The 144,179-nt window shown below is 43.4% G+C and overlaps 2 protein-coding genes across 3 annotated transcripts; both read left to right on the top strand.

Moving 5' to 3' along the window:
• Positions 1-4,512: 4,512 nt before the first annotated feature.
• UFL1 (UFM1 specific ligase 1) lies at positions 4,513-57,009 on the top strand. 2 transcript variants are annotated; one of them, XM_053287560.1, is made up of 20 exons: positions 4,513-4,722; positions 7,952-8,097; positions 10,508-10,536; positions 11,565-11,662; positions 12,689-12,803; positions 15,122-15,252; positions 17,550-17,608; positions 18,465-18,611; positions 19,933-20,108; positions 20,892-21,071; positions 23,948-24,068; positions 26,744-26,866; positions 30,767-30,887; positions 33,572-33,738; positions 35,398-35,528; positions 35,919-36,170; positions 41,599-41,679; positions 44,744-44,829; positions 52,606-52,786; positions 56,766-57,009. In XM_053287560.1, exons 1-20 carry the CDS (start codon positions 4,646-4,648, stop codon positions 56,979-56,981), a joined length of 2,637 nt encoding a protein of 878 aa, XP_053143535.1. In that variant the 5' UTR covers positions 4,513-4,645; the 3' UTR covers positions 56,982-57,009. The 2 variants fall into 2 exon arrangements, with proteins under 2 accessions (XP_053143535.1, XP_053143536.1); XM_053287561.1 differs by lacking the exon at positions 35,919-36,170 and having other exon boundaries at positions 4,516-4,722.
• Positions 57,010-63,686: 6,677 nt separating this feature from the next.
• Positions 63,687-100,831, top strand: FHL5 (four and a half LIM domains 5). The gene is made up of 6 exons (XM_053283218.1): positions 63,687-63,884; positions 79,347-79,526; positions 87,343-87,517; positions 91,515-91,684; positions 94,817-95,003; positions 100,309-100,831. The coding sequence occupies exons 2-6, from the start codon at positions 79,368-79,370 to the stop codon at positions 100,458-100,460; spliced, it is 843 nt and encodes a 280-aa protein (XP_053139193.1). The 5' UTR covers positions 63,687-63,884; positions 79,347-79,367; the 3' UTR covers positions 100,461-100,831.
• Positions 100,832-144,179: the final 43,348 nt, after the last annotated feature.

The following is a 144,179-nucleotide window of genomic DNA, read 5'->3' on the forward strand; positions in this document are numbered from 1 at the left end:
TACTGTCTCCAATGCTTTTTAAAATCTACAAGAAACTGCTGGGAGAGATCATCAGGAGGTTTGGTGCTGGGTGTTATCAATATGCTGATGACACCCAGATTTACTTCTCCATGTGGACCTCATTAGGGAATGGCATATCTTCCCTAAATGCCTGCTTGGAGGCAATAATGGGCTGGATGAGGGATAACAAACTGAATCCAAAAAAGATGGAAGTACTGACTATGGGGGGTCAGAACCTGAGAGATGGTTTAGATCTACCTGTTCTGGATGGGGTTACACTCCGTTAACCTCGTTTAAGGGGAGGAGGATTTAATGAGGCTAGCTGCAGGGAGCTGTGTGGCTCCTGTTGCAGCACACAATCGCCCAAAAGCAGGCTGGGCTCCCTTAGCCCACTTTTGGGTGATTGTGGGAAGAGCCTCGATGTGCTGATGGCCACTAGCTTGGATGGCTTTAAAAGGGGTTTAGACAAATTCATGGAGGACAGGTATATCAATGGCTACTAGTCTGGTGGCTATATGCCACCTCCAGCCGCAGAGGCAATATACTTCTAAATTCTAGTTGCAGGCATGCCCTCACCTCTTGCCTGTGAGCTTCTCAGAGGTATCTGGTGGGCCATTGTGTGAAACAGGATGCTGGACTAGATGGGCCTGATCCAGCAGGGCTATTCTTACATTCATATAACATGATTGCATCCAAGGGTTTATCCACATCAACCTACAAGGCATTTCCTAACCACTTTTTCTTTCATCTACACATTTCTCCGGCAAGCCCCCCATATTGTTAGAAGTGAGGCATTCTTGATGTAGACAGAAACCTAGCTTTAGAAAATGGCTGTTTCTTTTCCTTTCCAGTGCCAAAGGGAGCTTTGTCCATTTTACTTGTGTTCTCTATTGTGGGTGATGTGCTGCCAGGATCACATATTACATTTTTCCTACATGGAGGCCTCTGTGTGGAGAAGTCATGTATAACATCATGTGTGAAAAGAATTGTGTAGTGTCTATTTTGCCAGGATTATACAACTGGAAATGAAATTTTTTGTTCTTGTGTTCTGAACTGCTGCAGAATTTGAGTTGCTCAATAACAGATTTTTGCTTTAGCAATAAGCTTTTGGAAGAGACAGGAAATCTTTGCTTTCCCCACCTCCTCAACCCCAATCCCACACTTTAGTGCTTGAAAAAATGTTTGACACTGTTCAGGGCACTTATACCCATGAGTATAATTATAGGAACTAGACAGGGATATAAATCCCTCCAAATTTAGAAATATGGGAGGGATTATGAGCATTTTCATCCTACCATATTTTGTGAAATGGATAAAAGGATTGATGGATCTTCTGGTGGTAGCTACCCGTGTGACTCCCTTGATTTTACAATATTTTGATCCATTCTTATGAAATGCTAAAGATCTGTTAGCTTGTAAAAGATACTGTAAAATACTGTCAGTGTGTGTGTGGAATTTCAGATTAACTTCTTTGTGGGGGCTGGATATTGTTCCCACAGAAATATTATGCACTTTCAAGATCTGGTCAAATTGTGAATTCCCTGAATATTTAACCCAACACTATGCCACTGGCCACATCATCTTTACTAGCAGAGTAGGCTGACACATGAGGCCACCACCTCTGTCCTTCTTGTGCAGAAGCCAAATAAAACATTGGAGCAGAAGAAGAAAAAATCATAACATACTATTTCAAAATGGGTCATATTGGCTTCTGTACACTTCTCCAGAAACGTATCTCATGAATCTAAATGAATTCTTCAGTATCTCAGAGCAGCAGTAATAGAACTGGCATCATGTTCCATTAACTCATCCTCAGCTAATCAACTGGAAGGAGTGTTTGTTCCTATGTGAATGATCAGTGACTGTGAACACTTATGGGTATTCTAATATTTTGTAACATAGTTTGTCACACTTAACAGCATTGATTCGTTCTGACAACATTAATACCCTAGAATTTACCTTTATTGTTTCTAATTAGGAAAGTCGAATGACTTTTTCCCAGAGTGAATCAATAACATACAGTTGGTGAAATGCATAATGTATGTTAAACCAGCATTCATTATATTTTTTGCAAGTCTCCATCCATCAATGCTGCAATATTGACATAGAGATTTTTTAAATCAATCTACTATCTGCCACTATTCACCCTCTATGAATCCGTTCAGAGTAAATTGTCAGAAACAAACACAAGAACGCTTTTGTGATCTTTATTGCCAGTAAAGCCTGATCAGTGGCTGTAAAGTAAAGATTAACTTAACAAATCAATAGCCTGTACCATGTCAATTGCCATTTGCCAAAACTGATGGGAATGGTACCATCTCTCCCCGCCCCCCCCCGCCCCCACACACTCATTCAGTTCACTGAAGAATTACTGGTACCAGCTCAATTTCCTTCCAAAGTATGAAAGAGGGAAAACAAATTGGTTGTTATCAACTGCTTTCTCTTCTGGTCAAGTACTGGGTCATGCAAGAGGCCACAGTCAGCACCACACAGTCAGCAAGGACTGTATGTGCAGATCTGGATGACTTGGCTTAGACAGGAAAAGATGCCTCTTGCTTCTCCTACCCACAATCAGACTACTGCCAAGATCCTCCTTGCTGAAGGCAAGCTTGGCCACGCTGTTCCTACAATGCCTGCTTAGAAATTTGAGTGTGCCTAGGTGTGGTGCTGACTGTGGCTACAGGTCTTTGCTCCTTATGTTCCATTGCAAGTCAACCACAGAAGAAATCAACACTGCTTGGGAGAATATCTGTGCCTGTAGTTGTCACTTCTGAGTAGAGGCCAGTCATAGAGACAAGATGACTGTTCCATTCACAGGTCACATTAACTCTTCTGGACACAGCACACACATATTAGATACCAGAACATCATCTTCATGTTTCCCTTAGAACCCGTGTGGTGTGTGAAACTAGCAGTATCTGATGCCTTAGAAGCAGTCATTCCAATCTTTTGTTGTAGTTGTTAAAATGGGCTTTGATCAGGAAGGATTTAACAAAAGGGTAATAATGCATAGACCTCATTCCCAAAATATGGTTATCATGTCTCTAACAAATCTCACTGCAAATAATTATTTCTAAAAAGGTTCCTGGCTATGGAGGAGTTAATAAAAGGAAGGCTTATAGGACTAAATGGTGTTCTCAAGTACATTACCCCACAGGGTTTTGGGGGGTGGGTGGGTGGGGGTGCGTGGGTTTACATTGCCCCTTTGTTTTATTTACAAAGGGCCCTTTCCAGCTTGGTTCCATTCCATTCCCAGATTCTTCCAAACTTAGCCTGATCCTGACCATGTTTATATATAAACACAGGGGAAAGGATTTCAGCAGGTTGCCAAATTGGCAATGTGTAACCTACATTTCTTTTTGTTTGGCTGCTGATAGTTCCCGGAAGATCCTTTCCCCTTGCCTCAGAAGTATGTGGCTGTAGGATTAGAGATGCTTCTTAAGTTTTCTAAAATAATGTTAATAAACATAAAATTGAAGTGCTGAATGATTTGAATTTTACGTATTTGAATTTTTATGTAAAATTTTATGAATTTTATGTAAATACATTGCATCCTTATTAACATTATTTTAGAAAACTTAAGAAGCATCTCTAACTTCTGAGGCAAGGGGAAAGGATCTTCCGGGAAGTATCAGCAGCCAAACAAAAAGGAAAACAAGTTGTTCTGGTAAGAACTAATCTGCCTACTTTCCTTTCTCTGTCCCTACAACTGGACTAAATTTGGTTCAGATTGGGTAGGCGGTCCACAAGTTAGACCTCTTGTGCCTCAAACATTGATGCACCTGTCATCTTGGATTGGGCTGCATAACATCATTATGTGTCACTCACTGTACAAATTTTATTCAAATCGGTTAGATGATCCACAAGATAGCTGACTTGCACCTCCACAGGTCTACCATCTTAAATTGGGGTAGATGACACCATCACAGACTATGCCATTGAGGTGTCCCTGTGTGTCCCTACAGCTGTAGCAAATTTGGTTCAAATCAGATGCCCACAAGTTAGACCTCTTGTGACTCAAAGGTTTATGCAGCTGCCAGCTTGGATGGGAGTGGATGACATCATCACAAACTACACCCTTGAGGTGTCCCTGTGTGTCACTCACTACAACTGTATCAAATTTGGTTCATATTGGACCAGGCAGGCATTGCAAAGTTGATAGTGGGGACGGACACACACGCGGAATGCCGGGTCATCTCATAAGCCTACTGCAAAGCATGTTAAAAATGCGGGCACACGTTGCCACGCGCGGGCAACCTATAGAAATCCTTTCCCGTCTCCCTTTCTTGACTGCTCAGCGCGATGCGCGTCAACCCGGCCGGCACAGTTCTTCAGCACGCATTCTATCTGGGCCGAGAGGGGGGCGGGGCCTTCGCTTTCTCTCTCCTGTGGCGCCACCGCAGCAGCTGCTACAACCACTGACCGTCTCTTCGCCTGAAGGTGGCGCGCTCGCAGAAGAGAGTGCGTTCTCTGAAGAAAGCACAACGAGGTGCGTGACTTGTCCATCGTCGCGATCCGTCGCTGGAGCGCCTCTCGCGCTGACGTGTGCCTTTCGAAGGCCTTGGCTGTAGCCGCCCCTCTCTCTTCCCAATCTCTCCCCTCCCCCCCCTTCGCCCCGCCCCTCTCGCACCCGGCCGGGGCAAGGATGGCGGCTACGTGGGAAGAGATTCTGAAGTTGTCTCAGCAATTCCAATCCGCTCAGTTCGCCCAGGCGACGCAGAGGTGAGGAGAGGGAGCGGGGCGCCGGAGGCGGGGCCAGGCGTGAGCAGCCCCCCCCCGCGAAGGCCCATGGTTCCGTACACCCCTCCACCCACACACTCGGTGCCGCCCCTGCTGCAGCGTCTCCCGGGTTTTAGAGGAGCCCCCTGTGCGCTTTAACGGCTGTTCCCAGCCAGTGCCCGTAATGCATGTAGAAGCAGCGCCGCCCCGACATCCAGCGATGGAAGGGGGCTTCTCTAGTCGCGCAGGCTCGCCTGCCTCTTCCTAGAGATTTACATATCGGACGGTATAAAAATATGATCAATAAATAATAAAAGGGGAAAGCCCTGCATCACGTGTGCTTGTTTTGCTTCTAACAGTCGCATGGATGGCAGAAATTATTTGCTGCTCCAAGACCGGATTAGAGAAACTTGATTTGATTTGAATGGCAGAAATTCAGCAGGTGTCGCATTTCTGGCATAGAGGGAAAGTGATGGCGAAGGCTTCACACAGGGGCTCAGCAAGGTTGGAGGGGGCCCAGAGACAAGATTTTAAAATGGGCCCCTCGCTGACGTGCACACAGAAACACACTTCACAATATATCGTGCACTCACATTCACATCCCCATTATGAATACGGTGGATATCTACTTCACATAGAATCTAGTTTTTTTACTCTGCTACTGCTGATTTCCAAGAGACTCAACATAATTCATAGGGGGTGCAACACGGGTGGGTGGATGAGTCATGTGACGTGCATCTGGGGGGCCCCTCGAGGCAGTGGGGCCCTGAGACGACTGCCTCCCCTTTCCTAATGGTAGTTATGCCCCTGGCTTCACACTTGCTGGAAGCCTGCCTCTCAGGCTGCTGTAAAGCGGGTGCAGCTTTGCTCATTCCTTTATCTTCATGCTAGGAGAAATGTCACCTGCTGTTGAATCTTTGTCAGACTGTTGTCGAAAGTATAGCAGGCACAGGAGGACCCTTAACAACTTTTTTTAAAAAGGGAAAAGACCTTTAAGACACACCTGTTTCCTCAGGCTTTTAACTAAAACTCATTTTAAACTCAGATTGTTTTTTACCCTGTGAAATTGTTTTGTGTCCGGTGAATTGTTTTTATTCTGCAAAAGTGTTTTGTTTTGTTTTTTATATTGTAACTTGGATTGTGTACACCGCCCCTCCTAAAGAGAGAGATAAATATTTATTTATTTATTTATTCGATTTTTATACCGCCCTTCCAAAAAATGGCTCAAGGCAGTTTACACAGAGAAATAACAAATAAATAAGATGGACCCCTGTCCCCAGAGGGCTCACAATCTAAAAAGAAACACAAGATAGACACCACAACAGTCACTGGAGTCATGTGATAAAATATGATAAAAATATGACAGTGACAAGATAAAATATGATAAAAGGGAGGGGAAGGATGGCATCCCTGCGCAAAAGAAGTCTGTTCTGAAGATGCGTGATTCGATTGTGCACATATAGAAGTGTTGCATAAGGCTGCCAACTCGTTATTGGCACCAGTACTGTGTCATTGCAGGACAGGTGGGATGTTAATGGGCGAGAGATTTGGCATGTAGATATGGCTTGGTGGAAAAAATGCTAAAGCTGCACCTCCTAAATAGAAATTCAGCCACACTGTGCAACTTACAGGCCATTGCCAACAATGGACCCTAAAATCTTCCAATTTTGCTGACTCGCTTATTAGAGCAGGCTTGTCATGTAAAGATTTGTATTAATCCTTTGAACATGGTGATACTCTGAACAGTACAGTGTTAATATATTCACAAAGTGTAGCCCAAAATAAATATTCAAAAAATTGCGTAATATCTATCTATATATTTAATTCTCTTAGCCAGAATGCGTGCCCAGGATTTGGCGGCAGAACTCTCGTGAGCGTTCTTGGCATTGGGCGAGAGTTCAGGGCAAAAAAATAATGGTGGAGGATGGTGGAGGCGGGCCGCAAAATGGCCTGAGGCGGCAGCCGCAGGATGACCTGGCCTGGCCAGGTCATCCTGGGCAAGGGGGAGGAGGCGGCGGTGGCGGCAAAGCCCGGCCTGGCTGCTGGGGGCGGTAGGCTGTGGCAGGATGGCAGGCCAGGCTGTCCCCGGTAAGGTGGAGGCGACAGCAAAGCCCGGCCTGGCTGCCAGGGGCGGGAGGCAGCAGCGGGATGGCCGGCGAGACGATAAAGTGGCGGGGAAGCAGCGGAGAATCTGGAAGCGGGGTGATTAGGAAAGAGAGAGTGGGGCAGGGGGGAGGGGAGAACAGCCGGCCCGAAATAGTGCACAGATGCTCTGTGCGGGTAGGCTAGTACTATATATTACTGGATGATGATATTTTGCATTCTGTAGAACCCAAACAAAATGGAAAGGTTCGTGGCAGTCAGTCCTCTAGTTCTAATATTTAACAGACCAGATCTTTGTCATTTGTAGGTGACAAAGGTGACAAAGCTCATAGTTTTAGTTTGTGGCCAGGAATGAGCAGGAAACTTTAAACTGACTTTCAATGGATTTGGCTAGAAAAGAAATCCATTTATGTCAGTGCCTCATATTACCATGTAAATGTGTTCAGGATGGCAGCCAAGGTTGTGAAGGTCTGTCACACTTGCAGAAACGCTGGCGGGTGTTAAATTGTTTTTTAAAGTTCTGATAAACTACTGCAGCTTTTTTTGCAATGATATTCTGGAGCCTCCTTTAAATTGCCAGTGTTGAGTGTGACTGCTGCTGTTGGCTGTTTGGGGGAAACTTTGGACGCAAGCAGTAGACAACCCCAAACCTGATTTGCAAATAGCTTCAGGATTTCAGCTGGTAATGAAGTGGCGCACAAACCATGCTTACTGTTTTATATAGGATACTTGATTTGTTTTATATAGGATACTTGATACTTGATACTATGATTACTTGCTTTGCCTCAAGCTTACACGATCAAACTTTGTATTTCATGTTAATTAATCTGGAATAATTCATGCAGATTCCTTGTAACGTACCGACTGTCACCAATATTGATTAGAATTTCTACTTAACCTATAGATATAGGAGAACAATCCAGCTTCTGCAATCCATTTGGAGTAAGAATAAGGATCACTTACTTGCATTAGACATTTCAGGAGCCTACATCCTAGATGAATATATGTACAGTCTGAGTAGAGTACTGAAGCTTCTCCAGACTGTAATGGTTGCAAGTTATACCATTTGTTTAAATTCACGTTCTCGGATCTCACCTAAGATATTTTGGCTGTTCTTTTATGTGTGCAGACTGTCGGAACGTAATTGCATAGAAATCGTTGCTAAGTTGATTGCCGAGAAACAGCTGGAAGTGGTGCATACTCTTGATGGGAAAGAGTATATTACTCCTGCACAGATTAGCAAAGAGATACGTGATGAACTTCACGTTCGTGGCGGTAAGTGTGTGTATTTAGAATAAATAAATAAAATGGCAGTTTAAATGCAAAGGGTGAAAACTTAAAAGGTATCTAGCTTTTGCTTTTTACCAAAATCATGCCACAGAAATGTGTGTCTTTCTTGTTGGGGCATCTGACAGACATGATCCTAATACAATAAAGATATAGCATCGTGTTTAATATAATGCATACAGATCAGGTCATTAAGTGAAATTTCCAGTTAAAATATACTCTTGTTGACCTTTTAAGACCAAGGCTGAGGAGAATTGAGTCGAGCAAGTCAACAAGAATAGGCATATTTCATACCTAGTTGACCTATCCAACCACTAACTTTAGTGCAATTCCATTTACTTCTTAAGCTACTACTGAACCTGGAATATGCAATGCACTTTAGTAACATTTAGATGGAATAACAAGCACAGTTTAATATCCCGATGAACTGTTATATCTCTTTATATTGAATAGAAACAGAATCCTAACCTTTGGCAAACTGGCAATCTATCACTGGAAGCTCCTTCTATGAACGGAAGGAGAATTGCGCTCATACAAGGAGCTCTTCCATACACAGAAGAACCCTTGCATGAGCACAACTCTCCTAGCAGTAGAATTCCACCATAGGTTTTGATCAAATGCACTATAATAATAAAATAAAGTTAATTTATTGGACACAGGGTGACATAATGACCAAACTAATCATGACTAAATCCCATTAAAATCACTGGGCCTTAAGTTATTCCCAACTAACATGTCCCATTGATTTCAAAGCTGCTTAGTCATGACTACTAGTCAGTAGGGATTTTATCCATTCACTTGTGAGAATTCAGACAATTGCATCTGCAAAACTGTCTGATCTGAAAGGTGTTTGATCTCCTTTCCCTCTACATGTAAAAAGCAGACACAGGTAGAGAGCAACTTGTACTCAGACCATGATGCTGGTCGTGGGCCGGGGGGTGGGGGGAAGTTTATCTCACACACAGCATACATTTTTCTTCTGCTGCTTTTCCTATGAAAAAGCTCTTATTCTCCATCTCTCCATGCCCCATTAGAGAAAACTTGCAGGTACCTACTTTTGTTCAACAGTTTTACTGTATACAAGGACTATATTTTGTATACCAGCAAGTGCTGCTGATGGAAATAAATGCCTATGATATTTGGAAAGGAGTGATAGGTAAAGGTAAATTGTGCTGTCAAGTCGATATCGACTCCTGGCACCCACAGAGCCCTGTGGTTTTCTTTGGTAGACTACAGGAGGGGTTTACCCTTGCTTCCTCCCGCACAGTATGAGATGATGCCTTTCAGCACCTTCCTATATCACTGCTCCCTGATATAGTACCAGTGGGGATTCAACTGGCAACCTTCTGCTTCTTACTCAAGCATTTCCCCGCTGTGCCACTTAAGGCAGTTATATTTTGAACGTCTGTTCAAAATCAGAATGGGTACTATCACTTTTTGCAATCATTGCAAGCATAAAGGCAAATATATGGACCCTTTGATATTCCTTGTCAGCATTATGTTCATATCTCAGTAACATGACTGCTGTTTATGCTAAGAAGTGGTCTAAGGAAGCATTTTCCTCTAGTGGATTTCATCCGGAGGAATCTTCTTGTTTTTTCTACAGATTTAAAGATTTCAGGCTAATTTAAGTAGAGCTTACCTCTGCATGGTGCTACTTCTGCAGAGCCCTGTGTGCACTCTGATAGGCACACAGAGCATATCTCTAAAATTCTAAATTCCCTTCATCAGCGGGGCACCTTTGTGTACAATCCTTCTGCCTTCATAGAGATGCCCCCTTCATGGAGGAAGCCAATGTGGGTGGGAGATCTCTTTGTGCTTGCTGAAATATCCATGCTTGTAAGAAATAGCTGTATTGCAGCAAATGTTGCCTTCTTCACTTGGATGATTTCTGATCTCATGGCTGATGCCTCTGCAATTGCTCATCTGCTATCCAGGTACATATAAAGATATCTGCACAAGTGGTTTGGCTTCCTTCATTTCAGATGGGCAGAAAGAGCTGGGAGATTTTCCACATAAATAGACCAATATGCAAGCAACTGAAAGTCAATTCTTATGTGGCAGTCCTATGCAGTCTTCATGGGAGTAAGACTGCTTCCAAATAAATATGCTTCAGATAGGATTATAAAGCATATTAAATAATTTGTTCCTCAAATTTTATTCCCTACATCAGAGCTACTCAACTTTGGCCCTCCTGCTGATGTTGGCCTACAACTCCCATAATCCCTGGCTATTGGCCACTGTGGCTGGGGATTATGGAGTTGTCATATTGGTGTTGTCATCCAAAAACAGCTGGCGGGGGGGGGGCAAAGTTGAGCAGACCTGCCCTACGTTAATTACTATATCTGTGTTAATGTCTTAAAATCTTTTTCTTAATATATTCTTAATATTGTTACAGGTCGTGTAAACATTGTTGATTTGCAACAGGTAACTTGTCTTAAATATAATTTTTTTTAAAAATTTCTTTCTGCTTAATTGAACCAGTTTGAAGTTTGCAACAGTCTTTAACGGCTGTACCATTAGGCAGTTTTAGAATAGGGAATGCACAGCAAACTACTATCTTCTAATACATTGTTCTATTCACTGGGATATTGGCCTAGATTCCATTCCTTTTCTATCGTCTCTGTCATTTTTCAGTTTTGTCCATATTCCAGCACATCATTCTGGTTTCTTTAAAACCTTTAACTCACCAAATTGGGCTTTTTTTTTTTTTTTTACTCCTTCCTTGTTATAATGTCAGAGCTCATATAAAGAAAAATGTCTGATCACTGGGACATTCAGATAATTATAACTAATTAATATCTCATTTCCACTAATCTTTTTTGTCTTTGCAAACTTCAAGTACATTGAAGCCTTTCATAATAATAATTATTTTTTTTACTGAGATTTTCTTTATGGATGTTCATATTTCTCAATAACTATTTTCTAGTGCCATAGTTTCTTTTCTAATTAAGAAATTGTGGGGATTTTAGAATAGTTGGTGTACAGGTCGGGTATCCCTTATCTGGACACCTGAATTCGGAATCCTCAAAAATCCGGACACCATGCCATAACAACAACAACAACAAAAGCCTCAGTTCAGGGGCCTTCCTCAGGGCCAGGGCTGTCCCACCGCCTCCCTCAGGGCCAGGACGCTGCCACCCGCCCACCACCACCACTGGCGCCTCCTGCCTCCTCCACTCACCTCTTCAGCCGTCCACCTCCTTGCCACAGCCTCCTCACGGCTGACATTTCTCGCTGCTGGAATTCTTGTGTGCTCTCGCGAGAGTTCCGCCTGTACCCTGTACTGCAAAAAAGACTTCAAAATCCAGAAAAGACTGAAATCCGGAACACTGCTGGTCCCAAACAGTCCGGATAAGGGGTACTCGACCTGTATAATAATAATTTGAAAGTACATTTTTGTCATAGGAAAGAACTGACTTGACTTCTAGGCACATGTCTATTTTTCCCCCTAGGTAGTAAATGTAGATCTGCTCCATATTGAAAACCGAGCGAATGACATTGTCAAATTGGACCGAACAATTCAACTAGTGTTGGGGCAGCTTATTGATGAGTGAGTTCTTCCAAGAGTTATTACATACAGTGGCCAACATCCAGACTAACCCTCCACCGACGTGCCAGGGTTTTTTCCACTGCATGGGGGGAAGGGTGATTTTCAATTATCTCCCCTTGCCTTTGTAGCTTCGTGAGCCTTCCAAAACTCTTAACACTCAGGAGATGGTTTTGAGAAGCACAGCTGTAGAGAGAAGGAGAGGTTGCTGAAAATTGCCCCCCGGGTGAATGGGAAACCCTGTCATGTTGGTGGAATGTTAGTCTGGATGTCGGCTGATATAAATGGAAAACATGTTTTTTTAATGTGGTTGTAGATAATTAAAGATTGTGGATAATTATAAATACTAATTAATAACTCATTCTTGGATGTGAATTCTACTGCTTTTGCACAAGCTGTGCTTAAGCTGGTCTAAGGACCGTAATAAATTTACTTACTTACTTACAAGCTGTGCTGTTTTGAAGTCCCATAAAAGTTTGAGTATCACTGTTCTACAATAATCTTGTAGCCTCCCACATTCAAAGAAAAGCAGCTACAGTTAAGACAAAGACAAATAGCTCAATCTGAAGTGCTTTTTCATATTCTCCGTGTGGGGAAAGAGCTAAGCAAAAGAGAACCTCCATGGCGGCATATATCATAACTGAATATGTCTCAGGGACAAAACTCTGAAAAGGAAAAAGCTCTCATGCAGTAGAAGTTTGCCACCTTATGTCCAATATCTAATGCAGAGAATGGAAAACTTGACCTTCAAGGAACTCTTGCTTCTTAGTGATGCTTTCCTCACCATTAAGAACCACTGCTGTGAAAGTTCTTAATGTCAGTATTTGGCAGGGAAAGATGTATTGATTTTATGAACAGTGTGCAAAATAATATATATAGTGCTGACATACTATCCAAGTCTCTGTCAGCCTAGGAACAGAGCATTTTCACACCTGTTGCAAGAGCATACAATTACCCAAATACAGTTGTAAATCTTGATATGGCATGGAAATTGAGAATGTTTCATTAATGCCTATTCTTGATTATTAGGCATTATCTAGATCAGATAGCAGAAGAAACAAATGACAAATTGCAGGAGAATGGTCAAGTGAAAATATCCGAATTGTGCAAGGCTTATGATCTCCCAGGAGACTTTTTGAAGCAGGTAATTCATGTGAAAGTGGTCCATTTCTCATTGAAGTACATAATGTTTCACACACACCCATGGCTATTTTGTGATCTTTTCCACCAGCATAGTCATTATACATTTGTGGGGGTGGTCTAAGTATGGCAGCTTTGTCTTCTTATGGGCTTGAAGTTTAACTGATCTAATATACATGGTTTGCATTTGTTTATTTCTGCACCCCTGCTAACTTGGCAAAGAGGCACCTTTTAATGTGGTGATTCTCTTTTATTTAGCAGGGGGAGAGTAACTGGACCTATCCACACCCCCAGCACAGTACCTCCAGTGACTGTTGCTGGTGTCTATCTTATGTTTCTTTTTAGACTGTGAGCCCTTTGGGGACAGGGAGCCATCTTATTTATTTATTATTTCTCTGTATAAACCGCCCTGAGCCATTTTTGGAAGGGCGATATAGAAATCAAATGAATGAATACAATTACTGTGATACTGAATCTCATTTCCAGGCAATCGCTGTGCTTAAGTAGTGCCCTTCATGTATAAATGAAAACCCATCTGATCTACAACTTCAGTAAGATCTTCTGAAAAGACAAAAATACATGTATTCACAGGGCTGCTCCTGCTGATGTTGGCCTACAACTCCCATAATCCTGGCTGTTGGCCACTGTGGCTGGAGATTATGGGAGTTGTAGTCCAAAAACAGCTGGGGGGCCTAAGTTGAGCAGACCTGATGTAGAGAGACAGTGAGTCACTACTTTACCACACTTAATGTTAACTTTGAAAGGATTTGTTCATTTGTAGAGGGGGAGATTTGTGAGCTGGCTGAAACCATACAAATGCTTTTGCCTAAATATATGATGAAAATTTAATTAAAAAGCAGATAAGTAATATATCTTGGGTTGTAGTACTACATAAACTCGCCTGAAAGTAAGTTCTAATTGACTTAGTTGGGTTTACTTCTGAGTATACATTACATGGATTGTGCTTTTTGTAATATCATGGGTCTGTATTTTCATACCAGTAGCACCTGCATAATATGAATAATGTCATTGTGTGAGATCTGGAATTCCTTGTTCTATATGCATTAAGGTTAAGACAGTATATGGATCCAAGATTAAACTTGGGCGTTGTGCACCATCTCTTAGCCTCAGGAGCACATTCATTCATTTCTTCATTCATTTAACATATTTGAATACCACCCAAAATGCATGTCTTTGGGCGGTTTACAACAAAACAATAAAAACAACAATTTAAAAAGTTAAAACATTACAACAATTTAAAATTTAAAACGTTAAAGCTATTAAAAATCATCAAACTATTAAAATAGTATCCAATTAAAAGCCTGGGTGAACAAATGTGTCTTGACTGCCTTTTTAAAAGTTGTAAGAGATAGGGAGGCTCTTATTTCAGTCTCCCTCCTCCCCTAACTGCACATGAATCAGAAGAATTCTACTTGCAACTGTGATTAGAAACAAGCCAGAATCTGTCATGATGTCCGAACAGAACAGTCCTGGTTTATTGTAACCAAAGTTGCAAAATCATGATCTGAACCCAACTCAGGATTTCAAGTTGAGTTCAGATCATGGCTTGTTTTGCAACTTTGGATAAAATAAAGCAGAATTGATTGATCAATTTATTGGTCTGAATGCCATGACTGATCCTGGCTTGTTGCTAACCACAGTTGGAAGCAGAATAAACTGAGGTTTATATGGGCAGACTAGGAGGGAGTGTGCACTCCTGAGGGTAATTGGTGGCGTGTGAAGCCATGGTTTAAATTTGACCGTGCATGGTATTTGAACTGGCTCATTGTCTTGGTATATTACTGCAAGACCCTAACTTCTGGATAACAACTACAATTTAAAAAATCAATATGCTGTTCTCTGCTTCACTCATTTTTTAGTATTAGTGTTTGTTGCTTCATAAGAATGACATTATGAATGTTCATTATGGCCTCTGGAACATCTTTCTTCTATTAAAAAAATAGCACAAATACTGAACATTGATCAAACACAGAAAGACTAATTTTCTCATCACTAAACAAAATCTGGTATTGTATTGTAGCCTGTATTTGAAGCCTCTCAGTGAACAACATGTACATCAGTGTAGAAGAGATCAAGTTATATATGTCGGACAATTAGAGGTTGGGGCATTTGTTTTGTGAACAACCACTTCCTTCTTGAATCCTCTGCTTGGTTCACTTTCCTCAAAGAAAGTGAAACCAGGGTGAGGGATAGATGAAGAAGTTAGGACTGAATCTACATACATGTAAAAGGTGCCAGGAGCACTCAGAACCATACAACATTCAATCACTTTTCAGTCAATTGCAGTATTTGCATTTTTAGGTATTATCCATCCGTCTGGGTAAAATTATCCATGGACAAATTGATCAGGACAACCGAGGAGTGATTTTCACAGATGCATTTGTCACACGACATCGGGCCCGTATTCGTGGTCTTTTCAGTGCTATCACCCGGTAAGTCAAAAAGGGATAGCTTCTTGTGTCAGCAAAGAGGTGAAAAGAATCTTATTATTGCATATATACATTTGTCAGATGTGTACATGGTAAGACCAAATATGTACATGGTAAAACATATTAGCTGTAATAATCCTCTTTTTAAAAAAGAGGTTTAGTAAGGCTTTTCATTATAGCAGGATATATTTCTCCTGAATGTTGTCTAATTTTGTCATCTTAGATGCTCACAGCTCTTCCATTGGCTTTCAGGACCATCCCAGCTTAATATCTGTTTAAAATAAGTCATGTCTAGGGTAAGATAATGAACATTGGGCTCAGTCCCTATGGATAGCAGAGGAACTTGAGCGGATGGTGTGCTACATGGTGCACATTCCAGCCAGAACTTGCTCTTTGCTCCTCTCTGTGCTAGATTAGCAGATGTTGAGACACTTTGTGCAAAAGGCAATACTGGGCAAACCGAAATCCTCCATAGTGAATGAAAGTTCAATGAGGTTGGTTTTTTTCCCCCATCCCCAGCATGGCAACCTCATAATCACTCTAAGACTTGCTTTTCTACACACACACACAAACACACACACACACACACACACACACACACACACACACCATTCCTTATGCAGTAATAGGCAACATTTCAATTTTTCAGATCCTGGGGTCTTAAATTGATGATGATCAATTGCTTCAAAGTTTCAAGATGATACTGATGTGTTGTGCATCAAGTAGGGATTCAGTCTTATGTTTTACCTTAATGCTCCCTCTAGCTTCTCAGCTGCAGCCCAGCTTAAAGGTCTCTCAGAGGGAGGAAGTGCAGGGATAGAATACGCAAGAATGTGCATGGTTCTCAAGATTGAGTGCTGCCCACTTTGCACTAGCATGTTCTCAGTATGTGTGAGAAGCCAGCCTAGTGAGCTTCTTACTCAAATGGAATATGCGTCAGCTCCAGTAGCATTGGCCAAATCCGCCATTGATCTTTTTTTCACCTCTGGATGTCCAGTTCCAACTGAGGGGCCAGAACTGGAAAATGAGCAGTGGTCTGTATGAAGGGATGAGGAGAAGGGAACAGAGTTCTTTCTACTGACTCCCATCTAGGTCTCCACTGCTATTGCAAGTGAAGGGCAAGGCTGGAGAACTATATTTTAGTAGCAGTGTCCTATACAATAGGCACTGACCTGCTCCACAGCCCATGTCCAGTCTTGCCATTAGTCACAGAAGGCCATGCTCACTGACTTCTTGGGTCTACAGGATGTTGAGGGCGGTTGAACCCTAAAATGTTGAGAGTGTCATTTGGAAGGTAGTATGTAGAGGGGTGACCAGCTTGAGCCCCTGACAGTTTAGAGTAACCTGCAGGAAGGACTGTGTACCTCAAGCTTAAAAATCTGCTCTCCTATTACTACACAGGAAATTTCAGGAGAGTAGTCAGATTTCGTATCTAAAAACCTCCTTCTCCTGTGCTTTAGCGCTCTCTCTCTCTCTCTCTCTCTCTCTCTCTCTCTCTCTCTCTCTCTCTCTCTCTCTCTCTCTCTCTCTCCCCTCCCTCCCTCCCTCTCTCTCTGGAGTCACAAAATGGCTCCCCGGAGACAAAATGGTGGGCAGAAGTGACCTCTGCGGTCACTTCCGGCCCACTAGGAACCACAGATATGTGGGTTTTAATTCTTTTGTATCCACAGATACTGAAAACAGGTGTCAATGAGACCCCCAGGGAACCACGAATAATGAGGGTGTGTGCGTGTGTGTGTAAAAGAAAGAGAGAGAGGTATTGATTTCTGGATATATGAAAGGGGAGAAGGTGCTATTTTACTTACTACCCTCCTGGGGGGGAAATGTGTATACATATGTACATACATACACATGTGTATACATATGTACATACATGCACACATAGACAGAGTATACATAATTTAGATTCCGTGTTTGACAGTGAATCTGAGCCCATTGGTGCTACATAGCAGAATGGGGGAAGGTTTGGAAAAGGTGTGGAAGAGAAAAGGTGTCCTTTTGCTTTTCCTCCTGAAACCATTCACATGCTCTGTAAGCCCTGAACAGCACTCAATGCTCCAGTCTTGGGCTAGCTGGGGTTGAACAGGAATGTTCATGTTGTTGGCTCAGGTTATACAGCAACACTTCATTGTGGATCCCCAAAGTAAAAAACAGGCAGTTCACCATTATTTTAGATCTCGTATCATATTCCATTATTCAATATTGGATATGGCATTGTATTGTATTGGATATGGAACCATGTTCCTAAACTTTCATTTATGGGTCTCCTGACTTTTCTTGTATATCACTTCTCTTTTCAGACCTACTCCAGTAATCAACCTAATCACTCGGCATGGATTTCAGGAGCACCTGCTTTACTGTGAGTTTTGTTCAGATGATTTCATGTTGATGTTAATTTCAGTAACGAATGTCTGAGTCGTTTTAAATCGGCAACTAAGGTGAGGTTGAAATACTGATCAGCAGTATGTTGTCAGAATTATAACCAAGTTAAAACTTTACGATAGGACTCTTCATTGGAAAAAGGAAATGTAAGTGCATAGGGAGTTTAGTAGCTGAATAAAATGGATACCTTTCCAGCAAATTGTATAACTTGAACCTTTTAAAAATAAAATAAAATCAAGAGAAGCAGATCCAATAAAATACACCTTGCCTGTTTTATGTCATTATTTTCTGGGACCAACACAAAAATTGCTGTCTATAGCAAACTACTTTCAGTAAATAGTTTTGACATAACATGTTCACAGCCTGGCAAGCAAGAATCTCTTCATACAAATCCCACCTTCAGAGCTTCACTGTCAATGAAAAGTTCAATGAAAGTTCCTGGTGATGAAATGGCCACAGGAGCAGGATGAAGCAAGAAGTACAACACTGGTGGTCATCCCCTCCATTATATGCCCTCAGCACCTGGCAGTGTTATCAGTCAAATACACACAAGGGTACAGCATTGAATGAATGAATGAATGAATGAACGAATTTATTTCAGTCTTTGACCAGCATAACACAAAGCTACAAAAATCCACATAATACAGGCTGCCAACTACTCATGTTCGCTTTACCGCTATACTTTACTAGCTTTCTTTTTAGCAACTGAAAGGAAAACTCAAAAAAATATTGGTGTGTGTGTACCTGTTTTGGTTGCAACCATAATTACTCGATTTTTTCCTATGGTTTATCAATCTTTCTAATTATGTGGCTGCTTCATTTCTTATCATCAGCTGTGCTGGAAGAACTTGTTAATACTGGACGACTAAAAGGCACAGTGATTGGTGGAAGACAAGATAAAGCCGTGTTTGTCCCTGACATCTATGCCAGAACTCAGAGCAACTGGGTGGATTCCTTTTTAAAGCAAAATGGTTATTTAGGTAATGTATTCCTTTTGAACACAATTTCCTTTCTGAGGTCCCAGAATTGGCTATGCAGGCTGGAGTCACTGTGGTTCAAGGAGCTGATTTAGTTTGCACTTCAGTGAAGTCCCTGAGGGCATTTCTCATATAGACATCCATGGCTGCCATTCATTTGTATTAGAAAACATAAAGCACAGACTTGGGGACAAAGTTGAAGTAAAGAAAAGCCTCACCCTACCCCACCACTGACACTGTGGGCTTTTACCGGCATCAATACTGCCTTTATTGGAGGGGGAGCAATACCTCTCTTCTCTACTCCCCCTGAAGAGCTCCAAGATTTTTAGGGAAGGAATATTTCCTCAAAGTTTTCCCACCTCCTACCCCATAGCAGGCAGGTTCAGGGGGTGTAGGCCATCCCCTAATCCCAAAAAGAGTTTGACAGGAAAAAGTGTTACGGTCTGGAGGCAATTTGAGTAATGGGAGGGAGGGAAGAAATCAGCTTTGGAAAAGCAGGCCTGGTCTTTCTCCTTGATCCACCCATGGCAGTGTCCTTCATTATGGACAGGAGAGCAAAGAATCAGCAAAAATATTCACCCCATCTCTTGCCTGTCCCATTTATCCCTTAGGCCAGGTCTGTACAACACAAGGCCCAGGGGCTGGATCTGGCCCACGGGGACTTTTTTGCTGGCCCACTGGTAGGAAAACACTGCAGCAACAGCAGGAGCTATGAAGAGCCCTTGGTTTGTGTTGCTGACAAGCAGCAGCGGCTCAGTGCAGCTGACCACTTGAGACTGGATGTCCCCTACCCCTGAGCCAGAGCCCACTGACATCATCCCTCTTTCCCCTTGCCTTTCCTCCTGGCTCCGTCCCTCTACCCTCTCACTTTCATTAATATTCTAAATAATTCATTTTAATGTAATAATTTAATATGGTGAAAATTGACCTTGACTCCCACACAAGTCATGGTTGGTTCTAGCCCATTGGGGCAGTTGAGTTGTGTACCCCTGCCCTAGGCCATTGCTGTTGCATTGGACAAACCATGGGCAAGCCAGCTTCTCCTGTCACAGAGTGGGTGCATGGAGTGGTAGGGAGTGGAGTTGTAAAATGACTGGAAGTCTCCTCTCTGCTGTGCATAACACATGACAGATGTTTGGGTACACGTGCCAGTTCCTCAGTTACATCAGACTTCTGTGTCAAGCAAGAAACTAAATTCGGGGAAAGGCTATGCAGAGAGCAGCTGGTATCCATTAAGAAACAAGTTTAGTGCTCCCCCCCCCCCCACACACTTACATCTTTGGTGGGTTTTTTTGAAAAGCAAAGATTTTCTGTAATTTTATAGAATTTGATGCATTGCTCAGACTTGGCATCCCAGACCCCGTGAACTACATAAAGAAACGATACAAGCACTTGCAGCTCTTGTTTCTGAAAGCCTCTTGTGTTGGTCAGGAAATTGTGGATCAAGTGGAGGCCTCTGTGGATGAAGCCATCAGCTCTGGAACCTGGGTCGATATAGCAGTATGTTCCTTACACCTTTTTCCTTTCTTTCCAGAGAGTTTGTGTTTTCTGCTTGTAACTACAGTATGTAAAGACACCCTTTATGTATTCTGCATACTAGAAACTTGATAACATGATAGTTATAGTTTAAAGCAATGACCGAAGGTAGACTGCCATATGCAGAGGACAAGACCTTTGAGTTGTTCCTACGTTAAAGGCATTAAGTCCAAATTGGTAGCATAATTTCAACGGATAGCTTCTACCAGATCAAGAATGAGTCAGTGCTTAGGGTTAATGCTGCAAAACCCAGCACTCTTTGAGATGCTGTCTTTGCAGATAAGTATTAAAACTGCATTGAAATCCCTAAACAGAAAGATGCACTGACAAATTTTACTTTTAATACAAGCTTTTACAACAAATACTGGATCAGTGTTGCCCATGTTGCCCCATCCTAAATGTAATTTCTCACTAGGAGGGAGTAAGTCTTTGCTTTTAAAAGAGCTATAGGGCTCCTTTGAAGGCTGAAAAACACACTTTTCTGCTTGATTACTCCTTAGAGTGAAAACATTTGAGTTTTCATCAAGCATTGTGCATGTACTTTCAAGCCCGTTTTTGCAGTCTTCAGGACTAGAAACTTGTGCTTTAATTTAAAAAAAAAGAAATCTGGGATTCTGAAAGTATGTGTGTTGTACCTGAATGATTAAAACACATATTAAATACAAACAACTTTGAATATGCTTTATTGACTGGGCAATAAAGTTGAACTTTACCTGATTGTTTTTATTTTACTTTATTTTTTCCTAGCCTCTTCTTCCAAGTTCATTATCTGTAGAAGATGCCAGCATGTTGCTTCAGCAAGTGATGAGATCTTTCAGTAAACAGCCTTCAACTTTAGTTTTGGGTGACACTAATGTGGTCAGTGAGAAGTTTGTCAGCAGCTGTGCTGACTTATTTCGAGATCTAATGCACCAGAAAGCTGAAAAGGTTTGTTACTGAGCATACTACTTACAAAACGTTTGCACAACATATGGCCCATCCAGCTGAACACAGCCTACCAGCGGTGTATTATGAACTGCCAAATGCTTGATTTCCCCAGTCCCTGCCTGTTTTTTGTTTGTTTGTTTGTTTCTTGTTTTTTTGCAGTTTTAGGCAGGCAGCAAAATCAGAATCTTTATTTGAGCCTCTAGTGGGCCCTCACACCTGGCTAATGAGTTGTATTCAGCTTGACTGATCGCAGATTTGTGCGGGCCTGGATATTACTCTTTCTTTCATAATGCGGATCCCCTCCCCCCTGTAAAATCAGCATCTAGTCTTTTTTGTTCTTGAATTTCATTTACATTTATGTATTTACATATATTTTAAGCTTTAATTTGTCATATTTGTTCAACACATTTTGAGGGAATATTGGGATGCCATGAGATTGGCTCATGTCCTTGAATATATCTGTCCATTTTTCCTGTTCCAAACCAATTATTGTCAGGCTCTTGATTTTGCTGCTGATAATCAAGAACAAAATAGCAGGTGGTAAGGAAGGCTTCCCTAGTTGATTATTTCTAAGCAAGACAGCAACAAAAAGAACTGTGAGCAATTTTACTGTGTGTTTCAGCTTCAGTTATTTAATATAAAGTTTCTTGCAGGGGAAAACGCCTTTTAAAATTAATTATTCAATATTCATTTTGTATTTGTTGTACTTATCAAAAGGTTTGCTGTCAAAAGCAGCACAGACCTGTGTTCTTGGACCTGACAGATATGCTCCCCCATGCAGAGATTAACTGAGTATGTGTCTGTCATTAAGAACAGAAGAGCCCTGCTGGATTACAGCAAAGGCCCATCTAGTCCAGCATTCTTATTTCCAACAGTAGCTGTCCAGGTGTCCCTGGGAAGCTGCTAAGTCAGGTATGAAGGCTTCATCTCTCCCATGTTTGTGCCCAAGATCTAAAGTTCAGAGGTACAACGCCTCTGAGCTTGGCACATTCCCCCAGTCAATTTCATTATACCTCACCAAAAAAAAAGGTAATTCATGAAAGAGGGGCAACAGGGTGCAGGGGACCTGGTTTCCCAAATGGAGTCAGTCGGTGAGAGAGCCCTGTGTGCCTTGCGCATCTGCTTGGTTAAGTGCTCACCGAGATGTCTAAGGAGCCACTTAAGAACATAGGAAGCTGCCATATACTTAGTCACATCATTGGTCCATCTAGCTTAGTATTGTCTACACAGACTTGCAGGAGTCTCTCTCTGCCCTATCTTGGAGATGCCAGGGAGACAACTTAGGACCTTCTGCATGCAAATGTTCTTCCCAGAGTGTCCCCATCCCCTAAGGGGAATATCTTGCAGTGTTCACGCATGTAGTTTCCCATTCAAATGCAAGCAGGGCAGACCCTGCTTAGCAAAGAGGGACAATTCATGCTTGCTACCACAAGACCAGCTCTCCTCCCTATAATAATAAGGAAGCAGAGAGGTGGTGAGTTCTATGAATGCAGAAGCTTGCATGCAATATGCTTCTTTTAAAAAAAATACTGTTCTGTAAATCAGAGCCATACATACAATCAAGCAGCTGGGTGTAGGAGGTACAGGCACATGCACACTCAAACACCAGTCTTCTATATGTTCAGTGGCAGCAGTCCACATATGCAAATTGGTTTTCATGCACAATTGGTGCTATATCTAGACCCTTCTCAACAGGAAGATCGATTATTCATTGAAGGCCACCCAGTAAATATTTTAACAGCTCAGTTTTGAAAACGAAAATAATTTGGACTGATTTTGCATGTTGTAATGGGAAATCTAATTAACATTGTAAAACATATTAATATTCTAAACGTACAAGAAAAATGTACTTTTAAATTTAAAATGTTGTTTATCACAACTGTTTTTCACGACAAAGGCAGAAATTGAGAATGAGTACGTCATCGCAATCCTAGGAACATTTCATGATTGCTCATCTATTTTTATTTCCCTGAAGGATGTTCCTGAGTGGTTTTGTAGTCCCCCAAGGAGGACAAACCAGATGTTTTGTTTTCTGCCAGCCTTCAGTGGATAGCTAACTACATAGGCTGATTAAAACACAGTCTCCTGATCCTGTAGCCAAGTACATATTTTAATTATATGATATTGAAAAATATAGTACTACTCTTTTGTGAGAAATAAGATTAAGACCCTGGTGGGATTTTCTTCCCCACAAAGAGACAGACCACCATGTAGTGGCCCGTCACAGCCTCTAGATTGTCTTCACAAGCAGCCATATGTAACATACATAATTGTAACCAAGTCTCAAGCTTATGAACGCATACCTGACTTATCCAGTGTGAATCTAAAAGAAATAATAGTACCAGTTTTAGCATATAGTGGGCAGTTACTTGAAGGGATCATAGCTCACTGGTGCAGCACACTCTCTTTGTGTGCAAAAGTCCAGTTCAAGAATCGCTGGTATTGGGCTTGAAAAGATCTCTGCCTAGTGCCTTGGAGAGTTGCTGCCACTTAGAATAGATAGTACTGGGTTAGATGGACCAATGACAGCTTCAGTGTGAGGAAACCGTGAGTTACAGACATTGATCCAATAGTACACCAATGCTCAGAACCCTTCTCTAACCCCTAGTTAAACCCTTGGAACCGTCACTACCACATCTTTATCTGGAATCAGAGTGTACATGAGACAACTGAACTTCTCTTCACCTTCGTTGGGATTAGTGTCAGAATGAAGAACAATTGCAGTAGGACCAGCATATTATTGGTATTGCTCCGAACTTCCATAAGCTTTATTCAGTGGTATTATGTCCATGGCAAAAACAAGATGACTATCAAAAACCTAGGGGAACTTGCCATACTGCACATGTCATTGAGCACATGTATGGTCTTTATTTCAGGAAATGAAAAATAACCCCGTTCACTTAATCACAGAAGAGGACCTGAAACAGTCTGCTCTTCTAGAAAGTGCAGCCTCAAGTAAAAAAGACAAAAGGGATGAAAGAAGGAAGAAAGCAACAGGTAGGGAAGTGGGTCTAACTACTTGAGTTAGAGTTTGGACAATTTCTTTAAAACTGCCTGCTGGTATGATGGGGAGAAACAGGAGAGAGCTGTTGCATTGGCATGCGGAGGGCTTATTCCCCTTGACTCAGAGCATTGACAGTTGAGACAGTCTGCTGGCTGATGTCCACTTTGACTGCTGCAGAGAGGACAAGAAAAAAGACTAGTGGAAGGAGGGGGATAACGCCACACAAGTTATGAGCTGAGAAGCATAAGAGTTCCTGCCCACCCTTAAATATGAGCCTTGGTTCCACTTTCATATCTCCTCTGAGAACGGTGTGGAAGTGGAAATAGGTGTAGGTAAACTCCATGCACATGCACAACTTCTTTGTTTTGCACAGGATTGCACTGTTGTCTGCATAGCCCCACTGATCTCTTGGTCACATCAAGCATGATGGTCCTAAACTGCTGTGTGAGGCACATGATGTTTGGGAGGTAATTGGGCGTGCACAATTTTATCTGATTGCTTCAGTACCCTGGAAAATACAGTGGTACCTTTTGCGATGAGTTCTTGTGTTGTGAGTATGGGTTTTTAAGGGAACAGCCCACATTCTCAGACTTTTAGAGTTAGGTGAGAAGATAGCAGATTTCACAAAGACATTCAGATTGAGCGGAAGTATAAAAATACAAGATACAGTATGGTTGAAACTGTTCTTTCCCCAGTATAGCAATTTATATAGTCCTGGCTTATCATGAGTCTTATTGAATTAAGAATGATGGATAGTTATCTCTGGGAGAGGACACTAATTTCTCCAGTTAAAAAACACTATACTGGTGAGAAAAGCCACCAAGAGACTAGATTTTCTAGGGCATGGCTGATACAAACTCTCGAGGTAGAAATACACAAGGCAGCTTCTAAAACCATCTAATTGGACAGAATAAGTGTGCATCAGTATACCAGTTGTAGTAATTAATTGTACCCTCTGTTCAGATCTTTGTTCAAATGTCATGTTTATATAAAGCTACCATTGCTTATTCAATTGACATTTATTTTCATTCAATTGCTGGTTGTATTCTAATAAGGAACATCATTTAACTTAGCAATTTCCTTTTACAAGTGATAGGATTAAAAGGATTTATTCAAATTAGAAACATTACACTAAACATTTAGATCAGACCTAGTTTAATTCAACCAAAGGTATAATTGTATTATGGTGTTTATTCTAAGTGACACTTATCAAACTGTCTTGGAGGGTAATTAATACTGATTTTGACATAATGTTTTTCCTCCAAGAAGGAGTACCCATGGAGGAATAAACACAAGAGAATTACCTCAGAATGAAAAACCCAGATATAGTTTACATTAACTCAGTATTACAGCATCAACTTATGTTCATACATTCCTCTGTGGAGGAAGAAGTTTCATCAGGATCAGCTTAGATTCTCACTAAATGCTGCACTTAGTTGATTGTGTATTAGCAGGCTCATTTTGAATGAAAGGCTACAGAGAAGAGTTAACTACAACTGTAGGTAGCTATATTGGTCTATGCTGGGGGCGAGGGGACACGACCCAAAAGCCACCATTTTAGTAATCCTTTCATTAGGACAATCTAAAATAACACAAAATCTTAAGCAAGCTTTCGGGTTCAGATTTTGCATCACTTTGACTGGTCCAAATAAAGGTATTATTGGAGAAAGGATATATGCATTTAGAATACACATGATAATGATGGTTAAACATAAATGAAATTTTCCTGCTCAGCATCACTGAATTGTGTTAATTTCTTTGAAGGTCAGCTAAACGCATTTTCTTTAATTTTAAGCAGCAGTGTGTGATTATGGACCTTGCTGTGGATTTTGCTTTCTTTCATTGTATCTTCTGCCTATATTTAAGTAGAGATGTGCCCAAACTGGTCCAGATGTGCCCAAACTGGTCCAGATGTGCCCAAACTGGTCCAGAAGTTTAGAGGCCTCCAAACCTGTTCAGACATGGCCTGGTCCGGCGGTTCGGTGCCGGGTGGGGGGGGGGGTGGTCTCACTTTATGGGTGGGGGGAGTTGTACTTACCCCACCCGCTGCTTTTCTCCCTCTGGTGCTCTGTTTTTCTACAACGTTTTGAGGGCAGCAGCGTTCCTCCCTGCCACCCCTGCCCCCATCGTTGGCAGGAAATAGCGGAAGTACCCGCTGCGCATGTGCCCACCGCCACACTCGCACGTCCGCTGTACACGCTGCACGTTGTGTGCGCACATCACACACGCAACGTGCTCGGTGGACATGCGCGCAGCGGTGGGCACATGCGCAGCGGGTACTTCCGCTATTTCCTGCAAACGACAGGCAGGGGAGACAGGGAGGAACAGCAAGGAAAAGCAGTGGGAGGGCTAAGTACAAACCCTCCTGCCCTCGGCGCCAAACCGCACCTCCGCGATTCTGTGCACATCTCTATATTTAAGTAGGAATTGAAGTTTTACATGGTTCAACTTATTTAACGAATAAAGTGGAAATTAGAATAAAATCCTGAATTACTGTGCAGTTTGTCCTGATTTTCTTTCTTATGCCTCAAACATGTTGTTGTTTCCATACAGTAGGTTCCTGTTTGCTTTTACAAGGATTGCAGTTCCATTTCATGATGTTTTGCTTGTGAAACCTTATGTGATGCAGTAATACTTTTCTATGCCAACCAAATTATTTTTCCACCAGAGGGCAGTGGAAGTGTGAGAGGTGGTGGAGGTGGAAATGCCAGAGAAATCAAGATTAAGAAAACAAAGAAGAGGGGAAGAAAGGATGTGGACAGTGATGAGGAATCGCAAGCAAGCAACACAAGTTTGTAATGTTTGTTTTCATTAATATTGGCGGGGGGATGCATGTGTCTGTCTGTCTGTGTGTATGCACACAGATATTCCCCAATGAAACACCAAATCTATTAGTATCATGATCAGTTTGTTTTTTTAAAGGATGCTAATAATTGAAATGTGGCATTATTTTAATTACATTAAGTAATACAAAAACTGCAGTCCTACAGACACTGACATAAATCAAGCTCAATCAAGACCTTCTGCATCCAAGGCAGATGCTCTAGCACTGATTACCCCATACCATAAGGAGAATATCTTACAGCATTCACATGTAGTCACCCATCTAAATGCAAACCAAGATGGACCCTGCTTAGCAAAGGGAACAACTTGTGCTTTTTACCAGAAGACCAGCTCTCCTCTCCAAAGACCAGCTTCCAGTCTACTTCATCTGACCATTGTAAATTGTGCAAACTTCTCACGACACAGAGCCTAGGGATGTTCACTGAGATCCATGCAAAGACTGGAAGCTCGGCCTGGGCACCTTTAAAAGTGAGGAGAGCAGGTCCATACTTGCTCCTCTGCTGCTCATCGCAGCTTCCTGCTCTGGCAACATGCCCCCCCCCCCGCACCCCTTGCATGGTGCCAGCACAGGGGGTGCTTGGGGGCGCACCACTGCAGCAGGAAGCTGCAGCGAGCAGCAGAAGAGCAGGTACAGACCTGCTCTCCTCACTTTTAAAGGTGCCCAGGCTGAACTTCGAATCAGTGAATAAATCTCAGATCAGTGAACAAATTTTTATGCACATCCCTAACAGAGTCATGTTGTTAGATAAGTATCATTATTTACTTACTGAGCACATTTCTATTCCACCTATAACTAGACCTAAGGCAACTTACAATTGATTAAAATATCTGTAAACATTAAAATCAGCAGTTAAAATAAACAATTAAAACCAGACTTTAAAAGTCAACTAAAAGCCTGACTAAACAGATGTGTCTTCAGTGCTCTTCTGAGGCCTGTCAGAATTCTTGGCACAATACTACTACTACTACTACTACTACTACTACTACTACTACTACTATTTATTTATTTACACAGTCAGACAGGTGTTATTGACTGGTTTGTTTTATCCAGACATCAGTCCTTCCCAAGGACTTGGGATGGCTGAATTTCATTATTTATGTTGTTGCTGTTATTATTATAGATATCATCACAGAATATAAGCTGTCCCCAGTAAAGTTGCTTTTTGTAATTGGCTGATGGTGATTTCTGTGGCCCCAATTGTGTTGAGGTGCTCTTCAAGTTGTTTTCGTATTGCACCTAGGGTGCCAATTACCACTGGGATTATTTTGGTCTTTTTCTGCCACAGCCTTTCAATTTCAATTTGTAGATCTTTGTATTTTGTTATTTTTTTCTTTTTCTTCTATTCTGCTATCTCCTGGTATTGCTATGTCGATTATTTTAACTTGTTTTTCTTTCTTCTCGACTACAGTTATATCTGGTGTATTGTGTGGCAGATGTTTGTCTGTTTGTAGTCGGAAGTCCCATAATATTTTTGCATCTTCCTTTTCTACAACTCTTTCAATTTTATGGTCCCACCAATTTTTGGCTACAGGTAGCTTGTATTTTTTGCAGATGTTCCAGTGTATCATCCCTGCTACCTTGTCATGCCTTTGTTTGTAGTCAGTCTGTGTGATCTTTTTACAACAGCTGATTAGGTGGTCCACGGTTTCACCTGCTTCTTTACAAAGGCGGCACTTGCTGTTTGTTGTGGATTTTTCGACTTTTGCTCTTATTGCATTTGTTCTTAGTGCCTGTTCTTGTGCAGCCAGTATTAAGCCTTCTGTTTCTTTCTTCAAGTTGCCATTCTTAAGCCATTGCCAGGTCTTGGTGATGTCTGATTTTCCACTTATATTGTGCAAATATTGACCATGCAGTGGCTTATTTTTCCATTTTTCTGCTCGGTTCTTGACTTGTTCTTTCTTGTAGGCCTGCTTTGTTTCATTGGTGTTGAATAGTTTCTCATTATTGACCATTTGAAGTGCATCTTCTTCACTGTCCTTGATATATTCTTCAAGGCCTCTTTTCTCCTCCTCTACTGTTTGATGGACTTGCAGCATTCCTCTTCCACCTGAGCTGCAAGGGAGATATAGCCTATCTACATCACTGCGGGGGTGCAGAGCATGATTGATGGTCATGATTTTCCTGGTCTTATGATCTAGCGTCTCTAGCTCTGCCTGGGTCCAGTCTATTATTCCTGCAGTGTATCTGATAACAGGTATAGCCCAGGTGTTTATGGCGTGTATGGTGTTCCCACCATAGAGTTTGGACTTGAGGATTTTTCTAACTCTCCTGATGTAGTCACTTCCCATTTTTCTTTTAACTTCAGTGTGTACAATGTTATCAGCCTGGAGAATGCCCAAGCGTTTGGAATGTTCTTTCTCTTCCAGGTTCTTGATGTTGCTTCCATTGGGTAGTTCTATTCCTTCTGTTTTTGTTATTTTTCTCTTTTCATTATTAATGCAGCACACTTGTCTAGTCCAAACTCCATTGCTATATCGCTACTGAATATACGGACAGTGTTTAGCATTGATTCGATTTCTGACTGGGATTTTCCATACAACTTCAGATCGTCCATGTACAGCAGATGGTTGATTTGACTTGATGTTTTAGATGTTTGGTATCCGAGGCCTGTTTTGTTTAGTATTTGTGAAAGTGGGGTCATGGCGATTACAAACAACTGAGGGGATAGTGAGTCCCCTTGGAAAATGCCTCTTCTAATGCTAACCTGTCCAAGTGTCTCACCATTGATTGTTAACTGTGTACTCCACATGCTCATTGCTTTTTTTATAAATATCTGAATGTTTTTGCTGATACCAGCTGTTTCTAAACATTTTAGTATCCATGTGTGAGGCAATGAATCGAAGGCTTTCTCGTAGTCAATCCATGCAACACTTAGATTTGTTTTTCTTCTCTTGCAATTTTCTAAAATCATTTTGTCAATCAACAGCTGGTCTTTTGTGCCTCTGGTGTTCGGGCAATTTCCTTTCTGTTCAGCTGGAAGCTGTTTGTTATTTAATAAGTGTTGCATCACTTCATCTGCTATTATTCCAGTTATAATTTGGCATGGTTGGCAGGCAGGTTATCGGTCTATAATTACTTGGAACTGCACCTTTTGCTGGGTCTTTCATTATGAGATGAGTTTTCCTAGGTGTTAGCCATTGTTCAATATCACCTCCTTGCAAAATGTGATTGAACTGTTTTGATAGTTGTTTATGAAGGCTTGTTAGGTGTTTAAGCCAAAAGCCATGCAGTCCAATTATTATTATTATTATTATTATTATTAACAACAACATTTATATCCCGCTCTTCCTGCAAGGAGCCCAGACCAGTGTACTACATACTCAAGTTTCTCCTCACAACAACCCTGTGAAGTAGGCTAGGCTGAGAGAGAAGTGACTGACCCAGAGTCACCCAGGAAGTATCATGGTTGAATGGTGATTTGAACTTGGGTCTACCCGGTCCTAGTCAAGCACTCTAACCACTACACCACACTGGCTCACAATAGTAAATTATGAATAAATAAACAATTGCAAAATAATTTTAACAAGCCCCAGAAGTCAATGTTAATGATTTTGTCTCCAGACGTCTCCTGGAAAAATCACATCAAAAATTCAGACAAGAAGAGAGAAAATCTAGGCATGTGCATTTCTTTGGTTGACATGCAGAATATGCAATAGTTACTTTAAATAATTTGAAGAACATTCTAGTCTAAGTACATTTTATATTTGTGTGACATACCAGAGTTGTGAAATTAAGAGGAATTTATTTCATGTCAGAGTTAGAGCTCTAACATTCCTATTCCTCTTCCACAAGGGAGCTTTTAAGTAAATTAAAAGTATTATATAGTGCTTATCATGATGATTACAGATAGGAGCAAGCACCTCGAGATCCCTTTTATGTCACTGGAAGAGATTGAAGATGTTTTAAGAAACCACATAAGGGACTGCCCTGAAGAGCTTATAACAGAACTTGCCGATCACTTAATAAGGTAATTGCATCGGTTCATCTTGGCTAAGTCTTAAATGCTGCATAACTTGTCTGGTAGTGCTCAGAACTGAGAGCTGAGGAAAAATCAGAATCTCTTGCAAAGCATACGGTACTTTTTTGAATGGCAACATTTTGCATAACATTGCTGTAATTCAGCTGAGCTTATGTGATGCGACTTGGACACTGCCCATCATAACATTTGTTATTTTCAAGCAGACACTTGAATGGTGTTTACTCACCATTGCTTATCTACATAACGTTCCTAGATGCCTATCAGATTCTGTGGCTAGAGAATCCCCAAACAACAATATTACCTGGGCAATAAACTCTGCTGTAACACAGTATTACTTCCAAAATGTTGTCTCAATAGAAGCAAACTGTATGTCACTGGCCTTACTCTGCCAGGCATTTTCTGTGTATATGTTCTTTCTTCAGCCATTTAGCTTTAGCCAAAATTTGAAGCCATATGTACTTTAGTAGTTTCCCTTCATCCTGAGATCCTTCATAAACCAGAGGGACCTAGATCAATGAAAATAATGGTATAAAGGGCCAGAAGCAACTCTGTTGATCATCAGAGTTGGATGGCTATTTCAGTAATCGGGACTAGTAAGTAGGTATAACCCCCAGTGATTTCTGAAATCTAGTTAGCTCCAGGAGTCTTTGTGGGTGGACCAGCTTAACTGAGCTGACATACCGATGGGGGGGCCTTTCTCACAATCAAGCATGAGGGAGGTTGGGCAGGTGTGGAGAAAGCCTTGGAAAGCTTACCTCCTCTGCAGATGACCATTCTGTTCGTGCTGGTTGTGTGGATTGCATGCCCAGACCCTCCACCACTGACCCTGGCAGCGTGGAGGTGCGGGGCTGGGTTGTGTCCTTTCAGCCCCCAGATATCTGAAAATGTACTGCACCAGTGCATTGTGGAGATTCCCCCAGCGATGGCCAGAAGCCTGTTCCTGTGTTGGCACCGGCTGGAAGACAAGGCTGCCCTTGTCTTGCCTTTGTCTCTCAGTCCACGATACCTTTGTACCACTGTACAATTTGCTGGGATCCTCAGTACAGTACCGCTATAGTTTGCTGGGATAAGTTTGGCAGTGGGCTGTAGAAGAAAAGGGAGCTCAGAGAAAATAGCCCCTCCCTGTTGAACATGCATAATGTTTTTTGGAACGTGCAGTGGTAGTCTGGATGTCAGCAAAGAAAGTGACTCAGTTACTGGGGCTTTTCATATGATACTTTAGCCAGGATAATATCATTGCCAGTTAGAGACAAGGGCACACTTGCGCCCTTGTCTTGGCTAACCGGCGGGCTCCCTAGGCAGATTTGCCGCCGAGGCAATGCAGGAGCCACCCAGTTCCCGGCTGTTCTGATGGGCAGCCAAGTCTGGGATTAGCTGCCCTAGCCCAGTCTTGGCTGCTTGTGAGAACAACCTCAGGGACTTCAAGAGTGGCAGATATCTACGCCTCTAACTGGCAATGATATTATCATGGCTAAGGTATCATATGAACAGCCCCAGTAACTGGGTCACCTTCTTTGCTGACATCCAGAATACCACTGCACGTGCCAAAAAGACATGCATGTGCAACAGGGGAGGGGCTGTCTTCACTGATCTCCCTTTCTCTCTGCAGCCCACTGTGTGCCTGCCAAACATATGTCTCTGATGATCCCAGCAAACTGTACAGTGGTACAAAGGGATAGTGGACTGAGAGACGAGGGTAAATCTGTGGAAATTTCCACTACCCTTGCATGTTTGAAACGTTTTTTGGCTCATGAAATGTGAAGTCTACATGTCAGAGAGAAAGAGAGAGTGGTGTATTCTGAAATGTCTGTAATTTTAAAAAGTCATCACTGTTGAACTTCAACGTCACTCCCCAGAGGCCCAATATGAACTGGTGCAGACATTATGCTAGCATATGTTCCTTAACTAAAGTTATTGGATACTGGGTTATAAAAGCTAAATATGTAATGCCCAAGATTATATTAACCCTAATTAGCATCGGCCAAAATAAAATGCATCAATGAGAGGATGGGGCTAACTTGTGAGTGAGGTGATGTGAACAGGGAGAGTTGGGGAAAGTACATGTTTCTGTAATGTTGGTTAATGGCCAAGCTGATGTTACATCTACGGCAGCCCTTGAAGCAGTCATAGCTGATGAACTGAAGAATGTCTCCTTCTCTGTCAGGTGCACTCACTATTTAGGGAAGATGGCACTGCCTACTCTCAGAGGTGGTACCCCCTTCCCTCAGTTTCCCACTCCTCAGAAGTCACATAATTATTCCTCTGGAGCATTGGCCATTTCATTGGTTCTACACATTGCGGCTATTCTGATGATCACCAGAAACTGTGCTAAGGGAGCCTAGCCCACTTGCTGGTGCTCGTCAGAACCACCGGGCTCGCGGGCAAGCCCGGAGGTTCCAAGGTGGCTAGCCTGCCTAACTACCCCTCACCCTGAACAAGGTTAACAGAGTGAGTGCTCCGTTAACCTTGTTTATTTGATAGTGTGTCTTGCAGGGGCCGCTTGCAGCCGCAGCTGACACATTGGGGTGGGGTCCCAGAAAGGCACCACACACTCGCACAGTGTCTTGCGGGGGCCCGGTGCACTGCACGGTAGCGCTAACCTTCCTCCGACCCATGGAGCTGCGGCCAGGCTTAGGAGCGCCTAACTTTTCTTCCTTTTTCTGATTCTTTAGGCCCTTAACAAAGAGTTATCAGGAAATTCTGCGTTCAGTATTTATGTCCTCTACTTCAACTTCCTCTGGAGCTAGCAGGAAAAGGACCATCAAGGATCTACAGGAAGAGGTTTCCAATTTGTATAACAATATTCGGTTATTTGAAAAAGGAGCAAAGCATTTTACAGGTGCAGTAACAATTTCATTTCAAAACAAATGTACCGTTTTACTTTTTTCTACTAGTTATTTATTGATTTGATTTTGATTTGATTTGATTTGATTTGATTTGATTTGATTTGTATACCGCCCTTCCAAAATGGCTCAGGGCGGTTTACAGCATGATAAAAACAATTAAAACAAATTAACAATTAAAATCAAACTATTAAAACACAATAAAACCAATTAAGTAGCTAAAAACCCTGGAAATCAGGGCAACAATTTAAAACAATGTAAAACAGTTAATCATTTAAAACCCTGGAAGGCTAGATCAAACAGATAGGTTTTAAGGGCTCTCCTGAAGTTCAGCAATGAGCTCAGATTCCGTATCTGTGCCGGGAGTGCATTCCACAGCCCAGGAGCAGCTACGGAGAAGGCCCGCCTCTGTGTCGCCACCAGACAAACCGGTGGCAACTGGAGACGGACCTCCTCAGATGACCTTAAAATAGTTGTTGTTTGCAAAGAACTCTGAAATACCAGCACGAAAAGTTTAAAGTGCTGCTGCATCATTATTGCTCCAGGTTTTTATCATATATAAACAAGAGTAAAAAGAGAGCATTTGTGTACTCTTAACTCTACCTATGATTCAGTGATTGAGACACTTCTGCTTTTGTTCCAGCTTCTGTAGTTCTCTCTCTGCTGTTCTCTGCAGTTTTTTGTACAGTTTTTAGCAGAGGTTCTCCCACTCCAGCTCATTTACGTTAAATTATCTTCCAAATCAGTTCTGTAGTGATAACGGCTCACTTTGTTCTTAAAACATTTCCCTTCCAAAGTTTCAGTTACTTATTCCTTTCATTTTCTGTCTGCCTCTTCATCCCCACATATATATTTGTGTTGATGAGCACGGAGTCCTATAATTTGTGACCCACAAAGAAGTGCTTGTAGAAGCCACCAAGTATATCCCCCCCACCTTTCTCTGTTTGAAGCAAGGCAGCCTAGTTTGAAACACCTTGTCTGACCTTTCCAGGAACACTGCTTTTGATGTCACAAAATATTTTAACACTTGTAAAAACAGATGGAAACAAGGGACACTTTCTTCATTTTGGATCACAGAAAGCTTACTAGTCATAGAGGCTGTTCTCATGCACAGGTAAAACTGGGCTAACAAAGCCAAATCCAGTTTTGCCTGTGCATGAGAACTGCCGGGATCGGGCCCGATCTTGGCAGCAAACCCACCTCTGGAGTCACCCTTTTAAACAGGGTTGAGAGTGAGTGCTCTCTTAACCCTATTTTTCAGATCATCTGTGAACTGCAGAGATCCAGTTGGCTTCGGGGAGGAAGGTCCCCATTCCGGGGGGCAGGGTAAGGTGTCCCGGCACCCAGATGCTCCAAGCTGCTGGGAATAGCCAGTAATCGCTTGGGTGGGTGATTTGCCCATCCAGCACATGAAAGCAGATTGTCTGCAGAGAGGTAAGCTTTTTAAGGCTTCCTCCTTGCTGACACTATAGCCCTTTCTCACCAATTGTGAGAAAGGGCTCATCATTTGGTAACTTGCAGCAGAGAATTATTATGCAAGCATGGATTTGATAATGTAATTTACTGATTTCTTACATCTGTATCATCATCATCATCATCCTCATATTTTCTAAAAAAAACCAAACTGCTTTTTAATTAGAAATTTTATTTTGCAGATGAGACACAAACTAACATCGCTAAACACATGCTGAAGACTGTTTGTACAAACATCACAAATCTCATTTTCAATTTCCTAGCTGCTGATGTAATGATGGCAGCAGAAGACTATACTGCCATTACAACTGAGGTACATTAGTGCCATTTTCTGCTCTCTTGATATCTGCAACTTTGTAATGTTTCTAGAGCAGCAGTTTGTGAATTCATGTCATGGTATCTTAACACGTTGTTCTCTGATGTTGGAATCAAGGACATCTCTATGGGTTATCCCCCTTACATGCTCCAGAGCTTGGGGGGATAGCCCCGCCCCAGTTCTTTCTGTCCTGTGTAGCTCCAGGCAGCTTATTCCTTCTATTGATAATTTCCTTTGCTGTTTTTTACTCAGACTCTTTCAGATTCCTACTATTCCGTGTCCTTTCTTCTCCTTCTAAAAAATCTCTTTAAAAAAGAACCTTCCTTCATTTTCACATTTTCTTCCTTTGTCCTTCTCTTTGTACCCTCTCTTCCTCCTGCCATGGAGCACACAGGAGGCAAAAACATGATCTTCGTGCCAAAGGGAAAAGGGCAAAGTGGCTTCCCTAAGGCAACCAGGGTGCCCAGATCGCCAACTCCGCATGCATCAGGACCAGCTGCTTCAAAGCTGCCTGGACTGAACGCCAATGAGGCTGCTATGAGTTTCCCGCCCTCAGGCTGCAAAACCTGCAGCAAAGCAGCCCAGCATGCCTCCGGGAGCGGCATGAAAGCAGACCTAGTAGAGTCTTCGGAGGCGGAGGTAAGCAGCAACATTCCCCCTAGCACACACCCCTCCCACCTCAGCAGAAATAAAGGCCTTGGGAACATCAGGGGCTTCTGAGGTGGCAGCACAGAACTCCGTTATGGCGCGAGCAAGTGAAAATGGTACCAAAACCAGAGAAGCCTTTAAATAGCCAGCGAAGGCATGAATGATGTTGCTGGTAACAGCAGGAGGCGACTGGGACTAGGCCCAGAACCTGGAGAAATCTGAGAAGCCTGTGAGACCTCTCCTTGTGGAGAGTATCCACCCACCCACCCCGCAGGTCCCTCAGAACCAGGTCCCAGTCCCCCTAAGGCAGTTCCCCCCCAAATGACAGGCCTGGTTCAAAAATGTGATGGTGGACACTACCCAGCAAATCAGGCCCAAAAAGAAAAGTAAAAAGTCAGAGAAGCGTAGAAGGGTTTTCTCTTCATCTGGGGACACAACTTCTTCAGATTCAGATAGCCCATCGCCCACATTCTAACAAGATTAAGAGTTCTTTATCCTCTAAGCGCAAAAATATTGAGCAGCATTCCTCTGACCTATCAGGTCTGAAATCTGGGGGCCCTGACCTACTGAACCCTATTAGGAATGCTGCCTTCAGGAGGGTGCATGATAATTCATATTTAGCCACTCGCGTAGCCGCAGCCTCCATGGTAGCAAGGGCATCATTGTTGTGGGTAGGTGACTTTAACCTTCCAACCCGGTTACAATGAGGAAGCAATTGTTCAAGATTCAGAAAGCGCAGGCTTTTGTGGCAGATTGCACACTAGATTCCTTTAGTTTCTCTTCTTGGGCTTCTGTAGCATCGGTAATGGGAAGGCGGCAGCTATGGTTAAAAAGCTGGCAGGTAGATGCCGCCTTCAGGAACAATCTGACGGCTGTGCCTTACAACAGTACCAAGTTGTTTGGTGAGACTGCGCTCAAAGATATTTTGGTTGAAACAAAAGATAAGAGAAAAACAATGCCTTTGGTCCCACATAAGACCAAGAAGCACACCTATAGAAAACAGTTTCAGCACTTTCAGAGTTTCCAGCACTCAGGGGCCGGGAGAGAGATTGCAGATCGCAATGTGGTGCTTGAAACCGTCCACATTTCCCCTCCAGAGGTTTTGGTGGCAACAACAGCAGACAGGCTTTTACTCAAGGGAAACAAACCAAACGGCAACAATGACTCGGGCCATACCTGGCTGGGTGGGGTGGGGTGTGCACCTTTCAGAGTTCTTCCATGCATAGGGAAACTCCATAACAGACAAGTGGGTTCTCAGCATAATTCAAAAGGGTACAAGATAGAATTGGATGCCTGACCTTCCCACAGGTTCCTTCCAACACTGTGCTCTCACTCTCTTACCAAACACACAGAGCTCCAAAGAGCAATTCAACATCTGGTGGATCTTGGAGCAGCAGAGCAAGTTTCTCGCTGTCAGGAGGGAAAAGACATCCATTCTATTTTGTTCACTGTCCCCCAGAAGGACGTCTCAAAAAGGGCAGATACTTAAAGTATCTGAACAGGTGGGTCAAGTACGAAAGATTCCAGATGGAATCATTAAGATCTGTGGCAGAAGCGCTCCATCACTTGGATTACCTCTCATCAGTAGATCTGAAGGAAGCATACTTACATGTACCAATACACCAAAGCAGCCGCCACCTTCTCAGGTTCAAGTATGCTGTAAAACACTACCAATATGCTGCTCTGCCATTCAGTCTATCATCGGCCCCTCAGGTCTTTTCAAAGGTGTTGGCTCCTCTGATGGCCTACCTTCGTATTCAGGGAGTCCGGATATTTGCATGTCCAGATGACCTTTTGATCCAGTCTCCTTCAAGAACAACTGCAGAGACTGACCTTCAGACAACTCTTCTGATATTACAAGAACACGGGTTTCTCCTCAACCAGACAAAAAGCCAGATGGTTTCGTCACACAGGCTTCAGCTCCTGGTGGTGGTGATAGACAGCCAGGGCCATCTCTTTCTGCCTCAAGACAGATTCCAAACACTTACCACAGATATAAAGGTGGCACCAGCGACTCCGACAACCCTCCTGCTAACACGGGCGGGGATTTGTGGCTTGATGGAAGGTGTTCCATGGGCAAGGTTCCATTTAAGATATTTGCAATGGTTTCTGATACCCCATCAGACAGCCATTGCAAGGAAAAAGCACCAAATGCTACACCTGCCTCACCATGTCTGTCAGTCTCTGCAATGGTGGTTGCTTCTGCAAAACCTGTTACAGGGCAAACCATTTTTGGACCCACCCAGGGTAATAGTAACTTAAGACACCAGCAACAGAGGTTGGGGTGCAAACTGCCAACATCTGTCAGCGCAAGGAACATGGTCACTCCAGGAAAAGGGCCACAGCATAAAGTAGCTGGAGATGAGAGCCATCCGCCTGGCTCTAAGAGCTTTTTACCAGACTCTACAAGGACATCACATTCTAATTTGAATGGACAACACTGCTGCAAAGGCCCACTTAAACGGGGGGGGGGAGGGACCGAGATCAAGGTCCCTGCATACAGAGGCTGTATTGTTGCTGAGCTGGGCAGAACTGCACTTAGTATCCATATCAGCCTATCATGTAAAGGAAGATCTCAACCACATGGCCAGTTGGCTGAGTCAAGAGGATCTGATGCCGGGCGAATGGTCTCTAAACCAAAATGTCTTCCAGAAGATAGTACAAAAGTGGAGAATGCCAATTATGGATCTGTTCATGATCCCCAGAACACTCAAGTCGCCACGGTTCATGTCTAGATTCTGCTGCAAGGAGGCAGAGGACATTATCGGCACAGTGGCCAGAGGGCCTTTTCTACATGTTTCCGCCAACACCTCTGATGGCAAGAGTGCTGAGAAGGGTTGGGTGCTAAGGGTAAGAATAATGCTAGTAGCCCCCTTCTGGCCCAGGAGACCATGGTTCACGGAGCTATTACATCTGACAACCACAGAGCCGGGCCCAGTGCAACATCCCAACCTGGACTGGTTGTGGCTTGCCACATGGAAACTGAGAGGTGAATATTGAAACAACAAAGATATTCATTAAAGGTTTTGGATACTATGTTGGCATCAAGACGAGCATCAACAAACAAGATCTACCAGTCTACTTGGAGAGCATTTTTAAGATGGTGGGGACAACGTCATTCGTTGCCTCGGGGTGCAGCGTCCATACATCTCCTACAGTTTATCCAGGAGGGGCTAGAAATGGGCCTCAGACCAAACACATTCAAAATACCAGCAGCCTCCCTTGTAGGACTTACCTCTGGCTTATCGACAAAGTCCATACATTCACACCCCCATCTAAAAAGGTTCTTACAAGGGGTAACATTGATATCTCCACCTACAATGCACTGCTTTCCTTCTTGGGACTTCCACGTCATGTTGAAGGCTCTACAGTCACATCCCTTCAAGCCCTTGTGGTACATTCCCATAAGAATCCTATCCTTCAAGTTGGCATTTTTAATAGCAATTACTTAGCGAGAAAGGTATCAGAACTCCAAGCATTGTCTGTTCACAGGGCATGCTGCATATTCCAACAGGAGTCCATACGCCTTATTCTGGATCCATTCATTCGCACCAAAGTACATAGGAAGCTGCCATATACTGAGTCAGACCATCGGTCCATCTAGCTCAGTATTGTTAACACACAGACTGGCAGCGGCTTCTCCAAGGTTGCAGGCAGGAATCTCGCACAACCCTATCCTGGGTAGTGTCTCCATTTCATCAGTCTCCGGATATATTTCTTCCCTGTTCCTGTCCAAACCCAAAACATCCAAGGGAAAAACAATGCCATAAGTTGGACATTCATCACTGTCTCAAAATATATATAAAATGGTCCACGTCTTTCCAAGGTACAGATTCATTGTTTGTATCATTTTTACCTGACTCTGTGGGAAGGGCAGTATCATCTTCAACCATCACCAGGTGGAGTCGAGCCTACATTGCACTAGCCTATGAGATTCAGCAGATGCATCCACCCACGCGTATAATGGCACACTCTGGAAGAGCGGCAGCTACATTGGCAGCTTTTTCAACAAATGCCCCAATTCACGAGATCTGTAAAGCTGCAATGCTGAAAAATCCTTTGTCATTCAAGAAGCATTACAAGATGGAATTTTATGCTTCAGCACAGGCAGCATTCGGTAGAAGAGTGCTGCAACAGGTGCTTTCCCAGGAGTAGACAGGGTGCTCCCTCCCTAGGTGATGTACAAGCTGTGGTATGTCCCATAGAGATATTCTTGACCCCAGCATCAGAGAACAGAGCATTGGTTCACTTACTGTGAAGGCTTCTGCCTCGCGGATTCGAGCCCTGGGACTACAGCAGTTGTGGCTAAATTTTTCTATATTGCCATTAGGTTGAGGTCCCTATTAAGTGCCTAACTGCGAGAGCTGTCTGTTGTTTTTAAATAATTTATTATTATTGATTGTAATCTGTCATATTGTGTTTTAGCATTGTTTTATTGATGCATTGTGTATATTTGTTACTACCATTTTTGCTGGCTAATGGCCGTAATAAAACTGATGATGATGTGAAGGCTTCTCCTTGATGCTGGAGTCAAGGACATCTCTATGGGTTATCCAAGGATTGGTGGCCATCTACTCCTTGGAGACCATATTTTCAACTGTCTGAAATGGATAATTTCGTTGCCTACTTTTATAGACCGACTTGAACTATTGGACACTGGTTTTTCACTCACTCCAATTTGAGTGGGTTTTATATTTACTTTTCATGTTCCTTTTCATGTTGTGTATACGTTGACCTTTCTATATGACATAACTTTTTGTCATTCCTTTTCGTAACTTGGCCTGAAAGAACTGGGGCGGGGCTATCCCCCTCAGGCTTGAGTAGGCATGCATTTTTCTTTAGCTAATCAAAACTGTCCTGCCTTGGAGCATGGGAGGGGGATAACCCATAGAGATGTTCTTGACTCCAGCATCAAGAAGAAGCCTTCCTGGTAAGTGAACTAATGCTCTGTTTCATAACATTTTCTTATTAAAGTAGGTCATTGGTTCCGAATAAGGCCTATGGATTTTTCTTATGTTTGGTCATGAGCTCCAGGATCAAGCAAAATTATTGTGTATCACACACACACATACTCTCTCTCTCACACACACACATGCGCACACATACACACAAACACTTTCAGAGGGAAAGGATGAAAACAAAAATACAATAATTTAAGATTTGCTGCCACTTTCCCAAGTCAGTACATGGTGCACTTAAAATAAATTATTGACACTACACCCATCCTGGTTATCTTGTGGCTCCAGGGTGTGAGGAGAAAGACAGACAGGTTTGACACAACGATTGTCCTCAGCTTGTAGAGGAAGAGGTTCCCAAAGAGACTTAGTAATCTCTTTATTTTGGTCATTAAAGGTTTTTTATTTACTTAATGTTTATATTTCATCTCCAGTATTTTATATCCTCTCCCTGATCTAAACAGATGAGAAAAAAGATTTTAAGTATGTTACCTGAAGAGACAAGGGGCCCTTTATCAAAACTCCACATTTCTCTGAATGACAAGGTAAGTTCTAGTCCTCCATTTTCCTGAACTAACATAATTGTACCTGTTCTTGATTTATATAATAATTTTTTAACTTGCCTTAATAATCATTTTCAAAACAGACATTCTTTAACTAAACAAATCAGACCCGACATTTCAGTGAGCACTGTATGGATTATTTCATATCTCTGTGTTATTATTTCATATCTCCTGCTAACTTCGCAAAGAGGCACCTTTTTAACATGGTGATTCTCTTTATTTAGCAGGGGGAGAATAACTGGCCCTATCCACCCCCAGCACAGTGCCTCCAGTGACTGTTGCTGGTGTCTATCTGATGTTTCTTTTTAGATTGCGAGCCCTTTGGGGACAGGGATCCATCTTATTTATTATTTTTCTGTGTAAACCGCCCTGAGCCATTTTTGGAAGGGCAGTATAGAAATCAAATTATTATTATCATTATTATTATTATTATTATTATTAATTGAAAAAGTTGTCGAAAATGAAGATGTAAAAATATTATGGGACTTCCGACTACAAACAGACCAACATCTGCCACACAATACACCAGATATAACTGCAGTTGAGAAGAAAGAAAAACAAGTCAAAATAATCGACATAGCAATACCAGGAGGTAGCAGAATAGAAGAAAAAGAAATAGAAAAAATAACAAAATACAAAGATCTACAAACTGAAATTGAAAGGCTGTGGCAGAAAAAGACCCAAATAATCCCAGTGGTCATTGGCGCCCTGGGTGCAGTTCCAAAAGACTTTGAAGAGCACCTCAACAACATAGGGGTCACAGAAATCACCATCAGCCAATTACAAAAAGCAGCTATACTGGGAACAGCCTATATTCTGCAACGATATCTATAACAATTGACAATAAAATTCAGCCATCCCAGGTCCTTGGGAAGGACTCAATGTCTGGATAAAGTAAACCAGTCAATAACACCTGTCTGACTGTGTAAACAAGAAATAAAATAATAATAATAATAGTAATAATAATAATAATAATAATAATAATAATAATAATCAAAAATATTATAAGAGTTCATTCAGTGAAATCTTATATTAGACCTCAAAAGAAAACCTCACACTGACCTTAAAGGGGCTTTAGGTTTGCTTATAAATGGAATTCAGACTAAATGGGTTTAATCTCACTTGTTCTCTAACCAGTGTTATGCTAATGTTAGGGACCTGCTGGCACTGCTGCACAACTTGAAAGGCAGCCCCAACAATGTTGTGTAATAGGGCAGTTGCTCAGCAACTTAAAAGTGTCCACACAGTTGCACAGCATTACTTGCATTTCCAATTATGGTTTCTGTTGTTTTATCTTTGTCAAAATACTGGCTGACATCCTAACTAACCAAGGACATAGCAGGAGGCAGCTAGAGAGCTTCCCCACTACTGGGGTTTAGCTGGATGGATTTTCTCTGACCTTCCCCGCCTTCGGAAGTGCTCTGTGCCTCCTGAAAATATGTACTGAAGGCTGCATGTCCCTCAGGGACATATTCTCAGAAGGTCAGAGAAACTCTTCCCCTCCCCTGCATGCATGCAGTCCAGTAGTGGGGAAAGCTCTCTATATCATGGACGCTTCTATCTGGATTATATCCTAAATTGATTCTGTTCAAACAGAGTGCTTCCATTTGTATGGGGGAGGGAAGATTTGCTGATCCTTTCTCTCCCTCAGTGTCCCTCCTGTGCCATAGCCTGTTCTGTTCCAGAGGGTACCCCAACCCTCAGGAGTGGACTTTTAGAGCAGGGATTATCAATGTGTGGGTCCCCAGATGTAATTGGACTTCAACTCCCATAATTCCCAACCAAAGACCACTGGGGCTAGGGATTATGGGAGTTGAAGTCCAGTAACATCTGGGGACCCACACGTTGAGAAACCCTGTTTTAGAGGCTACAGGAGATTCCTGTGGTGGGGGGGGGGGGGGTTGCAAGGTTTCCTTGTAGAAACGTCCACACACTCTCCATTAGGACACAACCCAGTCCTGTAAAAAGCTAAAAAGTGCTTTAGAAATTATACTGTTGAAAGATGTGAGTTCTCTTCAGCTTCTTTCCATACTGCATATATATCCATATGATGTGGTATGTGCTGAGCCTACTAAATGACTCTATGAGATGCAGGCAAAATAGCTCTAGGGTGCCATCAGGCAGAGGACGTATGCTTATCTTTGTGGAGAGTAGGGGACTCTCCTTTTGACCTTTTGGTGAGCAAAATTAATAAAAGTTTGACTAATGGAGATGTGATCGGTGCTTACTAATGTTTACAGGGCCTGGGAGGAGAGCTGTTCTAGTGGCAAGGTAAAATGTGTCGTCAAGTCGATTTCGACTCCTGGCACCCACAGAGCCCTGTGGTTTTCTTTGGTAGAATACAGGAGGGGTTTACCATTGCCTCCTCCCGTGCAGTATGAGATGATATCTTTCAGCATCTTCCTATATCGCTGCTGCCCAATATAATACCAGCAGGGATTTGAACCAGCAACCTTCTGCTTGTTAGTCAAGCATTTCCCCGCTGTGCCACTTAAGGCAAGCATGAATTGTCCCCTTTGCTAAGCAAGGTCTACCCTGGTTTGCATTGGAATGGGAGACTACATGTGTGAGCACAGTAAGATATTCTCCTTAGTGGATGGAGCCGCTCTGGGATGAGCATCTACATGCTTGCATGCAGAAGGTTCCAGGTGCACTCCCTGGCATCTCCAACGCAGGCTTAAGCAACACTCCTGCCTGCAACCTTGGAGAAGCCACTGTCAGTCTAAGTAGACAGTACTGAGCTAGATGGAACAATGGTCTGACTTGGTAGAGGACAGCTTTCTATGTTCCTTTGCAACCCTACTCTTCTTGATCAGCTAATTTTACATATTGCGCTAGTTAACATGGTTAAATGTGCTACCAAGTTTAATTTTGCTTCTTCAAATGTTATTGTACTCATCTCTTGCTGCTTAATGTATACTCTTGTTTTGAATTATTTGTTCCATAAGCTTTTATTTTTATCACTGTGTAAATATTTCAGTCAGAGGGAACCAGAAGAAGCGAAGATGACACGAGGATCTAACCTTTTCTTTTTTTCTTTTTGAAGAGTTTAGAAGAGTTTGTTTCCTGCCTTGATGCTGCTGCAGAAGCTTGTGATATTCTGGTGAAAAGGGGAGATAAAAAGAAAGAAAGGTAACTGTTACCTGTCAATGGCACATACGCTTTTTGCTTGTTGGGCTTGTACAAAATATTGCTTTTTCTAAACAATTGGAACGACTTCTCTGCTTTAGTATTTTATTTATTTATTCAGTCATTCATTCATTCAGTTTATATGCCACTTTTCATTAAAATACTCTCAAAGCAGTATACAATATAATTAAAACAATGCATAATTAAAATACAAAGGTTCAGATGATCTCAAAAATTAAAATACATAATACAAAAATACAGATGATGATGATAATAATACATAACATGAAGCAGCAGCAGTAAAAAATACTCTCATTCAAAAGCCTGGGTGAGGAGTCATGTCTTTATTTTCCCCCTAAAAACTGTCAAGGAAACTGAGGAGCGGATTTCAACCAGAAAGCATTCCAAAGTCTGGGGGCAATGACTGAGAAGGCCCTGTCCTTGTTGTTGAGAGGCTCAACAACCAAGTCTCTCTCACCGTCGGCCTGCAGAGCAGAGCCCCCTCTGATGATCTGGTCAAGCGGGCAGAAACCTTTAGGAACAGGCGGTCCTTCAGATATCCAGGGCCTAAACCGTTACGGGCTTTAAAAGTCAAAAAGAGCACCTTGAATTGGACCCAGAAACAAATTGGTAGCCAGTGCACCACTCTTTCAGAGTGGGTGTAATATGATCCCAATGTAAAGCTCCGGATACAATCCTAGCTGCCTTATTTTGCACTAGCTGAAGTTTCCAAATATTCTTCAAAGGCAGCCCCATGTAGAGTGTGTTATGGTAACCCTGCAACAACATGACTAGAGCAGCTGCCGCACTAGCTGAAGCTGTGAAAAGGCACCTCTGGCCACCGCCTCCACCTGAGCTTCCAAAAGCAGAGCCAGGTCCAGCAGTACTCCCAAGCTGCGCACTTGCTCTTTCAAGGGGAGTACAACCGTCAGATCCCTTCATCCCAATTGGCTCTCCTACTGACCAACAGCACCTCCATCTTGCCTGGATTCAATCTCAGTTTACTAGCCCACATCCAGCCCATCACAGCCTCCAAGCTCTGATTCAGGTCATTCACTGCCTCCCTAGGATCAGGGGGTAAGGAAAGATAGAGCTGAGTGTCATTTGCATATTGCTGGCAACACAGTCCATGTTCCCAGATGACCTCTCCCAGCAGTTTCATGTAGATGTTGAACAGCATGGAGGACAAGACCTAACCCTGTGGGACTCCACAAGCTAATGGTCAAGGAGTTGAGCAGTAGTCCCCCCAGCACCACCTTCTCGAACCTCCCCACCTCCAAGAAAGGACCGAAGCCACATGAAAGCAGTGCCTTCAATCCCCATATTCGAGAGGCAGTCCAGAAGGATATCATGATCGATTATATCAAACGCCGCTGAGAGGTTTAGCAGAAGCAGCCGGGACAAACTCCCCATCAAGCTCCTGGCATAGGTCATCCACTAGGGTGACGAAGGCAGTCTCAGTCCCAAATCCAGATTGAAAGGGATCTAGATGATCCATATGCATTCAAGACCCTCTGCAGCTGAGATGCCACCACACTTCTATCTCCTTGCCCAAAAAGGGGAGGTTAGAAACAGCCCTGTAATTGTTCAGGTTGTAGGGATCAAGGGAGAGCTTTTTTAATAGTGGTTTTACCACTGCCTCCATGAGGTATGATGGCATCCTGCCCTACCTTAATGCAGCATTGATTATAGCCTCCAATCACCTGCCCATACCTTCTCTGGCAGCTTTTATTAGCCATGAAGGGCAAGGGTCTAGAACACATGACATTGTCCACATCCTTGGGCTGTATCAACTGAAAAGAATCCAACACAGTAGGACCAGACAGTACCCAAGGCATGTCAGCCAGAACTGCCACAACTCTGATGGCAAATTGGCATGGATGCAAGCGACTTTATCTGCAAAGTGACATGCAGACTGGTCATAGCAGGCAATAGATGGTTCCTCCCCCATTACAAAGAGGGATGTGTGAAGAAATAACTTTGCTACACAAAAAAGCTCTGCTGGCCTGCACTGAACAGATGCAATGGGCGTGGAGAAAAAACATTTCTTCACCACCCCCACCAGCACAGAGTAGTCCAGAAAATGGGTTCTAGCGTGTGTTTGGTCGGATTCATCACAAGTCTTCCTCCAGCATTGTTCCAGCCGTCGTCCGAGTTATCTCATTGCCCTGAGTTCCTCAGAAAACCAAGGAACAGAACGGGCTCCACCAAGCCAGAGAGGGCGTTTAGGAGCAACCATGTCAATAGCCTGGGCTGTCTCCACATTCCAGAGATTCACCAGGGCCTAGACAGAGTTACCAGCTCTGGACACTGGAAACTCCCCAAGGGCTGCCTGGAAGCCTTGGTGGGTGGACCATTCTAATTGGTCCACCACCCCTGTAGAGAGTAGACAGAGCAGTCAAACTAAACCCCACCAGACTAAACCCCACTGTCCATGACAAGAGAGTTATCTCAAACTCCTCCACCTCCAAATCATTTATTCCTTTGTGAGCAAAAACCAGATCCAAAGTATGTCCTGCCACATGGATAGGGACCAATACAAATTGAGATAGGTCCATGGTTGCCATGGCAGCCATGAAGTCCTGAGATGTCCCTATGGGAGCCTCAGCATGGACATTGAAGTCCCCCAAGACACTAAGTCTGGGGGAACCCAATGCCACCTCTGAGACCAACCCTGCTTTTATTTTTTTAACTTCAAAAATCACTTAAAAATCAGCCCTTTGCTCAATTCCTTTCAAATAATTCTGATGGCTTCCTTGCCCCCCCCCTTGGGCACTACCACCCATCACACTCTGATCTAGGCCACCCCTTTGCCCCCTACGTGAAGCTATACATTTGCTGACACCCCCATGTTTCTTTATGGAGAAAAACCTTAAAGACGCGTAAACTTTAAAAATCAGCCCTTTGCCCAATTCCTTTCAAATAATTCTGATAGCTTCTTTGCCCCCCTTGGGAACTACCACCTACCACACTCCACTCTAGGACACCCCTTTCCCCCCGACATGAAGCTATACATTTGCTGCAATCCTCATTATTCTCTATGAGGAATTCAAAAATACTTTTAAAATCCACCAATAATCAGGGGAGTGTCTGATTGCCTTGGGGTTTTGTGGGTGGAAGTCACACTGGGTGCCTCCCACCCACCCCACTTTTGTGCCCCTAGGTGCTCCACAATAGGGGCTATGGGCTGGTTCGGGTCCCATTATACCCTATGAGAAAAATAATTAAAAATATTTCAAATATTCATTAAAAATCATAGGGGTGTCCAATTGCTTCGGGGTTTGGGTGGTTGTTGGCACCCATGGGTGCTCCACAATAGGGAATAATGGGCTGGTTCGAGTCCCATTACACCCTATGAGAAAAAAATTAAAATAAATTTCAAAAATTCATTTTAAAAATCGTACAAATGTCCGATTGCTTTGGGGTTTGGGTGGTAGGTACTCATGGGTGCCAGCTACCACCCCACCCACTTTTGGAGGTTTGAACTGGTTTGAATCGAACCACCCCCAGTTTGGTTTGAATTCGAACCTGCAGCTTGAACCTGATGGCTGGTTCGGTTCGAATTCGAACCATCGAACCACCCTGGTTTGAATTCGAACCGGTTTGCACATCCCTAATCCCCAGCCTATCTCGGAGGCCCACCCTCAAGGACAAACACTCAAAATCAGATTACCTAACCGGGCATGTGGAAAGGGGGAAAGTCTCATGATAGATGACCTCAACGCCCCCTCTCCATCCCATAAGGCGGGGCTGCTGCAAGATGAGGAAACATGGAGGACAAAGCTGAGAGAGACCAACCCCACCCAGCTCGCCCAACCAGGTCTCCTTCACACATACAAGGTCAGCATGCTCCTCCACAATCAAATCATGGATGAAAGATGTTTTACCACTTACAGACCTGGCATTTAGCAGCAGCACCCTAATCCTTGAGAGAGTGTTCTCAGAGCTCCTTGGGGCTGCAGGGTTATAACAACCTGCCCAGCTCCCACCGCTATATCTCTCTCTGCCCGTTACCCTAGGGATCACTGCCTTCAGACCCTCCCCAAATTTCCATTCTCCCAGACACATTCTTTATCCCAACAACCTCAGCTTATACTTGACCTCAGCACCAAACCTACATTTTCTTGGTCGTGTATAAAACCACAGCCATGCAGCAAGCCCTCCACAACACCCAGGAATGCTTGCACCAGTCCCTAGTGGAGCACTACAACTGCCCATCCAAATACTGCCCTCTGAGTTGAAGGAGGGGGAGATAATTTAAATAAGGCTTCCTGGATGAGGCAAGCACAGAGAGAAGTCCTCTCACCAATCCTCACCCTATCTTCGCGCCACACTGGGTGGTTGGTCCTTACACAACAGGCTATAGCTGTCACACCAGGCTGCTGCTGTTGACTGCACACCAAGCTGATGCTGCTGACTGTTTCTTAATGCTCTGTGTTAGCTCACATTGTCAAGCTTGCAGGGAATTGATCTTCCTGCCGGTAGGGCCTCAGTCTGCTCGCCTCAAGACTGAGAGCCACAGGAGCCCTTGTGCTCTCACCCTTAGGCTCATGCCCCGGGCACAAGCAGCTATTATCAACTGATCACCTGGAGTGGGGAGGAGCAGAGACAAACAGTATTGGCAGGGTAGCTCTGATCCTGCAACAGTAGTATGATATCTACTGGCAGCTGATGCCTCAAAAAAGTGGGACTCCTTCAAGTCTCCCCCCCACACAACACACCTTCCCTGGGTATCACCTGTTCAAAGCAACTTCTTACATCCTTGATCCTTGCTTCACCAATGGTCCCGAGAGATGGTTTAGACCTGCCTGTTCCGGATTGAGTTACACTCCCTGAAAAAGAACAAACTCTCTATGGTTCCAAAACTCTCTAGGGTTTATCAGTTTGAGGCAGTGGCCAGGAGTGCTTTTTATCGGCTTCTGTGATTCATCTGCTACGCCCGTTTCTGGAGGCAAATGACCTTAAAACGTATGCTGGTAACCTCCAGGCTTGACTACTATAATGTGCTCTACGTGGGCTTGCCTTTGTATGTAGTCTGGAAACTACAACTGGTACAAAATGCAGCAGCCAGACTGGTCTCTGGGAAAACCCAAAGGGACCATATAACACTTATTTTTAAAGAACTGCACTGGCTGCCCATATGTTTCTGAGCAAAATACAAAGTGCTAGTTATGTCCTATAAAGTCCTGAACAGTTTGGGTCCAGGGTACATTAGAGAGTGCTTCCTTTGTCATGAACCCAGCCACCTATTAAGATCATCTGGGAGGTCTCATTATGGTTGCCACCGGCTATTCTGGTGGCCACTCGGGAGTGGGCCTTCTCAGTGGCTGCCCAGGGCTTTCGAATGCATTCCCTGTCAAAATAAGAACTTCTCCATCTATGATTGCTTTTCTAAAAACTCTTAAGACACACCTGTTTTCTCAGGCTCTTAATTAGAATTAATTTTCAACTGTTTAATTGTTTTATTCTGTAAAATTGTGTTTTATTTATTTATTCAAAATATTTATACCCCACCCCTCCAGTGCACTACTGCTTGGGGCAACACATAGCATTTATAAAATAGTTACAGTGTGAAATCAGTCTAATAAAATTAACCAAATTAAGTTAAGCAAGTTAAAAATCCAAGCTAAAACCTCAATCAGAATTACAGTTTTTAAAGTTTCTAATTAAAAGTTATTTAAAAAGCAAAAAACTAAAGAACCTACCAGATATAAGCAACAGGTGAAACATTAAATAGCCTCTTTAAAAAGATGTGTGTTTAGTTGTTTTTTTTAAAAAAAACACTGAGAGAGGGAGCATGGCAAAGTTCTTCAGGGAGGGTGTTCCAAAGCTGAGGGGCCACAACCTGAAGGGCCCTGTCTCTAGTCCCCGCCAACTGGATCTGTTAGTGGTGGGGCCATCAGCAGGGCCTGAGATGATGACCTGAGTACCGTGGTAGGTTCATATGGGCAAATGCAGTCCGACAGGTACCCCAGCCCCAAGTCGTGTTGAGCTTTAAAGGTTCTACACGCTTCTACACCTTGATTAAAAGTTAGCCTGAAAGTGGATCAGTAACCAATGAAGCTATTTAATTGTTTTTATTCTGTGAATGTGTTTCAATTGATTTTTCTTCTGTTTTTTATATTTTGGATTATGTAAACCGCCTAGAGATACATATGGATGGATGGATGGATGGATGGATGGATGGATGGATAGTAGTCTTCACTATCCATCATAATAGCTAAATAGAATTTCCATGCTCAGAGGCAATTTGTGGAATATCAGCAGCTGGGGCCAATCAACAGGGGGATGCTGCCCCAATCACGCCTTACTTTATGAGCTTGTTGGAGGCACTTGGCTACCACTATTAGGTTTATTCACATATTATGTCAAATGCTCGTACAACGTGTACAGTGTACACACAAGATCTGTAAACAGGGACAATTATTCACACATTTTGTTGAGCATAGGTAAAGCAATACACTTCCTATTTGTATCATGCATTTAAGGAAGGAGCCTGTACCCAGGTTCCCTTTTAAAATGAACGCAGGTACAGTCATTCATACAAACTCCTGGGCAAATCTGATTGCTAAACCATGTTAATTTACATGGTAGTTGCTGGACACTGCTGGGCAGACTAGAGCAATTTTCATGAAATGAAACAGAAATGAATGCCCATGTTTTCTTGGTAGGTAACTAAGCGCATGTGATAGGAGTCATTAATTCCTTTTTAAGAAACCAAGTGTTGATGTAGTATGTTTGTGATGAGATTTAATTTTAATCTCCTGATGAGATTTAATTTTAACCTTGTACATGAGAATTCAAAATTTGGTATGTATTTACATTTCTTTTTAAAAATCGATTTTAATAAAGCAATCCAATTTAAATAAAAATACAATTATGTTGATCCCCTTCCCAAAAATGTCATTTTTAACCCACTCTGATTTGTAGTAAGTTGTTTCCCTTGTACAAGATGGAGAAGGTGAGACTGTGTGGGAGTTTGTTGCTGAGCTGTGGTGTCTTGGGTCCAAGTCCAAGATTCTGTCCACAAGGCCACAGTGACCCAGATCACATGCAATGTGAAGCTGTGGCTTCCTGCTACTGGAATGAGCCTAAGAAGCCATGGGCTTCTGTTTTCATTCCTCCTCTCCTGTGCACACAAGGAGAGTTAAAACTTCTGCTTTCGGCTTTAATTAAATATAGTTCTGTATCCTATATGACACCAAGAAACTTTGGTTTAGTTCAAACCACAGTTAGATCACAGGCTAGTATCTGAAATCATTTTGATCCTTTTGGGTTTTGTGGCTTTCAAATAAATCAGAGTTCTCCAGGTTTGTATGGAATGCGGAACTGTAATTTAGTTAAAACCAAAAGTGGAAGCTTTCACTCTCCTTCTCTCACACATAAGAAAGGTGCAGGGAGGGGAGAGCTTGTGGGCTTGCAGCTTTCTTGTGCTAACTGCCATAACAGGTAACCATGGTTTCTCATTAAGTGGTGTAGTGGTTAGAGTGCTGGGCTAGGACCGGGGAGGTCCGAGTTCAAATCCCCATTCAGCCATGAAACTAGCTGGGTGACTCTGGGCCAGTCACTTCTCTCTTGGCCTAGCCTACTTCACAGGGTTGTTGTGAAAGAGAAACCCAAGTATGTACTCTTCCTCCTTGGAGGAAGAGTGGGATATAAATGTAATAATAAGAATAATAATAATCAGACTATAATCCTATAATACATTATATACCATTATTCCAAATCTAAATACCTACACTGGTAAATAGATTTTATGAATTTACTTCTGTTTCTTAGGCAAATCCTGTTCCAGCACAGACAAGCTTTAATTGAGCAGCTGAAAGTCACAGAAGATCCTGCTCTTGTTCTCCACCTGACATCAGTCTTGCTTTTCCAGTTCTCAACTCACTGCATGCTGCATGCGCCAGGAAGATGTGTGCCACAGATCATTACTTTCTTGAGTTCCAAGATCCCAGAGGTATTTACAACAAAAACCAATTTGGATCACTCACTTTGTGGCTTTCGTTTCCACATTGGAGTGCTGGCTTTCAGAGAAATGAACTTCACCTATTTTGGTTCAATAGGTTATTTCCACATTGTGGAATTATAATTAAACATGTTGGGGAATTCCAATAAAATAATATTGGGAGAGAAATTGGGCACATGATCTGCTGAATTTAAAAGGTAGTATAGCTGTTTATTGATATTGGTTTGGTTTGGTTTGCTTGTGTGTTAAATGTTATGCTGTTACCTTTAAATGATTCTGCGTTTACACTTTTAATGTTCACTGTGGGCTATTGCCATGCTACTTGCATAGTGGAAAGTAGTGACTTAAAGGATCTCCAATGTGCTTTTTACTCCAATGTACTCCAAGGAATTTTTTGATAGCTCACCGCATTGCCAAACATGAACTATAGTTCCATACAATAGGATGTGAAAGTTAGTAAGTTCCCAGGGCCAGTTCAAGCCGTTTGTTAGATTGGCCTCGACAAGCGGCATCAAGGGTTAATGGGCATCAAAAGAACCAAGCAGACCTCCATCATCTCACTCCACAATGTCTAACAGGCCCTTCCTTCACCCAGTTCCCTAATCTTATCTGACACAGGAGATAGGGCCACTTTGCATCTCACTTCCCAGTGGGGAGGAAATTAGAATAGTATTTGAACTAGGACAGATGTGAGCTCGTCCCCTCCTTCGTGGCTTTAAAGCTAGAGGACAATGGCCTGGCCAGTGTTCACCCTTATTCATTTGCAATGGATGTTTCACTGGGAGAAGAGATTAACACTCTCTCAGTCAAGGACCTGCCTACTGATAGACTAAGGTAAAGCTCAGTGCTGGTCAGTTAGTAAATGCTTTTTGTATTTTCTTTTGAATTCCTGTGTTCCTTTCTTTACTTCCAGTTTCATCCTACTTTCTCCCAAGAAGGAGCAGCATGCTCCTAGATTTGGGATCAGAGCAATCTCTCTACTGAGGGTAGATCCCAGAAAAGCATAGAGTCACCCCTGTTTCATCACAATTGACTGGCAGTGGGCAGGATCGAAATTGAATTGTTTTGCAAGAACTTTTCTAGAAGCTGAGTGAGAGCCAGAACCAGATTGCACAGAAAAGGTGGAAAGGAGTAAATAAACACACAGATGAATGTGATTTCTGTTCAGTTTTAGTCAGGGTATTAGGAGTCAGTTTGGAGGATTCAGTAAGGTGCAGATCCCCGCTGGGGCCCTTCCTGAGCAAGCCACCCCATCGGCTAGCCGGGCCCCAGAAGCTGCCCCAACCTCAAGTGAATTGAACACCCCTCAACAAGACTTCCTTGTGGGTGTCTGCATCATAGATTCAAATGCCATTCCTGCCGAGCATCAGGAAAGCATAATTATAAATGGGAAGGTGGAAAGGGGATGGAGAGACTCTGGCGCTGACATTACCACCGTGCATGAAAGCCTTGTTAGGCCAGAGATTATTGTACCTGAGAGAAGTTGGGCTGTTAAGCCCTTTGAAAGTACAGTGGTGCACCTCCCGCCTGCCAATATTTGCCTATAGTAGGGTCCCTGGACAGTTACTGTGTACAAGGATTTACAAATTCCTGTTTTGATTGGAAATGATCTGAGCAACCAGGTTGCCCAACATGCCTGTGTCAGTGTGGTCACATGCAGCCAGGCTCAAGCAAGCTCTAACGAGATGGCACCTCAGGTTCCAGAAGCCCCACTCTCAGACAGTCCAAACCTCATTGAGGACCAGCCACTTGCATCGCTCTCAAGTACCAGTGATGCCATGCAAAAGGAACAACTGGTGCCCAGTGTTCTAACCCAGAGACCAATCCGGTAGTGGAACAAGAGGATCTTACTGTCCAGATCCATCCAGATCTTTCCAAATTGGAGAGCAGAGGAACTCAGTGTAGCCAGCCCAGAAAATGCACGTGAGGTCTGCTTGTGGCGGGGGAGAGAGAAAGAGAAGGAATAATAATGTATTGGATGAAGCACAGCAGGATCAGTAGCCCAATCTATCAAGGAGGTTTGTGAGGGTGAATAGGGACTGGGGTGGCTGCTGCGCTATCCCTAGCAGCAGCAGCAATGGCAGAGGGTAAATGCCTGGCTTTTCTGGAACATAGCGCTTGGCCAGCAGCTCCCAACTTCTTCCTCCTCTCTCTCTCTCTCACTCTGTATTTGTACAATGAATAGTTACAGTCTATACCGCTTTTCAACAAAAGTTTCCGAAGAGAAACCGCTTTGGCAACTTTTATTGAAAAGCGGTATATAAATATTCATCATATTTGTATGTAGTGCACAGACTGGCTCTGCTTCAGGAGTGGTGACAGCATCATCAGGGGGCGGGGCTTGGTGACATCACATACGGGGGCATGGCTTGGGGGCACCAGGGATTATTTTGGCCAAGCGCACCAAAACCCCTTGAGCCGGCCCTTCCCCACAAAAACCTGGGAATTTCTGTTCTATGAAGATGCTAGTATTTTTACAAAAGATAATTTTCTTTAACATTAAGGTTAGGACTGAAACATGTATTTTCCAGAACATTCTGCTCAAGATTCTCCTCTGCAAATGTTTACAGTGAATATTCTTGGAATGTATCGGCAAACATTTGACATTATCAGACAGCTGTTATGCCATATCAGTAGTATTTGACTGTATCTAATAGCTGACTTGCAATAACATTTAATAATTTTTCTTCTCTCTCTCTCTTAATTTAAAACTCTATTTAAAATATATGTATATATTTTTTAAAGGGTTTTATCTAACTGCTGTGACTATTACCATGTTAATATGGTTGCTGACACACATGTGGACTTTTGCTTTTGGGCTTGCTTGGGGGATGTGCTTGATACCAAATTTGCAAGTGCAGATAGATAGATAGATAGATAGATAGATAGATAGATAGATAGATTTAAAATGCCTTCCCTGCCATTTCAGCTGAGTAGATGCTGAAGATGGCTGACAGTTATAAAGTAGATGGATAACACCCCAACTTACAAAGCGTGAGTGCTTCAAGGGACTGTGGGAGCACAATGGGAGCCCTCACACAACCCCCCCTTTCCCCTGCATGCACACTTTTGTGCCAGAGTCCTTAGAGTCCAAAGCACTCCCCAAGCATGGGGAGCCCTTCTCAAAGGCTCCCATTGCTCCCCTGCAGTCCCTTGAAGCATGCTTGCTTCAATAGTTGGGATGTCAGCCAGTGTGTGCAGTTTTTCAAGTGAGGGATTGAAATCCATGGTGCAGTAAAAGAGGTCATCTATGTTTAAACTGTTTTCTGTTTCATCTGCTTCGAACAGGAGATGTTCTGTAGTAGGAAGAAACTGAGCTTGTGGAATTCAGCAGACAGCCATTCTCTGAACCAGTTTGCTTGGTGCATTCTTTTACTACAATGTGGATGTGTTTTCTCTTGCAGCCTTTTCCCAAGTTGCTTCATCACTTACAGGAATTGAAGGCAGTAGGGGATTTGAATGACTGAAACATTTCTCTGAAACCTTCAGCAGTTTAGCATTTTTATAGCCATGGAAATACAAAACCTTACTTGCTTTCCACCAGATGATAAAATCTGGATTTTTCTCCCACTCCACACTCTCAGTAGTTAATAATGGCTTCACTTTCCCCCGCTTTTGGTTATGTTCAAACCAGCTTAGAGCAGTTGTTCAGTGAAGATCATCTCTTTGTATATTCTGTATATCATTAAACTATATTGATTCCCCACTGCTATGTAACATTTCTCTGTAGTATAATAGTCTTCCTGAGAAAGCTATAAAATATAATGTTAAAAGATATTTAACGTAAATAGATCTCATTCAGTCCTGCAGAGTAGAAGAGGCGCTCATAATTTATGCTCTGAAGTCTGTAATTTTTTCTCACTGAAAGATCTCTATGCCTGCAGGTTATTAATGTGGCACTGTTCAATTTTAAATTATTTGTATTGCCACCTTAATAACCACCTTAATTTTATTTTATTATTTTTTACAGGATCAGCATTCTCTTCTTGTCAAATATCAGGGATTAGTAGTGAAACAGCTGATAAGCCAAAATAAGAAGATCGGGCAAGGAGATGATGATTCAGTGGATAATAACCTGGAGGCTGAAGAAAGCATAGAAGCAATCCGTAAAGAACTCCAAGAGCTTGCTGCCTCTATCAAAGATCTCGTTCTCAGGCCCAGAAAACCTTCTGTAACAGAAGAATAAAAACCCTCAATAAAACTCATTCAGGTTTTACAGAGTCAGAATACTTTCTTTGAAGAAAATGTACATGTTCACTCTGATGATGATGCTTGAAATAGCCTTGGCCTTTAGAAGCTTTGTTGCTTGCATTAATATGTAGCCCAGAACACAGCAGCTGGTTGCGGTATGTTAGGTGTGTGCTTGCATTTAAATATTCCTTGAGTATGAATAGCTCAGAACTAAATGCAAGGCAAAATAGCACAAAAAGACAGTGGCTGACATGCAGCACAGCCCTACTGGGGTAGAATAGCTCCATTCTCACAAGGAGTGACTAACCTAGCTGCATGTGAGGCTTGGCTTGCAGCACGTCCTGGGCAGAGGGGAATGGGGATGTGAATATCGTTTCTCTCCACTCCCACAAAAGCCTTTTTCTCTGCCAGGAATAGGTTACACAGCCACCAGGGTCATATTCCTTTTGAGGGGAGAGAAGGGAAAACCACATCCTCCACCTGTGCAGCTCTGCAAACCAAACCTCACACAAGCTAGTTTACTTGTTCCTTGTGAGAATGAAGCTCTTGCTCTGCTCTTGTAAGACTGCTGTATGTCAGCTGATGTTTTTATTTTAAAATACGGGAACTGAAAAAGTGTTATTTTTATTTTAAAAAAAAAAATTTGTACCTCCCAAAACTTACGTCTCTGGGCCGTTTACAAGTCAAATTGTTAGAAATTTTCTGTTCTGTTGGATCAACTTAGATTGATGTATTATAATTTCAGATACAATAGTATTGTTCTGTTTGAAGCATTTGTTGAAACTTGAAAGCCTTAACATTCATAAAGTAAAGTAAAGTGTGCCATCAAGTTGATTTTGACTCCTGTCACCTTTGGTAGAATATAGGAGGGGTTTACCATTGCCTCCTCCCACACAGTGTGAGATGATGCCTTTCAGCATCTTCCTATATCGCTGCTGCCCGATACAGGTGTTTCCCATAGTCTGGGAAACATACCAGCAGGGATTCGAACCGACAACCTTCTGCTTGTTAGTCAGGCATTTCCCTGCTGCGCCATACACCAAGTTAATTTGGTCCAATGCAATACATTACTTTTTCATTGTACTGCTTAAAGATTTTCATACATTCACAAGGGTTATAAGTGCCTTTGTGTTAAATTACTTTTTTAAAAAAAATGGGAGTATACAAGACTGCATCTCTGAAGTCCATAATTTTCTTCCCAAGTTACAAACAGTTTAAAAATGTCACTGGTTGTCTTTTTGTGTTATATTGTGATCCCCCTGCCAAAGAATACATAACATTGTGTGTACAGGATAAGTCATGATAAGATCAACTCATCCCAATTGAGAATTTCATCATAAAGAGAAAATTGAGTGTCCTCGGTTTCTTTCAGTCCTTCAATATTTTTAATATCTGCCTGTTCAGGGGGTGGGGGTGACACACAGTTTCAAATAATTTCTAGAGATTCCTTAGAAGCCAAGTGCACATTATGTATATTTTTGTTGACATACACCTATTGAGGAGAGCTGGTCTTGTGGTATTAAGCATGACTTGTCCTTCGCTAAGCAGGGTCCACCCTGGTTGCATTTGAATGGGAGACTACATGTGAGCACTGTAAGATATTCCCCTTAGGGGATGGAGTTGCTCTGGGAAGAGCGTCTAGATTCTAAGTTCCCTCCCTGGCATCTCCAAGATAGGGCTGAGAGATTCCTGCCTGCAACCTTGGAGAAGCCACTGCTAGTCTGTAGACAATACTGAGCTAGATGGACCTATTCTTTGACTCAGTATATGGCAGCTTCCTATGTTCCTAAGGTGAAGTTTTAAATAAGCTCCGTGTTTGCCTAGTGTTGATACACCTATGGCATTTAACATCTGGATCATGATCCGTTAGGATCCATAAGAATGGATCCTGCACAAGGACCTTGCAGCCGAGTCCTCTAGCTCCTCTCAACATCCAGCTCCTCTCCACCCCACGTGCTCAGCGTGGATGGTTTAAAAGGTGAGCTGAACACCCTTCATTAGTTCCTTTTCAACTTCCATAGCAATCACACCTCTGGTTGTTCTGGCTCCTTGTTCAGTCGGTCCGTTGTGAGTTCCTGTTGGGAAAAAGAAAATTTAGTTTGTTATCCTCTGGTCCAGACTCTGTCTCATTTTCCTCGGGGAACAGCATAATACACAAGGCGGCTACCTGGTCTACAGAGTTACCCTTTGTGAGACATTATGCCATTGACCTTTGCTTTGCAGCAGAGGCTAACTTCGGGAGAAGTGTATTGAAAAGGGTGCTGCAGTAGCTACTGCACCCTCCACCTCAAGCAGCTGGCTAAACACCCATTCTTATGGATTCCAACGTATCACGATCCAGATAAACAGGTTGCTCACCTGTAACGACTGATCGGTAGTGATCCGTTGCAATCCATAAGACCCTCCCGACCATCCCCGCTGCAGTAGCTTCAATTGTATTTTTTTTAATTTAAAAAATCACTTCAGAACTCACCTTTTTAATCATCATACTGAGGATGATCGCCTGCACGGCAGCCATCCAGGAACCAACAAAGGGCGTCCAGCCCACCTTTTATACCATCCACACTGAGAATGTGGAGCAGAGATTGGACACCAAGATGAGCTAGAGCAGGGGTGTAGTGAGACCCCCGGGGGTCTTTGTAGGTCCCCCATCACATACACAAAGCGCACATGCGCCTCAAGCCATGACCCCCGCGTCTGACATCAACTATGGCAGGGCATGCGACCCAGGGTTGAACTTTACAGGTGCGCAGTTCAGCGAGAGAGAGAGGCATGCAGGCTGGCCGGAGAAACCCAGTCCAGCCACAGTGCCGCCGCACGGGGGCAAAGATAAGCAGCGGCGGAGCAAGGGCAGAGGCGGCGGGGTGGTTTGCTCAGGGGCCCCCTGACTCTCTGGGCTCAGGGACATTTGTCCCTGCTTGTCCAATGGATGAGCTAGAGCACTCGCCCGCCAGGTCCTTGTGCAGGCAGCAGTACCCATTCTTATGGATTGCAATCACCACCAGATCAGTAGTTACAGGTGAGCAACCTATTTTTCCGTTGTGTGCTTTAGAGTTTTGTAATACTGAATGTTCATCTCTTTCAAGAAGAAAAGTGAGTTGCAGGCTATCATTAGTTCCTATGTTTTATTGTGGAAATTATTTACAGGTACTGCCATTCATGGAGATTTTCATTATTGTTTTTGCCAAGTCTAACTCTACCTTTTTTATTGCTGTTTTCTGTTATTGTGTGCATTCATGTTAGAGATGCAAGTTAAATCAAGTTTCTGTAACTATATATGACACCTATATAATGGTTCTAGTAAAACCATGGCTGTTTCTCATTATTTTAAAGTTCATTTGCAACTATGATGAGCTGCTAGTTTTGATAGTAGAGTGTTAGCAAGTTTTGATGTCAGGTTCTTTGTTTTGTGCTGCTGCATTCATGACTCACAAATGCTGGTTCTGAGCCAGGCAATTGGAATGGAACTGTGATGAGGCTGCTGACTGTGTGGTAGGACCAGAGCTGTCTCTTACCAAATTGGATCCTGTCCAGGGGCATAGCTATAATTGAACGAAAGTGTTCAAAGAACACGGGTCCCCAGCTCCTGAGGGCCCTCCAGATCCCTCCCTCCCTATTTTCTTCATTGTCTCCCTCACTCTGGGTGGCCGCCCAAGAGAGGGATGAACACAGGCCCCCCTCTCCCCTAGCTACGCGCCTGATCTTATCAATAAAATCATGACAGGAGCATCTGTCCCATAATGGAACCGATGCTTTTCTTCCTCCCCTCACTGGCTTTTTAATTTTCACCCATCAGGCCCCTCCCCTTATGGATATCAGTTTTTCCATGCTCCTTCCCTGCCTTTATTTTTTATTTTCTCTCCATTCATACACCCTCCAATTTTATCCATGTCCAGCTCCTTTGCATTCCATGATGTTTCAGGAGTTTGTATAAAGCTCTTCCCTGTTCTCAGTGCTCCAGGGAGGCTTTCTTTCACAAAAGCGCACACTCTCCCCCCCCCCCCTCCTCCCACTTTCTAATGCCTCTTTCTTCCTCTTCTTACCATTCCCTGCAAAGGGATTTTTAAATTTATTTATTTTTAATTATTTTTTGGCAAAATCCAATTTTTGCACTGGCATTATGGTGCCGATTGACTGATTTGATTAAGTGCCGTCAAGTCGGTGTTGACTCTTAGTGACCATACATATAGATTCTCTCCAGGATGAGCTGTCTTCAGCTTGGCCTTTAAGGTCTCTCAGTGGTGCATTCATTGCTGTCGTAATCGAGTCCATCCACCTTGTTGTTTGTCCATCCACCTTGTTGTCCATCCACCTTGTCGTCCTCTTCTTCTCTTTCCTTCAACTTTTCCAGTACAATCATACAAGTTATTCCTCTCACAGAATTAAATGTGTCTTTACTCATCCAGTGGATGCTTTTCTAATGTATATGTTTAGCGGCTGACGATGCACACCAGTTTGTTAGCTTAATGGCTGCAGTCCACGGGGAGCCTCTAGCATCCCTGTGGCAATGGTCCACGACACAGTTGAGCCAGGTGCAAAGGGGAGTCATTTTTCCATCTTTCCCTTCCCTCTAAATGCCCTTTCCTCTTTTCATAAATATATTCCTGAGGGTCACACAGCTCTCAGGAACATATTTGTGCAAGTGGAAAGGGCTTTCGGAGGGAGGGGAGAAAGCAAAACTCACTCTTCCACTGTGCCTCCTTGTGCAACAAGCCATTGCCACGGGATGCTCAGGGCTCCCTTGCAAATCCTCAGCCCCTTTTAAGCCAATGTGTTGACCACTATTCTTAAACTGATAAAAGATGAAGCTCATTCACAGCAAGTGGTTTGTCCCACACAAAAATGTGAGAAACCTTAAACACAATTGAGCCTCTCCTAGCTAGGTCTGCTAAAAAGGGGGATGACACCTAGACCAGATGTGTAAAAGACCTTGGTAGTTCATCTGCAGTTACACTTGTTGGTTTTTTAAAATGTTGCTTCTGTTACATGAAATCACGCTAAATTTCTGTATTAACTCTCAGGACCTTATTTTAATGTGTAGGGTGCTATGGGTGATCCATTTCCTGCCTCCTAGACCAGGTAGAAATGATAACAAGACAGTAGTGATTTAAAACCACATGAGAGCTTCACGTGTATGGTGAGGTAGTCATCTGAAGCTCACAGGCCCTGTGTTTTTGTACCAGGCTGCCACCTCCACTAGCACCCATTTTCCTGGAATTCTAAATGGCTTGCAAGGCAGGAGGGAATAATCCTTAGCCACCATCAGAGATTACAGGAAGAACCTTTTGGTATGGTTTGTAAAACCACCATGTCCTAAGGTGTTTACCTCCTATGTAGGCACCAGTCCCAATCTAACCCATTTTATATATTATTAACCACAAGAATCACAGCTGCCAATTCTATGCCTCGTATCATCAAACACCACAGCTATGCTGGTGATTAGGAAATAGATTAAAGATGCAAAATAGAAAAATAGTCTGACTCTTCATTTTAGAGACAATATTTGGTCTCTTGGTTAAGATTATTTCATTTTATATCATTAAATATATCTCTGACAGCTCTGAACAATTTTGTAAATAAATTACAGTGAAATTCTGGAAGCAAATAAAATATTTTAACAAAGCTAAATGAGGTTTTCAAACTTTTTTTTTTTTGCGCTAATGAACAACTGATTACACACACACCATTTTTAGACTGCAGAATACTGCATGCAAAAAGTTCCAGGTTCAGTCCCAGTTAAAGGTTATAAAATAGTCCAAGCCTGGTGAAGATTTCTCTTGAGAGCTTGGAGAAGCACCACTAATCAAGCCATTCTTTTCCTAATCAGTCCCAGTCTACTCAATTACTGGAGCAGATGACCCATTGGTCTAGTTCAGCCTAAGGTTAATTCACTGTCCAATTTGCCTATTATAGAGTATTTAGTTAATTAAAGCATCAATGGCGTGATCCAAGGTTTGCTGTACTTCCCACATAATATGTTAGGTGGGAGGAGAAAGAATATTGTCCGCTGTACCAGTGAATTATACTAAGGCACCATCTTTACTTTGAAGATGCACAAGTATTAGAAACAAAATAAATTCACTGTGGAAAGATACAGCAAAGTAAGTGATTAGAAGTTGAGTGTCCAATTGGGAAGTTGTGTGGTTACATCCATATTGGCCCTGCATAGGCATGGCCCAGCGAGAGCCCCACTTGCTCTTAATACAATCCTATGGTAAGCTACCATGACATATGAACTGGTTCTTCAAGGGTAACAGAAGCAAACACCCCATTACAGTCCAATTTACCCACCCATAATCTAATACTAAACATGGGTACTGGGTGGGATCAGTACCCATGTTTTTTAAACTTTTAATCTTCTTAAAAGTTTACCACGTGATAGTTGTAACTGAAAAGACGGGCTTTTGATTCTGACCACATCAAGTCGCTTTTTGTCACCTTCAGGCCCACCTTAACTTTCTCAGCAGCTGGTGGGAAAATCTTGGTGTATCTCATGGCCCTAGACTACAGGTGGCCACCTCTCCACATGGTTGCAGCTACCAAATAGTAAAGACACAGCTATGTTGCCAGTTGTAGCTGCTTTCCCAACGTTTTCTGATCTTTGAAGCCTCTCCTCTTGCCTTCTGAAATATAAGCCTCATCAAGGACCTCCTACATGATCTGAGTCTAACCTCAGCTTGCAAGCTGGATAAGAAAAACTCACAAGAGAGCCAACTATTTGAGGTCGAAGGGAAATGAAGTGACTTTTTTGGCTGCCTTCTGCAAAGCCAACAATTTCACAGGAGACAAAACAGATCTGGATGGCGGATGTTTCTTTTGGATGCCTTTTTCTGTGAAAATAATATTCCAATCCATCTTCATATTAATGCCCAAGCTGCAAGAAGAAACTGGTAGAAACGTGAGTATTTCAATAACTTTTGTTGTGTTTTTCCTCTGTCAACCTTCAGAATATTCAAAGTTGTACCAGGCTATTACCACTACAACCACCCCTTTCATCTTATGGTATAGCATAATGGTGTGTTTCAGCTCCCTACATTTTCCTCTTTGTACTATAAGTAACTTGAGATTTTCCTGTGTGCGCTAAGAAACATTTTCTTCGTCAAAAAGAGTGTTAAAGTCTATGCTTATTAGAGATTTAAAAACTACTTAGTACTAGATATGGTGTGGAAGATAATGGGCATTAATCGTTTTAAAAGAAACTGCCGGGAAAGTAGTTGACTTTTTGAACTGTTATTTAAAATGTACAACAATCAAGGTATATGCTGTCAGTGTTATATAATAATTCGGTTATTTCCAAGCTATGAGTCACGTTTGTTTCCCATTATTACAAACTATATGTTATCCTTACATATATTTTAAAATTTGCCTGCATCGGTTTGTGGCTGCCAATATGAAAGCACTTCTTTTTACCTTTTTGAAAATTAAGCTCATTTACTTGTGCCAAAATGAATTCCAATAACTATGGTGTAGTGGTCTGCCAGTGGGATCTCTGAAACCTGTAGGCATTGCATTTGCCTAATTAATCTGGTTTCACAAACCTATGCTGTACTATTGAACTACTGTACTTCTTTTGGATGTTCTGAATGTTTCTTTTGGATGCCTTTTTCTGCGAAAATAATATCCCAATCCATCTTCATTTTCATACTGATGCCCAAATTGCAAGAAGGAACAGTTATAAACGTATTTCAATAATACTCACTTGTTAACAGTCATCTTCTCATTCTACAAGGTCATTAACACAATCAAAAACTGTGTTCTACCCGGGTTAGGGAGCTGTGTGTGCTCCCAATTTTGAGTTGTGTGGAAGCAAAGTAGGAGGAAAAGCTACCCAGGTTTTCCTCCTACTTTGCTTCCACACAATAACTTCTATCCAGGTTTTCCTCTTACCTTGCTTCCACACAACCAAAAACTGGGAGCACACACAGCTCCCAAACCCAGGTAGAACACAGTTTTTGATTGTGTTAATGACTTCTATGAATTTGGAAGGAATTGCCAATGAAATCATTGGGCTTAGGTAGGCTTAAAACCTAATATTAAGTAATCAGAACATTTATAAGATGCCACATCACTTGGCCAAGTGTTTTCATCTACCTGTTCCTGATGCCTTGTTCCCCACAGAAATTGTAAACTGTACATTATATTCTTTGTCTGTCTTCTGCTCTGTTTCTCCTTGCTTCCCATCTTACTTCAGTGAGGCATTTCAGTCAAGCAACACTGATGTACACTTAATGGTTTCAAATACTTTGGTCTAGCTTTGCAAAGGAAGGAATGTTAGTGAAAGGATTTGTGCATTCATCGCCATTGCTGGAATGCTTCTGTTACACAGTTTCAGTGATTTGCATGGTTGAGTTTGCGTTGCATTTATATTTCATAGTGGTTTTAGACCTGGTGACTTTCTATTGCATCTGAATTCTGCCCTTCCTAAAGGATAACAGAGCACCATTCTAGCCTCACAAGAACCCTGCCTGGCAGGTCAGACTGAGAGACTTTTCAAGAGCAGAGCTGATGTCAAGGTGAAGTTCTGCCTGAAACAGCAAATTTTGTTCCATCCCCATGTCATTTTGCTGCCCTCCCCCCACGTCTAATGCTAGAAGAAGAATCTCTAAGGATTATTGTACTTTTGTTTTAATGAATGCTTGCACATAAGAGCTTCTGGTGGTCAGTCGGTCAGTCAGATCTTTATTAGGGTCAATGACCAGCAACAGAACAGAAAAGAAAAAGATACAGTTACACAAGGTATTCGTACATTTCTGAACGACATTGTCTAAGCAGAAGCTACAAGAATACAAGCCCTAGAAGCTAAAAAGCAAAATTTAGCTACTTTATAAATCACAGATGAGTCTCTATCATCTAAAAGAAAATAATATAAATGTCATCCAGTTTACCTGGAAATTTCACTAATTTCATTTGGTAAAACCAAGTCTAGCCTTGGATCACGATGAAAGCAACATGAAGGACATGCACTGTTGACTCAGTCTCACTAGAGCCAAAAGGACATTGACGTTGCAATACAGGTATATGCTGGAATCTACTTTCTAATAATGCTCAGGGAAGGGCATTAAAACGGGCCCTAGAAAAAGCAATATTTTGGATAGATAAGAGCTGATAGATAGGATGCTGGTACAGATCTAGAAAATTCCCTCAGTCACCTATAGGAACTATGCAGCAAACTTAATCACTCTGCAATTCAGAATCCAATATACACGGTTAGATGATATCTTTAGACTTTTCATGGCCCAGAGAGAGTAGAAAATCAGGAGAAAGGCCATAAGAGAGCAATTTGCAGTTTATACTCTTCTGCCAAGCAGATTGGAAATTATCCAACATAATTAAAGGTGTCAGTCCTACAGGAATAAAATTGAGCCTAAGCCAGAAGAAAATAGCGGCCATCCAAACGCTGGCTTCAGCTCTAATCATATCTGCTTCCACTCTCAATATAGCATTTGCAACACATCTAGATGTGGTAAAAAGAGCTCTTAGGAATCCAGATAGAACTCTTTCAAGCAGTCCAGAACTGGAATATGGGCCCAATTGTGCTCCATAGAAGAGTTGTGCTAATGGCTTAGCAGAGAATAATTTAATGCCCACAGCAGCTTCTGGTGGTCTTTGAGGGGGAAACTAGATATGCATATATTTTAATAAATAAGGAGCAGGGAGGCATAGATGGGCAAGCAATGGGCAAGTAACCATGGTGGCAGAGAGAAGAAACAGCTGTCTCTATGGAATGATGAGCCTAGGTTCTTCCCTGCTATACAGTGTGCTTTGCAACTGAGTAGAGGTTTGAATTTGAGTTTCCCACCCTTAACACTAACCCTCTAGAATCCCACCACACATTCAAGACAGATAGCTGCATTGGCCAGAATTCAAAGAGATATACCATGTGTCTTCAGACCATGCGTCACTAATTCTGGTCTTACTTACCTTTATTTCTTCCAAAGCCAAAATACTACTAAGTGGCACTTTAAAATATTTGGCTTTGAAAGGAATAAAAATAAAGCACTGCTGCCAGTCCAAATTAATTAAATTTATTAAAATAATAAATTGTATTAATAAAAAATAAAACACTGCAGACTTCTGATACCACAGGGGCTTCCCCCCACCCCGACACACTGTGCATAAGAAAGATGGTAGAGAATCAAGGGTTGGCTCAATAAAAAACATCAGCAGTACTACACAGTCCCATATACCCTCCCCAGCTATTGTAGACAGACTTCTGTGACTGCTCAACTCCGCTGTCATACCTGACAGTGGAATAGCCCACACATGGCCCTGCATTGCTGGACTGAAGCTGCCATCTTGGTGTTTCTGGAGCTGTTTTGGACAGGACATCTGTCAGCACACGTGATGAGAAGAGAGTCACACAAGAATGCACTCACCATTATGTTGCTGGTAGTGGTGTCTGGTCAGTGAGGGCAGGAGGGGCAGTGCCCCTCCCCAAGAAAAACAAAGAAGCTAATAAAGGATCAGACCTACCAGCAGCCAGGAAAACCTTCAGAGCAGGGAGCTTCTTCCACCCTTCTTCCCCTGCCTTTAACTTCCTCTTTTGGTCTTACTGGCTGGAAAGCTGCTACTCAAGCTGCTCCAGCCAATCCGATTCCTAGGGGGCTCCTCCTGGTACTGCCCCTAGGAAGAACTAAAATAATGGGTTTTAAATGCACTTCCTGGTATAGTTTTAATACGTTTTTCCCTTCTTCCTGGAGGCAGTGCCAGGAGGAGGCCCTGAGGAATCAAATTGGCTGGAGCAGCTTGAGTAGCAGCTGTTCCAGCCAGTAAGATCAAAAGACAAAGTTGCAAGCAGGGGAGGAGGTGCTGGAAGAAGGTACCTACTCTGGAGGTTTCCCTGGCTGCTGCTCTGATTTTTTACTAGCTTGTTTGGGAAGGGGAAAAGCAAACCTTGCTTTCTCCCTTTTGTTCCTCTTTCTACCTTTGCCCTTCCTTTCTGCTTTCTCCCTTCTTTTTGCCCTGGCCTCTTTTTTTCCTTCTTCCTTTTTTTTTGGTGGGGAGGGCTTTCTGCCTTCTCCCTGCCCTCCCCCATAAAACCTTTTGGTTTTCTGCTCCCCCCCCCCACTCCTTCTGTTTTCCTCAGTGCTTGGGTCAATGCCCAAGCCCAGTGGCATGGAGAAAAGGGGGGTGGGGGCTTCTGCTCCAGTGACCAGGTTCTCCCCACCGCCCACCCCGCTCCATTGCCCACCAGATGCTACTGGTTGCTGGAGAATGTCCCAATGCACTCTCAGCTCATCTCTTTATTGCATGACGGGATAATCTGAATTGCCCCTCTACAGGTGATCCCAATACCCATTTAAACATGCAATAGAGGGATGTGCACTGGGTGTGTGGGTGCATCCTCCACCAACATCACAGTAGGCAATCTCCTGTCACAACCATGCCCATATTGCATGTACCAGTGGGAATCTTGTCCAAACTGGGCGGGTCCAGCTTGCAAAATACGTCAACTTGCTCCGTTTAAAATAAAGAAAGAAACCCAAGTCTTCCATTCTACAGAATCAGGATGGCATCACTGTATTGAGATAAATTTGGCAGAGTTGGATTTTTCAATTGCATTTGATGGCATAGGCTCTGCCTATAAAACATTGTACCACAATATATTTGTTGGCTGCTAAGATACCACATGGCCTTTTGTTGGGTTAGCTGCAAGAGACTATGCATACTACTTTTCTCAGATAATTTCCCAAAATAATTTGAGGTCAGTTTAAGAACTGGGAGAGGGTGAAAGCCTTAGGATATTATGAAGTTTTTCAAAGGTTGTATCAGAAAATGTAATATGTTCAGGTGAAACTTTCCCATATGAAAATCATTTTATATTTGCAATAAATACTTCCTATCTTGCCATATTCCCAAGAAAATATAGTTTTTCTTTTGCTTAAAAAAACTTCAAGCACAATTTATGTTGCAATGGCATAGATTCCCTACACTATATTTTTCTACAGTTTGTCCTAGTTTAAACTGTGTGTTATCCCTGGATCTTCAAATACGAGTACTTTTAGTGAGAAAACAAATTTCTGACGTCTGTTTTGTTCCCATCGGATGTTTATGCTCATAATTTTCTTCATATTGTATGAATAGTTGACATTTCTCAAGCTATTTTTCCCAGAGCTGGCTGGGACAAATTTATCTATAAATCTATTATCACACTGCTGACAATTCTGTCAGTTCATTTCATTGTGCTGCTATAAAAGTTGCAATGATTAAGGCTGCAAAATGTGTAGAAATCTAAGAGGAAATACTGACTTTGTAAAATTAATGAAAGAGAAAATCAGTTAGTTTGAATATGGCTCTCTTTGACCTATGTGAGTTTCAAAATTTCTTGATAAGGAAAACGGCATGACCATGCACAAAGGGATAATGGAGCAGCTGGGGGACAAATGTCTCTGGATCTCGGGGGTCTGGGGGCCACCACAATGCCACCTAGTGCCCCCCCCACCAGGCAACCTCTTGTCCCCGCCACTCCATTGTCCCTCCCAGTTGTGTTTCTTCCCATTATCACCAACAAAGCTGGGTGCATTATCCAACACCACTCACGCCCCTTCGCCCACATCAGCATGCCAACAGAGGGGATGTGACCAGTGCTGGACAAGAATGCATGGCTCCTCACCCTTTCCAGCCACACCCCTTGCAAGTGAGGGAGAAACATAGTGCCTAGCTAGCTAAAAGAAAGAATGCACTTTGCCAGCTGTCTACAGAGGGTGAGGGACCACAAGTTATTTCCCAGTGCCGACCATACCCCCTGTGTCGATGTGCCAGTGCAGGGGGAAGGGGCTGGTGCAGAGTAGCACACTCAGCAGCAGTCTTGGCAGACCGTCCTCATGCTGCCAACATCCTTGCTACATCCCTGAGCATGACTTAAAACACTTACACACTTCCCACTTCCAAATTGCCATTGAAAGATTTTGTGCCAGAAGAGGTGAAATCCAAGTAACCTATAAAAGCAAGGGGTTTTTTTTAGATCTCTTCTTATCTTTGGATGACTTTACTTTTCATTAAGGGAGATTTAGGTACACTGGATCTGAAGCATTTTGTGTGGGATTTGTGACAGGCACTTGATGGGCTTTCCTATTCACTTAAATGGAAAGGGATAGCTCTATGGACACATTCATCTGTAAGGGCAGAACAGGATGCTTCACTGAAGTGAATGGGGAAGAGGAGCTCCATATGCATCAGAGCCTCTATTACCACAAGCTACACATGCTACATTCCTATTAGATGGTTCTTCTAGATTCTATCAAAGTAAACTCGTGGGTGGAGAAAGTTAGCAGGAAATGTTAGGAACAAGACTAGTCTTGTAATACTGTAATTTTTATTCACTCTTAATATGCAATTGTGCCAAGATGACTCTGGCGTTGCTCTGATCTCTCGCTAGCCTAATGCACTTCTGACTTTCATATATGCAATCCAGCATTTTATTGAATGATGTCGTTTCTCCATGTGCCAACTTGGGGAATGGTACAAAAGCTTTGCTTATTGTAATAGATATATAAACTGTCACGGCTCATCGTTTTCCTGCAGTGTAAACTATTACTCCACAGGAAGTATGCATCATGTTTATGTATATGGCTTTGAGAGAAAAAGAAGCACACAGAGAAAGAGACACAAGTCTGTTCTCAGGTTAGGTTTGTTCTGTTTTTCTTTACAGTCAAAGTCAAGTAATCATATTATGGCTGAAAGAAAATTGACAGATAAGGCTTTTCGAGGCCCTATAATGAGATTTCACACTATTTAGTAGATGATTTTCACTCTATATTTTTGTATACTACAGCATATTTTTGTATACATATGAGCAACCAAAAAACAACCAAATCATTGAAAGGCAGCCAGACATTCTAAAAGGAATTAACTCTGGCAAGAACATAACACATTTGCATAATTTAATGTGTATTTTAATTGTATTCGGGAGCTAAGCAGACATGGAGACTCATCCTTTTAGTCCAGCAGAGTGTAGAGCAGCAGGTCTCCGGAGGCTTTTTTTCCTGACTTATCCAAACACAAAATCTAGCTTCCAGCAAAATAAAAGTCAACATGTTTGTCTAAAGATTAGGATCAAAGCACCAGGAAAGATTCCATTTCAGCAGCATGATGCTCTCTCCCTTATTTATCTGCCAGAGGCAGGAGACACCTGCAGGAGGAGGGAGACATGTTGTATAATCATTTTTTGTCTCCTCTTAGAGTCACACAGAGCCTTGAATAGTACTGTAATGAGTCACTAATTCCTTGTTTTCCATGCCATATTTTAGAAATGCTCAGAGAGGGCCTTTCTGTGGAAAGAGCATTTCTGTGGAGAGCATTTCTCAGCACCCTGAAATATTAGCATTCTAGTGCTCTTGCACTGTTGGGTTCATAATTCAGAATGTAATGGAACAGCACATGCACTCTCACTGCATCCTCACAGCAGCTTGAAGTGTTGTCGCTTCCCCTTGTCAGCCAGTGTATATTATGTGCCTTTATTGATACTTGCCATGTCTCTTATTCATCATAGCAAGGTAATCCATAAAGAGCAGTCAGACACATCTGTTGTTGATGCAAAGGGATCTGTACCTTTTTAATGTGCACATCTTGCTCAGAAGCTCATTTCATTGTTTATAGTAGTAGTTACTCAGGGTCAGTCTGGACAAAATAGCTTAACACATTTCTGTTGCTTTAACTTTGCCCGTGCAGGGGCTCCAGTCCAGATGGAGACCACAGCACGGGGGAATGGAGCGTGTAACCTTTTCCTCTTTAACTGTTTGCCTCAGCAAAATCTTTTTACCATTAAGGCATAACCAAGCTGTGTTAAGTGATTCTGAGCAGGCACTCTGGCTTAAAGCTATAGAAATTACCTTGCTGAAGTGCTCCAACCAGCTAACTGGGCAAAGAGGCACTTTTAAAATGTGGTGATTCTCTTTATTTAGCAGAGGGGAAGTAAATCGCCCTATCCACCCCCAGTACAGTACTTCCAGGGACTGTTGCTGGTGTCTGCCTATGTTTCTTTTTAGATTGTGAGCCCTTTGGGGACAGGCAGCCATCTTCTTCTTATTTATTATTTCTCTATGTAAACCACTTTGGAAACTTTTGTTGAAAAGTGGTATATAAATATTTGTTGTCGTCATCTGGACTCAGTGGAGGCCCTGGTGTTACATTAGTGCTTGTCCCTTACCACCGGTGCTTCATTAGTCTGGATGCCAGTCACAGTCACTATCTATTGCTTTTGAATAAACCTGTTTATTCATGAGGCTGTCAAGACTAAGTTGGTGGGCCTGTAGTATTTATTTGCATTTCAGAGTCATTAACAGTTCAAGGCTAAGGATATTTAGTGAGACTGTCTTCCTGCGGGCCAATTCCTCCAGCATCCCACTTTTCAAAAGGAACAACTCACCCTGGTTCTCTTGTATTAGTTTCACTCAAATGCATTGTTTTCCAACCAGTGTGCCAACCAGCTGATGTGCTGTGTTGACTCACTCTGGATTGGCTCCACAAGTATGGGGAGTTTAAACTCTCCACTTCTAAAGCTGACTTGCTCCAAAATGCATTGAGAAGGACATGCCCTTCTTGGTGCATAAGGGCGCAAGTTTAAACTCCCTGCTTTTAGAGATGGCTTGCTCCTTTATGCACCAGGAGTGACTTCCTGGAATAGATAGCTCAAGGAGGGATGCAAGAACCTGCTACAATATATATATATATATATATATATATATATATATATATATATATATATATATATATATATAAAAAAAATATGTATATGAGTAAAGAGAAGGAGGGAAGTTAAAATAAATAAATAAATAAATAAATAAATAAATAAATAAATAAATCATGCATTAGCTTTTCTGTTATTAAAGAAGGTGTGTTGGGGGGGAGGCAGGGTGCCCCAATATATATGTAAATGTGCCTCAGAATGAAAAAAAAAAGGTTGGAAGAACACTACACTCACAGAGTAATGTGTTCAAGGAAACCACTTCTTGCACTAATGGAAGCATCTCTCTTTGTGCCTTGAGTTGCAGTGCTACTCCCTTGTGTGGGACCTAAAATAAATGAGTACTATTAGTGAGTGCATGAGGCCCACTCATTGGTGTTATGGTTAGTTTTGATGAATGGTATTATCTGTCAGTTTGGGTAGCAACAGCACTTGGGCACTGTGGGAGATGCAGCAAATCACTTCTTCGCAAAGATTCTAAATGTGCAGAGACAGGAAATTTTCCACTGCTTGTGCCAAATAAAGTAGCTGCTATTTTTGGTCAGAGTTCAGCATTCCATCCTCTTCGTCTTCCTCTTCAACTCCCTCTCATGCCATTCCACAAACCCTTGGGGAATACAGTAAGAAAACACTTCAGAGTTCTCAGTCATCTACTCTCTTTTAGCAAGGGATTCTGTATTAGCTGCATGTTCTCCTACATATACAGGTGAAACTTGGAAAATTAGAATACTGTGCAAAAGTCCATTAATTTCAGTAATGCAAATTAAAAGGTGAAACTGATATATGAGACAGACGCATTACATGCAAAGTGAGATAAGTCAAGCCTTAATTTGTTATAATTGTGATGATCATGGCGTACAGCTCATGAAAACCCCAAATCCACAATCTCAGAAAATTAGAATATTACATGGAACCAATAAGACAAGGATTGAAGAATAGAACAATATCGGACCTCTGAAAAGTAGACAGTGTACTGTGCTTGATTGGCCAGCAAACTCGCCTGACCTGACCCCATAGAGAATCTATGGGGCATTGCCAAGAGAAGGATGAGAGACATGAGACCAAACAATGCAGAATTGCTGAAGGCCGCTAATGAAGCATCCTGGTCTTCCATAATACCTCATCAGTGCCACAGGCTGATAGCATCCATGCCACGCCGCATTGAGGCAGTAATTGCTGCAAAAGGGGCCCAAACCAAGTACTGAATACATATGCATGCTTATACTTTTCAGAGGTCCGATATTGTTCTATTCTTCAATCCTTGTCTTCTTGGTTCCATGTAATATTCTAATTTTCTGAGATTGTGGATTTGGGGTTTTCATGAGCTGTACGCCATGATCATCAAAATAATAATTTTCCGAGTTTCACCTGTAGTTATCTGGATAATTAACTTTGGTATTTAATTAAACCAAACTATCGACTCAACATTAATTTTTGTGGTGGTGGTGCCAGTGGCGGTGACAGGGATAAACAGGGGTGTGTGCGTGTGTGTGTGTGTGTGTGTGAGAGAGAGAGAGAGAGAGAGAGAGAGATAGAGAGAGAGAGAGAGATCCCTTTTATTGTCTTATCATCAACAATTAACAAACATGTGCCGAGATTCATTCATGGTATAATCAGTAGTACTAGTTGAGTACACTTTAGTACCTGAGGTAGAAAAATGCAAATAACAATCCTCCTTCCACAAGTCACACTGAAATGAATAGATATTCTTCACTTCCATTTAACTTCAGTAAAGTAAACACAGTATATAAATGGTATACACAGAGAGTTCTTAGGGGATTGGCCAGTGTTGACTTATCCACTGTCTTGTCCTCCAACTTTTCCACCTTGATGCAGCAGATGTTATCCATGCACAGAAGCAGGCTTCGTCACTTATTGTATTGATTGATTTGCTCAGTGTGGAAAATGGGATGATGCACCACTTTAAGCACATTTGGATGACACACCACACAGATAAACGTTCACTTTCTGAGAGCTGCTGGCGCTACTGTGGGGCATGCAACTCCCACATCTCATCCAGTTTGACCTTGAATCCTACTTTCATTGAGTATAATGGAAGTAGCATTACAGCTGTGTTTGCACAATGCTTAGTAGGGATGGAGCATCCCACCTCCGCACCAGCACTGATGTGATTTTTAGATGTCCTCCACAGCAACACTGGCAACTTTCAAAACATGGATGTTTCTCTGTGTGGTGTGTGAGTCCATATAACAAAGATTCAAGTCCAAATTGGATGAGATTTGGGAGTTGCAGGCCTCTGTCTCTCCTCTCCTCCCGCCTCCACAAACAGTTGCCGTGGACTGTTTGGATCAGGACCATTGCCTGGGGAAGGGCCTTCTCCCTGTGTTCTCTCTTCACACACACCACAGCCCCAGGCTGCTATTAGCCATAGTATTGGCCATCAAGGGGAAACAGTATAAACACATTTTTGTGCCTGCTGAGTTTCTTCCTCTCTGGCTAATACAGGTAGCAGTTTATCAGGGCTGTGGTGTATGTGGAGGGGATAGGAGAAGGGTGTCAGCTTTAATGTTTTAAAAACACACTGTATTATTGCTAGCTTGTAGAACATTAATTATGCATATTCTAGTTTGTATGCAATGGTCACATTTAAAGCATTAAAAGTTGTTCTCACACATTTTCTCTTAATCCTGTTCCCTCCCACCCTCTGTTTACCCATCATCCAGCCAATCCAACAGCTAGGCCTGTGTGCATTAACATCTTTTTTTTAAAAAGAGTTACCATATACCGTCAATAGCTGTTTGGGAACAGACAACTGGATCTAGTCTCCTCTCCTTCTTCCCAGCCAAATAGCTAACTGATGGGGCTTTAACCAGGGAGTTGAATTGGACCTGAATCCAAAAATCAGTTCAGAAAGAGTTTTTCCTTTCTTTCAGGGAACCAGAATGGAACCCAAACCTAAAAGCTCTTGGTTGCCTCAAACCTGAACTGGAGACCCTAAACAGAAAAGGTGGTAACAGGCTCAAAAGCAGTTTAGTGGTAAAGGTGCTAAGGGCCCCTCTATGCTCCAGGCCTGGCCTTCCAGGGTTTTAAACGATTAACTGTTTTAAATTGTTGCCCTGATTTTCAGGGCTTTTAGCTGTTTTATTGGTTTTATTGTGTTTTAATAGTTTTTAATTGTTAATTTGTTTTAATTGTTTTTATCATGCTGTGAACCACCCTGAGCCATTTTGGAAGGGCGGTATATAAATCTAATAAATAAATAATATATTTCCCAATAAGCCATCTGAAAAGAAGAGGGGCAGAATAGGAGAGACTTGGTAGAAAATGCCTAGGACTGGTATTGCTCCTTCACTCAAGTAGAGGCTGCCCAGCCATCAGGGATGTGCTCAAACCGGTTTGGCGGTCTATTCACAGACCACCAAACCAGTTCGAAAAACTGGCGTTTGAGCTGGTTCGAAGGTGTGCGTGTGTGGTGGGGGTAGCTTTAAGGCACGGGGAGGGTGTCCTTACCTCCCCCACTGCGTTCCCCCCCCTCTGGCGCTGCTTCCAAAGCCGCTGTTACGGGGCAGCTATATACCCTCTTGCTGCCCCATTCAGCATAATACCGAAAGTGGCCAACGTGCATGTGCGACACGCACATGCGCACTGGCCACTTCCAGTATTACGCTAACCGAGGTGGCAAGAGGGTATAGCCACCCTGCGACAGTGGTTTTGGAAGCAGCACCAGAGGTGGAAACATGGCTGCGGAGCTAAGGACACTCTCCCCATGCCTCCCCCCACATCCTGGGAGCACATGGAACCTGTTCCGTGCACATCACTACCAGCCATAGGTCTCTTTGGGAGCAATTGCTGAACTAAGGGTGGAAGCTTCCTGTGTTTCCTTGTCCCTTCAATTCCTCCTTATGGCCATTCTTCCATTCATCCCAAACAGGGTATTTTCCCTGGAAAATATAGTAGAAATACAAGTTTACACATTATCCCCATCATCATCCCCATCATCATCACCCCAGTTAAAAACCATACCTTCAAACCAGGTGAAATGACAGTTGTTCGAAAGGTGTGGTTTTTTATCTCAAAAATTTTAGCACTTGGGGGAAAGATGGTGTCAAATGGAATCCATGCATATGTGTATCATTCAGCTCTGAATGCTTTCCAAAACCAGCACTTTATGAAAATAGATGCCCATGTTTCTTATAAGTGAGACTGAATGGTTGGGTGCTGATCAAAGCTATTCCGTTGTTGTTGTTGTTGTTGTTGTTGTTATCCCTGCTTTTGGAATTCCTGGCACCAGCCCATTGTTGCAGCAAAATATAAATATTAAGCAGCAGCCGCTGCAGCAGATGTCATCATACACAAGGCTGCATGGTTTTTATCCTACACAGGAGCTAACCATTTACAGTGCAGAGAAGAAGTCTGTGAACCCCCTAGGAAGGTCTGTATGTTAGCACAATTCTTATTCAAAATCCTAAGTTAAACCCTGATAAGAGAAAAAGGCAACCCCAATGAAGAAGTAGGCAAAAAGGATACATTTTGAATATTCATCCTTCAGTAAGATTCAGCAGCAAACATCCTTGTGGGGAAAAGATGTGAGGTGTGAGCCCTTCATTCAGTAACTGGTGACACCTCCTTGAGCAGCAATAACTGCAACTAAATGTGACCTGTAACTAGTGATCAGTCTCTCACATTGGCTTGGAGGAATCTTGGCCCCTTCTTCCATACAGAACTGTTTCAGCTCTGTGACATTTGAGGGCTTCCTTGCATGAACAGCTCATTTCAGATTTTGCCACAACATTTCAGTAGGTTTGGTAAGCTCCTGGGCTCAGTCCTTGGCTTTTCCTGTTCAAAATAGACTTCTGCCTGAGACTTGAGCCCTATTCAGGCATTATGTTGTTGTACATTATGATGTCTGTACACTCGTATATATTTTTGTGTGAATCACGGTACCTGTGTTCCTTTTAAAAAATGAACCTAGGTACAGGCTCCTCAAATGCATGGTACAGATAGGAAGTGTACTGCTGTACCTGTGCACAGATCTGTACCTGTGAACACTATATACTCATTGTACAAGTGTCTAACCTTATTTCTGAATAGGACTTTTGAAAAGCTGCTATCAGTCAGAGTGTACAGTTCTAGGCTAGATGGACCAATAGTCTGATTCACTATAAAGCAGCTACTTATGTTCAGGCAATATAAAACATCAACATATCCAGATGTATTTACTGTGAGTCATCAAATGGAATTTGAATAATGTTAATATGCTCTGTCATGCTTTGCATTTCATTTCTATATACTGTGAATCAAGTTATTAAAGCACTTTGATGGATTTTTCCCCCTTGCATTATTTTTCTCTGAACCCATCATAAACCATATGACGTTGGCATTAACTGCATAATAACATTAGTGGAGAATTCAATGAATCCACCAGATGTTTTTAATGTTTGGCTTCACTGGGAACTCCTTGGATTTGCTTTTCCCTTATTCTCAGGAACCATGTCCTAATTTTAGTAAAGTCATTCTGGTCCAATGGGCAAATAACAAGACCAAAATAACTTGCCCTACAAACCCTCAGAAGAACCATCAGGTGCATCACACACCAAATGTCTTTCCTTAGTTTTTCCCATGAACCAATGCTTCAGAGGGACAACTAAGATTTACAGCTATCTATAAGCTGGTCAACAACTAGATTTCCTGGGAAATTTGAAGAGTAAGCAAGGGTGGTGGTCCATAGCCTCAATCTCCATCCATTCAACCTCATCTTATTCTAAGGACAAATCATTGTCATATAACAGGCCATTCCACAAGATGTTAGGCCCTGACAAAGCCATCTTACATGTGACAAGATGGAGATTATTCTGTCAACTGAATCTCTTATTCAGACCATCTGATGAACATATGTGGCTCATAAAAAGGTCCACAGTGAACACAGGGCTGCCACTACAGCATGGCAACTGAGAAAGACCAAATTCACAATATGAAAACAGTACATCTATTGTCTGTAAACATCTTGAGTCTACATTCTGTACTGACATGAAAGTTTCTCAGCCTGTTGCTTGGTAGACAACCTTCACACCTGTGTGGGATGAGGCAGGGTTTGGGGCAAGGGCAGTTTGTGTGCATGCTTGAGGCATCTGGACCTGTTTCTCCATGCTTATCACATGATAGTGGCAGACTGCAATATATCGTGTGCTCCTTCTCTTCCACAGCTGCTGCTGACCTCTTCACTGTGACTACAGAAGTAGATGGATGGATTGGTTGGTTGGTTGGTTAAGTGCCGTCAAGTCAGTGTGGACTCTAAGTGATCACTTAGATAGATTATCTCCAGGATGATCTGTCTTCAACTTGGCCTTTAAGGTCTTTCAGTGGTGCATTCATTGCTGTCGTAATCAAGTCCATCCATCTTGCTGCTGGTCACCTTCTTCTTCACTTTACTTCAACTTTTCCCAGCATTATGGACTTCTCAGGGAAGCTGGGTTTTTGCATAATGTGTTCAAAGTATGATAGTTTGAGTCTGGTCATTTGTGCTTTGAGTGAGAATTCTGGAACCACTGCCAATAGGTCAGACCTACCTTCTGTGCTTATGGTAAAGCAATCCCAAGACCAACCTTCTAGCAATAGCAGATTCCAGAATTCAGAACCTTGACCATAGCAAACAAAACTTTTGCCATTTAAGGCTTGGCAACCCCTTTAAATATATGTATTCTATTTTTGTGTTAGGAACATTAAGAAGAATTACAAATGGCAAGCGATCAGTCCCATTGTCATTACTGCATGAACTCTCTTTGTGGAAAGCAGTATGCCCTGAAAGAAGAGAATGCTTACTGTGTTAAGTGCTATGACAGCCTGTTTGCAAACTTCTGTGAGGAATGCAAGAAGCCTATTGAATGTGACTCAAAGGTAAGCATTGGTTAGCATAATAGTGGCAAATTACCAGGTGTTCACTACAGTATGGGTGAACATTACAAATGAATGTAATGTTCATATGATTAAGTGTTGGTCAAGGATGACTCTAGAATAATTCTTTGGGAGAATAAGGGTATGACAAATACTGTTATGATGAGGGGTAAGCTTCTATTTTGGGATTTGGTTGGGGGGGGGGAATGTATAGCCCACAGCAATGCAGTGATATCTGGGAGAGGTGCCAGGCCTGTTGACTGGAAAGTTGCATCCCTCCTAGCCAGCACCATTGCCTCATGTTCCCCAAGTTGATAGCTAGGGGAGAGAGGAAGGGAGGCATTATTTATTTTCAATTTTCAATTCAAACTTGGACATGTATCTATTGTGACTGACAATTAAGTGCTGTGATACATGAAGCTATGCAATTTTTCTCATCAGGTGTGATGGATAGTAAAAACGGTCCGTTTTAGAGGACTTTGTTACCTTATGTTGCCCTCCACACTAATCTCTGCTGCTGTTTTGTTTCACTAAGTACTACATCATAAGCTCAAAATGAAAACAACCCTAGTATTCAGTCTTGTTGAGACAGATCCGAGGCCTAATGATGAGCTGGTGTTCTGCACAGAATAAAGGCTGAGCCTAGGGGTGTACAGAACTGGTTCAAATCAAAGCCGTTTCTGTTCAAACCAACCTGGTTTGACCAGTTCAAGATCAAACAGGACCAGCTCCAAAAAGGGGGGCCAGTCTGAGTTCAAACTGGGCCTGGTTCACATTGAACCAATTTGACCTGGTTTGACCTGGTTCAAGTGGTTATTCTTGTAAAGGGGAATCCAGTGAGGAGGTTAGAGGAGTTCGCGCTGCTGCTCAGGAGCTGCAGCCACCATGCCATCTCCAGAAAGGTGCCCTCTCACCCGCCCTCTCTCCTGCCCTTTGAACCGCTTCAGACTTAGGAAACCCCTTTGCTTATAAAGAGGAATCCTCACCAGACTCCCCTTTACAAGCATAGCCACTCAAAACTGGGTTGAACTGGGCCCAATCAATTTGACCCAGTTTGACCGCATGAACCAAACTGCCAGTCTGCAAAGCAGTTCATTAGAACTGGCTTGTGGTGCGGTTCGTGTGGTCAAACCGGGTCAGATTTGGTTTGCTGGCTGGTTCTAATGAACCGCTTCACGGACTGGCAGTTCAGTTTAAATTCAGTTCAAATTTGAACCAAACCACTGAGAATGGTTCTGTGTACAACCCTAGCTGAGCCATTCATATACAATTTTTTAACATAGAAAATATAAAAATAATAATCTGCAGGCTGCGTGCAGAGATGGATAAAAAGCCACAAAATAGCCCTGTTCAGACATAGCGTGAAACCTACGGGTGGACAAAGGTGTGGTTAATCTGTGAATCTGGGAATTATGCAACAGATTATTAACTAACTGCTGTCTGGCAACCTCTGGCTTCTGAGCAGAAGAACCTCTTCCCTCTTCCTAGCCCCCCCCCCCCGCCAGCTGCATCCTAGCAAGCTCCATTCTGTTCATGTTGCCAGACTGTCGCCAAGGCGTCAGCATGCTAGTGAAGCTGCAACCATTGGCAATGATGTTAGAGGGGGTGTGCTGAACATGATCGTGCCTTTTCAGCAGTGCCCACCTGCCCTCAGCAGGGCAAAGACACTAACCTGTTCCTCACACTGTTCGCACCACTGTCTTCTGCAGTTGGGGAGGAAGGGCCTTGTGACCCCTCTCTTCCCTCCCCTGGGAAGAGAGGATTGGGCCTTTTTCTTCCCACTCGTACTTGTTAAAGAGAGACTGTGCAAGCATTCCATCAACTTTTTCTCATATGTTCACAAAATGAGGTTGTTACCGGCAATTGCCATTTGTGACACACCCACACCTGCCCATGCTCCAGCAGATATGTCTGTACCCCTCCATTTTTCTGGGGATTCCCCCCTCCCCCTGGACCCCAATTCCTATCTGTGTATGAGTGCTTATGGATGGATGGATAGGATGAGACTGCTAGGAACAGGTCAATATTACTTAAGATTTGCCCCTTGGATTTTTGGTAGTATTTTATTTATTTTTGTACAAGTTGGTAGAGGAAGGGGGACCCAGCCCCTTCCTCTGTGTGCAGGCATACTTGGTCTTCGACAAACCTCATGAGAAGAACCATCCATCTAGAGCAGGATTAAATCACACAAGAGATGCTTCTCGTGCATGAAGATGGATTCTGCTTCAGAGCAGACCACTCTCCCATGAGACATGCATACGAGACCACCCGGCCCAGTTATCATTCCATCAAAGCCCTGGGAAGGGTCCCTTGTCAACATTTATTTATTTATTTAAAATATTTCTATACCGCCCCAAAATTGCATTTCTGGGCGGTTTACAATGAGAATCATTAAAAACATCCAAATCAATTAACAATTAAAATCATTTAAAACATTAAAAATATTTAACACATTTAAAACCCAGTATTAAAATTTTTAAAACTATAAATCTAATTAAAAGCTTGGGTGAATACATGTGTCTTCAGTGCCTTTTTAAAACTTACCATCTCTCCTGGTCCCAGTGTCTCCTGTTTTTGAGAATATTCGCACCCCTTAAAAGAGTCTGGTTCCCCTGCAACACATCTCCATGCTCTGTTCTCACCGGCACCTAGCTAGCCAGGGACCAATCTACACCATGGGTGTCCAGTCCTAGAGTGCCCAGCGGTGGGTGGTTTGCATTAGCTGCGGTGACAAGCAGTATTCATTCCCAGACTCTCCTTGTCTGCAGACCTAACCCGAATCCTCTTGAACACCCAAAGCAACCACCTTGAAGTCTAGAAGGGTTGAGTGCAAGGGGAAAGGTATGGAGTATGAGTTCTATTCTTAAGCAGTGCTGTTGGGCCCCCATCGTGGGAAGGTTTACCTCATGAGAGTGCAGTCAAATGGAGAGCTGAAACACACTGGTGTTTCTGTTTTCTCTGGTGGACTGACCCTCTCATGCAAAGGCTAATCTGCAGCCAGCAAGCCAGCACAAGGACAAGAGTGTCTTGGGTCTTTCTCACTGCTTTGCCCGGGTCTGCTAACATAGTGGCACCCTTGGTTACAGTGAATAGCCCAGGATCCTTTGCTATTCCCTCCTAGGAAATCAATAAAATCTGTTCCTGGAGTACCAGATGAGCAGCTGTGACTCTTCCATAGTCCAGCAACTGGTGTCTTCCCCCAGGATACGTGGGCACATCTGTCAGTCTAGATCAGGGCTGCTCAACTTAGGCCCCCCAGCTGTTTTTGGACTACAGTTCCCATAATCCCCAGCCACAGTAGCCAATAGCCAGGGATTATGGGAATTGTAGGCCAACATCTGCAGGAGGGCCGAAGTTGAGCAGGCCTGGTCTAGATCAAGTGTTAGGTCAATGAAAGGGCTTCTTGCATGTGTGTCTATTCTCCTTCTTTTATTTAAAGCATGCTTTCCCCAGTGCTGTTCTGTCCCTTTGAATGCAGGAACTGCATGGACATGGTATGCCTGTTGCCAAGCAGCAGTAGGAGGAACAAGGAAACGAAAGAAGGTGGGGCATCAGCTTCGAGAGGCACCTAGCGAAAAACATAGTTTCCCTAGAACTGATGCATTTATGGGCTGTTTGGACCTGGCCTCACTATGGTGGGTGGAGGAGCTTGTGCATGAAACCCGTTATAGCAGCAGCAGAATTTGGATAACACAATGCTAACCTCAGGTTTCAGCAGCAAAACTCACTATAAACCGAGAGTTCAAATTCAGGTTTGGGAGCAAAAATGGTGTTTTTGTGGTTCGGTGACAAAACCGCAGCTTCATGCTTTCAGACGATCACAGACGCAAACCTCTGATATATTTATCTCTGGTTTGGCATTGGCCACATTTGCACATAACATGAAACTGGAGCTGAAGGGACCTCCGGTTAAAATTTGTGTACGTCCAAATGCGTGCAACCATAGTTTGGACAGAAAATAGACCCACGGTTTCCCTCTCCAGACTTCAATTTGTATCTTAAGTTTGTAGGGAGTTTTGCTGCCTGTACCTCTGATTCTGCAGTGCCACCGTTGCATCCAAACATAGCCCCGCAGTCTTGCTCTTCGGCAACTGGAGTTGAGGGAGGAAGCTCCTCCCTCACACTGGCTGCCAGGGGTATCCTTCAGTCAAGAAGGAAGCCCATGCAGCCAGTTCCCCCTCCTCTCTGCAGTCTCACTGACTGCAGAGAGGGAGCTCTCCATTACATCCAAATTTGGATGGAAGAGTGGGGGGAGGGGGAGCAGAAATGCAGGTCCATTGGTTCGGTTTCGCATTATGTGCAAATGCGGCCAGCCATTATGTCCCTATGGGCCCAATGACTAGTGAATAACCTGTGCAGTTCATAGAGAGATATGAAGGCTTAAAATGGTTTGCAGGCTCCCTACAGACCAAATGGAATGGGTTTCATCCATCATTGGAATTCAGCTGCCTAAAAGAGAGAGAGATGTTAAATTGTTGTATTAACCTCAATTTAGTATCTTAGCTTCTTTAATATCTGATAAAACACAGTAAGTTACATTGTTTGAACAATTCTGTCTAGAGAGATCATGGAGCTGATTTCCTTTTCTATCCTGGGTTTAATTCAACTGATAAAATAAAGCAAAACTTTTAAGTAAATACTACTGACAAATAACCAGTGAAAAATGACTTCCCTTGCTCTATTATTCTACAAATGGCCTCTACAGTAACTGCTAGAGTAAAAGATTCCAAAGGAGTCTTACTAGAAACTAGATGACATTTGTCATTTTTATGTAAATAACCTGACTTCATGAGCAAGATACCACAAAAAGATTATTTGATTTAAATATTTTATTTTGTAAATGACAATTTAATTTCTTGTTTATCTTCTAATGCCTCCTGACTCATCACATAAATGACATATTGGTGGGAACAGTAAACAAGCTTTTTCTGGTCATCATCATTGCCCTAAATCTCAGGCAGAATTTTCATTTAGAACTGCACATACTGCAGTGGCATATGTAAATAGAGGGGTGTGACTCCTTTCCCCTTTAATTTCCATTTGCACTCGCAGTGCCTGATGATTCCAGGCACTACGAGTGCAAATGGAAATGTAGATTCACATCCAAGCACTGAATTTTGTAGTCATCAAGTTCTAATCAAGTAAATCTTGGCTGTCAAAAGAGAGCAGTCCAACTTGAACCTGCATTAGAACCCTAAAACCAGTTTGAGGAATATTTTCAGATGAACTAGAGTTGAATCTAAAATCTCTCCCCTTCCTTTAATCTAAAACTAAACTGAACTCCTAAATAAAATGTGTTAACCCATTCAAAATAAGTGGTCCAATGATATGGCACTCAGTTTTCAATTGTATGATTAATGCTTTGTTTCCATCTTTTTTTTTCACCCTGTTGTGTGTATTTTAGAATTCCAAAGTAACTCAATTGAGAAAAAGTACAGGTGAAACTCGGAAAATTAGAATATCGTGCAAAAGTCCATTAATTTCAGTAATGCAAATTAAAAGGTGAAACTGATATATGAGACAGATGCATTACATGCAAAGCGAGATAAGTCAAGCCTTAATTTGTTATAATTGTGATGATCATGGCGTACAGCTCATGAAAACCCCAAATCCACAATCCCAGAAAATTAGAATATTACATGGAACCAGGAAGACAAGGATTGAAGAATAGAACAATATCGGACCTCTGAAAAGTATAAGCATGCATATGTATTTAGTACTTGGTTTGGGCCCCTTTTGCAGCAATTACTGCCTCAGTGCGGCGTGGCATGGATGCTATCAGCCTGTGGCACTGATGAGGTATTATGGAAGGCCAGGATGCTTCATTAGCGGCCTTCAGCAATTCTGCATTGTTTGGTCTCATGTCTCTCATCCTTCTCTTGGCAATGCCCCATAGATTCTCTATGGGGTCAGGTCAGGTGAGTTTGCTGGCCAATCAAGCACAGTACACTGTATACTTTTCAGAGGTCCGATATTGTTCTATTCTTCAATCCTTGTCTTATTGGTTCCATGTAATATTCTAATTTTCTGAGATTGTGGATTTGGGGTTTTCATGAGCTGTACGCCATGATCATCACAATTATAACAAATTAAGGCTTGACTTATCTCGCTTTGCATGTAATGCGTCTGTCTCATATATCAGTTTCACCTTTTAATTTGCATTACTGAAATTAATGGACTTTTGCACGATATTCTAATTTTCCGAGTTTCACCTGTATTGGTCAGCATCCAGAGTAATCCTGCTCCAATGTGCCAAGGTTTTCTGTCATAGGAGGCTAGTGCTTCTGGCAGTCCCTCAGGAGGCATAGGCAGCTGTACAGGGAAGGGATAACTGAACATTGTGGGGCAGGGACCCTGTCACATTGTCAACAGTCTTGGGGCATTATCAGTGTGGGGTTACTGAATGTTGGCCATTATACTTATTAATTAAATAGTTACCATTCTATTCAGAGTCACAACACAAGCAAAAGACTATTCTGTATGAAATATAACTAACTGGGTTCAAAACCAATTCAGCATGTCTGAAACATCGTGCCTTGGCGGGGTGGCGGAGGGACTGAAAGAGAGAGTTCAGAAATAAAATACTGATAAACCTGAATGGTTTCATTCCCTGGTCAAGAATACTTTCTGTTTGCAACCACCTTACTAGAGAGGATGCAAAAGTTTAGCTTGCTGAAACGATGGCAGCAGTGGAGCCCTTTGCTTCATAAGCCCCTTTAGAAAAACCATGTGCTAAGGCATTGGAGAGCCATGAAATGGATATATTGACAGATAAGTCTGTTCACATGAGCAGCCCTACCTGGGGTAGGGCTGCTTGTGTGGAGTGCTGGGATCAGGCTCAATCCCAGCGCTGCCCCTCAGCGTAGCCCAAGTTTCCCCCCACCCCAGGCTATTACTGAGGTAAAAGGGCACAAGCAGCCATGGAACAGCCCAAACAGCCACAGAGCCTAGTGCCTAGAGTGCCCAGCTTGCAGGCAAATCCCCCAATACTCCTCACGTGATGCATGGAGGTATTTCTGGAGGCCAGGCTGCATTTCCCTGGCCTCCAGATGGCTTCACAGCTCCTGGAAGTGCTTCTTGTGTGGACGTTCGAGCCACACAGCCAAAGCAAGAAATGGGATAATCTGAAGTAGTGTTCCCTCTAACAGGTATTCCCAGATGTTGTTGACTACAACTCCCATAATCCCCAGCCAAAGGACATTGCAGCTAGAGATGCTGGAACTTATGATGAACAACATCTGGGAATCCCTGTTAGCGGGAACAGTGATCTGGGGGGAAGGTAGGTGCGATCCTGCCCTCCTCCCTGCCCCTCTCACAGGTTGCTTGAATGACCTTAAAGTGTGTCAACAAAAATATATTTGGTGGTGGTTGTCGTTTTTACCAACTTTGCCTGCATAAATGGACTCCTTCCACCACAAATTCTCAAATTCTCTGAACTGTTGTTTTTATCTAAACTGTGTTGGGGGTGGTGATTTAATATTTATATTCAAATTAACTAAAGAGTACAAAGCATTGGTCTCTTTGTGTGTCCCCGTGAATATGCATCCTTCTCTGGTACAACATAGTAGGAATAAATCGGGAAACAGCTTGCACTGAAGCTGTTGTCTTAACAGGGCCAAACTCCAGAATATTATTTCATCCTCGAGGTCATTTTCGACAGCAGCCACTCTGAAGTGAGAAGCTCACAGGGCCTTCCAAATTGATTTTATCCAACTGGATCTTCTGAAGCAAACAAATATTTTTTGAAACTTGTTCTGAAAACCACAAGCAATAAATGAAACCCACTCTCCCCCCCACCCCCATATTTACTGTCTCCAAGGATCTTGCCTACAAAGGCTGCCACTGGCATGAAGCATGCTTCACGTGTGCCAAGTGCCATCACTCCCTGGTAGAAAAGCCTTTTGCTGCCAAAGATGAGCTCCTGCTGTGTACAGAGTGCTATTCTAATGAGTATTCATCAAAGTGCTTCCACTGCAAGAGGACCATTATGCCTGGTAAGATAACAAGGAGTTTTTGCTAGCTAAATAAAAGGGTTGCATGGCATTGTTAATTAAATCTGAGCTGAATTGAATCATCAGTCTGAAAAGGCAGAGTATGATTTCTCGGCTTTAAGCAAGGTATTCCCAAAATCCTCTTAGAGGGCCTTTTTAAATGAATGCTTCTGTTGCACAGGTATAAGTACACTGCTTACACAGTTGTGGGGAATGTGACATTTTTTGCCATCACACACACACCTTAGTTTTGTTCTTACATGTGCCATCTGGAATGGGGCTGAGTGATTGCCATGGTGAGCTACTGGTTAGCGCCTGCAATGTCACCAATCATCAGTCAACAATCAGTGATGTGCTCTCCATCTCAAAGGCCCACACAATTTTGAATTCCTTATTTGAAAGGATTTTTAATGAACATTATTCTTACAGAGACTACTAATGTGACCTTTTACATTTAAAAACAAAAAGCATTTTGCAAACACCAGTATATTTTGCAAGAAGGAAGAAAAGGTGTGAATTTAATTTCCTTGGCACTAGAGATTAGGGATGTGCACCGAATTACTTTGGCACCATCCCAAGGGCGGCGAAAGGTTCTCTTAAGAGGAGGTGGGCAGGGGAACCATCCCATCACCACAGCGGGGCAGTTTAGAGGAGACAGTGGAATGGGTTGCCCCTGTCACGGAAAAGCTTTTTGGAGAACGGCGCCACGATGGGGCGGTGTAGGGTGGCAGAGGCTTCCAGGAGGGGTAGGTAGGACCTGCCTGCCTCCTCTTAAGGGAACTCCTAGCCCCATGCTGAAATGTTTCGGATACAGAGAGCCAAATCATTTCAGTGCCTCCTCAAAGAGGCGCTGAAATGATTTGGACACATCCCTACTAGAAATGTGCACAGATCGTATTTTGCAATTTGATTTGAGATCAAATTGAGTTGGAAAATACTCAGATTGATTTGTCAAAACAGTGGCCACGTCCAGCTGTTTTGATTTAATCCACTCAAATCGATTTGAGTGATTCAGCCATAGGTAACAATGGGGAAATCAAATCACCCCATAGTTCCCCATGGGTAGTTCCTAGAGACACCAAAGTTGGTTAGGTGGCACGGTGTGATGGGTGCTACCTACCACTCAACCCACAAAATAAATGGGCAAACAAATGCTGTGGCCAGCCCTTCCCATGCAGCAAAGCACAGGTGGGCTGTTCTACATGTGGAGGTGCTGACCACTCGAGCTGTTGGTGCCTCTGCTCCCACTGTACAGGCAACTTCCCCTGCTTGGGAGCAGGAGCAGGTGCCTTGCCGCTACTCCAGGACATACCAGACCTATTGCTGCCAGCAAGAGCATGAACCCCCGGAGCATGAGATCACAGGTGCTGCAGCATCCCTGACATTGTAAGGCCTTAACCCTGCTGACCCGTGTCCCATAGTGGATGCAGGCAGCATGGTATAAGTCACCATGATGGAGCTCAAAGTGTTCCCATACCAGGCTGCTATTGACCCAGGACCTTTTTTGTGGTGGTGGTACTGGGGTTGCTGGTTCATTCTGGGGGCTGCCATCGCCACCACCATCCATCCAGATCTGAGAATTTCCAGGACACTGAAGTAGTTCCTGCTCCTCCTCACTCTCAGCCAGGGTGGCAGGGAGGTTGCACTGCCAACGGGGATTGGGGAGGATGGAGAGAGTAATCTGTCTGGGCTAGCAGCCAAGGACACCTCCTCCTCTGCTGCCCCAGGAAGAGCTTCTTCCCTGACAGGGGAGGAACCACCCCACCGCCACCCCAGTTCGACCTCAACAGCCACAGGCAGCTGCACTGCAGGATCAGACTCCTCTGGAAAGGAGACCCTTCACACAATATCAGTGGATTGACTCACCATTGACCACCACGACCAGCAGCATCACCCCTCCCTCTGCCTGACATTCTGCTTCACACCCTCCTGGACATCTTGGGGTTTAAAAAAAATTAAGCCCTACCTCTGATGTGGGGGGATATAAGAAGTGACTTTAGGGGGTGTGAGCCCGTGGGTGGTCTATTTATGCTCTGTGCGCCACACACAACACTATCGATAGCACTGTGGTACACACACAGAAGCTAGAAAAATTAAATCCCCCCAAATAAAGAAGCAGGCTTTCTTCGGGGGATAGGGCTTCTTCTTCTTTTTTTTAAGGGGACCAAACAACACAAAGGGAAAGGAAAGCAAAGGGTAGGGGATTACTGTGGCCTTTCCAACCCAAACCCACTCCTCCTGCCCTTCAGTCCTACTAGTACCTAATCCCTCCTTTTCCCAAACTAGGCCCTATATAAAGAACTCAGGCTCTATAACCTGACAAAGATGGCAGGCGGGGGGAGGTCTCTCCTTCGGGCATCTTTTGGTAGAAACTTCCAGCATCTTTAGCTGGAGTCTTCCAGGTATTGCTCTCAGAGGCACTCTTGGGCTGAGCAGACACCAGAACTCAACAGCTGAGGGGAGGGCAGCGGGCACCAGTCAGGCACCCACCCAAACTATCAAAACGAAACAAAAACCCAAAGAAATGGAAACAGAGAAACCACACTTAATGTTAATGTTATTAAACCAACCAAGAAGCAAGGGGATGGCACGTGCATGCACAAAAGGCTTTCTGAAGCCTTTTGCTGCCGAGAGGGGGAAGGGGCGGCAGGGAGGTACCCTGCCACCCCAAATGCTTTCTAAAATACGCACGCTGGCGGGGGGGGAGTGGCGGGAGGGATAAGTACACCCTCCCCCCACCCTTAAAGGAACCCCCACCCCAGTGCTGGACCGCAGCTCTGCGGTTCCGTGCACATCCCTAATGGAGGATAACAGGTTCCCTAAAAATGTTTACTGGAGTAGATAACAAACAGTAACAACAATAATAGTGGGCTCCAGTATGAAGCTAAAATGCAATCATGTAGCATTAGTTTTCCAAGATTAAGCTCAAGAAAAGTCTGAATTACAGCTAGTTAGCTTAATGCCTTTAATTATTTGCAGCTGCTTAGGACCTCATTGTTTGCATCATCCATTCCCTAGACTAAATTATTGCATGTGCCAGAGAATTTGCCTTCCTTTTCTCTGTGTAAGGCCTTTCCTGCAAACAATGCCTTCTCAGTTCCTTGAAGGGCAGTATCATAAACTTCCCATTAACTAGAATTTTAAGGCAGGATAGAACATTTTAAGATAATAATAATTGTTGCATTTGTGGACCTTAGTGAATTGAATTGAAATGTAAATAGGACATAGGAAGCTGCTATATACTGAGTCAGACCATAGGTCCATCTGGCTCAGTATTGTCTTCACAGACCAGCAGCAGCTTCTCCAAGGTTGCAGGCAGGAATCTCTCTCAGCCCTATCTTGGAGATGCTGGCAGGGAGGGAACTTGGAACCTTCTGCTCTTCCCAGAGCAGCTCCATCCCCTAAGGGGAATATCTTACAGTGCTCACACATCAAGTCTCCCATTCATATGCAACCAGGGCAGACCCAACTTAGCTAAGGGGACAAGACCAGCAATCCTCTCTCCATAACATGATATTTCTCTAGTGATGCTGCTTTTAGAAAAAAAGTTTTATTGAAAAACAGATAAAATCTGGCTGCAAAAATCTGAAGATATATCTAAGATCATGAAAAGCTTAATTATGTAATGTATTGAGCTGCAAGATGTGTGGTAGCCACATGGAAACTTAGAAGGGAATTCGTTGAAGCAAATACAGTAAACATTGAGACATCCACATATATTAATATTTTGCTTCATATTTGAAAATGACGTTGTCTTCTGTATCACATTTTTCTATACTTTAATGAGTTTTGTGATGACCTTTTTGGTTTAGCAATAACACTTGAATGAAAAATTTACCAAGTGCTTTTCTGAACAAGGACTGATGTATTATATTTAATAATGAATGATGAAGTAACAGCCTCCTGAGTGCAATGATGCACTCAGTACATCATTGTAATGTAAAGCATGTACAATTGGCCAGTAATCTGAAAATGCGTGATTTTGTGTTTGGTTCTGCAGGTTCTCGTAAAATGGAGTTCAAAGGCAGTTGTTGGCATGAAGCTTGCTTTGTTTGCCAACACTGCCGACAACCTTTAGGAACCAAGCCTTTGATTACAAAAGACGATGACAATTATTGTGTGCCTTGTTTTGAGCAGCTGTTTGCTCAGTCTTGTTACTCCTGCAAGAAGGTAAGAGGGGAAATGGGGGTGGGGGGTGGGGGAGGGAAGAAAGAGACAGTGGGACACTACACGTTTATTATACTTGGAATCTGGAAAGTAAAGCGACTTGATCCAAAGATTCACAGCATTGATAACATTCATCACCAATGGAGAGGGGAGAAAGGGGATACTTAAACACACTCCACAAACAAGTGATCAGTAGTCAACAGCACCACCAACTATGCATTATTATTATTTATTTATTTATCTATTTATTTACACAGTCAAACAGGTGTTATTGACTGGTTTGTTTTATCCAAACATCGAGTCCTTCCCAAGGACCTGGGATGGCTGAATTTTATTGTCAATGTTGTTGCTGTTATAGATATCGTCGCAGAATATAGGCTGTTCCCAGTAAAGCTGCTTTTTGTAATTGGCTGATGGTTATTTCTGTGGCCCCTATGGTGTTGAGGTGCTCTTCAAGGTCTTTTGGAACTGCACCCAGGGCGCCAATGACCACTGGGATTATTTTGGTCTTTTTCTGCCACAGCCTTTCAATTTCAATTTGTAGATCTTTGTATTTGGTGATTTTTTCTATTTCTTTTTCTTGTATTCTGCTATCTCCTGGTATTGCTATGTCGATTATTTTAACTTGTTTTTCTTTCTTCTCGACTACAGTTATATCTGGTGTATTGTTTGGCAGATGTTTGTCTGTTTGTAGTCGAATGTCCCATAATATTTTTACATCTTCATTTTCTTCAACTTTTTCAATTTTATGGTCCCACCAATTCTTGGCTACAGGTAGCTTGTATTTTTTGCAGATGTTCCAGTGTATCATCTCTGCTACCTTGTCATGCCTTTGTTTGTAGTCAGTCTATGCAATCTTTTTACAACAGCTGATTAGGTGGTCCACGGTTTCATCTGCTTCTTTACAAAGGCGGCACTTGCTGTTTGTTGTGGATTTTTCGACTTTTGCTCTTATTGCATTTGTTCTTAGTGCCAGTATTAAACCCTCTGTTTCTTTCTTCAAGTTGCCATTCTTAAGCCATTGCCAGGTCTTGGTGATGTCTGATTTTCCACTTATATTGTGCAAATATTGACCATGCAGTGGCTTATTTCTCCATTTTTCTGCTCGGTTCTTGACTTGTTCTTTCTTGTAGGCCTGCTTTGTTTCATTGGTGTTGAATAGTTTCTCATTCTTGACCATTTGAAGTGCATCTTCTTCACTGTCCCTTATATATTCTTCAAGGCCTCTTTTCTCCTCCTCTACTGTTTGATGGACTTGCAGCATTCCTCTTCCACCTGAGTTGCGAGGGAGGTATAGCCTATCGACATCACTACGGGGGTGCAGAACATGATTGATGGTCATGATTTTCCTGGTCTTACAATCTAGCGTCTCTAGCTCTGCCTGGGTCCAGTCTATTATTCCTGCAGTGTATCTGATAACAGTTATAGCCCAGGTGTTTATGGCTTGTATGGTGTTCCCGCCATTGAGTTTGGACTTGAGGATTTTTCTAACTCTCCTGATGTATTCACTTCCAATTTTTCTTTTAACCTCAGTGTGTGCAATGTTATCAGCCTGGAGAATGCCCAAGTATTTGTAATATTCTTTCTCTTCCAGGTTCTTGATGTTGCTTCCATTGGGTAGTTCTATTCCTTCTGTTTTTGTTATTTTTCCTCTTTTCATTATTAATGCAGCACACTTGTCTAGTCCAAACTCCATTGCTATATCACTACTGACTATACGGACAGTGTTTAGCAGTGATTCAATTTCTGACTGGGACTTTCCATACAACTTCAGATCGTCCATGTACAGCAGATGGTTGATATTATTATTATTATTATTATTATTATTATTATTACATTTGTATCCCGCTCTTCCTCCAAGGAGCCCGGAGCGATGTACTACATACTTGAGTTTCTCTTTCACAACAACCCTGTGAAGTAGGCTAGGCTGAGAGATAAGTGACTGGCCCAGAGTCACCCAGCTAGTATCATGGCTGAATGGGGATTTGAACTCGGGTCTCCCCGGTCCTAGTCCAGCATTAGCATAGTTTTACATTTCAGGAGCATCATGTATGTAACTGTGGTACTGGATTACTGGGATACCTCACCCCATGAACCCCCTTTGTGCTCACAGACTTGACCCAGAAGGGCAATACTTCCAGGTCTCCCTAGGTAATATTTCATACAATCTCATAATATCATAAAATCTCATAATATTTCATACAATCTCACACCACACCATTTTTGTATTCCAAAAAGCACTCACCACATGCAGCATTCCCGGTGGGAAAGCTGAGCAGCTTCTCATGTGCTCTTCTGTCTATCCAGGGCTGTCTGTGACTGTAAGAAGAGTTTCAGAGCCAGCCCTGCTCATTTGTATGGATGAACTTCTGTGTGTGTGTGTGTGTGTGTGTGTGTGTGTGTGTGTGTGTGTGTGTGTAGGCCATCCACATTCACAAAGGAAGGCAATGCCTCTTAGGAGGTTATAAGAGTGAATCTGGAGAGCCATCGTGGTGTAGTGATTAGAGTGCTAGACTAGGACCGGGAAGACCCGGGTTCAAATCCTCATTCAGCCATGATACTTGCTGGGTGACTCTGGGCCAGTCACTTCTCTCTCAGCCTAACCTACTTCACAGGGTTATTGTGAGGAGAGAAACTTAAGTATGTAGTACACCTTTCTGGGCTCATTAGAGGAAGAGAGGGATACAAAATGTAATAATAATAAATAATAATAATCTAAAGGGCTAATTTCAGAATAGTGGTTGATTTTTGACTGAATGCAAATGATGACCATTCACAATGTAGTCACTTAGCATAGCTGGCACTCAAACACTGCTATCATTCTGCCACTTTTACCACAAAGCTGACCAGAAAGCTGAGGGTGTAGGAAAGTGAGAAGAGCCTTCATTTTTCAGGGTTATCCACCAACCTGGGACAGGGACAAGTCTCTCTTTTTAGAGGATATGACTCCAAGGCAGACTTGATACCCAGCGTCACTCTCCTTAGAAATTCACCAATTAGGCTAAACCATTTTTTAGAATCCAACTGCACCAATCCACTACAAGGGTTTCCCGGCATCACTGATCTTGATTTTGCACTTCCACAACCACGTGCAAGTTCAGACTCTGCTTCTAAAGTTCTTTTCTCACCCTCTAGGTGATAACCACTGGTGGTGTGACCTATCATGACCAGCCATGGCACAAAGAATGCTTTCTCTGTACTGGATGTGAGAAGCAGCTTGCTGGGCAACGGTTTCTTTCCAAAGATGAGCTTCCTTACTGCCTTGAGTGCTTCAGCAGACACTATGCAAAGAAGTGTGCAGCCTGCACAAAACCCATTACAGGTAACTACGAATTATGCAGCCCACCGCACCACACGGTTGACACAGCGAACTCTGTAGCAAGAAACCGGAGGAGGAAGTCCTCCAGTATCCCACAATGCATTGTGCAGGCAGCAGAGAGCCTGCTTGCATCAGTGCAGCAGCTCCCAGCTTCCTAGTTGCTCTATCGGCAGCACTCTATTGTTGAAAGGAGCTGGGCTGCCGGGAGCTGCTGCAAACAGCCCCAGTCACACACATGATCGGGGCTGTGAGGTAAGATGGAGCTTTTCCATTCTAACCTTGGTAAAACCCCAGGTTTAAAAATAGGGTAACCTTGCTCTGGAGCAGGTCCCATGGCTCCACATAAAGCTCTCTATCCAGGTTTTCCCACTCTTACCCTGCTCCTATGGCTGGTCATGAGAATGACCTTTTCATTTTCAGCAGTAGTATGTGTCTATCATAACATTTAGATGTAGTTTCATTCGCCCAAAACTTCTGCCCAGCTGGCAGATAGCCATGCATGGGGCACTTAGCACAAAACACTGGATAGCTCCCCCCACCACACACACACACACACACACACCTTTGATGACTTTCTCTAATTTCACTCCTGTAACTTCAGCAGCACTTTTGCGACAGCTGGAAGCTCAGCTATCACTTTGTGTAAGGAGCACTTACTCTGTGTTTGACCAATAAAGCAATCAACACCGAAGAACTGAATTTATTTATTTATTTCAATGGTCCTTGACTTAGAAGACTCTGCAAGTGAGTAAACTGCAAGATGACAGCTATCAAAGTAAATGCTGTTAATACAGAACATGATGCTGTTGACTTCTTAATTAAATCCATTTCAACGGAGCACTCCAAGGATTGATTTATATTTGTGCTCTTATGGATTAGGCCTATGGGAAGGGCTGTAGCTCAGTGGCATACTTTGCATACAAAAAGTCCAGTTCCTAGCATCTCCTGGCAGGCCTGGCTGAGACTCCTGTCTGAAAACCTGGAAAGCCACCATCAGTAAATTTAGACAATACGGAGCTAGATGGACCAATGGTTTGATTCTGTATATGGCAGTTTCCCATACTCCATACCCAGCAGAATCACTTAGCAAAGCCATGTCAATACTACACCTTATTTCACATGCATATTCAAGCTAGTTCTATTAGTAGGCTTCCAACCAATGAGTGTTACACAATTTTTAGCAGAATATATTCCCCCAGATGTACCTAGAATGGATACACAGAATGGTTTAAGTCTAAAAGAACTGTTCAGAAGGCTATCATTTACCTTTGGCTTTATTCATCTGGGAGGCACTAGAAAGACCAAAATAAAAATAGTCTTAGCATAGGAACTTACTCTGTGACTCCTATAATAAATGATTCACCCATTTCTATCACGGAGCTAGTTATCCTGATTTGGATCCACCATCAGGACAAAAGGCTACGTAGCTAGGAAAGAAAAGCTTCTGGAACTCACAGTGTGGAAGCAAGGATGGAATGTATTGCCCGTGTCATTCCACACAACTATCCTCATTAAGATACTGAGCAGATGTTGATGATACTGCTGTTTTATGCAGCTGATGAATGGTCACGTTCTCTGTATCACTGGACAGAATAATACTGTGTCATGGACAGTGCTAGACTGGCACTGGGGCATACCTGGGATCGGCTTTCCCTTCAGCCAGGGACCTTGGGCCAAGTTTCACCTACCCTCAAAGAGGGGCTATGAGAATTAAATGAGGAAAGCCCCATTTTGCCTTCTTTGGAGAAAGGCTAGGAATAGGATAGAAATGTAAACATGAAAAGAATGTACCCAGCATAGTAAGTAACCAGCTGGCAAATGTCAACTTGTCAACATTACAATTTTCAAGGCATCCCAAAGCTGGTGTTCCTGATGCTTACAGAAGTGTTAAGCACATAAGAAGAGCTATCTAGTCCAGCATCCTTTTTCCCACAGTGGCCCACCAGATGTCTCTAGGAAGCTAATAAGCAGAAGATGAAGGCAGGTCCTCTCTCCTGCTGTTGCTCCCCTGAGCCTAGATGCAGCCTATAGCCATCAAGACTAGTAAGCATTGATAGAGACCTGTCCACCAATAATTTGTCTTAAGCCCCTTTTAAATCCATCCAAACTGCTGGCCATCACCACATCCGGTGGCAGAGAATTCCATAGCTCAGTTATGTGCTGTGTGAAAAAGAACTTCCTTTTATCAGTCCTAAATTAGTTTAATGATTAATTAAACTGGCAATTAGTTTAATGAGATGACTGCCGGTTCTATTGTTGTGCAAGGGGCGGGGAATGTCTTGCTATCCACCCTTTCCATACCATGCATATTTTTATATGCCCCTATCATGTTCTTCCAAAAGGGAACAGAAGGACTACAAAACAGAGGCCATCATTCCTAGCGGCCACTGAATATTAAAATGACCTGCAAACTGCAAAACTTTCCTGAAAAAGACTAGCCTGCAAATGAATCAGCCCCACTCTTTGCCAGTTGTTTCCCCAAGGGGAACACACAGGGACTCACTTACAACAGCTGGTATAGTGGAAGTGAGAGCCATGGAACAGCTCCCACCCTTTGTAATACTGCAGATGCTCCTAAGGCACTACTGTTTGTTGGGGCGGGTGGAGGGGTGATTCTATATGCCTTATCTGGGGTAAAACAAAAACATGTATGTAAAAGGCATTGTGTGTGTGTGTGTGACGCTAGGGACCTAGAATCATTTAGCCTAACTCTATAGCCTTAATATTCCCAGTGTTGAATAAGATCTTGCTAGCAATAGAAAACCTGCTTTATGATAGATCATTTGTGTTTAAATGGCTTATAATTAGACATTTTGCAAATACTCAGAGGCTATTTAAACGTACTCTGAGACCATTAACTGGATCCCTTAAAAACAAATTGAATGACCTCTTGTCCCAGTTCTGAGGAATAACATTGCCAATTAATTACAAATCCTGTCATTCAGAGGAGGAAACAAAGAAAAGGAGTGAGAAATTCCATCAGCTGATATCACACACACACACACACAGGAATTTATTTTACAAGCACAACTAATGACAGGCAATCAGGCACAACAGTTCCACCACCCCATAGCATAGGAAGGTGCCTTATACTGAATTAAACCATTGGTCCTCTAGCTCAGTATTGTGTACACCGAGTGACAGTGGCTCTCCCAGGTTTTAGGCAGGAGTCCTTCCCAGCCCTACCTGGAGAGGCCAGGGTCTGAACGATAAGTTTTTAGGTGACTGTTTTAGCTATATAGTCCTCTTCAATACATTCATGGCTATCTGCATCTTCCCTTTAATATATTATATTTATTATTTCATTCCAAACCCACCGTTCAACCCAGAAGATCACCAATGGCAGCCTGCGTGAAATAACAGAAAGCAATTCACCTCTTCAAGCCATTAACACCATTTAGTTTTTGACAGCATATCATTTTTAAAAGTCTAAAAGTTTAAAAGTATAGTTAAATTCTCCATATAATGGGCAGGATGAGAAGAGCATAGTGAGTAGAATAATGGAATTGCCTTGAGCGGCCTGGGCCAACTCTTCACTCGTGAAACCCGCAGCAGCAGCAGAACGAAGAACTCCAGAGACTCAGAGAGAGGCTTTAAGAGATCACATTCTCCTTTCTACCCTCAGCATTTCTCTTCGCCTTCCTACTAGCAACAGATGAGCTGGGCTCCATCTGGCCTGGATGGGAAGCCTAAGCCCTAGTGAAACATTCATTGCTGGGGTGGGATATTTCCCCTATGGTTGCTTCCTGGCGTGGGATATTTTCCCTATGGTTGCTGTGGGCCCTGTAAGGGTAACAGCAGCAATCAGGGGTAGGCCAGGTTGGGCATGGACCTTTGGGCCCAGACCCTTCTAAGGGCCCACCTGACCAGTCCCTGCAAGAGGACATCCTGTGCTGTCCTAGCAAGCTTCCCCATTGGGTCCTGCCTCCTGGCAGGTTTAACAGGCCATGGTGGGTGGCAACGTTACGATTCTTCAGTCTGTTTCACCATTTCAATTTCCCAGACACTCTTCCCCTGATGCAGCATAGCGGTGAGGCATCTGAAAAATCAAAACAGTGCTGCACACACTGAAGCAAGAGAATGTCCACTGCTGCTACTGCCCCTCACCATCACCCAGGACATCAGTTTCCAGGTGTCAGGGCCCAACGGGGAAGCATACCATGTTGTGGTGGGCAGCAACAGATGTTTCCCTCCTTCTGCAATGCTACTTTGATACTATATATGAGGGAATGAATGGAAAGGGTGTGTGTGTGTGTGTGTGCACATGCACATTCACACACCTATACATCTATAGCAATCTGTATAAAGCCCTGTAAACCTCTCCAATGCCAGGCATAATTGGGGGACCAGCAGGCAATTTGCTCCAGTGTGGTGCCTGGCAATGGAAAATCCAACCAGTCCGCAGATGTTTCTCTTTCAGTGCCACCATTCTGGCAGTAGCACAGAACGTGGAAGGCTTCTGCCGCTTGTTTTAAATTCCCATTGGAATTGAAAACAATTGGAGCACCATTGGAGGGGGACTGGTGAGTATGTCAAACATGCCCACTAGTCCCTTGCTTTCCTCATGGCGCTGGCACTGTGAAAGCTAGCCAGGGTGGATGGTTTCCTTCAGCAGTGGCACTGAAGAAAAAGCACCATCCACCAGTGAGCTAAGTTTCTCAACACTGTACACCATGAGGGGAAGGGGGGGGGCTAGCAGGTGCCCTCCGAGTGCCCACTGTCTGCTTGCTCTCTCCCAATAGTGCCTGACACTTCAGCCCTAATGGCAGTGGCAGGAGCACCAGAGAGCAGGGGAGACGCATTCGTAGCACCCTTATCACAATAGAGGCTTTTACTCAATAGCTTTGTTTGTTGTTCTTATATGGTTCCATTGTAAGCTGCTTTGGCGACAGAAATGTGTTTTTAAAATCCATGCCTATTAGACCCATAGCTCAGCATTAGGGCTTTTCAATCAGATGACAGAATCCTGACTGGGATGGTGGTGCGCAGCCTCTAGGTCAGGACCACACAACTATGGCCCTCCAGCTCTTGCTGGACTACAACTTCCATAATCCCCCCTCATAGTGGCCAGTAGTCAGGGCTGATGGGAGTTGTAGGCCAAGATCTGCAGGAGGGCCCACGTTGTGCAGGCCTGCTCTAGGGGGACAGGAGAGACTTGCTGTTGCTGACAACCCAGAAACAGCGGTGCCACTGTAAAAAAGGGATCACATCCCTTTCTAGGTCATCCCTTTCTAGTACCCCCTTTGTGGTCTGCTGAAAGAGATCCACAGCATCCCATGTTTCAAAACCTCTTGTTTTGTCTTTATAGCTCTGGGTGGAGCCAAATTTATCTCATTCGAGGACCGCCAGTGGCACCGTGACTGCTTTAAGTGTGCAAAATGTTCCAGCTGCCTGGTGGGGAAGGGCTTCCTGACTCAGCAAGACCAGATCATCTGCTGCAAGTGTGGCAGTGCTGCATAGCGTGAGAAATTCAGAAGCAAAGGCGTGACTTGCTTCCCATGCATTCTAGCCAGATCCGTCAGTGTTCCGTTGTCAGGAATCTGTCAGACAAGTATAATGGTTGTTCAGTCATGCAAGTCACTTTCTGACAGCAGGAGCATCACAGTGGAGACATCCTTTGCATCCTGTATAACCACTTTAAGTAGCAGCACTCTTGCAAGGGAAACAGTTCCCAAATGTTTTCTTTCTATCTATCTATCATCTATCTATATATTCAGGCTTTTTTTTTTCTTGTAGTACAGTGCACTCTACTGTTGAGAGTACCAGTGTGAGCAGCTTGTAATATAAACCAATACTGTCCTTAAAGCCTAATAAAAAGAGGTTATACGATAGTTCTCTTGCAATGCAAAATGGGGCTTTTTCAATTGCAAAATATTTATCGCTGTGCACGGTCCCAGGCCTCTCCTTTTCCTCTCTCAGCTGGGCGGTGCCAAGTAGCAAAGGGACCCTTGAGCCCAACCTGTGCTGAGCCTCCCAATGACAGTACAGATTCTTTGGTCCATCTAGCTCAGTATGATCTACACTGACTGGCAGTACATCTCTGGGGTTTCAGACAAGGGTCTTCCCTTCCCTACCTGGAGATGTAAGGAATTGAACTGGAGACCTTCTGCATGCAAAGCATGTGTCCTTCCCCGAGTTATAGCCTTCCTCTCCAAACTGGCCATCAAAAGTTAAAGCTAAAGTGTGACCAAAAGCTACAGTCAGGTATGTGTGTTTCCATCAAAATGTGCATCAATTCCACCCATTCTACCAATATTATTTTCCCTCAAATGGATGCAATAGAGGCGGGGGTGGGGAGGAGAATGAGTATTTTTCTCTATTGTGTACATCATATATGTAGAAAAATCCATGCTGGGTCAATAACGGTATCTTTGCCCTTTGCACCCGCAAGCGCAATTCCCTGGTGGGGCCAGAAAAGCAGCAGGAAAAACTGGCTGCTGTGAATCGGGGATGGAAAGGCCTTGACAAAGCAGTTATACAGGCAAGAAGAAGATCTCACTACCACAAGACTCCCAGGATCACCACTGGAATTCTTTCTTAAGGAAGGCATCAAAAATATCCTTTGGATAAACCTGACCCACAAACTTCAAGGTATTTCTGATCTCTAGATATCCACAGTCAATAACAAAACCAAACCCTATGGGCATTCTGGTAAAAAGAGTTGGATGTACTCAGTTTGACCTGAAAAGAGAAATTCTAGGCAGGCTGACATCTTAAGTTACTAGATCTCGACGAAGAGAATTTTTTCCTCAGTTTTCTTATTCCCTAACAATTGACAAAGTACTTGAACTTCTGCTGTCACCCAGATCTTCCAGTTAAACATCTCTGCACATTTAAGCTCCTTCCTCTAATACTATGGCGTGCTCCTGGGCTACTCATGGAAAGGTCTAGATCACCTTCCTTATTAGGCGAGGCTTTGACATCTGGGGCTATTTAGTTTAGAAAAAAGACAGTTGAGGGGAGACATGATAGAGGTCTATAAAATCATGCATGGTGTGGAGAAACTTGATAGATAGACATTTCTCTCTCTCTCTCTCTCTCTCTCTCTCTCGCTCTCGCTCTCGCTCTCTCGCTCTCTCATAACACTAGAACCAGGGGTCATCCCATGAAATTGATTGCCAAGTGATTTAGGACCAACAAACAGAAGTACTTTTTCACACAACACATAACTTGTGGAATTCTCTGCCACAAGATGTGGTGACAGCCAACAACCTACATGGCTTTAAGAGAGGTTTGGATAAATTCATGGAGGAGAGGTCTATCAATGGCTACTGGTCTGAGGGTTATAGGCCACCTCCAGCCTCAGAGGCAGTGATGCCTCTGAATACCAGTTGCAGGGGAGTAACAGCAGGAGAGAAGGCATGCACTCAGCTCCTGCCTATGGGCTTCCCACAACCAATCGGAAGGAGAGAAGATGGGGCTTTCCAGAAAGGGGAGCCGGACAGGTGGCGTGGGGAGAGCCCAGCGAGCGCAGCAGGGCGCTCCAGGTGAGGGTACACTGCGAAAATGCCCTGCTGCCCAGTGGGTCAGTCAGAGCCTGTTCAGCGGCACCTGGTGGGCCACTGTGTGAAACAGGATGCTGGACCAGGTTGGCCTTGGGCCTGATCCAGCAGGGCTGTTCTTGTGTTCTTATGGTATTTCTTCCCCAATTTTACTCTGGGCAAAGTTTCTGCTCCTTGGGAGTTCCACTGAGTTAAAATCCATTTGTTGGGTGTGTGTGTTGTTTTTTTTAAGCAATGGAAGGATTCTCTCTGCCCACCCCTACTCCCCTTACTTCTTTTTGTAGCATAACTTCAGCAAACATCTTCAGGGCATTTTCCAGGTTACCCGTCATAATTATTTTGCTACGTATCTCCTAAGTGTGCATCCTTACTAAATGTGTTTTAACACCGTTGTGTGTGTGATAACAGCAAGGTGCCGTACACACATTGGAAGCCTTCTTCCAGGTTTTATCTTTATGTTCTAGTATTACAACTTTGCATGTGCATTCAAAAAAAAATATATCTGTATTTTCCTGTTTTAGGAGGGCTGTCCCGCTGTTTCAGCAGTGTAATGTGAAGGGTTCATTCAGCAATTTGACTTTTCGACATCTTAATCTCATTTCAGCTTTTGAAATGATCCTCAAAAATAAATAAATTCCTGGGTGCTCTTGTACAATGGTGCATCAGTGCCATTTCCCTTTTATTTGCTTTTCGCTCCCCTCCCTCCTCTGCTAATGTTAACCTCGTGTGATTATATTGCTGTGATTATATTTCTTTCTGTTCTTCCTTTTCTCTTTCATTCTCCTCCAGTGAGCTTTTTAATTAGTTTTAAAAAACTTAATTGTCAGACATGGCAAGGACTAGTTAAGTTTACACAAGCTAGAAAAGACTGCTCCCCCTGCATGTGGCTTTGAGGAAAGCCACCAAGAAGAAAAAGGTGTGGTTATTTTAAAAGCCTCATCACGTCATCGTAGCCCGCCTTCTCTGCAACCCCGTTGGCCCAAAATGGGGCAGTAGGAGGACACAGAGAGCACATCTTACACGAACAGTCCCTGCTGGGAAAACACATCATTATGGGTAGCAATATGAACGACCACAGCTGTACCATGAACTATGCTGCAAACAGCTTCCACCCTTTATGTATGTTTTGAATACAATCCTGCCAAGCCGAAGCATTTTACACCACCTCCAACCACTATGGAGTTTGCAGTCCACCCAGATCACAGAGTTCTACACAAGGAGGCTCTCCACACGAGCAGTGTGGAGAGCCGAGGAGGGTCTGCAAGGGAGAGCAGGCTTGGCCCCAGATTGGCCACCCTCACGATTACCAGCTCTGTCACAGAGCTGGTCGGGGTGGTGGGGATCAGGGGCTGCCTGGCCCCTGGAAGTCCCAGGATACCCTGTGCAAGTGCCCAGGGCATGCTGGGGAGACCCCTGACGTGGGATCCTTGTTGCCTCCTGGTAGGATCAGGAAAATGGGGTGAGCAGAGCGCTTGCTCCACTAACCTCATTTTAGAGGAGGGGGAATTAAGTGGGCCAGCCACTGGGCTCGCCCGCTAGCCCGGTGGTTCTCGCGACTCTGGAAAGCCGACTGGGCTCCCTTCGCCCACTTTCCAGCAGTCGTGAGAATAGCCTCAGTTTGTGGCTGACATTCAGAGCAAGGAAGTACCGGTGCGATGAGAGGAACAGACTAACAGCACTTCCAGACTAACTACACTGGTGCTCTGGGGAAAGGGCAATTTTTAACAATCTCCCTTTCCTATGTTTGTGTTTCTTTGTTGTTGTTTTTGGCAGACAAATCGCCTAGAGACAGCCATTAGCATCTCTCTCCCCAAGCTTCTCTAGCTATCTGTTTCTGTGTCTGAACAAAGCATCTCCCCAAACTACTTAACTCTTTTCTTCACTTCACCTATCCCCTGGAAGTTTCCTGTTTTTCTTAGAAGATTCTAGGCCAGGCTCCTCCATGCCTTACAAGTTCTCTGAGGTGGGCACATTTGCATTGCAAGAGCCAAGAGGGTAACATCTGCAGAGAAATCCTGTTTGTATGCCTTACTGAAATAACGTTACTTAGGATGTATAGTGTGGACTAGCTTCAAAGCATAAACAGGATCAAGGTGTTCCTTTTTAGCTGTTACAATGTGAAATCAGAGGCTTATATCTAGTAGCCCATAGCAACTTACTTGTGATGTGCTGGCTGTACGTGTGTGTTTGTGAGATAGGGAGGGAGGGAGGGAGGGAGAGTGTAGCTTCAGGAGCCTAAGATACGGGCATAGACTTCTCACAGTTCTGAGGTCAATCACTCACAGAGCTGGGAGGAAGAGCAGTGGCAATGTGTGGGGAATTCAGAAGCAGAAAGAATCCACTTGATCAGGAGTTCTTGTAACATCCTGGCATTGCTAAATGGAAAGAAGTTCTCAAGCAGTAATGGACCCTATCATGGATAAAAATGTAGATCGTTGTACTTTATCAGAGTCTGCTTCCAGGCACAGTAATAGCAATACAAAATTCATTTTTAATGCAATATATATTGCATTACACGCGATAGGAATGAGAGCAGCCTAAAGAATAGCATTTCCCCCTTCATAATATACATGCTTAGGAATTTATATTAGCTGATCGTTTTTTGTTTTTTAAGAGGCCTAAAATTAGGAATATGAAAGGTAGCAATATATCATTTTATGATGGACGCAATCCTGCACTAGTTTTAGGCCCCATTAAAATGAATGGATTGTTGCATGCATAATGGGTGCAAAAGTGCAATCCTATGATGAAAGAGATCCGATTTGTCTTTTATCCACTAGGTGGCAGAACATTGCTGCTATCACACCCATTTCAAGCCATCCTTGTTTTGTATCAGAGGGAAGCTGATAGGAAAAAGAAACAAAAAGAAAATTAAGTTCACTGAGGAATAAATACGCACAGTGTTGACTTCAGCACTGCTAATATTGATTTATGCCAGCTGTGCACCTGGCCCGATGACATTATTAAAAATTTCCAGCCAGCATGTTTCAATATTATGTAATTTATCACAGGGATTGAATAGCATCCCTCAAGGTTTACATATTGTTAATGCTGCATGCTTGTACCATGGAAACTGTTACACAAAACCTTGAGAGGGTATCTGATTCTATCAGGGTTCCCACCAGGATTACCGCAACTATGTAAACTGAGGTTCTGATCACATGCGTGTTTTCCACACCAATGCCAGCCGTCCCAGTGGGTAGGTGACACTCATGGGGGAAGCAGTCCCATGATTTGGGCAGCCCACATGGTGGGGAGCTTCAGACGTCTTCTTCAGAAAAGGGTCAGGGTCTATTCACTGAAAGAGTGAAGGGGCGAGGGAATCATACTAGCAGACGTGTTCCTTGACCTCTAAGTGTTCGGCTAAAAATATGTACGGAGCCTACATGCATCTCACTGGCACACTGTTACATGAGCTCTGTATCAGCAACCCTGCAAAAAGCAGAGTCCTGCAAAGTGAATTTGGGTGCAGACAACCTTTACACATGTAGACTTTGTGCTTTGGATGCATGTGCAGAGATCTGGAGCAGGACCTACAATCCCAATCCTGCTGTTCCCCTGCGTGCAGTCAGTGGAGGCTGGCCAACATAATGTGAAGCATCCCAGCAACTGTGCAATCCATGCCAGGGCTACTGTCCAGCAGCCCTGATGCTGCTGAGAACACATGATTGCACAAGCAGCACTGTCAGAGTTATTTCTATTGCAATGAATGGGAATCTCTGCAGTAGTGCGGCTTGCACCACCACTCATTCACAACAGCATCAGGGCTGCCTTATGAATCTGCAGCAGCCCCAGCAAGGAGCACACCATCACCAAAACACTGCATTGGTAATTTTACTGGCCAATGTAATGTGCAAAGTGGGAACATTAGTACTGACAGGTTGAGTCAGATCAAGGGTCCATCTAGACCAGGGATTCTCAACGCTGGGTCCCCAGATGTTATTGGACTTCAACTCCCATAATCCCCAACCAAAGGCCACTGGGTCTGGGGATTATGGGAGCTGAAGTCTAATAACTTCTGGGGACCCAACGGTGAGAATCCCTGATCTAGACTAGCAGTTTGTTTCCAGTAGTGGCCAACTTGGTGCTTATGAAAGCTCACGAACTGGGGCATGAAGCTGACCACAACCTGTCCCTCATGTGCAGCAGCAACCCAATCAATCAATCTTTATTATGGTCACAGACCAGCATAAAGTATAAGGGTGATTACAAGTTAAAATGAGAGCAAGTAAAACTGATTACATGTAAAATGGTACATAATAATACTAAAAGAACTAAAAATACTAAAAATAGTGAAAACAATCACACCTGAGAAATAGTAAAATAGTCTATGCAGTCATAAAAATGCATAAAAAGCATAAGGGGGGAATAAAGTTGTATGAAGTTTAATAGGCATAAAAAGCAGAAATATATAAAATACATAAAATCCTGAATAATAAAACTAGAAAACAGCCGAATTGAGGGTTATGAGGAGCATTAAAAGGGAGGCGCGTGAGCAATTGCAAGGCCTGCCCAGTCACCGGAAGTCAAGTCAGATTAAGGTTGATAGGACTCACTGCCCATCATCCACCAACGAATGCTGATCACAGCCACACAGTACCTGGCAACGCTATATGTGATGGCAGGCTTAGAGTCGGAGAGTAGCAGGGAGCTGTAGAATTGGCTTGGACAACCTGGATACTTGTTTAGCAGTGGAAGGATGAGGGAGGCACGTATGTATAGGAGAACATGCAGTATAGGAGAACATGCTCAGTAGTTTCGATCTGCCCTAAGCCACAGGGGCATAATCACTCTGCAAGTGAGGGTCCTTCTATAATGGTCTTCTAGCACTGCTGAGGGGAGGCCATGGCAGCAAGCCAAAGTGAACGCCCTTCTGTGGTTTGGAACCTCCAGTTGGGTGAGGTATGCTGCTGGGGAGGAAGAATATCTAAGCCCATCACTGATATGAAATTTTGGAACTCTGCTGAGATCAGTTTGTCGCTCAATGTCTATAATGTGCTGCTTGATGGTTGCTTTTGCCTGCTCGTGGCCCATGCTGAGCAAGGTCGGAGGTGGGGGGAGGCCCAGAGTAGCTATTTTGGTCTCAATTGTCTGAATACAGTTAGATTGGTAGTCATAGTGTAGGGTTGGGGGGCAAGACCAACTGGGCAATAGGATAGTCTGAGCCAATAACAGAGAATGGCCACCCATACGCTAGCCTCCAACTTGATCAAGCCTGTCTCCAGGCGCAGAGTGGCACGGGAGACACATCTCGGTACTTGGAGCACTGCCCTCAGGAATTTTATGCGCAACACCAGGTACAAGCACTCAGAACTTGTGCTCACCTGATCAGGGAACCAGGAAAGGGAGTTGGAATCCCTATAGACAACAGCAGGGGAGGGCAATTTATTGTGGGGATGATGGGAGTTGTAGTTCAACAACAACAACTGGAGGGCCAAGGTTGCCCACTCCTGGACTACAGCAACCAGCACCATCCTCCTTTCTGACAGAGGAAGGAGTTTAGATGGAAGAAGTAGTAGTTAGAATTGCAATATTGGTGCTGGAGTTGCTATATTGGTACTAGCAACCTGTCCAGTATGAGGAACAAATTGCCTCAAAATAAATGTGTAGAGGCATTTAGACATAGCACATTACAAAGCAAAGACAGCCTCACCTGTTATCAAGCTGCTTGTAGGCCATCCCTCAAGGGTGGCTTCACCAAAAACACATGCCAATTTTTTTGTCAGTTGTGGAAAGGTATAATTCAGAACTGTAGAAAACCTGCTCTTAGCTCCTCATATCAGAAATGACCAGAGAGTCACTTTTCAATATGAATTATTTGCCATTAATCAACAGACATAAAAGATAAAGCAATCTGTTAACCAATTCTCGGTCCCCTAAAATGAATAGATCTGCTATCCAAAACAAGAGCAAATTATTGTATTGTTTTACTGTTCATACCATACTCATGCAGAAACAGAATAACATAGCTGTGTCACTTGTGGTCAGCTAGAGCAATCTGTCTGTAGACCTCCAAGCATTTTCTGCTAAGGTCAGGTGTGCACAACTCAGATGTCACAATGTCCATGTACAACCCAAACCTGTAAATAAGTTGCATTATTTTCAGTGGGATCGACTCTCATCTAAGGATACATAAAATTGCATCTCTTTCCTCCTGAAAAACATACTTTTTCAGAAATAAAGCAAAATGAATGGTGCTGGCTGTTGGCTAATATTATACTATTTCCACACATAGAGTTGTCAGTTTTAAAAAACGAAACACTTGGAAGCCTGTGAAAGACAGAGAGGCAGACCCAAGACTAGGGACATCAATGCAGTTGCCTAAGAACTTTGGGGACTTTCCAAAGCCCACCTCAAAAGAAAGGTCAGTTTTTCAAGCTGTCAGTTTGTTCACTGGCTTGGATCTAAATCTGAGCTGGAGAAGAACTGTGGGCTTCCCTTCCTCCACCAGCTCTCTATTCCACCAATGGCAGTAAGCCTTGGGAAGACTATAAGGCTATTCACGCTAGCAGCTTAAACCAGGCTGGGGCAGCCCAACCTGGGTTAGGGTGCTTATGTGGAGCACTGGGATCACTACCAATCCCGGTGCTCCAGCTCAGTTTGACCCTACTTCCAACCCCGGATTAACCAGCGCTAAAGGTACGCGCATGCCCTTAACCCCAGTGCCAGGCTTATTTGTGTGCTTGGGCTGCACACAGCTCAAGTATACACAGAGTTGGGTGCCTAAAGCAATCGACTTACAGGGAAATCCCTAAATGCACCATACCACTTATGCAGTGCATTTAGGGGTTCCTGGAGGCAGGGACTCATTTTCCCAGCCTCCAGTGACCCAGGCTGCCAGGAGCAAGGCGAATCATGTGGATGTGGCGTGCCAAAAAATACAGCAAGGATGGGGGGGGGGAGGTAGGTCCAATCCTTCCTCCCCCACCCACCCTAGCCACCAGGGATTTGATCGTGAGCATAGCCTTTGTAAGTCCGGGGTGCCACTATGCCCTTTTCCCTGACATGCTTCTCTTTAGTGCATCAGGGTGACAGAGGGAAGGGTGAAATGAAAAAAATTACCTCCTCCATTTTCAGCACATCCCTACTGCTGCTCCTTTTGCTGCTGGTCTGGTAAGTAAATCAGATTAGCTCAGAAAACAATCTGAGTATTTTTAAAATTATGGAGGGACAGGCTTGGATCATTTTTGAGTTAATTCAAAGTGAACAGGGAACAGGCCACCCTTTAATAGTAAGAAACTGGTAAGTGAGGGCCTGGAATAACCTGAGAAATTAGTGGATCACTAAAGTGGAGTCTGAATTGTCAAAGCCAGGACAAAATTTGGTGGGACAGGGTAGGGCCTGGAAGAATTTGGCATTTACTAACAAATTAGAATTCTGTATTCCAAAAGGCTATTATTACAAACGTGTTTGCTGCATGTATATGCTGCCTTTCATACCCAGAGCCCAAAGGTGGTTTACAGCATCAATGAAACCATTTTCACAATAAAAAAGAGGTTCTCTTCCAACTCACAGGCAGCTGGTGGTTCTATGTAAGGAGGGAGGGGCTTGTATTAGAGTAGCTTGAAGGGTAACAGCAGATGGTGGTGGGGATAGTAATATTTCTGCCTAGCTTCCACTTCCTTTTTCTGCTCCACCTCATCGGCATTTGGTAGTTCTGTGTGAGGAATGAGGCTGGGATGTGCACAAACCGGTCCAGAGGCCATGTTAGAGGCCTCCAAACTGGTTCAAATGTGGCCTGGTCTGGCGGTCCAGTGCCAGCGGGGGATAATTCTTTAAGGGGGGGTTGCACTTACCCCTCCCACTGCTTTTTCCCCACCAGTGCTCCGTTTTTTTTAAAACGATTTTGGGGTGGCAGTGTTCCTCCCTGCCGCCCCTGCCCCCGTTGCTAGCCAGAAATACTGGAAGTAACAAGCACACGTGCACCCCTCGTTGTGTGCGCACGTCACACATGCAACGTGCACACGCAACGTGCAATGTGCGCGGCAGCAGGCACATGCACGCTTGTTAGCCAGAAATACTGGAAGTAACAAGCGTGCGTGCGCCCGCCACCGCCCACATTGCATGTTGCGTGTGCACATTGCATGCACGACGTGTGCACACAATGTGTGATGTGTGTGGCGGGCTTGCGCGCATGGCAGCAGGCGCACGCGTGCTTGTTACTTCCAGTATTTCTGGCTAACAACGGGGGCAGGGGAGGCAGGGTGGAACGCTGCCACCCCAAAATCATTTCAAAAAAAGGGCACGCCAGTGGGGGGAAAGTGGTGGGAGGGATAAGTGCAAACCCACCCACCCCGGCCTAAAAGAACCACCCCCGCCGGCACAGGGCCATGCCTCCACGGTTCTGTGCACATCCCTAGAATGAGGGGCTCACTCAAGTCTTATAATACAAGTTTCTGTTGGCAAAGCTTCTGTTGTTTAAGTCCTGGGTGAGGTTAGTGAATAATGGGTCCAGCATTGCCTAGAGATGGGGAGACAGGCAGCATTCCAGCAGTAGTGGGGAATAGAAGAAGTAACATTGGCAGGCTGGTAGGCCATTACAGGGGAAGAGAAATCAGAAATGTAATAGATGTTTCCCCTTCCAACTGTCCTGCCGGCAATTTGACCTTGGGGAGCAGTGCCTACTACCCACAGAGCCTCATCTTGCTCCATGAGAAGTACCGTTAAAAGTTGTTGTTACCACCGATACTTGCAAGAAGCCGTGAGGAGCAGCACCACACCAGCATCCTGTGCAGCAGCGCATGCCATAGGGGGGCCTCCACCATGCGGGATACCGGCACCACTCCTCACCTCTTCTTGCAAGTATCAGTGGTAACAGAACTTTTACAGGTACATCTCCGCCCCACCCCACCCCCACACTGCCCTCAGGCCCCTTGCCTGCCGCCCAGAACAGCAGAATGTTCCAGGTAGGAATGAGGTTGTCCCAACACTTTGCGTTCTGTTCCGAGCCTGGAGCAGAGTGCAAAATGTGTTCCATGCACACACCTACCAATCACCCTGCTACTCAACAGACTCCCTAACTGAACTAATGAACTTGGTCATGGGCTTGGCACTGGAGTCTCCCAGGGAGTGGTGGGGGACTTCAATGTTCACTTTGAGACCAATTTGTCCAGGGTGGCTCAGGAGCTCATAAGAACAGCCCTGCTGGATCAGGCCCAAGGCCCATCTAGTCCAGCATCCTGTTTCACACAGTGGCCCACCAGATGCTGCTGGAAGCCACAGGCAGGAGTTGAGGGCATGCCCTCTCTCCTGCTGCTACTCCCCTGCAACTGGTACTCAGAGGCCTCCTGCCTTTGAGGCTGTAGGTGGCCTTTAGCCCTCCAACTAGTAGCCATTGATAGACCTCTCCTCCATAAAGTTATACAAACCCCTCTTAAAGGGGTTATCTTAACCCTTATAAATTTGACCTCTTTGTCATTACCTGACTGTGAATTTACTGTGAATTATGTGTGGGTAATTGAAGTCACCCAATGAAGTCACAGCTGTGCCTCTCCTTGATGCCTCCCTGATTTCCTCCTGCTACTCTCAGTCACTGTCAACGTTTTGATCCTGAGGGCGATAGCAGGTCCCGAGTAGCACGTTCCCTTTCAGGCCTTGTATTGTCACCCACAGGGTTGCTGTGGAGGACTCTATTCCACCTAGGTTTTCTACCTTGTTAGATTCTATCCCTTCTTTAACATACAGTGCTACTCCACCTCCAAGGCACCCTTCCCTGTCCTTCCTATAGAGTTTCTGTACAGGGATAACAGTGTCCCACCGGTTCTCACTGTTCAACCATGTTTCTGTTATGCCCACTATATCTATTTCTGCATTAGCAACCAAGCACACCAGCTCACCCATCTTGTCTCAGAGACTTCTGGCATTGGCATATAAGCACCTATACGCTGAATCTCTCACCTGATACAGTATATGCTATCTTTCTTTTGACTTTTTGACCAGCTGGCAAGGCTCCTGTCTGCTCTTTATGCAGTTCTGCTCTGTCCCCTTCCGTTTTATCTTTATGTGGTTCTGCTCTGTCCCCTTCTGTTTTATCTGAATCCTTTGCATCCTTGCACTTTAAAGGATGGCTTTTGCAGAACCGGATACTGCCCAGCTCCCGTCAGCTATTCCCCAGGTATCATTTTAAAAGCTGCTCTGCAACCTTTTTGATTATAAGCGCCAGCAGTCTGCTTCCATCTTGGCTCAAGTGCAGCCTGTCCCTTTTGTACAGGCCTTGCTTGCCCCAAAATGTATCTCAGTGCCTAACAAATCTAAAGCCCTCCTCCTGGCACTGACGTCCCATCCATGCATTGAAACCCCTCAGCAGTTCCTGTCTCACTGTACCTGCATGTGGAACAGGAAGAATTTCTGAGAATGCTACCTTGGGGGTCCTGGACTTCAATATGCTACCTATCAGCCTAAATTTGGCTTCCAGGACCTCCCAACTACATTTCTCCACATTGTTGGTTTCAACGTGCACCACAACAGCTGTCTCCTCCCCAGAGCTGCCTAAGAGCCTATCTAGATGCTGTGTGATGTCCGCAACCTTCGCACCAGGCAGGCAAGTCACCGTGCGGTCAACATGCAGGTCACAAACCCATCTCTCTATACCTCTAATGAGTGAATCACCTACTACAAGGAAGCCCCCACCCCCCAGAAGAGTATCCCCTGTGCGAGAGGATATGGGCTCATCATCCATGGAAGGGGTCCCTTCTAAAGGAGCATTTCCCTCTTCCTCAGACAGATGTTCTCCTTGCCTGAGACTTTCATTCTCCCTGACAGCAGAGGAGCTAGCAGCCCTGGAGTGGGATGCCTCTATCACATCCCTGAAGGTCTCGTCCACATGCCTCTCTGTCGCTCTGAGCTTCTCCAGATCCGCCACCTTGGGAATGAACTTGTTCCCTGAGAACCAGGAGCTCCTTGCACCGAGCACACACCCATGACTTCTGCCCATGAGGCAAATAGTCATATATGTGACACTCTGTACAATACACTGGGAAGTGCCCCCTCCCCTGCTGACTTTCTATCTTCATACTGGTTTTTTGTTGGCTGTTTACAGTATTTAGAGATAGTTTATTAGAGAGATAGGTCTCAGCTGTAATGGTGAGCTATTTAACTGTGCAAACAGCCTTTCCCAAGAATATGAAGGAGTGATTTTTACTTACATTCTCTTCTCCACCACTAGGCTCCTTGTGATCACCGGGGCTTGTTCCAGGCACCCCTGCACACTTCCCACTAAACTACTGCAAAACTCCAACATCCTGTTTGTTATCCCTGGTTGCTATGCTCTCGGACCTTCACCTCTTATGTAGAGTGTAGTTTTCCAACTGAGACACAGGATGTGAGTCAAAGGAATGTCAGAGGAATGTCGGGCCTCCCCCAGCCCTAGCTGACTCCACCCCCTCCAGGCAGGGACAAACTAAAACAGTGGAGTTTGCTAGCCCTGACAAATATCTCTCTCTCTCTCTCTCTCACACACACACACACACACACACACACACACACACACACACACACACACGGATTTATCCCTTAAAGAGAAACCAGCCCCTGAAAATCTCTCCTCCTGCTGTTAGTTAGTTTGAAGGGAGGAAAGGCTAGATGTTTAGAAAAGCTTGCTCATCTCCTGAATCTGTCGCTACTCTTCACAGAGTAATCTTCCAACTCATAATGGCTATGACATCTATGGATCTGTCCCAAGCAGTCTCATGATCGATGCATGTTGCTGGTCACACACTTGATCAGGTCTTTCACTCTGATCTGGGGAGGTGTTCTGTGGGTGGGGACTCCTGTGATTTCATCATTGTCATGGATGGACCACCATCTGGTTAAGGTTGGACTTACAATCACATCCCATCTCTGCAGGGATGAGGGGCCTATTAGTATGGTCTGCCTAAGAAACTTATTGGATCCAACAGAATTCCAATAAGCCTTGGAACTATTTAGTGTTGGCTCTGCTGGTGATTCTCTCAACGCCCTGGTGGAAAGCTGGAATAGCGAACTTACTAGGGCAGTAGACATGATCACTCCTAAGTGTCCTCTCTGACCCTTTTCAAAATTGGCATCTTGGTACATGAGAGAACTATGGGAGCTGAAGCAGCAAGGTAGACGACTGGAGCACAAGTGGAGAAAGACTTGACTCAAATTCGACAAATTACAACATAGAGCATATTTGAAGGCCTTTGCTCAGGCAATATGTGTGGCAAAGAAGCAATTCTTTTCTGCCTGCATTGCATTTGCAAGTTCACATCCAGTGGCATTATCTAGGGTTGTGAGAGGGCTAGTATATACCCTTCTTCCCTTGAATCAGAATTTGGAACGAACAGTTACCCACTGTGACATTTAAAATGTGCTTTTTGTGGATAAAATATCTTGAATTTGGACCGACTTAAATTCAGACTCCACAATTATTGCAGAGTCTTATGAGATTAGGCTGGATCAGTTTCAGTTTGTGATTCCTGAGGATGCGGACAAGATGCTTGCCTGGAAGGGTACAGCCTACTACCTGTCTTCTTGACACTTGTCAAACATGACTTATACTGTCTGGCAGAGGGATTGTTCTAGAAGGCCTGGTAGATATTTTAAATGTTTCTCTGAGGAGGGCAGGATGCCTTCCTGTCTTAAGGAGGCAATTATTAGACTTCTTCTGAAGAAGCATGCATTGGATTCCTCAGAGTTAAACAACTATAGGCCTGTCTCAAATCTTCCATGGTTTGGCAAGGTAATTGAGAGTGTGGTGGCCTCCCAGTTCCAAACAGTCTTGGAGGAAACTGGTTATCTCTACACCCATTTCAAACTGGTTTTCAGGTGGGCTATGGGCTGGATCTCTAGTGGGGAATTGACAGAGGGTGTGTGATTTGTTTGGTCGTTTTGGATCTCTCTGTGGCTTTCGATACTATCAACCATAATATCCTTCTGGACCATCTGTGGGGATTGGGAGTGGAAGGCACTGTTTTGCAATGGTTCCACTCCTACCTCTCGGCCAGATTCCAGATTATGTTGCTTGGAGATTGTTCTTTGAAACACCAACTTTTATACGTCATCCTCTAGGGCTCCATACTGTCTCCAATGCTCCAGGGCTCCATACCATCTCCAATGCTCTTTAATACCTACATGAAACCACTGGGACAGATCATCAGGAGATTTGATGCAGGGTATAATCAGTATGCTGATGACACCCAAATCTAGTTCTCAGTGTCAGAGTCATCAGGAAAAGGCATACCCTCTCTAAATGCCTGCCTGGAGGCAGTTATGGGCTGGATGAGGGATAACAAACTGAATCCAAATAAGATGGAGGTGCTTATTGTGCAGGATTGGAACTCAGGAGACAATTTTGATCTGTCTGTCCTGGATGGGGTTACAGTCCCGCAGAAGGAACAGGTACACAGTCTGGGGGTGCTTCTGGATCCAAACATCTCTCAGTGTCTCAGCTTGAGGCAGAGGCCAGAGGTGTTTTTTATCAGCTTTGGCTGATGCACCATTTCTTGAGATAAATTACCTCAAAACAGTGGTACATATGCCGGTAACCTCCAGGCTTGACTACTGCAATGTGCTCTTGTGGGGCTGCCTTTGTTCATAGTATGGAAACTGCATCTGGTGCATTTTTTTAAAAAAACTTCATGGCTTAGATCAAGGGTTCCCAACCTGTGTTATTTCAGATGTTACTGAACTACAACTCCCATTATCCTCAGCCACAGTAAATTTAGCTGGGGTGATGGGAAGTTGTAGTTCAGCAACATCTGGAGTACCACAGGTTGGGGACCCCTGGCTTAGATTATCAGGCTACCCCTCATCACATGACATACTGTGTTTGTAGCTGTGAAAATATTAAATCCTGGTAACTTGCTGAGCATAGGAAACAAAAATACCAATATATATTAGAATGTTGTGGAATTTAGGTCCAGATCAAAGTAAAGCAGGAAGTCTGGAGGGTTGTGTTTGTATCCCTATACATTCCACTAGTCCTTTCTTGGGAAAGAGGGAGTGTATCTTAAAGGATATAGGTTATAGCTTATAAAGTAAGAAAAGGTTTTAAAAGATATAACATATAAAAGCATGAGAGTCATCATTTAAAATAATAAGAGCTAATATGCTTTAAAAGGATATTATATAATATACACAAAAATATAAGTCAGTAAAATAGTAGCCAGAGTCTATAGGTTGTTGGGTTGCCACACTAAGGCAGTAGCCATGGCTGTCCTCTAGTTCATAGAGGTGGGCTCTGAGCATGCGTGATCATCATCTGCCGGATATTAATCACGGCCGCACAGAACATGGCGACACTATAGGTGGCAGCAGGGTTGCTATCGGTGAGCAGCAGAGAGGTGTAAAACTGGTCCGTTCACCCTGGATAGCCATGTAATATTGATAAGATGAGGGCAGCACGAATGTCCCTGTAGAACAGGCACTGCAGAAGAACGGGTCCTGCTGTTTCTACCTGCCTTGAGCCGCAGGGGCACTTGTGCTCTGAGACTGAGATCTTCCTATAGCGACCTTCAAGCATGGCTGAGGAAGTACATGGCAGCGCGCCAGTGTAATGGCCCTCCTATGCTTTGGGACCTCCAATTGTATTAGGTATGGCAAGGGGGCACTGACATACCTGAGTCCTTCACTTACAGGGAAGTCAGGGGCGTTGCCTATGTCAGATTGGCACTCTATATCCATAATATGTTGTTTGATGAGTGCCTTGGCCGGGTCGTTCCCCAAGTTAACTAAGTGAAGCAGGGATAGGCACAGGGACTTTATTTTATTCATAGCTGTCTGTTTCCAACTGGATTAGAAGTCATCACATAGCGTTAGAGGGGACTAGGCCTGAAGGAGGGACCTTTAGCCAGTAGTTCAGTATGGTCATCCATACCCTTGCCTCCATTTTCGTTAGGCCTGTCTCTAGTCGCAGGATAGCAATAGATACACATCTTGGTACTTGAAGAACTGCTCTTAGGAACTTTGATTGCACACATTCCAGCGTGGAAAAGTTGGGGAAGGGGTCGAGCTGCTGGGCACCATAGAGTAACTGTGCCATCGGCTTGGCTTCATACAGTTTTAGGGCTGTGGGTATATAGTGGCCACCTCTTGTTCAGAGGAACTTAAGAATAGCGGAGGAGCTCCTCTGTGCATATAGAGCTGCATACTCCCCATGTGTCTTCCTAGAGCCAGAAGACTATCCCCAGGACTATCCCCAGATATTGCAGGACTATCCCCAGATATTGAAAGCAAGGGACCTGTTCTATCTTGTGCCCATCTATAAACCAGGAGCGGGTTTGGCAAAGGCCATGATTTTGGTTTTGTGGTAATTACGCTCTAGCAGATCTTCCTTGCAATACTAGGCCAATGCCTTCCGTGCTCGTTTAAGGCCAATTGGGGTCCTTGAGTGTATTACTTCATCATCCTCATATAATAGGGTGGAGATGTGGGCTCTTGCAAGTTTAGGGGGATGGAAGTCTAAGTTGCTAATTTGCCCCACCAGTGCACTGATGTAAAAGTTTAATAGTAACAGGGCCAAAATGCAGCCTTGTTTTACACCCTTTCATGTAACGATGGCACTAGTGAGATGTCCCTGCTGGTTGCACCTTATTTTGAGCGATGTGTCAGTATGTAGCATACGTATTAAGTATAACAATCGCTGGTATATCAAGGAGGCCTCTAGCTTCTCCCATAGTTTAACTCTCGAGATTGACTCAAAAGCCGCTTTGAAGTCAATGAAGGCTACATACAGGGAGGATGTGTTGGAGGAAGAGGTCTTTTCAGCAAGGTGCTGGAGTACTAGGCACAGGTTGATAGTAGATCAGCCCGCACGGAAGCCAGCCTGCTCCTCCGCCAGCAGATTTTCTTGCTCCAACCAGTCCCATAATTTCCAGTGCAGGTATCTCGCATAAAGTTTGCTGATTGTGTTGAGAAGGCTAATAGGCCTGTAGTTGGCTGGGTCATTTTTGCTGCCATTTTTAAAGATGGGGACTATGATTGTGGTCCACCAGTCCTTGGGGATGTGGCCATGTGTATCCATGAAGGTAAATAGTGAGGCCAGAATAGTGAGGCCAGAACAGGTAAATAGTGAGGCCAGAACAGGGGCTCACCATTTCAGATTGTTTTTAATGCCTCAGGTGGAATCAGGTCCTCTCCAGGCACCTTCCCAGCTCTCGGTTGGGCAACCAGGTTCTTGATCTCAGTTGTTGTCACTGGTGTCCACATGGCCGTGTCCTTTATATCTTGTCCAGAGTGTCCACTTAATGCAGAGAAGTCCTCATAGAGCTCATGGAAATGTTTTCCCCAGTCCCTTGAGGAAATATGGCAATCTAGTAGATTCGTGCTGTTGCTATAGTTGCACGTGGTGATGCACCAGAAGGCAGCTGAGTCGTTGGAACGGGCTGCCTGGATGAGTCGTGACCAATTGTCTTTCATGGCTTCTTTTTTCTTACATGCCACTAGTGGTTTGTAATGCCTCTTCTTCTGCAGCATGTCCATTGCTGCCTTTGGCTCACTTCTGGCTTTCTATTCCTGATAGAAGGAAATGAGGGCTTCCTCGGCATTTATGTAGTCCTTGTCAAACCATGATTTGGAGTGATGATGTTGCTGCTGTACTATTAAACTATTTTCCCTTTTTAGGTGCTGTTGTAGCTCCCCGACCAAAGAGTTGTAGGCCTCCAGGAGTGTGCCAGGGTGCTCGACTGTTAACAGGGCTTGTTGGAGATGCTGAAGTCACTCCAAGGCAAGCAGCCCAGCTATAGCATAGTCTAATTAGGGAGTCCATTTGGCATGGCAGTGGGTTCGCCCTGTCACGGATATTGGGGGTTGGTAGCGATCCTTAATGTGTGTTGGGTAAGGAAGAGACTTTAGAAGGAGGGAGATTGGCAGATGATCCTTGACAGAGATCTGATACTGTTACTCCAGCTTTGTGCATGGTTTGTCCTTCTTTCCCTTGCAAAGTACCTCGTGTCCATTGTGCTGTTCTCTTAGGCAAGGGGTCCTGGCTCAATGATGGAACACATGATGTTTTACATGCAGAAGGTTCCACATTGAATCCCTGGCATCTCCACATAATACACGAAGCTAATTTCCCCTTTTGGCTGCAGCTCTGTGTTCATTGGCTACAGCTCTGAAGGATTTCCCAGTTTTCAGACACAGTTTTTCAGGATGCAGGAAAGGCTGAAGCAGAAGGGGGCTATCAAAAGCCCTGCAGCACATGCAGCAAGCTGTGAACCTTTGAATATCACCAGAGGTGCTCATACCCCTGGGCTGCAGGGCTGAAGTCAAGGATCTCCACAGCCCCTGGGGCCCCCCAAATCCTCTTTGGTCTGTGCCTGATGGAGCATGATCATGCTTAATTTGCAGGGGAGGGGGTGCCTCCAAAGGCCTCTCGATCCAGGTGCCACAATTACCTAGGTGCACCTCTGAATATCACAGAGGCAGTGAGGCTGTATGTTCTCATTATATCTGCATGAAACAACACATTTAGTTGTTACATTTCCATGTATAGGGCTAAATCCAGCCCTAAATTATACCAAATTAGTTTCAATTAAGTTACGCATAAGGTTGCAACTCTCACACCAAGATCAACTGGAGTTTGGTTGGATTGTGCTGTCATTTCTTACTTGCCTTAATTCCTGGACAGAAGGCAAGCATAAAGAAACCCTTAAGTATTTCAATTTCTCCTTAGGATTTTCAGATGCATGGAAGACTACCCCCTGTCCCCTTTTAAGCAGGCACAGCACTTCCAGAGGGCTGATTGGGATTGGAGAAGCGGTGGGAGAGACAGTTGCTTAACCTTTTCCTATTCAGCCAACATTCTGCCACCATACCTGGCTTTCCCTTGCTACCTTGGATTCCAAATGTGAAGATGTTTTCATGAGTAAAAAAATACATAATCTCTGTTGTAACATCTGCCAGGACATGTGACACCTACACACTCATACACAGCAATCTGACAGGTACATTTCACCCCCACACCAAGTGTAGTGAAGTTCGTTCTATATACTTACTGATTTCCTACCGAACTAAATCATTAGCAAATATGTTTTGCTCGCAGTCTGGTATGCTGATAGAGTCAGATAATTGCTCTTAAATGTAAAATAGTGCCACTTGATGTGCATACATTTTTGGACTGCATAATAAGCCATGCTAATTAGGATTGCACAGCAACAAATACTGCAATAGGCTTCCACCATCAAACACCTGCAGTCAAATTTAGATTTAATACCATAAAAGGTAAGGCGGCCAGCTTCTAACAGAGAAGCCCTCTGAAGCTGCAATGCTGCCTTATTGCAAACATTGTGTTGTAGTTAAGATTGCCACCTTTTTGTGTTTTTAACTGCTGAATGATAGGTGACATCTTTCCACCATGGAGGTGCACCCATTACCTTTCTAGTTGTTAAGCAGCTGTGAGGGGCACAGGGCCTTGATCAGAAATAGGTAACAGCCTGATATGTATCTAATATGTTATGATGACTGCTTAATTTACAGAATTAGAGATTAGGGGGATTAAGCATGCTTAGAAGCACAGAACACACCCTTTGACTTTAAAGAATTATTCTTTAATCCCAGGTAACTTAATCTGGCTGTCGTTTCTAGAAAGATGCTCCAAGGTACTGTCCCCTTTAGCACTGCTTCACAAATACTCAGATTACGCTTTACTTGTGCTTTTTTTAAAAAAAGGGTTATACAGTACCATCTTTTGCCCACCCCACCCCCCAAAAAAGAAAATGGCCCTGGAGGCAGCTGACAACCAGAAAAAATACAATAAAATACAAGAGCTTCAAATTAAAATAATAAAAAACTAAAAGAACAGCAGAATAATAAAAGCCACATCAGGGCAACAGCGGAACAAAACAAAACCATCAGGGAAACAAATTATTCAGTATAAAAGCCTGTCTAAATAGAACAGTCTGTACTGCCTTTCTAAAATGCTGGCAGGGACAAGATGGGCCTCCTGGGATGTAAAGGTAAAGTTGAGTCATTGAGTCGGTGTCGACAAATTTTGACTTCCTTTCTGTGGCTGACATGCTGCAAGAGGGCACGTCAACCTAGTAGCGTTGCATGCATGAAAGTGCACAAATGACATTACACAAGAGTAAGGCTATTGGAAATAATGGGCTTACTCTTCCAAAACACCATCTGTGCCGTTGAACAACCTGTGTGCACTCAATGTTACTGGGCTGATGATGCACAGTATGTCACCCCCACCCACCCGCCATGCTGTTGTCAAGGGTGGCAAGATCTGAATCTGAGCTTCCATTTTCTGGCCATTCAAGATTGCCCAAAACAGTTGAGCAATCATGTTGTTCATGAAACAATTTGACTTTGTCTTGGGTAGTCAATGCATAGAATGTGACATGTCACTGGAATAAACCTGGTACTGGCAACCATATCCTACAGGCATCCACATACAAAGAATATGATCTATCACAGATCTGCAGTCAAATTCCACACAGGCTTCCTAGTTTTTGACAGAAAGTAATTGTAGTGTTTAAATCTGCCTTTTCTAGCATATTTCAAATGGCATGGTCATAATTTCAGAGATAAGTGAATCTACAGACACTGATCAGTATCAGTTCTATCAGCTAGTTTTGAGTGAACAGTCTGATTTAGGGTCATGTTCCAGAGTCTCCAGTCTTTGTTCTGCATACATGTGGTGGTATAAATCTTAACCATCTTGTAAAGGGTCAAGGAAAGAATAATTTTAAGAGAAAGGGGAAGCTGCACTAGGAAGTACACCCAGTGTTCCCTGGAGAATGGTAGGTAGTGCTGACAGAGAACTGGCTTGATGGGAATGGGTACATGTTAAAATTCAACCTAGAAAGCAGGAGCAGGGGCATATCTAGGGTGGGGCAGGCAGGGCACGTGCCCCGGGCGCCACTTGAAGGGGAGCACCATTTTTTAAAATTAAAAAAAAAATTAAAAATGGCCACTGAAAACAAAATGGCCACCGTGCATGCTCAAATGGCCTCTGTGAGGCCCTAGGCCATGCTAGGCCACGCAGAGGCCATTTGAGCATGCGCAGTGGTGGCAATTTTGTTTTCAGCAGCCATTTTTTAAAAACAAAATTTATTTTTAAAAATGGCCACTGCACATGCTCAAATGGTCCCTGTGAGGCTCTACAGGCCAGTGGGGGGAGGGGGAACCTTTGCAGACCCCCACCCATGGCCTTTAGGAAGCCCCCCAAAGGGGCTATAGGTAAAAAAAAAAATTAAAAAAAAATTAATATAAGTCACTGTACACATATTTAGTTTGGCACTATGTACAGAGAATCAGGGATTGTGAATAATGAGCTGAAGCTTATGAGCTAGGATTGTTTTCATTGGCTCTTACTTTGCTTCTTGTGATAAGTGAGTTAAATGTGATGTAATAATATGGCTATTAATGGTGAGTTTGTCTTTGAATCAGTGTGAAATCCTTAGTATTAAGGCCCACTGGGAGTTTCTGGCTCTCTTTCTCTCATTTTAACTGTCTTTCTGAAATACTAGAATATATTCCAAGCAATGACACAGTTTACTCTGCATATCCTTTAATTATTTTCAGAGTATCTAGGAAAAGTCAAATTCTCCATTTATTTTTAAAACTTATGTAATAGTGATGCTACAGTGCATTGTAGAGAATTAGACAGGCACTTCTGTTTAGTTTTCCAAGTACATCTCCACATAGTATTTGGGTATTTCATGAGCCCCAGAATACTGACATTTGTAGTTTCCCAGCAATTTTTGGTCTGGCTACGTCCACTGCTAAATAGTTTTTGAAATATTAAAAGATTAACGAGCTTGACTTGTATTTTTGAGCTGATATTATGGTAAAGTTATCTGAAAGATGGGTGTCAGATGTTTGGACAGGGGGCGCAATTTCAGTGCTTGCCCTAGGCGCTATTTTCCCTTGATACGCCTCAGAGCAGGAGACATCATTGAGGTAAGAGTGCACAGGAGACAGTCCAGAAAAAAGCAAGGCCAGAAACCAGAGACACATTTCCTGTTTTCAGTTTGCTTCCTATATTCTTCCCACAGTCATGGTCGCCAGCTTTTTACAAGCCTTTGCTCCTGTGCCTTTAACAATAGCTTGAAAATTTAAGTACGAGTTGTTGATAATATTATGTCCATGCAGCAAAAAACTTCACTTGTGGATTTCTGAAGATTAAGCTGCTGTTAAAGATAAGAGCATACACGGTCTTTTTTCTGGCCAATTGGCAACTCTATTAAAACTGCAACTGGGAAGTCAAACTCTGTTCCACATAAAGTTTTGTTCCTGTGCTCCGTAAATTAAATCTTTCACTGTCAGAACCATACAGCGAACTGTGCAAAAGTTTCACCTATGTCCTTACCTCCAGAAATTGCTGACTATGCACTTCCAAATAATAAAAAGGCCTATTTGTTACCACTGCATGTGTGAATTTATATTCTCACCTTTGCAGATGCTGCTATGTGGCTTGTAAACTAATTAATTCAGGGTGACAGAATGACGGCTGCATTTAAATATCTTTATTACCCCACCTTTCAATGCTCTCCAAGTGGACTACAAAGCAACACAATCAATACTAACAATGATTATCAAGTCGAACAATAACACAGTAAAAGCAGCATGCAGGATATTGCAACCGAACTTGGGCTACAAGCAATTCACACATGTGAAAAAAATATCTGTTCAGACATTTCAGATTGTACAGAATAAATATGCTTAGTGATAATTTTCTAGAAACAGAATGATGTAATTGAATAGCAGGTAAGCAGAAACACTTACCTGGTACACACTATTGATTTCTGAAGCATCACACTCAGTATCAGAGCACATCTCCCCCTTCTGCAATTTTGGGTTGACTTTTCCTTAGATAAATGCTTTTATTCTAAAAGTACAGGGACTTCTGAAAGCAAGTATTTGTCCCAAAAGAATGCCAATATTAAAAGCAAATCCCTCCTTAAAATCAACTTTGGAATGAAGACATTCTGTCTTCTGTGAAATCCAGTCTTCACTTCGAAATTAGGCGGTCAAGAAGATTTCAGCTTCATTTAAAGGCTATGAATGAGCAGACCTTGCTGTTGAAAAGGAAAGAGGAATTCCCCAGCCTCGGGGGCATAGCAAGGTTAGAGTGGGCCCAGAGAAAAGATTTTAAAATGGGCCCCCTCCCCTCACTGAAGCTCAGCTCATGAAGTAAAGAAATCTTAAAAGAGGCTGAATAGTGGTAACAAAAAGCATAGTAAAGTTTATCTCTATCTCTAGATCTCTCCTATGTGCCACAATAGAACATCATCCTAAATGATTTTTTAAAAGGTTTTGTAAATTGTGGACGATGCACGTCATTTAATGGTATTAGAGAAAGACATGCTGTTCTGGTAGCTCCAAATCTTAACACTCAAATCAGTTTCAGAGGATGAATACAACTGAAGGAAGCCTGGGCGGGTGTGTGGCTGGGGGAGTCAGTCATGTGACTTGCCTCTGGGGGGACCCCCAAGGCAGTGGGCCCCCAGACAACTGTCTCCCCTTGCCCTATTATAGTTATGCCCCTGCCCAGCCAGCTAGAATGGTTGCTTCTGCACACATATCACATCTAGCTGGATAGGACTGGGAAATCTGTGCCTATATTAAGTTTTCATTCATCTTGGACTGACAAATCACATGGGAATACAACACGCCAGTGTGCCTTGCTAAGAAAACTGACAAATGCTGTAGACAGTAAAAGGCGGGGGGGGGGGGCGCTTTGGTATAATACTGAAGGTTTGTTTTTTCTTGTACACACTAACAGACAAATGCTTTTGTAATCTACATACAATCTATGTACCCATATTGTGTACCAATGGGAAGGAAGCAATTTGGGAATCACGTTTCCTTATTATAAGAAAAGCTATATCAATAGGGGCAGCACCTGCCTTGCAAAGCTTCCAGTCTCAATTCTGAAAATTAAAAATATGCGGCTATAACTAGACCAAACTCATGATGGGGTGAGGTAAAGGCAAAACAGTGTGACAGAATAAAGAGACTGTGACCTTGAGAAGGGAGGGCTGACAATCTACTCCTGAGAGCCTTGTGGTGTATTGCTCTTCTAGCCTTCCCAGCAGGTTACCAGGGAAAAACACACACAGCAAATTGTCAATTGAAAATCAAGCTTTATCTATTATATATATTTTGAAGAATTGGTTGACTGTTTGGTTGTACAAAATAAAGGCATACTTCCTGAGGACCTACAGAAACCAAATTTTGCATACACAATTCAGCCACTGAAATTAGCTAAATGCACTACTTTTTACACTGGAATATGGCCAATTAAAGTCTAAATAATTCTTTTTTTAAAAAATTTTAGAATAAATTCTTAATATCAAACTTCCTGATGACCTACAGATACCAATTTTTTCACCTACTAGTTTCATCTATTTCACCCACTAGTAAATATATATACTAAAATCTCAGTTTACAGAGGCCACCAGATTTCTTTCTGAGGAGAAAGGAGATAAGGGCAGAACATGCTAAGCACAAGCCATGTTCCTTACAAATGAACAAGTAGAAGGCAGGGGATGTCCAAGATATTTGTGCTGCCTGAAGCAAATGACAATGTAGGGATGTGCATGAAGCATTTTGTACACATCTGGATGGGGGAAGTGGGGATTGGCTGCTTTAAGAGGAGGAAAGCAGAACTTAACTGCTCCTCCATTTCCATGGACTCCATTTCATGGCACTCCTCAACATGCGCAGAAACCATGTCCATGCCGACCTTGCCCACAGGCTGCTGGGAGCAGCCCTACAGCCGCACAGTGAGGCATTTAATCTGACCGCACCACAATGGGGCAGCAGGGGGCATTGGAGCAGCCATGGAGGAGCAGGTAATACTCCTCTTAAAGAAGCCACTCGCCCCTGCCCAAATGATTCAACGGGGCAGCTCAAAGCATTTTGGTGCCTCAAAATAGAGCAAATAGAAGTTGGAGCCTCAAAACTCTTTGTGCACATCCCTAATATCATGCTCCCATATGTCTGCAGGTGACTGCTCAGCATTCTCAGGCAGGTGAGTATTCTCAGAATATGATACCCAGAGATGGGCAAAATACTTCTAAAAAGTATTTTAGATCCAAAATACCCGAATAGACGTATTTTAGATTCAAAATACGTGGTAAGCAACCAATAAAAATACAAAATAGTATTTTAAAATACATATTAAAATATAAAATACATTGCCTGAAAAAAGGAAGCAATTTTGAGAAGTTCATTACTTATCCAAACTTGTTTCAATTTCTTTCATAATACAAGTTTAACTGATAATGGGCTGGATGAGCGATAAAAAACTGTTTTTACTTTGTTTTATATTTGTTGTTTTTAATTCTAGAGATGTACATATTGGGCGGAGATAGATAGATAGATAGATAGATAGATAGATAGATAGATAGATAGATAGGAATATACTTTATACTTTTCAAATGAACGTACTTCACCAGGATGAACTCCTTGAAACATTTAATAGAAACAATGCAAGGTCATGTATGCTATATGCTATATTAAAGGAAAGATTGTGCAGTCGAGTCAGTGTCAACTCCGGGTGACCACAGAGCTATCTGGTTTTCTTGGTAGAATACAAGAATGGTTTACCATTGCCTTTCAAAGGCATCTTTTCATAGAATGAGATGATGCCTTTGCCATTGTTACTGAAGTGAGCATCCGCCTCCAGCACCTTCCTATATCGCTGCTGCCCGATATAGGTGACTACACATATATATTTACTAGGCACAGTCCGGGAAGCACACTGGCGGGGATTCGAACTAACAGCCTCTTGCTTCCTGGGCAAGCGGCTTCCCCGCTGTGCCACCACAGCTTTAACACACAGATATAAAGATCATTATTTGAATGGAGACATCTTATCTTCAAATGGGAATTTGAATGAGTTGTGTCACTGTAATAACCACTAATTACTGTCGATTTTGCAGGTTCACACAGTTCACATTTTGCTTTCACTTCCTGCCTATCTCTTCTAACACAATGAAATGCTTCCCATCCAAAACAGCACATTTTGCCAAATCATCTTCACTCATTATTGGTTTCTAAAACATCAGGAATCAAATATAAATAAATGAATTGTATAAGCTTGTTAGTTTATACTGCAATATGCTTGGGGACATGTTTAAACAATTTGGAGGGGGCAGGTTAAAGCAGAAATTTTGAGTAATCATATTTTATTATTGTTCTCAACAGATTTTTAACACTCATTCAGATCAATAATTCCAAATCAACATAATGCCCTATTTCTTTTTGCGATATTTTCCCCATTCCGACCACCCTCCCCTCCCCAATCTTTTTCTTTTGTTTTGGCATTAAAGATTCTGATTCCCCCCATTTATCATTTTACTCACAGGGACATTTTAGTTAGATCTTTAGAACTCAAATCTCTCAGATACCAGGTGATTCAGACAATTGCCAGTTAGTTTATACTAGAATGTGCTTGGGGACATATTCAAATAATATTTTTTTGGGGGGGGAGCAAAAATTCTTAATAATCATATTTTGTTATTGTTCTCAACAGATTTTTAGCACTCAATCAGATTGATAATTCCAAAACAACACAATGCCCTGTTTCTTTTTGCTGGGTTTCCATTCCCACCACCCTCCCCCTCCATTTCCTCAGAGGCATATCTAGGGAAAATAGTGCCTAGGGCAAGCACTGAAATTGTGGCCCTGTCCAAACATCTGATGCCCATCTTTCAGATAACTTTACCATAATAACGCGTGGTGTAGTGGTTAGAGTGCTGGACAAGGACCGGGGAGACCCGAGTTCAAATCCCCATTCAGCCATGAAACTAGCTGGGTGACTCTGGGCTAGTCACTTCTCTCTCTGCCTAACCTACTTCACAGGGTGGTTGTGAAAGAGAAACTCAAGTATGTAGTACACAGATCTGGGCTCCTTGGAGGAAGAGCAGGATATAAATGTAATAAATAATAATAATAATAATAATAATATCAGCTCAAAAATACAAGTCATGCTTGTTAATCTTTTAATTAACAAATTAATAATCTAATATAACCTTAATGCATATTCAGAGATAGATGTGGGTTTCTTTTTTAGAAAATAGGTACAGACTGTAACAGGTACACACTTCTCATAATGCTGTTTCATTCGGGCAACTGGGCCTTGAATTTCTTTGTTGCACTGTTTGCATTTCACACACATGCCTGTCTTACCCACAAAAACGTCATTAAAAGGCTCCCAAATGGGGTCTCTTTCACAGACTGCTGCCATGTTAGGTGTGTCCCTTCTACAGTGGAGGATACACTCCAAAATCATTTCCTCAGGATTGCATTCTATTTCCCACCCCCATCTCTTGCATTTATAATAATTTATAACTTCTCCTCACTCAAGTCTACCCCATCATCCCAAATCCTCAATTAATTTGTTGACCATCTTTGTCACTGCACTTTGGGGGTGGCAGGCAAGGGCTTGACTGTGTATGTGTGCTGCATGTAAACCACCTGCAGAATAGGATTGATCAGGACTATTATCTCTTATCCTCATATACTGCTCTTAACATGTTCATATACTATAATGAGATTATGATTATTATGCATGATGATATCTTTGACCTAGGTTCTTTTTTTAAATGAATTTAAAAAATGAAATCAAATTTAAATCAAAAAATCAATTCAATTTTTAAAAAATCAGATTTAAATTTTAAATAATCAGATTTTTAATTTTTTGAAAATCCATTTTTCTCAACCCTGATTAAAACACAATGACAATGACAGTTTCCAGGGCAAAAGGACTTTGCACTCCGTGGTATTTAAGCATTAAATTTGGCAACTGAAAGGGTTCCTTTGTTGGAAATTGTGGTTTGCAGCATTTGTGTATGGAATATCTTTTGCATACAAAGCTAAGTCCCATTTCCCTAGACCCTGAAGGAACTAATGGAATTATCATTTGCCTGTTGCATAGCAGTAATCAAGGATCTCTTGTTTATTATTATAAACAGCCTTCTGGCCCTCTTATCATGGAGTCTGATGAATGCTATAAGTTGCAAATGCATGCTATAAGTACTTGCCGTTCATTTCAGTCAGCATTTGCTGCCTAAAAGCATCTATTCCCCTTTCTCTCCCTCCAGAGAGTGAGAGAAAGGAAGAATAGATGCTTTTAGGCAGGAAGCCCTGCCTGAAATGACTCCAAAGAGCTTGCTCGGGCTCTTCGGAGCTCAAGGCCACACCCCCTTTGCACGTGATGTCAAAGGGGCGTGGCCCCACCTCTGAAGAGCCAGAGCAAGCTCTTCAGCATCATTTCAGGCAGGCTTCCTGCCTGAAAGCATCCATTCTTCCTTTCTTTTCCTCTCTGGAGGGAGAGAAAGGGTAATAGATGCTTTTAGGCAGCAAATGCTGCCTGAAATAAATGCAAGTGTTCGTTGGGAAGGGGGCAGCGGGGCTCCTCCTTGACTGCAGTTGGGGTAGGGGGCGGGACAGGGTGGGGCATGGCAGGCACTTTGTGCCCCCCTGCAATGGCACCCAGGGCACGTGCCCTGCTGGCCCCACCCTTGTTATGCCCCTGCATTTCCTATTTTACTCACAGGGACAGTCTCTCCCCCCCCCCCCCACACACACACCCTTTGATTTTCAAACATGGCTGGCTGACCATTCAGCAGCAGAGTAAAACTATTCAAACTTCAAAGGGGGCAGAGAGGGAGGAACAAAGCACACACAGGACTCGAGGATGCTAAGCAGGCAATGGGCTGCCTGTTTGCCATAAAAAGGCAGCTCCTGAGGCACAAAAGCAAAGAATGGTTGGCTAAGATTTATTTTGGTTTCAGCAATGTATTATAAAAATACAAAATACCTGAACAGATGTATTTTTGATACAAAATACTTTTCTGAACCATATTTTCGATACAAAATATGAAAGTATCAAAAAATATGTATGTTAAATACTTGCATTTTTGATACTACGCATCTCTGATGACACCAAGCCAGGCAGTGGTGGCAAGGACATTCCTAGTTTGCAAGGGGGCAGGGGAGAGGGGAGAGGAGGTGCACCCTGTAGGGGAAGAATGGCAGTTCAATTCACAAATAGCAAAGCAAAACCAGTTTGGTAAGAAAGCAGCAAAGCAAGAGTTCTTGAGACTGTTCTTTAGTATTGAAGAACTACAAGGATTTATTTAAAGAAAAGGTTAGAAATGGATGTGGAAAAGCCTGCAGCTTATTTCAGCTGTAGTTCATGGCTGAAGAGAGAGACCAAAACAAACAGCCATCTCTGGAGAGACAAAATGGAGACTAACACTGGAAGAACAAAAAGGAGAGGAGTCCAGCACTTTTACCCATGACCCTAACCCCCTCCCCAGTGGTCACTGTGAGACATTGTAGCTGAGAGCCGATGCTGCCAGGGTCCTAGCTCCAACACACCCCAGGTCTCACTTCTGCCCTGGGAAAAGAAAAAAAGGAAATCTAAAGAGACAGAGATAGGCAGGCTGTAGCCCTCTTCACGTGTTATGTTCAACACAGAGAATGAGTGTACCATGAGATTCACATTTTATTTTGAATGCAGGTACAGCATACACTTCTTATGGTACACTTCTTATGTGTTCCACAAGCCCTCTTCAAGACATAGTATTTCAAGGATAGTATTTAAATATTTAATAATAGTATTTAAGTATTTAAACCTGTATCCAGGTTTTCTTTCACTTTTAAAATAAACACAGGTACAGTCATTCACACAAAAAATATGTACAACTGTAAAGACATCCGTATACCCGCACAACGTAATGCCTGCATAGGGTTTGTGTGACTATAGTGATTAAGTCTATAAGGTCATTCCCACAACCAATCCTACCTGGGTAGGGCAGCGCTAGCCTGGATAGGGTGGGTTGTGAGAACTGCCAGGATTGGGATCAGGCCCGGTGCTCCAACACCTGGTAGCTGGGTTTTTAAAAGTTGTCCTCTGAAGGTCCAAAAGAAGGCTTCTCGTCCTATTTCTGGCTAGCTGGAATCCTGAACAGTGGGGCTCCCATAGAGGTAAGGATGCATTGCAAACTTTTGTTGTGGGTCCTTACTTTTTCTGTTTCTCACATCAGCCAGCCAATGCTACCAGGGAATTTACAGGCAGGGCATGAGGGCAATACACTTCTTGTTTAGCCTCAGTTTCAGTATTCAAATGGTTCCATTTAGCTACCAAGGCTGATATGTCACTATGAAAAACATTTTTAGACAGCTTTTCTGAAAAACTCAAAATGGTTTCCTCTTTAAAAACCTACCAGCCAATAATAGGAGAGTCTTCCCTTGGTGGAGCTAGGGTAGAGCAGGGAGTTGCTTTGGATGGATAGTCTTAAAGGCAGCCTTTCCAGGTTGAGTGAAACTTGTAGCATTGCTGCTTTCAGGAGGCACCAGTCATGCCAGAGAGAGAGAGAGCATCCATCCCCAACCAAGCAAAACACTGTGTATTCTCCTTGTATGTATTTGAACCGGTTCCAAGGACGGGAAGGGAAGGTTGTCTCACTTTCTCTGACTGGGAGAAAAGTCAGCACTATGATAAAAAAAAGAAGCATTTTTAAAGGCCAAAATGAATCTCTTCCCTCAGTATGAATAGTTTCCTAGGGAACTGAGGAGCCAGGCAGTAGAGGAAGGCAGTGTGTATTTAATTGGAATAATTTCCACCCAGTACTCTCTCTCTCTCTGTTCTAACACTGCAGTACCAACACTGTTGAACACTTAAAGACTGTCACTACAGGATGATGAGTCAAGGGAAAAGCAAAATAAATGGTGGCCTTTATTCTTCCTAATTAAAACAAATTAGTTACAGCAACTTGCTGTCAGATTAATGCTGCTTCAGGCAGACTGTTGTAATTTATTTAAAGATCGCCTTTTGATTTTCTGTTCTTTTTTTTAAAAAAAAAAACACATGATTGTGCACAAAGTCTTTGGTCCATCTGACAGTTTTTAAGTGTGCATCCCCTTAGCAAAAAATGTTCTCGTTCATTTCATGTCCCTAATATTATTCTGCATGATAGTGAGAATTCCTATTTATTCCCTGCTTTAAGGCCAGTGCCATAAAAGGCTGCCCAAATTGTTCCTTCTAAAGCCTACCCATCCCACCCTCTGCTTCTATAGAAATGATTCAAGGGAGCATCAACGCTATTAGAAGTCCTTCAAATGAAGGAGAAAGACTTGTCTTCTTTGAGCGTATGGAATGTTCAATTCTTCTTAGAGCTTCACAGACAAGAAAACATGTGTGTGGCTGTTCATGCAACTCCTGGGTGTTTATGCAACTCCTGGAGAGGAAAGTGGTACCATGCACACCAGCCATCATCCCTACTTATGTGTGTTAAGCAGAATGTCAGGAAGTGTTGCAGACATGGGGCAAGCTCCATGCATACTGTTTCTCCACACCACTGGGAACAAATTGCACAGTGGCCTCACTGGCATGGAGAGCTGTACCTGATATTGGACTGAACACAGACATTGTTCAGAACAGTGGACATTACTCATTGGACTGAACAGTCTTTGGAGGGTGGGGCTAGCAGGTATGCAGACATCAGGGCCAGAGCCAGCAGGTGGGCAGTTCCAGAGTCCCCTCCATACATTTGCTATACACAAATGCTATATACAGACAACAGTTAGTGTACCGGTCTTCTGGTTCTAAAGTATAGTGGCTCCATGTTGCCTGTAGGGATGTCCATTCAGTCATTCATTTTCAAGCATTTGTCAACATGTGAGGTGGAGTAGGAGGACCATAACCTCTCCACAGATCTCTTTATCAGTTCATGGTGCAGTCATGGTGTCCCAGTGTAGCAGTTGACATTCTCAAATGACATGAAGTCAGAAATGACCGAGATGAGGGCTATGAAATGGAAGTTGAAGATGGAGATGGTGTTGGTGGTTTACAAGATGGAAGTACTGTTGGTTGATGGCTTATCAAAACAGAGAATAGCCTATTCTGTTACACATCCCCTTAAAAATCATGTTCACAGTTTACAATCAAGTATTTATACTGGGTACGATGTGGCATCCATAGCTCATAGTGTTTCCCACCCACTTATATAAGTAACACTCACTTTGTTGAGCTGAAAACATGGCCCTGGTGCCCATAACCCTGGCTAAGTGGTGGGCTCCCTAAGCAGGTTTGCCGCACGCTGCCAGAAGGAGCCACTCACCTCCCGGTGGTTCACACACACAGCCAAGAATAGGCTTGGCTGTCTTAGCCCGCTCTTGGCTGCATGTGTGAACAGCCTCCTAGTATTTGGAACAAGCAGAGCATCTGGCCTCACAGAAGCAGGGATTTTAGCCAGCAACAACCCAAAAGGATCACAACAGCAGCAACCTGAACAACATGTCAGCTTCAGTAAGCCTGGCATCAGTGGATCAACTATCTACAGTACATCTCTTGTATTTTCCCATATTTCCTAGTGGGCTACAGCCCAGAAGCAGGGCCAGGGGTTCAGGGGATGGTTAGAGCTTGGTTCCAAGTGGAGAGAGCAAGAAGAGGTAGAGGTGGTATGTGTGGCACTGAACAGTCTGCAGAACCTCACTTTCTTCCCAGTGAAGAGACTGAGATGATGGGTTACATGAGGAGCAGAACTGACAAAAGGTGGTCTATGACTTACCCACTGCACAGTGATGAGGTGGGGTTGGGGTCCTCTGGTAAGAGGCCAGACCAAGAGAAGTTTAGTCCAGCAGGAGGAGACAGCGAGTGAAGCAACTCTCTCCTCTGCAATCTGAGTAGACAATGTTGCTCTAGACGGAGCAATGGTATGACTCTGTAGGCAGCAGCTTCCTAACTTCCGATGGAAGCACCTTGACCTAACAGAACTGATAGTGTATCTTGGCCTGCTAGTCCTGGCTGGTGTATTTCATGCCAGTCATGAAGTGCTGCAGGGACTGTGGGGAGTACATTTGGGGCCATCTGAACCTGCCCACAGATAAGTGTGGAATAATATTTATCGCACTGTATAGCTGGCAGAGGCTCTCCTGAGCAAGGGGTGACTGTGTAGGCACTATGAAAGACAACAAGCCAAACATACTCTCAGAGATGCAAACACATTCACATAGGGAAGCACTGTCATCTATGTTTGGCTTTGATGGACAGAAGACGCTGGTATTATGTGTACCCAGGAAGTCTGTGCCTTGGACAAGAAACCAAGTGAAAGATGTGATGATTGTGGGTGACTGGCTTGTAGAATGCACTTTACCAGCTCCCAGATTGCCTTTAAGTCAGTCACAGCATGTCCTAATGAGTATGGATCCTCATCATACTCATTATCATACATGATCCCCAGTGTGGGGTTTGAAATGTTTGTTTTTCTTGGCTAAAAACACATTCTCAGTGAGATGTGCATGGCACAGCACCTCATGCTTGGGATGTGGGGTCACAACTTCACTCCACTGGAGTGGAATGTTAAATTATTGTGGATTCTGTGGCCTGAAAAAGTTATGGGGGGGTGGGATCCAATGTAACCAATGGGACTACTTGGGAAAGGAGAGCTGGTCTTGTGGTAGCAAGCATGACTTGTCCCCTTAGCTAAGCTGGGTCTGCCCTGGTTGCATATGAATGGGAGACTTGATGTGTGAGCACTGTAAGATATTCCCCTCAGGGAATGGAGAGGCTCTGGGGAGAGCAGAAGGTTCCAAGTTCCCTCCCTGGCAGCATCTCCAAGATAGGGCTGAGAGAGACTCCTGCCAGCAACCTCGGAGAAGCCGCTGTCAGTCTGGGTAGACAATACTGAGCTAGATAGACCAATGGTCTGACTCAGTATATGGCAGCTTCCTATGTAGGAAGTCCTACTCATGTGTAAAAAAAATCATGACTCTGGACATGGCTTAATACTTTTTTAAAAAAATGCATGGTTTGATGCTCATGAGGTATTCTAATCACAACCATTTCCACACTAGAGGAACTGAGAGCTAATTCTCATGTAATATTTTTGCAGGTACAGACTCATGCAATAGTGCTATACATAGTCACTATTATTACTGCAAGTCAAGTTTCCAACTCAATACTTGGAGTGACCACTGGACAATGAGCACCAGAGTGCTCAGAAGGACCGTGCAGCTTTAACAGCATTATTGCTGAAAAGTTTTAACTGTTCTTGCTTGAAGCCATATGCAAAACAAACCAAAACCCCGTGCTGGTTGCTACTGTTCCATGTGCTGTTCATGTCTAACAACATTAAACTCAATCAACTATTAAAATATTTGTGAAACAAGGTCTCCAGTGCTCTCCTAAAAGCAGGAAGAGTTGGGGCTTGGCAGGTGTTTCCAGGGAGAGAACTCCACAACTTCAGTGCCACTGCCAAGAAGGCTCTGTTCCTGGTACCTACCAATCAAGTGAATGCTTGTCAGAGACTAGATCCTGAGAAACAGATCTTTAAAATTATGGGCAGGCTAAAATGAGAAGAGGTGGTTCTTATAGTAACCTGGTCCCAGGCCATTTAGGACCTTGAAGTCCATATTAGCACTTTAAACTGAGCCCAGAAACAAATTGGTAGACAATGTACTGATGTAGGTGTAATAGGAGCTGAATAACTGCCAAATCCTAGCAGCCAATTGACGTTTCTGAACTGTCTTTAAAGACAGCTCCACATACAGCACATTACCAAATTCAAGCTAGCAATAACTAGCTAATGGGTAACTGAGGCCAGACCTGCTTTCTGCAAGTAGAGCTAAAGCTGCCAAACTAGCCAAAGCTAGTGGGGGGAAACCACCCCTCAATACCAATGTCACCTGATTGACCAAGCACAGCCAAATCATTGTGCTGGGCTTGAAAAAGAAGAGGAAATTTGGAGGGGAGCACAGTGGGAGAGGAGAGTAGTGGAGGTGCTCTAGCCACCTCTCTCCTTTCCTCCACATTTCCTCTTCCATTCTGTCTCTTCCTTTTCAAACCCAGTGTTCCAAGGAGTGGTGGCTCTTTATGCTGTCACCCTGCCAGGCAGCAATAGGGGATACCTGGCATCCAGCCTTAGGTGCATAATGATTTGGGGCTGTCTCTGCATCCAAAGAGAGCACTGGATCCAGAAGTCCTTCCAGACTGCACATGAATATTTAGGAGGTATGGAAGCCCATCCAAAACCAGTTGTAAATCTCCCCCTGTGCTGTTAGACTTCTGAATCAACAGAACCTCCGTCCTGTCTGTACTAAGTTTCCACTAGTCTGTATTAAGTTTCAACACTGGTCCAACAAATTAAACATACTCATTCCATACTGAGAACAAGGAGTCTCCCTCACAACTCAGCAACTATATTATACAGAGATAATATAGACAGAAGAAATGATGAGCAGAGTTGCTTAGATGGGCATGTGGAATTTAACCATCACATATATGTGGCCCATCTCCTACCTAGGGCTGGAGGTGACATTGTGTCGAGAAGCACATCCTGATCCCTAGGTGCCATAATCACGTCTTTGTTCAATGGATTGGCAAATGGTTGGCTGAACTTGGACAGAAGCAGAGAACAATGACAGCAGGACAGGTGGCTTGCAGATGACTGCTTAGCACCTGGGACAACCATCCAATTGGTCACTGAATGGGCTGACCCAGATCATGAGCAGGAGAGAGAAAGTGATTGTGGCTGAACAACAAAAAATTCTACTTGTTACTATGCCTCATTGAGCAAGAATGCATCATTAGGGTAATGTGAGAAGGAATAAAGGAGAGAGACCAGAGTTGTGTCACTGGGCAGACCAGACAGTTATCATGTTGGACGTCCACCTTCGAGGTCAATTTTGAGAAAAAAACATTTTCCTGATTTTGCAAGCATAATAATGTTTTACTGAAAAAGCAACTCTTATGCATAAAGGATACTGTGACATAAACTTGCTTTGTTTAATGGACCCTTTATACACAGCATAAACGGTTTAGGTTTACACTGGTTTAAATCACCAGTGTAAACTTAAAAACACAGATAAAGATATTAAAGTTTTAAAACTCTAATACTCATATTGCCATTAAATAGATATTACGAGATGAAAAATGTTATGGGGAAATTATATTGACATACATGAAAAAGGAAACAGGAAAATAATACAAATAAAAGCTAAGTGTATAATTAATGTCTTAGCAACAATTTTCTCCTCAGCAGGTGAAGGCTGTTCATGTAGCACTAACTATTCCATGGTATTGTCGCCCACACACTTGGTGAAATGGTTTGCTTTCTTGGTGAACTTAAGGGTACACAAATCCTATAGCTACAATGGGCCCAACTTTCAAGTAATGTGAATAGGATCAGGACATGTGTTGAGAACAGAATCCTAGCCTGTTGTTCTGATTACCTTGTCTTGTGTTTAAGGTTTTCTGGCTTTGCTTCTTCAATTTGGAATGCTAGACTTAATTATTGTATGCCATGCCCAGGCTGGTAGAATAATTCAATTAAGTACAATGCAAGATCTCCTAGGAAAGGGCTTAACTTCTGTATAAACAAAGAAAGCCACATACAAAGCTGCAACAGAATACCAGTCACCACAAACGTGTGTGTGTGTGTGTGTTTCCCCCCTGCTGCATTTGGCATGGCAAATTTGGATAACTCACCTGGAATTATCGCTTTCCTCAGTGCTTCTCAGTTTGCACCTGCTGTTGCTAGAGCTGCCCCATTTTGGGCAAGTGAGATTGTCACGTATGACAGGGGCTTGTGCCATGTTAATTACTAGCTTGGGAAGTTGGGAGCTGTGCCCAGTCGTTTGCATTTTAATGAGAAGCTGCCTTGCCAGGCACTCAAGCACTCAAGACACAATAGAAGTCTGAACGGTAAAACTCTGGCCACACCCAAATGCAATCAAATCAGACTTTTCTCCTGGTTGACTAACCCCCCTGGGACTCCATCTACTTTAGTTTCCTGCCAACTAGTGTTGTCTCATCTCTTCAGTTCCCAAGGCTCTTTACTTAGAAATTAGCATGGTTGTACCACCCAGTCCTTTGGTTATCCAGGAAGCCCCTTCAGAAGTCTCTGATAACTGAGCAAAGAGGCACCTTTTTAAGTGGTGGTTCTCTCATATTTAGCAGTGGGAGGGGGCAAACTGGCCCTATCCAGTCCCAGCACAGCATCCTTCCAGGGGCTGCTGGTGGTATCTACCTTGTGTTTCTTTTTAGACTGGAACCCTTTGTAGACAGGGATCCATCTTATTAGTTTATTATTGTTTTCTCCATGTAAACTGCTTTGGGAACTTTTGTTAAAAAGCGGTATATAAATATTCATAGTTTCGCCCACATAATTGCCCTTGGAATCCCAAGTTCAGTGTTCTTTTGGGAGAAGATTGCTGGCACATCTTGCCTCAGTTTTTCTGAAGGCTACCAGATGAGTGTCCCATCAGTTTGCACTCCAGCATCCCTGAACCCCCTTAGTTCAGGGATGCTGAACACACACACACTCAGCACATATGGATAAGTGTGTGTGTGTGTGTGTGTGTGTGTGTTCCTTTTATCACTCTCAGCCTATTTTCTTTTCCTTGCAAGTAGCTTGATTCCAATGGAACAGCTTTCAGCTCCTTTATCCACTACCCAACTGACTTTATCTCCACTAATAATACCAGTCCAGTTCCCTGACTTTCCAGATGTGGTTGCAGAAGAGAAGAGTTCCTTCTAGCACCTGAACAACTCCCCTCTAGACTGATTTGGTGTTCCTGCCTTAGACATACAAACTAAGCGCACAAGAGTAAGAGAGTTAGCACTATTCTCTGCTTGGAGCACAAAAGTTGAACCAAGGAAAAAGGAGAGAGTTGTCCATGAGCCAGGGGCTGGACTAGGTGGCTTTATGGTTAGTCACCTCTGAAATAAGCGTGGTTTTTGCTCCCCATGAAATCTTATACTACAGCAGAAGAGCAGGGCCTCATCAGAAGATCTTGGGTGCTGGAGCTTTATATGAGAGGAGACATTGTGAGAGATACGCAGGACCCAAGCTGTTCAAGAGCTTCAAGGTAAGAACCAGTTTTTGGAACTGGGCCCAGAAATAGAGGGGCAGCCAGTGCAGGTGCTTCAGAAAAGAAGATGCAGGAGAACAACTGTAACAGGTAGGCCTCCACATTCTGCAGCCGCTGAAGTTTCTGAAGCATCTTTCTGAACCATGCAAAATGCATTATTGGAGTGTAATCTGGAAAAGCATAACACACAGCAGCCAGGTCTCTATATTCCAGGCAGCAATGCATCCATGATAAAGGAACTCCAGGCCACAATGACAATGCTCTTCCCACCAGCTCCTTTCTACTTGTTTCTTCTACCCAAGGAGAATATCTGAAAGCCTGCGCATTTAATAGGAACTCTCCACAATCTGCATGAGGTGGCAAAGCTCCTTCCAGGTGTCAATGCAGAGACTTGCTTCCACAGCATCCACATTGCTGCATCAGTGCTCTTCCTTTATCTTCTTCACACTGGAGGGTGTGTGTGGCTTTGGCTGAGGTCAGGCAGGCCCAGTAGCACAACCATGTGCTGCTGTTTCTGTATAGTGGATGCTTTATGACAAGTGGGACAGAACAGGCCCAAGAGAGGCTTGCACAGCCTGGCCTACTGTCCATGTTTCAGTAGTTAAAGCCAATGTATGATCAGGCTGCCTGAGGAAGAAAAAAATTGGAAACATTCTGGGTAATTGTTCTTGTTAGAAGCAAATTATCGGTGTTGACACTCCCAACTGTTAGGTTTCATGCCAAATTAAAAATAAGCCCAATTTTAAATTAGGTCGTAAAAGTGGAAATCTCATGTGTTATATTGGAAGAGACAGAATAGGGCACTGATGGTCAAGAAAGTAAGATGTAAGGAAAGGAATTCTCTCTTACCCTCACCCCCCCCCAAACATCCACTCTTATTGGGCTGTTTGCTCTACTGAATGATAGGAGGAGGAGAACCTCCTTTTGGAACCATCATATCAGCAGGCCATGGCTGTAAAGTGTATGCATACTCTGCTTATTCAGCGGTGGCTTGGGGTTCATGGTGGGAATCCCACCCCAAACTAACATTTGTGGGGATGCCAACATCCCTTCTTATCTTTAACAGGAGCTTGTGAATCAGTAAGCAATCAGCAACATTTTAATCTTTCTTTTTTAGTTTTTTTTTTAAATAATGAGGCCTCTTTAAGCTATGTACCTTTATGCTATGAGGCCTCTTTTCTGCAGGGAATCTCTAAATGGAAAACAGTCAATATATAACTAATACTGATATTTTATAGATATGGATGAAATTTCATCTGCCATGAACAATATTGGCTGATCCAGTTTGGTATTACACTGCTGAACTTGAGTGGGAGATAGGTGTACATGTAGCATATATTTTGAAAATGACCAGTGTAGTGTTATATCCCATGGGTGCAGAAGTGCAGGTAGATAATTTTGGAGCTTGGACCTAATGATTCCCTACCCAGCTGCAAAATAAAGATCCTCTCCATAAATATACACAGTTCACCAGAAACCTACAGGTCTTGGTCAGAGTGCATTTTGAGGGGAAAGGATTACACAACCTCCAAAGGATCTATATATCTTATTCACAGATTGGGCCAGAGTCCATTTGCCGCCGCCCCCCCCTCCCCACCCCCCAAGAGTATGCAAGCCCCAATGGATTCACATAGCTTCATGACCATTAACAAACTAAACAGGACACAACATATGTCCCTTGTTCCACAGCTGAAACACAAAACCAATCTGGACACAGTTATAAGGAAGAAAATTAGAACCACAAAACATGCCTCTTGAGTCACAGTTCTCATGCAGACCTTTTGGATCACAAACCAACTTGAGTATAGTGCATTTGTAAAACAAAAAATGCTGTTTGTTTATTCAGATATAACAGTTTCACTTTTATTAGATGTGAAGTACTCTATGGATAGAGATAACTCATTCTGGCATCTTTACTGCAACTGGGGGAAAATAATTAAAAATCACAAAATTGGCTGATTTCCTTGCAATAAAAATACACAGAGTCCTGCCATCTTGGACTACATGTCTTTTTAATTGCTTAGAAAAGCAATTTACGTGCTTTTTAATTTATTCACAAATGATCGAGAAGTAGGCATAAGCAGCAAAGTGGTCAAATTTGCAGATGATACCAAACTCTTTCGGGTAGTGAAATCCAAATCAGATTGCGAGGAGCTCCAAAAGGATCTCTCCAAACTGGATGAGTGGGCAACAAAATGGCAAATGCGGTTCAGTGTTGGCAAGTGTAAAGTGATGCACATTAGGATGAAAAACCCAAACTTCAAGTATACGTTGATGGGATCTGAGCTGTCGGTGACTGACCAGGAAAGGGATCTTGGGGTCGTGGTGGACAGCTCATTGAAAGTGCCGACTCAATGTGTGGAAGCTGTGAAAAAGGCCAATTCCATGCTAGGGATCATTAGGAAGGGGATTGAAAATAAAACTGCTAATATTATCATGCCTTTATACAAAACTATGGTGCAGCCACACCTAGAGTACTGTGTGGAGTACTGATTCTGCTTCCCCTGTTGGGCTGCAACCTCAGGGTGCTAGAAGCCCAGCAGAGGGGGAGAGGGGAGTCTATCCACTTTCCACCGGTGCTGCCTGGAGTGAGAGACCAGGTGGATTCCTTCTGCTGTTGCCTGCCTGCCTGCTTCTGCTTCCCCTGTGGGGCTGCAGCCTCAGGTTAACATCTGTGGGAAGTGTGGACAAGATTGGGACCAGCTCCTGAGTAACTCAGCAGTTCCCCGGATCACCTGCTCAGCTCTGGGCTTTATCGGAAGGATGCTTGTGGCGGCGGGCCCACCGCTGGGGGGGTCGCCACGGAAAGGGTGACACCAAAGGGGGTTGCCCCTTCGGGGGAGAATGAGGGTGAGAGCTAGAGGGCTTCTGTTTAGTCACTTTTAAGCTGTTTTGGACTTGGGTTGAAGTAGCTGTAATGTGTTTGGGTTCATTTGGAGATAGGGGGACAGGGTTGCCTTTGTTGACTATAGGGCAGTTATCCCGGTAGTAGTGGGGAATAGAAGAAGTAACATTGGCAGGTCAGCAGGCCATTCCAGGGGAAGGGTAGTCAGAAATTTAATAGCTGTCTCCCCTTCCAGCTGTCCTGCCAACTCTATGACCTCAGGGAGCACTGCCAACAACCCACATAGCCTTACCCTGCTCCTCTGTAAAATCAGGTCGGTCCAAAATAAATTGGAACTCATCTATGATTTTATCTAAGTAAAAGAAGGGGCCAACCTGGTATGTATTACCGATACTTGGTTGGAGGAAGCTAGTGGCCCAGTTTGGTCCCAGCTTCTCCCTCCAGGATATTCCGTAGAGGAGCAGGTGAGGGGACATGGGCGGGGAGGTAGAGTAGCTGTTGTCTCTAAGGATAACATCTCCCTTACCAGGGTCCCTGTTAGGGTATCGGACCATACTGAGTGTGTTTACTTGAGTTTGGGGACCAGGGATAGATTGGAACTTCTGTTGGTGTACCGATCGCCCTGCTGCCCAGCAGAATCCCTTACTGAGCTCATCGACTTGGTTGCGGAACTTGCGTTGGAGTCTCCCAGACTCTTGGTGCTGGGGGACTTCAATGTTCATTTCGGGACCAATTTGCAGAGTTGCCAGAACCTAAGGGGTATACTCGTGGGTCAGATGGGCCGTAAGCCAGAATTTGGCTTTTTTAAAGCCAAATCTGGCCACCTAGATTTGTCTGGGGTAGCTCAGGAGTTCATAGCGGCCATGACAACTATGGGCCTATCCCAAATGGTCTCTGGACTGACGCATATTGCAGGTCACATGCTTGATTTGGTCTTTTACTCTGGTCTTTTACTACTTCCATGGGTGGGGACTCCTATGAATTCCCCATTGTCATGGATGGACCACCATTTGGTTAAGGTTGGAATTGCAACCACTTCCCACCTCTGCAGGGGCGAGGGGCCTATTAGAATGGTCTGCCTGAAGAGGTTATTGGATCCAGCAAGATTCCAAGAAGCCTTGAAGGGATTCAATGCTGGCTTTGCCGGTGATCTGTTGATGCCCTGGTTGAGAATTGGAACAACTTGCTCACGAGGGAAGTAGACATGATTGCTCCCAAGCGTCCCCTCCAACCCACTTCAAAATTGTCCCCTTGGTATACGGAGGATCTACGTGGGCTGAAGCGGCAAGGTAAGCGACTGGAGAGCAAGTGGAGAAAGACTGTACTCGAATCTGACAGATTGTGACATAGAGCACATTTAAAGATCTATGCTCAGGCAATACATGCGGCAAAGAGGTGGTTCTTTTCTGCTCATACTGCCTCTGCGAATTCACGTCCAGCAGAGTTGTTCAGGGTTGTGAGGGGACTAGTATCTGTCCCCTCTCCCTTGAAACAGAATTTGGAGTCATCAGTTACCCGCTGAGATGTGTTTAAAGAGTTTTTTGCAGATAAAATCTCTTGGATGTGGGCCAACCTAGATGGAGACTCCACAATTAATATGATGTCTGAACTGGAGGTGTCCAACTATCCCTCTTATGTGATTCAACTGGATCGGTTTCAGTTTGTGACTCCTGAGGATGTGGACAAGCTGCTTGGAGCAGTGAGGCCTACCACTTGTTCCCTTGACCCTTGTCCAACATGGCTTGTTCTATCTAGCAGGGAGGCTGTTGTAGACAGCCTGATGGAAATCAAAATGCTTCTCTGAGGGAGGGCAGGATGCCTCCTTGTCTTAAGGAGGCAATCATTAGACCTCTTCTAAAGAAGTCTGCATTAAATCCCTCAGAGTTAAGCAATTATAGGCCTGTTTCCAACCTCCCATAACTGGGCAAGGTAATTGAGAGGGAGGTGGCCTCTCAGCTCCAGGCAGTCTTGGAGGAAACTGATTATCTAGACCCATTTCAAACTGGTTTTTGGGCAGGCTATAGGTTGGAGACT

The sequence above is a fragment of the Hemicordylus capensis genome, chromosome 1 (assembly GCF_027244095.1).
Source record: "Hemicordylus capensis ecotype Gifberg chromosome 1, rHemCap1.1.pri, whole genome shotgun sequence".
NCBI lineage: Eukaryota > Metazoa > Chordata > Lepidosauria > Squamata > Cordylidae > Hemicordylus > Hemicordylus capensis.

What these genes read in the sequence shown, in the direction of transcription:
- FHL5 (XM_053283218.1), top strand. Translation starts at nt 79,368, where the DNA reads ATGGCAAGCGATCAGTCCCATTGTCATTACTGCATGAACTCTCTTTGT. An exon ending in CTTGTTACTCCTGCAAGAAG is followed by an intron (nt 91,685 to 94,816) that starts GTAAGAGGGGAA and finishes CTCACCCTCTAG; the next exon opens with GTGATAACCACTGGTGGTGT. An exon ending in CTGCACAAAACCCATTACAG is followed by an intron (nt 95,004 to 100,308) that starts GTAACTACGAAT and finishes TTGTCTTTATAG; the next exon opens with CTCTGGGTGGAGCCAAATTT.
- UFL1 (XM_053287560.1), top strand. Translation starts at nt 4,646, where the DNA reads ATGGCGGCTACGTGGGAAGAGATTCTGAAGTTGTCTCAGCAATTCCAA. An exon ending in AGGAGCAAAGCATTTTACAG is followed by an intron (nt 33,739 to 35,397) that starts GTGCAGTAACAA and finishes TTTATTTTGCAG; the next exon opens with ATGAGACACAAACTAACATC. An exon ending in ATACTGCCATTACAACTGAG is followed by an intron (nt 35,529 to 35,918) that starts GTACATTAGTGC and finishes CCTGCCATGGAG; the next exon opens with CACACAGGAGGCAAAAACAT.